Genomic DNA, 117454 nt, shown 5'->3' on the forward strand with positions numbered 1-117454 from the left:
CATCTTATGGCCTTAGCAAGTATTTCTCCCTTCCTGTTAAAACACAGGAGTTTTAATATGAAAGTGAAAAAGAAAAGATCCCAGCTAACCCCTATTCCCATTGACATTAAAGCCTCTCTTCCACTCCTATACCTATTTCTGGTGAGAGAAAAGGAGAGGACAGCCTATTCTGTTGGAGATTTCTTTGCCTATACTGGTATACATAAATAACACCACTCCACCTTCTAGTTCACAAATGCTACAATATTATCCTGCAATTTTCTTCTTTTCATTTACTATATTTTGATTTTCTTTCTATATATTTTCTTTCCAGACTTTTAAAAAATAATTTTGGCATAATTTTGGATTTACAGAAAAGTTACATATGAACATCTTATATAATCAAGGTAAGATTATAAAAAATAGAAATTTACATTGGTACATTAATATTAATTAAACTCTTTGCTTTATTGGAGTTTCACTAATTTTTCCACTAATGTCCTTTATTTGTTTCAGGACCCAATCCAGCATACCATGTTGCGTTTAATCTATGTTAGTTTTCATTTTTCTACTTCATTCTATTTTAATAACTGCTTAGTACTATATAGGCATTAAATAAATAATAGATTTATAATTTACATGATCCTGTGGACAATTTTTCTATCGTTCCTAGTTTTATTGTAAGCAATGCTATGTTGAGCATCAATACATATGTGCCTTTGTAGGCTTATACTATAGGATAATCTTAAAAATAGAACTGCTGGGTCAAAAGATGTGTTTTTGGAATTTCAATGTGTTTTGTCTTCAAGATATTTGCTCTGATTCATATTCCACCAAATTCAAACAAGAGTTCTTATTTCCCCAGAAGTCTTATTAACCTGAGAATGAAAATGGCATTTTGTTGTTTTCATTTGCAGTTGTTTAATTATGAGTAAAGCTGAGCATATGTTCAGATGTTTATTGGCAATTTGTATTTCCTTTTATGTAAAGTGTCAGTTTATCTTCTTCAGCTATTCTTTTATTGAGTTGTTCTCCTTTTCCTTTTTGATTTATGAGAGCTCTTTTTACTGAGGAAATTAGCCATTTGTCATATTGCTGCAAATATTTTTTGCTGAGATTTTGTCTTTTGACTTTATTTATATTAATATTTTTTGCTACACAAGTTAAAATTTTTTAATTGACATCATTTATTTTACATTTCTGGGTTTTATTTTTGTTCCAGAGCAATATTTTTATGAAATATTCACCTTTAATTACATTATTTCTAATCCTCACAATGCTATAAAGTAATGATTACAACTCATCCTTGACATTTTTCAAGGAATATTGAGCCCTCTTCAAGTGCTAAATCTGAAAACATTACTGTATCACAAAGATCTTATGAAATCATTTCAGAAAGTTAATGACCTACCTCTAACTTTCTTTTATTAGATTTCTCCTTATTCTTTTTCTTTTTCTTTCTTTCTTTTTTTTTTTTTTTTTTTTTTTTTTTGGTGCTAGGAATTGAACTCAGGAATATTCAAACACTGAGCCACATCCCCAGCCCTATTTTGTATTTTATTTAGAGACAGGATCTCACTGAGTTGCTTAGTGCCTCACAGTTGCCAAGGCTGACTTTGAACTCTCTATTCTCCTGTCTCAGCCTCCCAGCTGCTGGGATTACAGTCATGCTTCACTGTGCCCGGCTCTCTCCTTATTCTTAACCTTGAAATCTGAGTGTTTGCAAAACCCTACAGAAAGCTAGCATGAATCTTGGTCCATTTGTCTTTGGTTGCCTTAAGTTCTGTTTTTAGTGTCTCTTCCTTGGATATGTTTGCCAATCATTTGTTGATGTGAGCGTCTTTTTAAACCTGTTGAATGCACTGACCTATAAACGTTTCCTTAATGAACCTCTTCAGCTTAGAAAAAGAGGTGAGCTCTTCTGTGGCAACGACACTTATCTTTATTTTATGTCAGTAGATAAAAGCTATTTAAGGTCCTTGAACTAATCTTTTTCTGTGACGTCAAAGTAGGTTCAGAGCCCCACTAATTTCCTCAATGTATCACTTCTTAAAAAAAGTTATACATGTTCCCAGGTTTCTCCTGGATTACATTTTATTGATCATCATGGTTTGTATTTTTTATCTTCACACCAAAAGTTAATCATCTTTTCAATGTTCACTTAGTTATGGATTCAATTGAGTCATGCCCATCATAAATACAAGCCATTGTTTAATTTTGCATCTCACTGTTTAATTTAGCCAGAGCCTATTTTTTAAAACTAAGATCCATCACTTTATTAATTTCTTTAATCTTGTTACTAATAACTGAATTTCTTTTCAGAGCCATTTTTTTTCTTACAGAAAATGTTAATCATTTTCAGGAAAGTACTATATAAATGGAGAAGCATAGTCAACAATAAAACAATAAAAGTTTAGCTGCTAGATGATTAGTAAGATTTATCCCTTAACTAAGTTTGTTTATTCATTTATACAAGGAACATTTAAAAGCACCTATTATATGCCAGGAACTGTTGGGACTGTGTATTCCCTGTGTATTCTGCTGAAATAATTACACCTAGCATGTATTGATTGTTTAGTTTATGCAAGCAGCATGCTGATTGCTTTAAACAGTTTATATCAATTTTCTCACTTATCGGATGGGGATAATAGTAGTATATATGCATAAAATTGTCAAAAGAATTGAAAAAATCATACACATAAAGCACCTAGAACAATCTTAACTTTGTAGTTTTGTGAATATTATTTTCTTTACTACTTAACACAAAAGACTTGAAAAATGGAGAAGCTCTTATCCCCATTTTACAGATAAAATGGAAGCTTAGTGGATTTCAGAGGTTTATTCAAGGAAAGTCATACAGTTAATAGAGGTAGAGTTCAAAGTCAGGTAATATATTTTCAGAGTATTCCTTAAACTACTTAGCTAGAGGATCTATACTCTGGTTAATGTAAAAAGTTCAAATTTCTTTTCTAGCAATTATGGAATACTACATGCCAATGACTTTTCTGGTCAAAACAACAAATGCTAATTGGCAATTGCCAAAGACTCATTTTAATACTCCCTCATTCTAGTTAAGAGAATGGAGATTCAAAGAGGTCTTACCTGGAAGAAGTGGCAGAGCTTGGATCTCAAAAAGGCCAGCATGGCTCCAAAGCCACATCACAGATTTTCTTTCTAACTTGTTCAACTAGACGTCCACAGGGGAAAAATAATCCAGATACAGACATTAAAACTTATACAAAAATGAACTCAAAATGGATCACAGACCTAAATTTAAAATTAAAAACTATAAAACTCCTAGAATTTAACATAAAAAAAATCTTGATGACTTTGGGCACGTTGCTAATTTTTTTAGATACAACACCAAGGGCATGCTAAATGAAAAAAAATAATTGATAAGCTGGACTTAATTAAAATTAAAAACTTTTGATCTGTGAAAGGTAATAACAAGGAGATAAAAAGATAAGCACAGACTAGGGAAAAATGCAAAAGACACATTCAATAAAGAACTCTTATCCAGCCGGGCACCATGGTACACACCTGTAATTCCAGCAGCTTAGGAGGCAGCTTGGAAGGTTGAGGCAGGAGGATTGTGAATTTAAAGCCAGCCTCAGCAACTTGGCAAGGCTCCAAACAACTCAGTGAGATGCTGCCTGTAAATGAAATACAAAATATAGCTGGGGATGTGACTTAGTAATTGTGTGCCCCTGAGTTCAATCCCTGGTCAACACCCTCCCCACCACCAAAAATAAAACAAAACTGTTATCCAAAGCATTAAAAAAAAAATTCCTGAAACTTGATATAAGAAAATGAACAATATGATTCAAAAATGTGTAAAAGATATGAACAGACACCTCATCAAAGATGATAAAGAAATGACAAGTAAACACATGAAAATGTATTTAGCATCACATGTCAAAATTAAAATCACAGTATAGTATGACTACATATCTATTAGAATGGCCAAAATACAAAACACTGACAACAGCAAATGCTGATAAAAATGTGGAGCAACAGGAACTCTCCTTCACTGTAGGTGCAAAGGCAAATTGTACAGTCACTTTAGAAAACATTTTGACAGATTCTTACAAAATGAATTATACTCTTTCCATACAATCCAACAATTGTGCTCCTTGGTATTTACTGAAATTAATTTCAAATGTTTACTGACACAAAAATCATGCACATAGATGTTTAGAATAGCTTTATATATAATTTCTCAGTTTTAAGCAACCCAGATGTCTTTAAGTAGATGAGAGGATAAACGAAATTGTGGTGTATCCAGATGTTGGGATATTTCAGTGCCAACAAGAAATGAGTTATCAAGCCATGAAAAAACATGGAAGAAACTTACATGCATATTACTAAATGAAAGAAATCAATCTGAAAAGGATAAATACTGATTGTTCCAACTGTGACATCTGCCAAAGACAAAACTTGGGAGACGGTAAAAAGAATCATGCTTACCAGGAATTGGGGGAAGAAAGGGATGGATAGGCAGACACACAAGATTTTTAAGGCTACTACTTTACCTAATGGTACAACAATGTACATGTGCTATTAGACACTCATCAAAACCCATAGAACTTACAACACCATGCAAAAAAAAAACCACCCTATTTTGAATTAAAGATTTGGAGTATAAGGATGTGTCAATGTAGGTTCATCAATTGTAACAAATGTACCACTAAGGTAGCAGTTGTCAATAGTAGGCAGGCTGTGTGTGGACAGTGCAGGTACCAGAACTCTTACTTTCTGCTTACTTTTACTGTGGACCTAAAACTGCTTTTAAAAATGAGGTGAATATATTAGGTTTAAAAAATTAAAAAAGAGGAAACTGATTTTGTCACATAAATATTAACCAAATATAGATTTCACTATTTTTTTTTTTTTATTAGTGCCCTTTCCTGCCACAGGATCCAATCCAGAGTAGCACAATGCATTTTGTTGTCTTAAGTGCCCAGTGTCCTCTAGGACGTGATGGTTTCTCAGTGTTTTTTTTTTTTGTTTGTTTGTTTGTTTGTTTGTTTTTTTGTGACCATATGATTCTTGAGGAATACTGATTAGGTATCCTGAGAAATGTCTCCCAATCTGGGCTTATGTAATTCCCTTCCTCCCCCCATGTTTTGATTAGATTTGTCCTATGAACACTTTAAAGTGAAGAGAGAAAGGAAAATATTCCCAAGGACATTAGAAGGACAGAGGATTGGCCTCCGAGTCTCGCCAGACTGATATGTGGCTGGGTGGATGGGTGTAAAAGGAAGAGTGGTAGAGAAGTAAAGTAAGGTGATGGGCTAGATTGGGTTTTATAGGCCTTGGCAAAGAATGTAGATTTTATTCTGAGTGTTAAAAGTAGAAGCCTGGGCTGGGGTTGTGGCTCAGTGGTAGAGCACATGCGAGGCCCTGGGTTTGATCCTCAGCACCACATATAAATAAAAACAATAAAGGTATTGTGTCCTACTACAGCTAAAAAATAAATATTAAAAAAGTAGAAGCTAGTCTTCATAGCATTAATCTCCAGGACATATATAGAACTCAAAAAATACCACCCCCCACAAATGACCCAATCAATAAATGGGCAAAGGAACTGAACAGGCACTTCACAGAAGAAGAAATACAGTGAGAAAGTAATGTGACTCCATTTTTGAGAAACCAGCCTCTACCTCAGAGCAAAGCGGTCCAAGGAAGGGGGCGTGACCCTTGTCCTTGGAAGAACCCTAAGCACATACCCACCCTGCTGAGTTGTTTGTCTGTAAATAACAGGAGAGGTCTGTGGCGCCAGGTGTCCCTGACTGAGCTAGGCTAGGTGAGGACCCATAGCAACCCCCCTAGCAACCTCCAATCAGCATGAGAGGACGGGGGGGGGGGGGGGGGGATACCTGGAATGCCAGATGACCCCCAAGTAGTTTATGGTGGTTGATAACATGTTGGGAAACCATGTAGTTTAGCACATACACCCCTCGTGGCCTAAACCAATCAGTTCAAATGAATCCCCCAATTGTACTAACCAATCATCCCTACCCAACTTGTTCCTGCCATTGAATGTGCTCATCAATGTTAAGAGTTGTTGTTTGATTTTCCCCCGGTATGGAATGACTTGCTGTGTGATGTTGTGACGCATAGAGAAAATCTCACTGAACAAAGGACCAGTACTCACTCCCTGGGACCGCTGCATCAGGAATGGTTGTGAGTCCAGGCTCAAGCTTGCAATAAAGACTCTTGTGTGATTGCATCGGATTTGGCTCCTGGAGGTCTATTGGGGTCCCACGAATCTGCCATAACAACAGAATGGTCAACAAATGTATGAAAAAATGTTCAACAACTCTAGCAATTAGAGAAATGTAAATTAAAACTACACTAAGATTCCATCTCCTTTCAGTCATAATGGCAACTATCAAAAATACAAGTGACAAGAAATGTTGGCGAGGATGTGGGGAGAAGATAAACTCACACACTGCTGATGGGACTGCAAATTGGTGCAACTACTCTGGAACAGTATGTAGATTCCTTGGAAAACTAGGAACGGAACCACCATTTGACCCAGTTATACCACTCCTTGGCATATACCCAAAGGACTTAAAATCAGCATACTATAGTGTATAATGACATGGCCACATCAGTGTTCATAGCAACTCAGTTCACAATAGTTAAGCTATGGAACCAAACTATGTGCCCTTCAATAGATGAATGGATAAAGAAAATGTGGTATATATACCCAAAGGAATATTACTCAGCCACAAAGAAGAACGAAATTAGGGCATTTGCTGGTAAATGGATGGAACTGGAGGCTATCATGGTAAATTAAATAAGCCAATCCCCCAAAACCAAAGGCCAAATATTCTCTTTGATATGTGGATGCTGACTCACGAAAGGTGGCAAGTCTACAATCAGTGTAACTTCACATCATGTACAACCACAAGAATGGGAAGTTATACTCTGTGTATGTATGATATGTCAAAATGCATTCTATTGTCATGTATAACTAAAAAGAACAAATAAAAAATAAAATGAAGTGCAACATGGAAAAAAAAAGTTGAAGCTGAGAAAACAGTGAGGAGGCAACTGCAATAATCCAAGAAAGAGGATGGAGTGACTTGGAATGGAATGGGATATACGAGAAATGACGGGACTTGGGATATACTTCAGAGGTGGAAGCAGTAACAAATTCTCATGGATTGATATAACATGAAGAGTCTCAGGTTTTGGGCTTGATAGATTGAATTGATGATGGTGTAACTTATCGAGATAGAGGAGAAGTGATGGGAGAGACTTGGATACTAAATATTCTGTGTAGGTTAAATTAAAATTTGGGATGTTTTAAAACTTTATTTTGTTTATATAAATCCAGAAAAAAAATTAAGCCTTACCAATATGTAGTTATATAGATCAACACTGGTATCTCATTATTTTGTAGTGAAAAGTGTGAGTTCTACAACATCAGAATAATTCACGGATTCTTTCATTTTATTTCTTTTCAGTGTATTGGGATTTGTTCAGGTTAATGTGAGCTGAGTTAAGTAGATTTAACAATTACACTATTATTTCATTAAATCCACTCTTAGTAAAATGAGGGTATCTAAAAAAGATTTCTGGAAAGGAATTGAAGCCAGAATTAGACAGACAGTCAGTATAGATAGGTAAATCGAATCAGGTCAGATCAAGGAGGCCAATTTTGAGTGAGTCTGGGAAGTTAGAGACTGTCCCCTAAGGGACTGAAGTGTTAATTCCTTCAGAGCCTTTCCTCCACCCTTACCAAAAACCTCCCTGTGCTCCAACCTGTTGCTAAGATAACCTGTCCCAGGAATTGCCCCTCCCTAGAGGGAGCCATAAGGTTGTTAATGTGTTCTTGGCTGCTCCATCCTGCCCTTCCCCCTCCAGCCCACCAGTTCCCCACCTTTTGGCCATCCCACCAAGCATTTCTTAGGTCTATTCTGTTCGCAGGAAGGAAAAAGATAAGGGGTAGAGGGCAGGAGAACAAAGGAAGCCTAGGATATATAAAAAGGGCAGAACACTTGGCTTCTGGGGATACCAGGATACCAGCTACAGCCCCCTCTCCCTCCCAGGAGAAATCTACCTTACCCCTTTTTAAATAAACCCTGTTTTATATGCTTGCCTCTGCCTGCTTCTCTAATGTTTAAACTGCAACATGAGAGGAAGCAGTATCAGAATCATGAGTTGGATAGAAAAGTGCAAGTCTAACCAAAAAGATAATGATAGAGATGACACTTCTACTTCTAGCATGAGCTCTGCAAAGCCACTTCACAAGTAATGGGGATGATATTTTGAAAAAAGAGATTTGGAAATACTGCTATTATGTGATCTGGTATAAAAAATGCTGCATCTGTGTTGCTAAAGGCTGGGACCAAGGTGAGACAAGTGAGTCGTTTACTTCTGACATAAAATTTAAGGCAGCATCAAAATTTCAGTAGTCAAGATAAACAATCTTAATGCAATATTTTAAAAAGTTAATTTTAGAAATCCATGATGATCAAGATTTAAAATAAAGATAAGATCACTACCCCCTTCAAACTCATACATGTATACTTGAAGACAGAATTTTTCAACCCCTTAAGAAATCTTCTGAGCAATGTATTCAAAGAGTTTTGAGCCTATTTATTAAAAATATAAAAATGCAACATGTTCTGGTTGAAATTAGGAAAGCAGGAAAATTACTACTTGAATTTCAACAAAAATCTTTGCATGTGGGTTGATGGAACTGATAAAAATGAATACCTGTATTTGTAAGAGCAGCCTAAGATGTACTCCTTCCCTGGGGGCTACATTTTTATGAGTTACCTGTTTCAGCTTATAACAGCCGTTATAACTGAGTACAGAAATAGCCTGGGTGTTCAATCAGACATTTTAGTAGTTGTTTCACAAAGTATTAAAGATTTTTTTTTAAACCTAGTCAATCATAGTTCACTAATTATTTTAAGTGTGGGGGGTAATAGATTTTTTTATACCATTAATATTTTTAAAACTTAGTTATTCTAAGTGTTTATTTTACCTTCATCATATCATTTTTTACATTTCACAAATGTTTGAAAACATCATACACAGGAGGACACGCATAAAACTTACATAAATATGTGGATATCATACAATCAAAAATTTTTTTGGAGAACACAGAACACAGGTACGGGTAGTTGATGCTGTGGGTGTTAGGAACAGGGCAGGTTTATATTATCTCATCCTGTAAGATCACTGTACTCATAGAAGTCTTCACCAAGGATGCCTTGCTGAGTCTTCATAATTCAAGAAATAGGAATTAAGAAGAAAAACTATTTCACATTTGTTTAGTTTCACACGTAGCACAATGCTTACTGCCAGAAAAGATTAAAGTTCTCCAAAAACATTTTTAAAGATTATGGGTTGCACCATGCTGCAGCCCTACTCCTAGAAGGGCTCTCAGTCCCAGACTTGGCCTTGTTGGAGGAGGCAGTTCTCAGGAAGGGGCAGGGGAGCACTTCGCCAATGTAGTGGGGGAGGGGGCAGTGATAACTGTGCTTTATGGGCCTGGGCCTGGGGGTCATCTCCTCTAGGGGAGCAAGAAGGGCAAATAAAACGCAGTCCTTTCTGACTCAGAGGCTAGTCAGGAAGGACTGGTGAGAGGCCAGAAGGTAGCTCCTGGTGGTCTCTTCGCCAGGAAGAGGCCAGGGGTGTTTGGAGAGGGGCTGATGTTGAGGCGCTGTGCAATCAAGGAGCGAGGAAAGCAGCAGTGATTAGGTCAGAGAGGGGCTTTGGGTCTCGAGTTATTCCTGATAAGCATGAAGTCCAGCAGTCCAAGAAGGCACGGAGGACTCCGGGGCCTATCCTTTCCCTGCCGGCAGAGGGAGTCCCGGTATGCAAGGGCCAGCTTTCGTTTAAGGAAAAGCGTTTACGTAGCCCCACGACCGGTTTCGTATGCCCAGGGGCCGAGTATGAGCCGAGGCGATTAACAGCGAGCGACGACTGCCTGGGAACCTCGGGCAGCAGGCGCCGGGCCGGGCGCCCGACACGACGAATTCTCGCGAGAGCAGCCGCCGCCATTTTTCCATTGATTGCAGCGGGCTGGGGGAGGGGCCGACGACGAAGGCGGCGGCAGCGGCAGAGTCCGGGGTCGGTGTCTGCGCGCTGGTGTCTAAGGCCCAAGCTGAGGCCTCCACGGTTGCCGGAACGCAGGCGGCGGAGAGGATGACTGCCGCCGCTCTTCTCTCCTGAGATAGAGAGCCGCCGCCACCCTCTCCCTCCCCCGGCAGGGTGGAGAGGAGCGGCCAGAGTCTGAGCGATGGTGCCCGGCGAGGAGAACCAGCTGGTCCCGAAAGAGGTGAGGGGCCATCGGCGGAGGCTAGGCCCGAGGCCTGCGGCCGCTCGAGGCTACGCAGGCCCGGGCGAGCGGCTGGCCGCCGGTCCGGCCGGAGTGCGCGCTGGGCGGTGGGCGACGCAGGAGGTGTGCGGCGGGTGTAGACGGGCGCGGCGAGCAGTTGGGGGACGGCTGGATGTCCGCGGTCGGGAACCGAGACCGCTTTCGGGGTAGCGGGGTGGACAAATAAAGGAGAGCGGACACTAGGAGCCAGGTCCTGCGCTGCGGGGGAAGGTGGCCTTTGAAGTCCACATTGTACAAGTAGAGCCAAGAGAGATCATTTCAAAGAAAACATTCTGGAACACTTGCCGATGGGCACGACAGGGTGACTGTGCTTCTTCGGGTTTTGACAGTGGCAGTGTATAGCTTACAGGGCTTCTGAAATCTACACCCAAGTTGAGATCTGTGGGAGGGCAGAGTTTACTGTTGGGACTTTTTTCAACTTCTGTTGCTTCGTAGTACTATTGGCCTGCCTAAACGGGGCCTACCAGAGATCCTTAAATTAATAAATGGAACTTGCCTGTAAAGGTAGGAGATAGCGGAGCATTGCCATATGGAGAGCTGAACTACTTTTGGACCCTTGGGTTGTGTATGTCCACTTGGGTGACTTCTTAAATTCTTAAAAGCAAGTGATAGGAGAAACCTTGACTCTTTGGCTTCCCTTGAATAGTAGTAGAAGATTAAGGGTAGAATCCTGCACTGGCCAGTGAATTTCAATATATTAATAGTATCTCTGTTGGGTTTTATAAATATCTCCAGCGCATTCAAACATGTATTTTTAACTGGTGATCATCAGGCTAATGCTTTGGATTTTTATTTCTCATATATCTTAAGTAGAGGCGAGTGTTGAGTTGAAATTAACTGTGTAGGATCCTGATATTTACGAGTGATCATACATTCCTCAACTTTTCGGCCTTTTTTAGTTGCTTTGTGGACATTTCTTTGCTCTATAAGCAAGCTCAAACACAATGCAAAAGTAATACTATTGGAGTTATGTACCTTTATGATACAAATATTTTCCCAGCTCTATCAGATGGATAGTTATAGTTTTTTTTTGCAGGGAATTTGTTGTTGTTGTTGTTTTGTTTTGAAGCAGAGTTTTGTGTCAGTATTTATTCGCCAAGCATCATAACTCTGGAAAGCAGATAAACAGATGAATTAATCAGAAATCTTGCCTCGGTAGCTCTTTAAGCTACTTAGAAAGGGAAAACCAGTATTCCTTGAGCTCCAATCAGGGGTTAGGTACTTTATATTGCATAAGTATCTCTTATGCAAGGAAGGAAGTGATAGGTGCTAAGAGAAAGGTGTAAACATGCATTTCCTTTTAGATATGCATATTGCTGGTTTCCATTTTTATGAAAAGTAGAGTTAATCCTTTCTTAATATTTTGATTATTAGAAAATATAACACAGGTGGAACTTTGCTTAATAAACCCACCATTAGATTTATTTCCCTGATTTATAGAAATCTTGATACAGTTATACAGCTTCATAGGAACTTACTTTTGTGTGTAAAAACTGAGATCCCAATGCTACTGCTTTCACCTGATGGAAATGTAAAGATTAATTCCCTTATCTGAGACTTCAAGCTCATCATAATGTTTTCTTTCTACTTTTTCTGGATCATATGCCTTTATTTTCTATTCCTTATTCTCATCTGAGGTTGTCTTTTCCTCCTGATTCCTTTCATGATTTCTGGAAGCATGCACAGTACTCTCAAATCTGAAGACTGTTACTTGAGGTCCATGCCTTTTTTAGCTAGCCAGCTAGTTTTTTTTCCTTTGGCCATACTCTTCTCTTCCTTGGATTTTCTGTAGCATTCTTTTTTTAAAATCGATTCTTGATTTTATTAATCTGCACATTCTCTCTGCCCACTCACTTAGTCAAGGCCTTTCTATTCTTTTTTGTATTCTTTATTTTCACTTTTGTTTGATTTTTGTCATCCCCTGACTGGATCTTCTCAGTAGTAGTAGAATTATTAATGTTAAAGCTAAGAGAGCATAGTGAACATCTAGTAAGTTAAACCCCTTCACTTTTCAGATGAGAGAATTGGGGCTAGAGGATTGAAAGTGACTAGTTGTGGGTCACATAATGAGTAGATGGCCAAGCAAATACTAGAATTAGGTCCCTTGCTACCATTTTTTTAAAATTATATTCTATAGATCCCTTCATATAACTTTGAGGCCTTATATGAATAGTTCTTTATTACTCTAAATACCTATACCATGTGAAAATAACTACCAAACTTAAAATTTCAAAATTTCCTGCATCTAGTGTAGTGGTTATTATTAACAAGCTAGGAAGGTTTTGTTGCTGCTGTTGTTGTTGTTTTGTTGTTGCTTGTTTCTGTTTTTCAATTTGTGATGTTGGGGATGGAACCCAGAGCTTTGGTGCATGGGTAGGCAAGCATTGTACTTCTGAGCTACATCCCCAGTCTGGGATCTAGATCTTGATTAGGTGTGTGCTTGCCTGTGTACGTGTATGTAATTGTTGATGAATAATATATTATTCTGGTCCCTGAAACTTGAGGACAGTTGTACTTAGAGCACTGCTGAAGGAAGGCAGCTTGGTGTATAGGGATTGGCACATTGTGGCCCACTGCCAAATCCAGTTCACAGCCTGTTTTTCTATGGCCTTTAAGTGAAGAGTGATTTTTACATTTTCAAATTATTGAAGGAAAAAGAAAATTAAAAGACCAACAATAATCAGTGACACATGGAAATATATGAGATTGAAATTTCAGTTTGGAACACAGCCATACCAATCATTTACTATCTTCTATGACTTCAACAGCAGAGTTGAACAGTTGCTACAGAGACTGTAAGCAGGATAAATTTGAAACTACGTAGCCTGGTATTCAAGGCTCAGTACAGTTGGTTCTGGCCATAACCTGCCCTTCCCCAGCTTATCTCTTTTCCCATGAAACAAGTTTTTAATGTAGCCAAACAGGTTTCTCTCTAACTTGATTTTCATTTCTATTTGTACTGTTCTCCCCATTCCTACTTCTCTCCTCCTGTTCAAAATCTTCATACACATTTTTCCGTAAGAACCTTATATATCATTTATTTTAAACAGGCTTTTCTGATCATTTTAAGCTTAAGGATCTTCCTCTCATAAAGACCTCTATTTATGAATAGAATTCATTTGGCATTTAATAAATAGTGCTTTGAATGGAATTTATTTGGCAGTAAATTTTAAGATACCTGTTGTGTTCTGAAATTGTAATACACATTTAATATACTATTTGTTGTGAGTTCATTGATAGCAGAGCTCATTGTATGTTTCTCCCTCTTTACTTTTTGTTTTTGTATATGTTATAAATCTAGGACAATAGATCTATGGATATACTTTCTGGAACATAGATTCAGTAAATATTTATTGATTTAGTTATGGGGGTATAAGGAAACTTAGAATTCAATCAATTATCCTTGGCTTGGAGGTTTTCCATAGCACAGTTGGCAAGCTGTTTTCCAACTTCATGACTAATCTCTGATAACATCTTTTTCTTAGAAGAGATCTGTTATTTTAAGTTTTTGTATTGAAAGAAATTGAGATATTTATACTGGCATCTTTTGATAGTTGTCTCTGGATAGCACAGAAATCTTAAAGCATTTTCCATAGGGATAGCATAGCTTTTCTTATTATTGAAAATGGAAGAAGACAGCAGGAGAGCTCACCCTCTTTATTTTTGAGTCAGAGTGTCTTCAATTAGTTCTTTCTCAGTTGCTCTCTTTTGGATACGATCCAGCATTTTTTAGTATTCCTCCTAAATTGTTGTACCCAGAAAAAAAAAAGCAAAGAGTGTGTGGTCTGTTCATTGAGGAGAACAACAAAGCTTTTTTCTCCCTCACTATTTCACTCTGTTCTATGTCTGAGTTGTGGTATATTGATATTGGCTTTAAGATCGCTTGCTTTTAGTATCCCAGTTTTGATTATAGCTTCGTTCTTGTTTTATTATTCTGTGTCCTAATAAGGACCTGTGACATTAACATTTGAGTACCCACGATGTATATTACTGTTCTCTGCCATATAGGGAAAAGTTACAATAGATGACATTCATTCTTATTCATTCTATCAAGTGTCTTATAGTATAATTAAGGATAAAGTGTATATTTACTGATGCCTCTAAATGATACTTTAACTGCATTGAGCATATAAATATAGAGAAGATAGAAAAAAAAGGAAGAAACCAATAGAAATATAAATTTTGTATCTCAGTGTCCCCCCACCCCCCACTTTTTTCCCATGCAGTAAATACTACTTCCTTGTAGAACTAGTTTTTGTCATGATATGACAGTAATAACCAATATTTATTGACATTATTTACATGTCAATTCAAATAAATTGGCATAAGTTGTGTGTACTTTGTGTATGGTAACTCAGTTGAGCTTCACTACAAGTTCACAATTATATAAGGGAAACTGAAAGAACCTCAAATAATAACTAACTTATTTTTCATCTCTGTTGTCTGATTTCTTATAAAATCCATTTATCAATAGCTACCATGAAACACATCAAATGAATATTCTTTTAATTTTATTTCTCCTATGTAAATTACAGTGGTCATTCTTTTATTTGTTGATCCTTATAAAATGATCCTTTTTCTAAATTTGAGGTATTCTTTCTTTATTAGTAAGAAGCATATCAAGTTATACCCATCAGTGTCTAACATAAATGGGAATGTTTAATAAAATTCAGTATTTCAGATATCATTAGAAATATTCATTTAGTAAAGTTAAAAACCTGAATGCAGAGTTGTATATGATTCCAAATTTGTCAGAAAAAAAATTATGAAAATTTAGGGCTAAATGCATTGAAAGATTTGAAAGAATACAGAAAATATTAACAGTTGATATTTCTTGGTGTCTGGATTATCTTGATTGTAGTTTTGTAGCTTTATGGGGTTTTTTTTTTTTTTTGGTAGTTATTTGCATGGTGTTACTGTCTTTTTTTTTTTTTTTTTCCAGTAATGGGACTTGAACCCCGGGGTCACTTTATCATTGAACTTCATCCTTTGTCCTCTTCATGTCTTAAAAAATTTTGAGACAGGATCTTGCCAAGTTGCCCATGCTGGTTTTGAACTTCTGATCCTTCTGCCTCAACTTCCCAATTAGCTGGTGTTATAGGCATGTGCCACCATGCCCAACATATATTGTCATTTTTTGGTCAACCCTCCCCACCACCCTTATTGTTCTGTTTCAGTTAGGGTATCACCATCTGCTTATTTGGTTAAGCTGGAACATTGTTTTGATTCCTCCTTTCTTCTTTTTCTCACATAGTTCATCACTTAGAATGAGTAACTTTATCATTGTGTGGCTCTGCCTCTGTCTAATTGTTTTCTCTTGTAACTTTATCATTGTGTGGCTCTGCCTCTATCTAATTGTTTTCTCACTCAAATGTAGCCCTTCTAAATGGTCACTGTGCTTCCAGGTTCTTTTCTTTCCTATCATCCTCCCTACAACTTCAGGTTTACTTTCTAAAATAGATGAGATTGTGACTTACCTGCTTCAAAGTTTCTAATTATTACCCTATGATTACAAATTGAGTAACAGGTATTATTTATAAACCCTATGTGTCAGACACTATGCTAAGCAGTTTACATATATTATTTAATCCCTATAACAGCCCTTTAAGGCAGCTGTTAATCTTCATTATCCATTTTACAAATGAAGAGACTAAGGCTTAAAGAGGTTAAGTAACTTGCTCAGTTATATAGCTGTTTGATTCTAAATCAAGGTGGCCTTAACCAGTCCCAGAGTCTGTCATAATCTGGCCTCGATTTATTTAAAAACAAAATTTTAAATTAAAGTTATGCATGCACATATTTATAAAAGCTAAATAACTATACAGAACTATTTAGAAAAACAGAGTCCCCAGCAAATTTGTCCTCCCCTTCATTTTGGGCTTCCCAAAGGCAACCACTTTCAGCTTAATTCTTTTGATACTTAGCTCCATATTTTAAACTAACATTTTGATAGTGCTCCTTGATTTTTCAGTTTAAGATATTATCTAATGGCAAATGACCCCAACACATACTTAACAATCCTCCCAATATTGCCATATTGTAAATTGTTTGGGTACATTTTTATGTCATACAACTATAAACTATTCACAATTGACCCATTTGGTTTACTGTTAATTTTTTTTTGCTGTATAACATTTTGTTTTCTCTGAGTTAATAATGTTTTTTACGATTTGCTTCACTTAGTTTTCTGTATACTTATTTAACTAAGTGGTTCTCAACTGGGTGCCCAACTCCCATCATTTGGCAGTGTTGGGGGAGGGGGAAGGGAGTGTGCTACTGACATCTAGTGGGTAGAAGCCAGGTATGCTGCCAGATATCCTGCACTGCCCCATAGCCTTCCATATGCCAACAGTGCCGCTGTTGAGAAGCCCTGATGTAGCATAAAGTCTCTCCCAAGTGTATAAATATCCTCTTATATCCAAATCTTACAATTTTGACATTGTAAGAAACTTTCCCAGCATCTTTTTACCTGATTCTCCTAAACTTGTTGGCTCTATATCTCTGTGCAGCTGTTGTCTTGGATTTGGTTTACTATCCTCTGGGGGCTTGGTGCTTCCCTTTAGTTCTGTCTCATATTATTAGTGCCTTTTTTGTTTGCTTTCTCATTTGGAGGATCATTTATAGTAGCTTTCTAATGGGGATGTAATTTTTTCAAGACCTTGCATATCTGAAAATATTTTTCCCCTTGTTTTAGATATAGTTTGGTTTAGCAAAGAGAATTCTCAGTCATAATTTTTTTCTCAGAATTTTAAAGGATTTTTTCTGCTGTCTACTGTGTTGCTGTTGAGACATCAGAATTCTTTTTCACTATTTTGAAACTTTGTTTTGTTCTCTTTAGAAGCATGGAGAATCTTTGTTTAAGAGTTCTGCCCTTCTCTATTATATAGTTTGGTATAGGTCTGTTTTTATCCATTCAACTAGTTTTAGGGTTGTTCCATTCAATCTGGAATTTATTTTGTTAGTTTTAGAAAAAATTTTAAAATGATTTCTTTGATTTTTCTTACCTTCATTTTCTTTTTTTTCTCTCTTCTTATTGTTTAGGTTTTAGGCCTAATGACTAGTTTCTTTAATTTTATTGTCTGTTTTCATGTATTTTGCATTTCCTTTTTTCTCCTCTTTTTTCTGCTAGATCTTTTGTAACTTAAACTTCTGATTCTATTGAGGTTTTATTTCTGCTATAATATGTATAATTTGTAAGTACTCTTTTTCTCTGAGGAAAAAAAAGGAAAACATACTCTGTATATGTTTTATGTATGCAATGCTTTCTCAGAAAAGATTGGCAGTTGTATTCCTTTATTTACTCCAAATTTCCTTTTATTCTGTTTGCTTTGGGTTTTGTCTGCCATCTAAGACCCTTTCCTTAGATATTTGATGATCCTTGAAAATCTGTTTATTTAAGAGAGGGACCTTAAAAACTTGAAAGTGCCAGTGAGTATTTATAATTTGACCTGTAGAGTGATATATCTGGATAATTTCTATGCAGACTCCCAGTGTCTTAGTCTGTTTGGGCTGATATTTAAAAAATACTAGGTGACTTATAAACAAAAGAAGTTTGCTTCTCACAATTCTGGAGACTGGAACGTCCAAGATCAAGGTGCTGACAGTTTTGGTGTCTAGTGGTGACTGCTCCACGTTCAAAAAGCAGCGCTTCTTGCTGTATCCTTATATGGTGGAAGAGAAGAAGGCAGCCCTCTAATGCCTGTTTCATAAGGGCACTAATCTCATTTATGAGGACTCTGCCCTCATAATTAATTATCTCCCAAAAGCCCCACCTCTAAATATCATTGGTGATTAGAGTTTAGTATATACATTTGGGGAGAGTGAACATAACCATTTAGACTATAGCTCCCAGTGACATATCTTTCTTTTTCTTTTGTGCTGGATGGATTTCTCAGAAAAATTTGCTGATCTTTTGTCAATAGGGAACAAGCTTGGGAGTTAAGTAGTAAAGGGGGATACAGATCTTATCATTGAATATGCAGATAAACTTCCCTCTCATTTCCTAGTTTGAGTACACATTTTCAAATTCAGCGGAGCCTTATGTCCTCTAGTTTAGGTATACCCTGTTTTATGCTTTCCAGAAATTATTTAGTCTTTTGTCAGGAAGGACTGAAGAGTAGAAAGAATCTAGGGGTTCTAACTGCTTCTTAGAGTTCAGCTGTTTTCCTTGTTTGGACTCCAGCCTCACTCCTGGGGTATCTAAAATTGCCAGTTTCTGAGGCTCTTCCTGAGTTTTAAAAAATTTTTTAATAGAAGAGTTGCAGAAAGAATAGAATTCCTGTATATCCTTTTCCCAGCTTCTCCTTTCTTATTCATCTTATATGATTGTAGAATATTCTCAAATGCAAGAATTAGCCTTAGTACAATACTGTTAACTCCACTACACAATTTATTCAGATTTTGTCAGTATTTCCACTAGTGTCTAAGAATCAAATTCAGAATCCCTCATTGCATTTAGTTGTGTGTTCCTTAGTCTTCTTTTACCTGTCATAGCTTTTCAGTCTTTCCTTTTCTTTCATGACTTTGGTACTTTTGAAGAGTACTAGTCAGTTGTTTTGTGAAAAGGCTTTCAATTTGGGTTTATCTGAGGCTTTCTTATGACTCTGAATCAAAGAGAAGGATATCACAGACATGGTGAGTACTTCTCAGTGCATGATACGAGGGGAAAAAGGACATGATGTTGTTATATTCTGTTTATCAACCTTGACCACTTGGTTAAGGTGATGTCTGCTAGGTTCTACCATTGTGGTTAATATTTTTCCCTTTACTAATTACTAAATACTTCGAGACCACACAGATAAGTGTTTATTCTTAACTTCTACCCTTTAATTTTAGCATTCATCTGTGGATATTTTCTACAGTAATTATTAGTTGCATTATTGATTTTATATTTTCCTCACTAATTTTACATTTATTAATTGGAGTTCTTCTGTGAGAAGGAATTGTTCGCTCTCCCCCCACTTATTAATAATTTATATTAATACAGAATTAACATATTTATTTTATTCTTTGGATTGAAATCCAATACTGTTTTTTATTTTGTTATTTAAACTTCCCAGGTTTGGCCAGGGGAGCTCTTTCTGGTTGCCTTGTGTCCTCAGCCTTGCTTTTTGAGTACTTCTTTGCTTTCTGGTACCACATAATGCTTCACTTCTACTGGCCTAACCCTGGAATTAACTACTTATCTAGGGAGTTCATTGGACTTTTGGTTTAAATTATATAAATCAGGTGTCTGATTTTTCCTTCAGGATATGTGGGATTGGACTTTCTCAGCTGCAATAAGACGTTAACTCTTGTTCTTCTTTCCAGCTTCTAAAGTTGTGTTTCTGTTTCTTATGGGCTTATGCTCTTTAAAAAATTTCTTTACTCTTATTTTAAAAATATTTTGGAAAGCATCAGAGATGAATGCTTGTATTTAACCTGTTGTCTTTAACCAGAAATTGCTAACTTAATGTTTTTGTCTTCTGCCTAAGCCAATTTTGGTTGAACCACATTCCACTGCATTAGTTGCTGTTCTCCAGATGTGTTATTTGCATTCATGTGTCATTTCTTTGCCCTTGTCCTGAGTGAATATTATGAAATATTTCTTATTATTCTACAGATTTTAAGGAGCTTTAAACGTGTTAAATTTGGTTTTTGTATGAAAGATATGCTTTAAGTTCTTTCTTAGGATTCCTATCTCTTTTTACCTCCACTTTTGGATTAGTCACAAAATGTTTGTATGCCTTGTGCCTAGATACTCCATTTTTTTCCAAACTGGAGGAGAGAAGTTCAAGCATTTCCAGAATAGTAGAAGCCCAAGAACCCAGTGATAGCCCAAGCTGGAAAGAAAAAATTGTATCAGAAATAGGGGGTTGCAAAAAACAGAGCATTAAATATATTTTAAAGTATTTATTATCAATTAAAAGTTTCAAAAGACATCTAGTAAAACAAATTCATTTCTATTAAGTACTTTCTTCATTTCAGGCAACATATGTAGGTGCCATGATTTGTAGAGGTATATTCTTTTATGAGATTTATTACCTAGATCTTAAAGTGTTTTCCATGTATGCCTGATTGAAATCTAATGTACGGACATTGTAAAAAGTTTTTCCTCAAAATGTAGGATTGGTAGTGATGGCAAATGATTGACAAAAATAGTGTGATCTTTCACATTAAGATTCTGAGTGCATTTTTTCTTTGTTTTTCCTGAGCCTTGTATAGTATAACAAGGGATGGATATAGGTGTAGCATATGTAAACAGATAACTGCTCTCTGTCCTACTGTATACTTCTATTTACTATGTAGATGGGGAAAAAATAATAATTACCCTGTCCTTCCACTTCATGAAACTAAAACTGAACCATGCATACATAAAATAGCTATGGATACAGCCATAGATATGTTTTCTTCTTTGCAGAACTGTTACTGACATAATCCACCATTGAGAGATTTACTGTTTATTATATGAAAATTACTGATACATTTGTCTCAAATTTTGATGTTCTTTAAAACATGCTTTGAAATCCTATCTAAGGGGCTAGGGTTGTGGCTCAGTGTTAGCACTCTTGCCTAGCATGTGTGAGGTACTGGGTTTGATTCTCAGCACCACATACAGATAAATAAAATAAAAGTCCATCAACAACTAAAAGTATTTAAAAAAAAAAAAAAGGAAAAAAAAAAAGAAATCCCGTCCAAGCTGGGCTCAGTGACACACGCCTGTAATCCCAGTGGCTCAGGAGGCTGAGGCAGGAGCATCACAACTTCAAAGCCAGCCTCAGCGAAAGGGAACTGCTAAGCAACTCAGTGAGACCCTGTCTCTAAATAAAATACAAAATGGGGCTGGGTTGTGGCTTAGTAGTTGAATGCCCTTGAGTTCAATCCCCAGTGCACCCCCCACCGTAAAAAAAAAAAAAAATCCTATCCAAGTAATAAAATGTAGCCTCTTTAACTTCCTATATTATTAAATCTTTCCTGAGTCTTCTCTCTTGACTGATTGTATTTTCCTGACTTGGAAATCCCATAACACTATATTTTTTGGCATTAAAAAAATTTTCTACCTTTATCATAAAAGTTATTTGTGATAATGCATTTAGGAGATTATAAGTTCTTCAAAGTAAGGATATCATAGCCAGAACTCCTACATTCAAATACCAGCTATGTGACCTCAGGCAAGTTATTTAACTTCCTAGTATCTTGGTTAAACAAAGATAATAGAAATTGTCTCCTAGAATTGTTTGGAGGATTAAATTAGTTAATACACGTACATTGTCTTGCATGTAAGTATTCAGTAAATGTTAGCAATTACTACCTTCTGTTATTTCACTGCTCTTCCTACCTGCATCCTTATATCTTACCCTAGGGCCAGCACAGTGTGATGTGCATTGTACAACAAATATTTAATTAAATGAAAATGAAATCATATTTTAGTTGTTTTAGCCATTTGAAATTATATTTCTGATTATAACCTGTCAACTAAATATCTTAATGTTTATAATACTAATCCTTAATGATTTGATAGGTTCTCTTGTATGATCAAGTAAGACCTATTCTTACTGCTTTGAGGACTGCAACATAAAACAAAGTGCAAACATTAAAAGAGATGTTTAGGCTAATGAGGTCCTGAGAAAAATAAACATATCTAATTTGTTTAAATTATTGTCAAAATAAGGTACTGGATTAATGAATTACTTGTTTGTAAAGATTTACTATGAAATGTTTATTTATTTATTTATTTATTTTCTAAAGAGAGAGAGAGTTTTAATATTTATTTTTTAGTTATCGGCGGACACAGCATCATTGTTTGTATGTGGTGCTGAGGATCGAACCCGGGCCGCACGCATGTCAGGCGAGCGCGCTACCGCTTGAGCCACATCCCTAGCCTGTGAAATGTTATTTTAAAGCAGGATCGTTGTTAAGAATGTTCCCAGTTTTTGTTGTTTTGGGGAGGTCCTGTTTTCTTCTTAGAATTGCAGAACCATTAAAGGAGACTGAACTCTGATTGAGCAGGGAGGGAGGCTTTGATATTTGGCCAAGAATGGGAGAAGTAGGAGACAGACTAGCAGATCAAATAAACTTCTCAACCCATGTTGTTGAGGGAAGTCATAAAAGAAGGGAGGGTTAGGCTAATATAGCAGAGGAATATTCATGTCTTTTTCTGGGAATGAGCAGAAATTTTCCAGGAATGCAGGCATGACCTCCTTTTATGGTTCTTTCTGGTAGTCATGGCAGTTTTCAACTGCCCTGGCACTGGGTGGGTAGCAGTGGTCATTTAGCATGCAGATGGTATTATAATGATGTTAAAGGTTGTCTGGCAGTTGTCTTAGATCTGACTGGTTTTGTCTAATCCACCTGAAGAGGGACTTCTGGACTTGAGGCATCCTGTCCACAAATGTAAGCAAGATTAGGGACTCGTTGAAATTCAGCTAAGTCACTTAGACAGTACACTGGATAACAAAAATAGTTTGTTTTTGAGAGAACTTCATGTACTTGATAATTCTGATTTTTCTATAACTACAACAGAATTGTTGACAGGGATAGAGACATTGTTCTTGTCATTTGTATTTATTGATTGTGCTTTAGATTTGATGCTGTCTGCTCTAGACTTACAGCCTTTAAGAAATATTAGGTGCTGTGCTTATGAAATAAATACAGCAAATTTATAGCAGAGAAAAATTAAATAAGGACTATTAAGTTACATAACTAAAAAAAAGATTTGAAATTTAAATATTTCTAATACAGTGAGTTCAATACACTTGGTAAGTTGATAGGTTTACCTTTGGAAAAACCATGACCCTCATTTATGAGATCAGTGAAATTTTTTAGTGTAACCAAAGCTTTATATATTGACTATGAATATCTTTCTTTTTCAAATGATACCTATTTTTGTTGAATCCTAAGTATACATTAATTTTTCTTAGTACAGATTTCCGTGGTTCCTGATTATGTGGAATTTATTCAGTGAAAACATTGACCTTGTGACTGCCAAACACCATTCGAAGATGAGTAAGGAATGAGTCTAGTTCTAGAGTCTAGTTTAGCCTAATGGAAGGTTCAGACATGTGATGAGAAAAATCTATGTTAGGGAAATAAAGTGGGACCATAGAGGAGGGAGCAGCAGGCTTTATCTAGGGAATTCTGTGAGAATGTGATGATATTGGAACTAAATCACAGAGAATGACATGGCTTATGTAGAGAAAGAGGTTAGGAGCTTTTTATTAGAAGTAATACATTTAAAACACAAAGTCTAATGCATTTTAGGAAGTGGCAAAAAAAAAATTACTGTAAATGCTTGGGGATGGAGAAAGCCTTTAGTGTAGGTGCATTGTTTTGGCAGGTTGTATCTAAAAATTCCAAAGGCTTTGTATGTCTTCAAAGAGTTGAGATTTTTATTGTATACAGTAAAGGGCAAAATTGTTTCAGTTTTCTTCTGCAGAAAAAGTTAACAGATTTGCCTATAATTTTTATAAAGTTTAATTGCTGAAACTTGTTCATGGAATCATTGTTTACTTACCTAAAGTAAGTCTCTTGTGTTAATATAAAAAAATTACAAATAACTGAAAATGAGAGAAATTTTGCTCTAATACCTTATTCTCTTAACTATTCCCCCCCCCCCCCGCTATCATATATATCATTTTTTCCCTTAAAAATGAAATGTTTCTTTTCATTGTTAGTATTTTTGTTTGATTTTTTTGGCACTAGGGATTGCACTCAGGGGCATTAACCACTGACTGAGTCACACCCCCAAGCCCTATTTTGTATTTATTTAGAGACAGTATCTCACTGAGTTGCTTAGTACCTCCTTTTTGCTGAGGCCAGCTTTGAACTCAGGATCCTCCTCCCTCAGCCTCCAGAGAGCTGCTGGGATTACAGATGTGTGACAGCACGCCTGGTTTAGTATGATTCTTTTTGGCAGCATATCCTTTGGCATAATCTTCACACAGGCTAACTAGATAGGCCACTCTTGCCTCTAGAAAAGTTAAAGTAGCTGTACTCTGGGGTTGTAAACTGTTTTGAAGTCCATAGCAGTTTCTCTCACCTGTTTCTGGAAGGGAAGTTTGAAATAAGAAGTTCAGTCTACTAAGGATAACCTCTGATTTTCACAGAGAGCTGTAGTGCAAGGCTTATATGATGTGGTTTCTTAACCTTTCTGGTGTAGGGCACATTCTAGTTAGTGGTTTCTGTAGCTGCTGCTTCCTGAGTGTTTTTACCACTGGTCTATTTGTGAGCTTTTGTCTTGGTGGGAGCCGCAGTATAGAGAACTCCCTGTTTACCCTCCTTCTTCGTGGGCTAAAGAGTGATGATTCTGGTGTGGTAGTAGCGGAGCAGTAACTGAGAACATAACAAGAAATGTTTTAAACTGAGGAATTAAAACAATCTTCCAAAGTATATCCCCAATTCCCCAGGTAAAATTAAGACTTTAATATTAAGAGGAACCTTGATTAAATCCCAGTTTCAGTTGCATTAAAAGTAGAATTGTTTTATAGCTCATTTCCTAAAAGATATAATATAGTACTTTAGTAAATTATAAATATGTCTATGAACATATATATTTCCTCCATTTTATAAATATAAAATGTCTACTCTTATGTGTTTGGTATTTTAATTTTATTGCCTTTTTAAGTGTACACTGGGTTGTCTTATGATTTTATGAGTATAAAGATCGTCAGAAAATCAAAATACTATATTTATAGTACTTTGTGATAGTGAATGAAAATTGGTAAAAAAATTAAATATCTAACAACCAAACTTCTTATTAAAAGACATCTGAGAATATTATTGCTTCTATTTTAACATTTTATATTCATGTCTCTTGAAATATTACCATTATTAGCCATTAACATAATACAAATATGATTTAAGAGTTCTAAAGAAAATAGACATGACATGTAAAGTGTTTCTACAGTGGAGTGATAGGCTTTAACACTGGAAGGGAGTTAGAGTTGGATGTTAATAATCCTTTCATTTTCTAAATAAAAATACTGTATGAAGTACATAAAAGCTTATAAGGTTTGGTTATCAGGCAGTAGAAAAATAGCTTGAATGCAACCTTTGTTTAAAAGTCAGGTTTACTGAGGTGTAATTTACATACAGTAAAATTTACGCTTTTTAGGTGCACAGTTCTGTAGAGTTTATAACCACCACCATAATCAAATACAGAATATTTCCAATGCCTCAAAAAAAGTTCTTTCCTAGTTATTTTCCTTTCCCTACTGCCAAGTTGTGGCGACCATTGACCTGCATTGAGCCTAATCTAACATACCTTGTGAGCAAGTGTTACATGTTTAAGGTTTTGCTAGGTACTGACAGGAGAGAGTAGAATGAAAAGAGTATTCTCAAGAATTTTGTGATTTACACAGGAAGGTTATACTAAATGGTACTATCTATAATTTGGTAGGGTTGTCTTAATATCTGGTCAGATTATGAAGGACAATGGTTAGATAATTAAAAAATAGATTTAAAAAATCTGTGGTTTGACTTTGCCTTAGTTGTTTTATCTTTCTGGGCTTTTTCTTTTTTTTCCCCTTATCTGTCAAATGAGGGAGTATGACCACATTAAATTTTTGTCTCTAAATTATATATCTACATAAGCTTTTTTTTCTATGTCATTTTTTAAACTTTGTGAGAGGCATGCAGTCAGAATTCAAAAGATCTTTGCAGATTTTCCTCATCAGATAAAAATTCCTTTTATCCTCCTTTTACTTAGACTGTCTCAAAGATAGTCTCTTGAAATTTTAAATTTTATTGTAAGAGTTTTTATTTCTTAAATATGTTTTAAGGATAGTAATTATTATGATAATACTTTACTTTCGTATTACATTATTATACAGAACATTTTCAAGAAGTTCTCTTGATACTCAGAAAAACTCTGTGAAGAATATATTCCCTGTGAGGACACTAAAAGGCAGAGGCAGACTTTGTGATTGACAAGTGATTTGTATAGGATTATATAGCTAAAAGAAGAGTAGCTACTTTGACCTAAGGATTCCAGCCTAGATTTTTCAAATCTTCAGTACAGTCCTCTTGCACCATAACATAATATTCCATACGAAATAAACCATCTTTAAGTAGTTTTAAATAATGTAACAATTTTGAAGTGGTATGGTTTCATGTTTATAAAATATTATAAGGATATAATATTCTTTTTAAAAAAATATTTAGTTTTTAGTTTTAGGTGGACACAATATCTTTATTTTACACATATGTGGTGCTGAGGATCAAATCCAGTGCCTCATGCATGCTAGGCAAGCACTCTACCACTGAGCCACAACCCTAGCCCCTAAGCATGTAATATTCTTACTTTAAAATTATTATCCATGCTTTCAAATAAAAAACATGGTAACATAAACAAATTTTGATTTTAGTAAGAATGAAGTAGAACATTTAAAACCTATGAACAGGTCAGTTGTATCACAAGCTTAGTCACTGTAGTCAACAACAGCCTGCTCACAGAAGACATCTTAGCTGTAATTAAAAATAAAGATAACTGGAATAGTAAACAACTTATTATTTTGCCTCCTGAGAATAGTTGTAGTTTCTAAGTTTGGATACCTACAGTATATTTTTAGTGAGTTACACATGACATATACTAGAACAGCTATTAAAAGGAGTAAGGCAGAAGTGGGAAGAGTATTACATAGAAGTGACAGGAAGAATAATACTGTTATTATTTTAATGCCAAAACATGTCAACATTATAAAGTAGTATTTAGGAGATCTGTGTTCAAATGTGACCTTGGGCGAGGCAATTCAGTTTTCTGCATTCTTCACTTATAAAATGATAAGTGAAAGGGTCAAAGGGTCATCTAGCTTTAAATATAATTTTATGTCATGTATGACAAGCCATCTGATTGATTGGTTTTTAGCTGTCAACTAAAATATGTTCATCATAATTAAATAAATTATAAGCTGTTCTTTTAAAGTTCTGAAACTTTACATTATAGTTTTCTTCTAATGGAAAGAGTGCTGGGTCTAATTTGTTGCAACAATTAAAATAAGTTACATAGGAAAAGAATTTTATAATTATAATAGTACTATGGGGTTCTGGAAGCCCATTTCACAAATAGTATAGAAGAAAATGGAATGCAGTACTTGAGGAACTTAACCCTAATACTAGAGCACCAAAGACAAGTATGTATATATGTATGTTTAAAAAGTTTTAAAATGTACTTTATTCAAGTCAACCTATTAAATTTTAATTACTTGAATGTTTTTTATGTTATATGATTTTGGAAACATACCATATATTAACATGTAATTTATATTATCATGTGTTGTTCATTAGTTCAAATTCAGAAAATCTATACCATGATACCTTGAACAACATCTATTATGATGAGTTACCCAGAATTTTTATTAGCTGAAATAGTAAAATAGAATCTATGTATAATTTCTTTACAATTTGAACTGATTGGTAGAATACGTACAAAGTCTTCTTTTGAAAAACTCCGTTATAAAGATTTGAATTTATGAAGGAAATTAAAGCAGGGAATAATTATTGTTAACTTTCACTTAAGTAGTAAAATCCTTCTTATTATACGAAAAAATTTCAAAATTTAAAATCTGCTTAAAAAATTGGCAGTTTCAAAATCAGTTTCTAGAAATTTACTTAAAAGAGTTTTAAGAGTACACTTTATTTTACAAAAACATCTATAACACATTATGAAATTATTTTTCCTGAATGAATATATTTTGTTTAGAGAATTATGCAAAAGATTTAGATTTTCCACTTAATCATTATTTTTAATAGTAAAGATTGTTAAAATAGTAATTTGCATTTTTTAGCTTAGCAGTATCATGCATATAAAAAGCTGCTTATAATTTTTACTGTATACATTTTGTTCATGTTAATATCTTTTATGATTTTCTAAAATATTTATGTATTCCTGACCAGTCTTGTTAAGTCCTTTGATATATTTGTTTTGAGTGTATAAATAAGAGGAACTAAATTACATTTAAAAAACAAAAACTTCTATAAATTGTAGATATGTAAATAAATTTCATTTGAAAAATTTGAGCCTAAAACTAAATATTCTGAGTATAATTTGACACTGGTGAAGAAGCTAGAGTCAAGAACTGAGCCATATAGGGGAAATTGTAGAGGGACCTAGTAGGGATGGAGTTGAATTTTTATGTTAGTTAATTATAGTTTGCATTATTTTCTAATTATATTGAATCCTTGAGCTGTTTTATTAAAAAGGCTTGGCCGTTTACAAATGCTGTAATTTGAATTTTAAATTGGCTGACTCATGGGAAACATGATATATTTCAATGAAGTATTCTAATGTCAGTTTTCATTAAATGGAAATATTCAAAACACGAAATCACAAAAATAGAAACACCACCAGTTTAATTCTCTAAAGTTTAAAAATTGAAAAAAAAGTAAAAATTTAAATGATTTGGATCAAATTTGATTTATGTATCTTTGTTATCTTTTGTTTATAGATTTGTTTCTAAATTTACGTTACACATCTACTTGAATAAATTGTTTACAAGTCTGACTTTTTAAAAAAAATTATCAAACATGTTTGATATAAGAACTTAGTTTCCTGCCAGCTAACATTTATAGATAGATTTTAAGCAGACAAAATCAGTTTTAAATACTGAAAATAAATTTTTCCATGTGGTCCTTAGGGAATATTAGGCCATTTATAGCCATTCTATAATCTTAATTGCCCACAGCAATCTTTTAATATTATTCAAGAAACAGGACATATTTAAATTTTCAAAATATCTACAGAAATATACTTAGCCATTGATTATTTCCCACTGTGTATAGCAGTCTTAGTAGTCTTTTTTAATGTCAGGTTTTAAATTGAATAAGTTAAACTTTGATGTTTAAATTATTCCAGATTTGGCCAATGAGAGCCCTTTCAACTGATTTCTTATGTCGTCTTGACACATGCATGTCCACCATTCTTTGAGCTTATTTTTTGGCTGTAAAAGATATTACAAGCTTTTCTTATACTTTCTCAGCTATTTCTACAAAGACCTCTGTATCTTTTTTTGTGTGTGTGGAAATTGTACCTAGAAGTCAAGATATGGACACTAGATGTGTTCATTGATACAAGGATGTCATTGCTTCTAGTCCTTCTCAGTGGTGGGAGCTAGAAAATATATGAATGAACATTTGTAAACGTGAAATCTGTATTTATTTTTATGTCCCTTTTTTGCTATATGTATTTATGTATATACATTCAAATCATGAAAATCTACAATATAACTGTGAATAGTATGTGTTTGTCATGTAAAATCGTTAGAAACCCAGTTTGCATAGTTATGTTACTTCCACAAATTTACAGTGATAAGCTACTTAATTTTTTTTTTATTTTTAAAATTGTGGTAAGATACACATAACATGAAATTTACCATGTTAACTTTTTTTTTTTTTTTTGGTGGTGCTGGGAATCAAACCCAAGGCTCAGACATATTGTTAAGCAAGTGTTCCACCACATCCCCAACCCTAATCTTAACCATTTTTTAAGTGTACGGTTTAGTGGTAGTAGCATTATTTTTGTGTTATCACCATCAAACAACTTCTCATCCTGGAAAACCTAGACATTATACCCATTAAACAACCCTCCATTCCTCCCTGTCCTTAGCCATCATTATACTTTTAATGAAACTTGACTTATAGGTACCTCATGTAGGTGGAATCATATAGTATTCGTTCATGTTTTGACTGGTTTTATTTCACTTATTATAATGTTCTTAGGGTACATCTATGTTGAGGTATGTGCCAATATCTCATTGCTTTTTTTTTTTTCCTGGTAACCGCGATTGAACTCAGGGGCTCATTCCTTTTTAACACTGAATAGTATTCTGTTGTGCATGTGTGGAAATATTTATTCATTCATTTGTTTACTTATTCTTTGATTGATGGACACTTAGGTGCATCTACCTTATCTTTGACTATTATGAGTAATGCTGCTATGACCATGGGTATACAAATAATCTGAGTCACTGCTTTCCATTCTTGTGGTTTCATTTGGAAGTGGAATTGACAGATCTAAAGTCATTTTAAACATTCATAGCTAGTTACTGTTTTGGAACACTTACTATAACCTGAAATGATTTAAGTTGAATGTGACTTTCCAGCATCAATAGTTGTCTAAAAGAAGCCCATTGACCTGAATGACAGTTCATGATTTGTCTAGCTTTTTGTGAAAATAGCTCAAACATAACATTGAGTCAGCTTTGAATTATAGTACAAGGTTTTGCACAGTATTAATCAGGGTAGTAGTCTAATCACTCCTGTAAAATAGTATTCATAATAATTAAAAATAATTATCATAAATTTTTCATTTTTAATTCAAAGTTGTTTCTTTTTAGAGTATTCCTTTTTTAATATTATTTTTTAGTTGTAGGTGGACACAATATCTTTATGTTATTTTTATGTGGGTCCTAGGATTGAACCCAGTTCCTCACGCATGCTAGGCAAGCACTCTACCTCTGAGCCCGAACCCCAGCCCCTAGAGATTTTCTTTTAGTTAATCTTTCAGATTAGGTCTGCTGCCAACAAATTTCTTAGTTTTTCTTCATCTGAGAATTCCTTGATTTCTCCATCATTCCTGAAGGGTGTTTTCAATGGACACATAATTCTGAGTTGATAGTTTTGCCCTTGTAGGAAAGATTTTTTTCTCCCACTACTTTTGGAACTCTTTGTTTTTAGTTTTGAGACATTTGATGATGGTATATTTTGACCTGGGTTTCTTTAACCTATTTGGGAGGTTTGCTCAACTTCTTGAATATTTAAGTTTTTGTCTTTTGCCAAACTGGGGAAGTTTTCAGCATTATTTCTTTGAGTGCTTTTTCAAGCCTGCTCTCTCATTTCCTTCTAGGACTTGAATGACCTGAATGTTTGATCCTTTGTTATAGCTCTCCAGGTGTTTACCATATATCTATTTTTTCTTTGTTGTTCAGATTGGGTGATTTGTATTTTCATCTGCAGGGTCACTGATTATTTCTTCTGCCATCTTCTTTCTGTTTTTGTAATCCTCACAAGTTTTAATTTTATTTATTTTATCTGTTATTTCTTTGCTGAGTCAATTTTTTTGTTTTATATGTGTTAATCATTGTGTAAACAATGATTGCTTTAAAATCCTTATCACAAAATCCCATCATTTGTGTTATCTTGGTGTTGACATCTGTTGATTATTCTCATTTAAATTGAGGTTTTCTTGGATCTTGGTATGACAAGTGTTTTCTTTTTACTGTCCTGAACATTTTAGGTATTATGAGACTGGATAATATTTTAATTTTCTATTTTGGAATACCTCCCTGACACCACATCAACAGGGAAAAAGAGGACATTCTCTTGTTGCTGCAAAGTAGGGGTAGAGGTTCAGGTTCCTCATCTGCAGAAGAGGGATGCCTTCTTAACTGGTGGTCAGGCTCTTGGTCTTAAGGGTCAGGCTCTCCTTAAGCTTCTGGTGATACCTGCTAGCTTGAGAAAGCTATATTTCATGTTTTATAGCTAGCATTATTTCTTAGCTATGCATATTGAACATTTTTTTCTAGTCAGTATGTGTCTTAATAGTTTGGGTTTTTTGTTTTTTTGGTATTGGAGATTGAACACAGTGGCACCTTACCACTGAGCTACATCCCCAGCCCCTTTTAGTTTTTATTTTCATACAGGATCTCACTGAGTGGCTTAGTGCCCCACTTTTGCTGAGGCTGGCTTTGAACTCCAGATCCTCTTGCCTTAGCCCTTCCAGTCACTGGGATTTTACGCCTGTGTTACCATGACCAGTTAATGGCATTATTTTAGTTGACTGCATGGTATTCAAATACTTTTGCATAGATTTTTAACTTCTCATAAATTATCCTACTTTTTGGCTTCTGTTGTATCCTTATTACTTACAGTATTTTCCTGATTATCCTTTCATATGCATATTTGCACACTATATAGACTTGTCTCCTTGCATAATAGTTTGAAGATAGAATTGGTAGATTATCATGTGTGTCAACTTTACTTTATGAACAAAAATAGCAGACTTTTTTGCCTATTATTTTTAATCTTGTTTGACTCTGCCTTTTAAGGTAGCTTTGAAATTCATATTGTTAATGTTAATAGTTCCTTAGATTTTTCTCTAAAATTGGTAATTCTTTTGCATGGTTTCATCTAAATAATTGCTTAAAATATTGAATAAAATAAGGCCAAGGATAGATAAATCTTTTGAATAGTTTTTTAGGTATGATTTCTACAAAGAGATAATTCTTTAGCCACATTTTGTCATTTTATGCTTAACAATGTTGTGAGTGATTTTTGTCAGATGTGCTTTTCTAACATCAAGATATTTTATGTCTTTCATATTTTTTATATATCTATGTATTGATATATCAATTTGTATATAAAAAGAAATAAGATTCTAAGAAATTAATAAGATGCACATTTTTCTTAGTGGATTCATGTTGACTCTTAATTATCTGTGTTTGTTTCTATTTTGATTTAATTTTGTTGTGAGGATGAGACATGTATAAAAGAGTGAATGAATAAATTAAGTACAGCTTAAAGAATAATAAATACTGGGCTGGGGTTATAGCTCAATGGTAGAGCACTTGCCTCACACGATTGAATTACTGGGTTTGATCCTCAGCACCACATAAAAATAAACCAATAAAATAAAGATTTTTTTTTTAAAAAAGAACAATAAATACTATAATACTTGTGCATCTTGACCAGGATATACGACATTAGTAGTACAGAATTTCTCTATGAATCCCTTCCCAATTGTATCCTCACTTCTACTACTAATTCTAAGTTTTTATTAATATTACCTTTATTTTCACTACTTGCTGGGTCAATTATATAATGGTCATTTAAAAATTATTTTTGGGCTTTGTAAAAATAATCATTTTGTGGATATTTGTGATATATACAGTATTTTGCTATGATTTGGTCCTTTCATTTATTTTTATAGTTTTGAGATAATCTCTATATTTATGTATATTATAGTAGTTTGTTTATATTTTAGGATTATGTAGTTTTCCATTGTATGAATGAATTTATTTATCTATCAAAGCACATTTGGGATGCTTACAATTTTGTGCTCTTGAGCAATGGAAGTTATCATTACTTCTGTACATATCTCCTGTTACTTGGGGCAAGAGTTTGTCTAGAAAAAGACAATGGATGGATAGATAGATAGATAGATCTACAGCCATAGAGGAGACGGAGGAGTAGAATTTTTAGTGGTGAGAATGGTGGATTATAGGATAAACATATTTTCTGTTTTATAGGTAATGTCAAACTGTTTTCCTGGAGGGCTCTATCAATTTACATTCACACTAACAGTGAGTGAAAATTATTGGTTTGAAGTGTGGTTTTTAAAATGTCTCTTTTGCTTTTTAATAGTTTTGTGCATTTGAAATTTCCTTTGTGAACTATTCATTCTTTTCTGGGAAGTTCATGTCTTTTTGGCCATTTTTCTTTTGGGTCGCCTTTTCTTTATTGATTTATGAAATTATTATTCAAGATAACAATAGTATTTTGTTATCCTTTTCCCAGTTTATTACTTATCTTTTCAGTTTTTTTAAAAATCCAGAACTCTTCAGTTTTAATTGATATTAATACATTTGTACTTTCAACATACATAAAATTTTTCTTTCCTAGCCCAACATTTTAAAGATGTTATTTTATATTATCTTTTAAAGGGTTTATAATTTTGACTTTCATATTTAGGTCTTTAATTTACCAGAAATTGATTTTTTTAAAAATGTACAGCATAAGATATGCCTCAAGGTGTTGTCATTCATTCCTCCTGGCCTGCGTGCCCCCTGCCCCCCCATATACCTTATTCTGGGACACTTGCTGAAGAGCTTGTCCTTTTCTCTAATCAAATTTCTATAAATATCTAGTTCTGGTATGGAGATAACTTGCTTCAGCAATAAAACACTTCTAATTCCTATAGCTTCTTATTAATTATTTGTAACATGTAAGACAAGTTCTCAACCTTATTTTATTATTTTTAATATTTTTTTTAGTTGTAGTTGGATACAATACCTTTGTTTTGTTTATTTATTTTTTATGTGGTGCTAAGGATTGAATCCAGTGCCTTGCACATGCTAGGTGAGTGTTCTACCGCTGAGCCTCAACCGCAGCCCCTCAACCTTATTTTTTAAGGAATTGCATGACTATCTTGTAGCTTTATGCATTCATATAGATTTTAGAATCAGCCTGTTAGTCCCCAAAATACACAAATTCTTTTGGAGCTTTGATTGGAATTGCATTGAATATATACATTGATTTGGGCAGAGTTGACTTCTTTATAGTAGCAAGTCTCTGATTATGAGTATGAAAAAGTTTTTATTATTTTACCATTTAGTAAGGTCTTGGTTAATTTCCTACAGAGATTTTATAATTTTTTTCATAAAAAAATTTTGCAGAGTTTTGATTAGCTCTATTTCTGAGTACTTTATATTTTCTAGTGCTATTGTAAATAGCTTTTTTATTGTTATTATTATGTTTTTAATACACAGGAACCTTGACAGTTATTAATAGTAAAATATATATTTATGTATTCTGTGTATTAATCTTAAAAGATATATGGTTTACAGATATTTTCCCCTATTCCATTGGTTTCCTTTTCATTCTGATAATGCACTTTGATATGTAAAATTTTTATGAAGTCTTAATTTATCTGGTTTTTTTTTAAAAACTTTTCTTTTGGGTATTGGTGTTATACCCAAGAAATATCTCCAAATTCAATGTCATGAAGTGTTTCTCCTGTGTTTTCTTGTAAGGGTTTTTATAGTTTAGCTCTTGCTTTAATGTCTTTGATCATTTTGAGTTAATTTTCATATCTCTTTTTTTAAAGAGACAAAAACTTTCTAACACATTAAACTGAGTAGTAGAATAGACGTTTTTTAAATCAAATTTTTTTGAGTTGATTGTAGATACCTCTGTAAGTTATGAGAAATGAAACATACATCTCCTGCACTCTTTACCATTTTTTCTCTAATGGTAACATCTTATAGAATTATAACACAGTATCACAGAGTGATATAGTCTGGATAAAGAACATTTTTTTTTTCACCACAAGAATCCCTAATATTGCCCTTTTATAACCACACTCATTTCCCTTAAGTTCTCTGTCTTCTCTTTAATCCCTGCTGATCACTAAAACTGTTCTCCATTTCCATACTTGAACATTTCAAGAATATAATGAAATTATGCATCTTTTTGTGTTCATTTCTTTAAACTTAGCATAATTCTCTGGGGATTCATCATGTTGTTGCATATATCAATAATTGGTTCCTATCTATTGCTTACTAGTTTTCCATGGCATGGGTGTGCCACAATTTGTTTAACCATTCAGCTGATTCACATTTAGTTAATTTTTGTATTAGGTGTAGGGATTAGATTAAGGATTATTTATTTTTGCTTCTTGCTGTCTATTCTTAGCAACATTTGTTTGGGGACTATCTTTTTTCTCCATTTAGTTGCTTTTGTACCTAGTCAAAAGTCAGTTGGGTGTATTTGTTTGGGCTTTTATTGTGACATTGATCTATGAGTCTTTTTTTCTACCAGTTCTACACAGTATTGCTTACTATAGCTATATAATGCATCATGAACTTGGGTAGACTGAGTTTTCCTGATTTATTGTTTTTTAAGATCCTTTTTTGCTTTCCATATTAATTTTTTTATTACTTTTTTCTTCATACTGGGAATTGAACCTACGCCCTCCCACAAATGCCCTACCCACTGAGTTATATCCCTAGCCCTTAATATTTTTTTTATTTTATTTTATAATTTTGATCCAAGGTCTCCCTAAGTTCTTTATCCTTGCCTCATGCTTGGCAATGCTTCTGCCTCAGGCTTCCATGTAGCTGGGATTGCCGGTGTACACCACCATACCTGGTGGTCTCCATGTGAATTATAGAATAATCTTCTCGATATCTTCAGATTTTTTCTGGGATTTTGATAAGGAATGTTTGTACTCTCTAAAACTTATGTTGAAATTTAGTTCCCATTGTAACAATATTGAGAGAGGTCTGCCTTCATGAATGGACTAATGCCATTACTGCAGGAATGAATTCATTATCATGGAAGTGAGTTCACCCTCCTTTCTCTTTTTATCCTTTCACACTGTGATGCTTTCTGCCATGTTACTGTGCAGCAAGAAGACCCTTGTCAAATGTTGACATCTTGATATTCAGTCTCTATAACCATAAGCCCCCCAATTTTTATTCATTATATATGACTGAGTCTCATGTATTCTATTATAGCAGCATAAAACAGACTAAGAGAAAACCTGTTCAGCTATTTGGAAAGAACTAACATCTTTGTTGAGCCTTCCAGTGCAATAACATATTATGTCTCTCCACTTATTTAGGTATTTTTTTTATTATTTTCAGGGACTACATTTTATATAATTTTGATTCTTTTAGGTTTGGTGAAACTTATTTTATTGTCTAGAATGTTGTCTTATCTTTATGTTCCATGAACATTTGAAAAAGAATACATATTTTATGCTTGTTTGTTGGTATGTTTTATAAATGTTGATTAGATCCTGTTTGATGATATTGTTGGGATTTTCTGTGTCGTTGGTGATTTTCTATCTGGGTGTTCTACCAGTGTTTGATAGAGCAGGTGTTGACGTCTCCCAACTGTAATCATGGCTATGTCTAATTCTTCTTTCAGTTTTATCAGTTTTGGCATACATTTTTGCAGCTCTGTTTTTTTAGTTCATACACATTTAAGATTGCTGTGTCTTCTTGGTGGGCAGCCCCCTTTTATTTCTGATTCCAATAATTTTCTTGTTCCTAAGTCATCTACTTTATCTGATATTAACTTTTTATATTAATTCCTGCTTGTTATTTTTTAACTTTTTGGAACTGGGGATTGAACCCAGGGGCACTCAGCCACTGAGCCTCATCCCCAGGACTATTTTGCATTGTATTAAGACCTCGATGAGTTGCTGAGACTGGCTTTGAACTCTCCATCCTCCTGCCTTAGACTTTCCTGAGCCACTGGGATTGCAGATGTGCACCACTGTGCCTGGCTTTTGCTTTATTTTGATTAATTATTGTACAGTATATTTTTCTGTCCCTTTACTTTCATAGAAAATATTTTTTACATGAACCGTGCACTGTATGTAAATTCATATATGCTTGTATTTGATACATATACGTTTGATATAGTAATGTATTTTACATATGTCTGCATCTGTGTATAAATATAAATATATATTGATTTTCTTGAATACAGCATATCTTATTTTTTAACATACTCTGCTAGTCTCTTTCTTTAAGTTGGTATATTTAGACCATTTACATTTAATGTCATGATTAACATATTAGAACTTAAGTATGCCATTTTCCTTGTTTTCATTCTTGGTTTCTTTTACCTACTTCCTGTGGATTTGATATTTTTTAAAGCTGCATTTTTATTAACTTGTGGTATTTGTTATTGTATCTCTTTGGTAACTTTTTAGTAATTTCTCTAGGTATTACATTATATATACCCATTTATCAGTCTATTGGTGTTATTTTACTAGTTCAAATGAAATGTAGAAACTTTATTTTCCTTTACCCTTCCCTGTATTTAATATTGCATTAAACAGACATCAGTCAGTGCTTTAATTTTACTTCAACAGTCAAACACTTAATAAAAATTCAAGAGAAGGAAAGTATTATAATTAGTAATGTTTTTGCTTACAATAGCCTTTATTCTTATGTTCTTTGATCTTTTGATCATTTCTCTTTTGTTTACAGAACTTCCTTTCACTTTACATTTAGGGTAGCTCCATAGGAGTTTTCCTTTATTTGAGGATGTCTTGAATTCTGCTTGATTACTAAAGCAATTCCGGGTTATTCCTGAAGGACATTTTTGCTGGAATTCTGGGTTGAACACTTATTTTCTGTAAACATCTGAAAAATATTTGCCACTTCCTACTGGCCTCCATGGTTCTGGTATAAAGTTATCTCTCTCTTTTGTTCATGGTTTTTAATCCTTTTTCTTTATCTCACCTTTTTATTCTAGTGCTGTTTCTTCAAGTTCATTAATCTTTTCTTCAGTATTGCCTAATCTGTTCATCCCATCAATTGTATACTCAGATATGGTACTTTACATTTCTAGAAACCCGATTTAGGCTTTTTGTTTTTTTAATCTTTCATGATTTCCCTTAACATTCTGTCTTCTGTTCCTGAAATATGAAATATAAACTTTATAATGTGCTTTTCTATGAATTCTATCATCTGTACCATTTCTGTATTAGTTTTCATCAGTAGGTTTTCCCCCTCACTCTAGATCATTTTCCACTTTGTTTTGTTTATTTTCAGCTGGAAACTAGACTTTGTGAATTTTACCTTGATAGATGCTAGTTTTTTTTGTTTGTTTGTTTTGTTTTTTTTAATTCCGTAAATATTCTCAAGCTCTGTTATAAGATGCAGTTCTTTTAAACTTGGGGAGGCTAGATAGAAATAGCCTTTTAGATTTAGCCTCATTTGATCTCATTACTGAGTGCTTTTATTTGATGGCTTGTGTATTAGGAGGTTTTGTTTAACTCTGCCTGGAGGGAACCTACCTTATCTCTAAGACTCCTTTACTTGCCTCAGGTAGCTTCTTATACACATATGATGTGGAGTACTCAGCTGAATACTTAAGGAGCATCACTCTGCAGATCTCTATGCTTTCTTCTCTCCTGTTGACTGCCCTGTGAATTGTAGCTAAACTGCATCCACACACCACACCAAATCCCCAACTTCCATCTTTTTGGCTCAAGAAGATTGTTGCATTCTATCTGTACTTTATTACGGATCTGTGGAAGAAAGGTATCAAAAATCCTAAACATGAGTATATAGCCTTGTAGACAAGCAGTGCTTGGAGTGAAAATTTGAAGGTGCTTAGATGCCTGTTAATAGCAGATTAGTTAAATTAATTTGTCTATAATGAAAGGCTGCACTGTTTTTGTTCTTGTTCTTAACCCCTAAGCCACATCCCCAGTCCTTAAAAAAAAAAAAAAAATTTTTTTTTTTTTGAAACAAGGTGCTAAGTTGCTTAGGTCCTTGGTAAATTGCTGAGGCTGGCTTTGGACTTGGAACACTGCGAATTTTAAACTAAATGTTTTGGCACAGGAAGGTGAGTACTGAGGGGCAAGAAATAATTTAAAAAGGGTGTATAAAATGATCCTACTTGGTTATAAATTAATTTCTCTACTAAATATATGTATAGAATGGAGAAGATTCTGGTAGAATGTATATCAGATAGTTAATAATTACTGTAGAGGTTATTTTAGATTTGTTTTTTTAAAAAAACTTATTGCTGTTAGAATTATATTTCTATTGTAAAACCAAAATCGCCCTTTAAATCACTATTGTTTTCTTTTTATTAACCAAAGAAGGAGGAGGGAGATACGTATGTACAAAAAAAGCATAAAATGTTGTAATACCAAGATCTTTCAGATTATTTCTTGATTATGGGTTACTTGGATTTTCTTTTAATGTTTACTTTCTTATTGATAAAAAGCTTGTCTTACGGTAAGAAAGAGGCTTATATTAAAGGGAAATAGTTGTATGGAATAATGTTAAGTAGCCTTATTTTATGAGTAGCTATTATGAAAAATCCAAATTTATAAACTAGTAAAATCAGGGATCTCTTGATTTAGAAGTAACTGCTAAATACTTTTAGTGGATTGAAAATATTTTGGCTTAGCACATTTGATTTACAAGGAATTCTTAAGCTACCTCTCTTTTAAAATATGCCTGTGTCCTGCATTAATCTTATTCTTTATCATTATACTATAGGTTTTTAGTAATCATACAGTACTGAAGCTAGCATAAAAATTACTTTAATAGATATTGTATTACATTAATGTCTGTTATTGCTTTCATGTCCCTGTCTTACTCCTTTATCTTATAGAAACAATTGATAATTAATTTTGTTCTTATATACCATAGGATGTATTTTGGAGATGCAGACAAAATATCTTTGATGAAATGAAGAAGAAATTTTTACAGGTAGTCTGCTGATGTAATTGCTTTAGTGTGACAATCAGCAGAGCAAGTAACAGCATGTTAATATTTTTGTTTAATAACAAGGCATGTCTTAAATCTTATGCTTATTTGGCTATTTTATTTCTGTCTAGTTTTAATAACTGAAAGTAATTTTCCATGAATTTGTCTCATAGTCCCTTGCTTTTAGTCAATGACTAATATAAAAGCCATGGAACCCTTTGTTTTTTTGGGTATGGTACTCGTTTGTTTTTTACATTTATATTTATTTTCAAAACCTTTTTTTTTTTTTTTTTTTTTTAATACCAGGAATTGAACCAAGGGGCTCACTGAGCCGCATCCCCAGCCCTTCCTTTTCTTAATATTTGATTTTTAGAAACAGGGTCTCACTGAGTTGCTAAGGGTTTTGCTAAGTTGCTAACATTGGTTTTGAACTCAAAATCCTCTTGCCTCAGCCTCCTGAGCCGCTGGGATTACCACCATACCCAGCTATATTCTGAATTATTAATAGTCTAGAACTTAAATGACCTAATAATTTACAAAGTTACAACCCAGAAATCTTATATGAAGCATAAATAAAATTATCACCTTCTTGATAGACTTGTGTGCATTATAAACCTAGACTTTACTATGATGTAGTGTTTTATTTTAACCCTTACATAATATTTAATTATCCTTGGGTCCCTTTAGCTCTAAGTTATTTCTCCAAAACTCCTCGATTAATCTCTTTTGTGTTCCCCAACTGTGGTAAGAGACCACTTAGATAAAGACCACATAAATAGTATCTTTGAGATAGGGTGGTGAGAGGGTCTTAAAAATCTTTTACTTTCAAGTAAATTAGGACCTTCATGAGTAGCCCAGTGACTATCAATTAAAAATAACATGGTCTGAATGAGGCTGATACGTTTTATAATTTTCAGTGAGCAAAAATATTCATACTAGCATTTTCTTTTTAATCTATGACAATATATTAATCATGAACTATGGCTCTAAGCTTTAATTTCTTAGCTCATGCAGCTTCTGTACCATGAACTAAAGAAAATGGACTTTTGAGTGTGTGTATGTTTACTTACAACCATGTTATTCTTTCTAATATCCTTGAAAGGAAGGCAATCTTGAGAGAAAATGGGTTGGCTATTGAATGTTGAGGTAGAGGTTACTTCATAATATTTTCATTATTTATCTTAGGCTTTTATTTTCTCAGAAAAATTTTAAATGTTGTTTAATATTAACTTGTTTTCTGCATGCTGATGACAAGTTAAACATACACCATCAGTTGTGTACTTTGTGTTTTTTAATAAGAAACACCTAGGAATTATTTTATTAAAACATTATGCTGTTAACATCTAAAAAGTCAGATTTGAATTTAGAACCATGAGAAATGACAAGAAAAGGAAACAAGATGATTTAAGAGGCAAATGTGCTTTCATCAGGCTGTAGAGTTTTTTGGAAGAATGTTCTATGTCAACCATGTCTGGGTGTTCCTAGCAGCAGTTCTGTCTTAGGAAGAAAATTATGCTTTCCATGTTTTTATCACAATCTGTTTTAGCTTTTGTAAACACGATTATGGCTTTCTTCAGATTCTGCCAGTAAATCTAGCTTAGTTTCTTTGATGAGCTTGGGCATAACACTCAGCATGTATGGTGTTAAATATGGCGACTTTGTCCTTATTCTCACAAGTATAATAGTACTATGAGTTGTCTATAAAATAAGTAGTTTTAATTTTATGATTTATACTTTTTTGTATTTGGCTAGACAACTTTATGCCCTTTTAATAGCTCAACTAATATGTAGTAAATGTTTTTCTAAAAGAAACATGCTTTAGACTTTTCTGATTCCTTGAATTCATGGAACTCTTTTGACCAAAAAAAAATTTCTCCCTTTCCAAGATTATGATACATCCTCAGAGATCTTTTCTTATACATTGTGTATAACACTAAAATGGTCTCCTTCACCCCCAACACCACTATTACCACATCTTTCTCAACTAGTATTTGTATGTGCTTAATTGTTTTTTGCTGTGTTTTTGTTATCTATTGCTTTGTAACATACTACCCTAAAATTTAATGACATAAAAGAACAATTAGTTTATTTACTCACGATTCTTTGAGATGGGATTTGGGCAAGGACTTAGCTATTCAGTTCTGCTGCATGTGACATCATTACTTGGTTTCATTCACCTGTTGCTGGCTTTGGATGGAATGTAAAAGAAGGCTTTTCTCATACATCAGATGAGTTCTTCCACTAAGTGGCCAGTTTCTCTGTATGTTGATCCCAGAGCAATTGGATTTTTTAAGTGCTCACTGGTTTATAAGAGGGAAGGTTTCAAGAAGTACAAAAGCAAAGTTACTGGTTTCTCTGAAGGCCCTGCCTCAAGTTACACGGTATCATTTTTGTCATATTCTAAGGGTCCTAGATGCTCACCCTGCCAGTCCAGATTCATGGGAAGAAGGAAGAGAATAGCAAAAAATTTTTCACCATCTGTAATCACCCTGAAGAGAAAGGGGAAAAAAAATATATATATATGTATGTATGTATGTTGTTGCCCTATTTTCCCAATTCTAAGAAATACCTTTTCCATTTAAATGTTTTAGAAAGTTATATTGTAGAGGGTGTTTTTTTTTTTTCCCCTTTATCAGTTCCCAAATTTGAGTTGGGGAAGGAGGAAACTTTTTTTAATATTCATTTTTTTAGTTGTAGATGGACACAATATCTCTATTTATTTATTTATTTTTATGTGGTGCTGAGAATTGAACCTAGGGTCTTAACATGAGAGGCAAGCACTCTACCACTGAGCCATAACCCCAGCCCCGAAGGAGGAAATTTCACCTCAGTGTGATTAGTGTAGGCAAAAGTGATTCTGGAAGTTAGATGAAATCTATGAATGGTAGCCACATATTAGATTTAATTATAGGTGAAATAAAGAATGGACCAGAAGGTTGAGTATAAAGTTATTGTTAAAAGTGGCTAGACTAGAACTTTAAGGAAGTGCCTTTTGATTATTTGTTTAAATTATATTAGAATTGAATTCAAGAATAAATGTGATTGGTCCAGAAATTTTACATATGGAAACAGAAACTATGCAAAGTTTTATGTAGGCATTCATCATAGAATTATTTTTTAGGAGTATATAAAAAAAGTCTAACCTAAGACCCATGGAAATAAAATTAAGTAAATTATTATTTATTCATGTATTAAAAATACTATTAAAATACTATTCAGCTATTAAAAGGATGAGTTAGACCTGACAAGACTGGAAGTTGGAAAACAACATGAAGATTCTAATTCATTGTTTATATTTAAGAAGCCTGCGTGTATGTGTGTGTGTGTATGTGTTGAGTTATGGAATTACTGGGGATTTCCATATTTTCCTGTGTAGTCTTTTTTTAAAAATTTTTTAGTTGTAATTGGACACAATACCATTATTTTTTTTAATGTGATGCTGAGGATCGAACCCAGTACTTCGCACATGCTGGATTAGCATTCCACCACTGAACTACAACCCAGCCCCCCTGTATATAGTCTTATTATTAGTTTTAAAAAACTGAGCATAAATATATGTATAGAAAAAGAAAGCTATAGTCATTTTTTTTAAAGAATAAAGGACACATAATATTAAATTTTGTGTTTACCTACAGCATGTTTAGTCTTCAGGTGGGATTCTATTGGGGGTTAAGCTCCTCACGTGTTTAGGTATAAGAAAAGAAGTTTGGAGTGCTTATGCTTTGCACTTACATATTTAGAGAAAGAACCAGGAACTGGCAATGTCTGGCCACATGATGTTGCCACATGACTGTTGTTATGTCTATTACTATACAGCAGTTTTAATTTCTGAATTTTTAAGTAAAGTCATCTTCTTTGGACAAACAACTCAAGCCCATCTGAAGCTTTAAAATCTAGCTAGTGCAGTATTTTATACCAAAAATCACTTAAATCATTCAAACCTAACTTACCTCTGAAGTTTACTATTGGAACTATAAAAATGGATCTTTGGTAGTTGAAATAATTGAGTTTTTCTTTCCTTTAGTGTAGACCAGAGATTATTTTTAAAAGCTCCATTTATCTTTCTTAATTTTCAGAAATGTGTTTCTCCTTTTAATTTTTAAAAAGAGTTATTATTGGTAATTAAATATTTTGATTTGTCTGAAATGTAGTGCTAGCCAATCTGTTTCAAATATTATCCTTTTATAGCAACTAATTTCTGTTTTAAATTAATTGGATTAACCTTAATTTACATATCCTTTGCAAACCCCAAATTATTTTGCAGAAACAAATTATGGTTGTTTTATTTCACTGAGCAAACTAAACACCTTGTGACTAACCTGTTTTTAGTACTAGTCAATAGTAATAATTATTTTTATTTTAAAATAGATAATATAGAAGCAACAGGAGGTTGGAGTTGATTTTGTTGTTAAAAAAAAAAAGGAAGTCTTACATACATATAGATCATATTTCTGAATGGCCTATGATGATATTTGTCAGTTTAATGCCTCTAGTTAAACGATTGCTGCTCCTGACTTTCAGGAAAAGTAAGAGATCTACTTCACCAGATTTGTATATTAGAATATTCTTTAGGATTGAAGAAATATTAGATTGGAAGAAATTAAACTTCTCAGAAACCCATTATCATAATTTAGGTGTAAGATATTCTGATTGTTGTAGGCAGGAATAAAGAGCAAGAGAAGTGAGAAGTTCAAGGGATATCTAGAAGGTAGAATTGATAGGATTTGATGGTAGTGTCAGGTGAAAAAGAGGAGTGAAACTGATGCTCAGCCCAGCTTTCTGTTTCAAACAGCTAGGTGTTAGAAAGAAATTCCTTTACTCAAGTATTTGATGTAATCACTACCCCTGTAGAAAGAAGACTGTTTTGCAAGTGCTTAAGGATGGGCATAATTTCTTTGAGAAACTCCTTTTATTAAATACCTTTGTCTTAATAATTACTGAATTATACACTAGATGAAAAAGGAGAAAGGAAAACTTGGGACCCTAATTCATTTCCAGATTGGCAGTTGAAAATATTTTTTTTCCTTGTTTTTCCCTCCCCCTACTTCTTGCTGATTTGTTTCAATAAGTTCAGCTCCTAACACATTGATATGTGGGGCTTTTTGGACATGTGGAATATGATATAGCAGCCTAAAAGGTTAGAGGATTTTGTAATATTTAGACAATGGACACTTTCCTTTTCTTCAGGAGACCCAGAAATGCTGGGTTTGTTGGCTTGGTAATGACACATTTTTAAGGATCAGATTTTATAATTTGTAACTTAAGATAGTCACAGCTTGTTGACCATCGCTTTACAAACTTGAAAGGTAAAAGCAGATATACAGAAGAATGACTTTCGATTCTGAAATATGCCTTAGTTTTTCCAAAATTAACATGTGTGGTGCTTATATGTTTGACAAATCAATTAGAAGATGTTTCAGACCTAATTTAAAAAAAGTAATAATACTAGTACAGAGAAAATAATTCCTATTTTGTGGGTTCTTTGACATTTACTTATGAAAGATTTTTTGGATATTGTGGTTATATTTCTTTAAAGATAAATGGTATTTAAAGTGTTTTTTTTTTTTTTTAATTTCAGATAGAAAATGCTGCTGAAGAACCTAGAGTCTTATGTATAATACAAGATACTACTAATTCAAAGACAGTGAATGAACGAATCACTTTAAATTTACCAGCGTCTACTCCAGTCAGAAAGCTCTTTGAAGATGTGGCCAACAAAGTAGGCTACATAAATGGAACCTTTGATTTGGTGTGGGGAAATGGAATCAATACTGCTGATATGGTAAAACCCCAGACTTAAAGCATCTACTCTTAAGCTGCTGATAATGTCATTATAGCCATTATTATTGTTGTCACTAATGATTTCATAAGTCCTGGATATTAATGGTATCTTTAATATCATAAGCACAAGTATAACAGCTGCAGTTAAAAGTCTGTGTGCAACTCAATAACTGGATCCCTCTTCTTCCCTTTGCCTCCATTCTGGATTCAACATTTGTTGTCCTAAAGTTTGCATAATGTCATGTCATCAGTTTTTTCATTCAAGAAAGGTGACTATCATAATATTGTGTCAACTAAAGAAAAATTTACTAAATGAAATGATGTTCATTTTATATTTTTAAATAAAAAAAAGTTATGTATTTTATGATCCTATGTTTTAAATAAAAGGAAAAATGTACATAGAAAAAGAAATAAGTGTAAGGATATATATATACCCCATTGTTAAGAAAGGTTATTTCTAGGTGATTTTTATTTTTTTATTTATGTATCTATGTATATTTCTGGGTAACTTTAAAATATGTTTATTTTTCTGTATGAACATGTGTAGCTTTTGATTTTAACTTTCAAGCTCAAAATCATTTCTTTATTGGCTGCAGTACACTCAGGTATCTTTCACGGTATGTTTCCTTATTTCAATCTTCTACTTGTTCTATTAACTATTTCCTTAATTATTTATCTTTCTTTATTTATTGTACTTAATTTTCTTCTTTCATAATATAGCATTTCCTCTGATGTTTAATGGTTCTTGTTTTCTACTCATCTTTATATTTGAGAGTCTTTGTTAACTTCTGTATGGATGCTGTTTAATAATGTACTATGTTCAGTTTCTGGGTTTGGTGAGGAAGGGGTGGGTCATGCTGCAGGCTATGGTGTGTTTATAATTTGTCATGGAATCAACTTGTTCTGACTGTGGTTTTGAGAGGTGATCAGTACCTAGCTGGATAGCACTGCTCTGTCCTACTGGCAAAAGGCCCATGCTTGACTCGTGACAGATAAAGGGAAAAGGTACTGTCTGTCCCTTAGCCAAAGGAGATAAAGAAGAGAGGCTAAGCTGATCAGAAAGCCTTTTCCCAATTGCTCACTCTAATGCTTCTTTGGCTTGTACATTTTCACCTTAGTCTACAGTTCCCTACCACCTTTATCTCCACCGTAGTTTTGTATAGGCATTTTGGGCTATGATTTCCTTTAGTGTTGTTTTTCCATAGATCCCATCTTCTTTCTGTTTTTTAATGTCTCAGAACTTCTGGTTTGCTAATGACACTTTTTATTTTCCTGCTCTGCTGCTAGATTTTTCTTTAAAAAACTACTTTTTGATATTGCATCGAGTTTAGAGGAGGAATATTTCTAGACACACATGTAGGTCACCATTTGATTGGATCCTATATTCATTTTTACTATGAAAATAAATAATTGTAACTACTAAAAAAGAAAAAAAATCCTAGAACCCTTGATAGACATCTTTCCTTGGGCCATTTTGATAAGGGAACTAATCCCATTCATGAGGGCTTCACTTTCAAGACCTAAAGGCCCCAACTCTTAATATATTTAGAAATTAAGTTTCTACAAATGAGCTTTGGAGAGATAAGCATTCATATCATAGCAAAAACTGATCAATTTTGCATGGGAGAGTAGTGAAACAGACTTTTAATTGGATCTCATTTGCATTATAGAATTGTATTCTAAATAGTCTTTTTGGTTCCTCTCAGTTTGATTTTACCCTGCATATTAGAGGGTAAGACCTGCAGTTATCTTAAATCATAACACTAATGTTAACATTTTAGTTCAAAAGCCTTCAACCGTTGCTCACTGCCTACTGTTTAAAAATCAGATTCCTTGAGTTTAAGACAAGCTGTGATTGGTCCTTTAAATCTTTGGTAACTCCCAGATATTAAACTAACTTTTTAACACAAATTTCCATATATTTTCATTCTCGTTTTTGCTTATATTACCCTTTCATATCCTGTGTCATTGTTGTTCTGTTTTCTGGGAAACTGCCTCTTAACAGCAAATGAAATTGTATATATATGCATATCCCCATGGTATTTGGAGGGCATAATTTTAATTGGTTCCTCAGAAGAGTCAAAACTGTTTGATGTTTCTGATTCATCTTTTCTTTTTTCTTTTTCTTTTTCTGCAATACTGGGGATTGAACCTAGGGTCTTGCACATGCTAGGCAAGTTCTTTACCACTGAGCTATATCTCTAGTCCCACACCCCCACCCCTGTTTTCTTTCCCATTTTATTTTGAGACCAGGTCTTGCCAACTCACTCAGGCTGGCCTTGAACTTGGAATCTTCCTGTCTTAAGGGCTCTTTCTGAAGATTATATTGCATTGGTTACATTTTAATTATTTTGATTGGGTTTTTAAGTGTGTTGCTTATCTGGGAATTTCTACTTTTACATCAAAACATTTATAGTTACATAAAATTATCTTAATTTTCATCAAAATGATGTAGCATACATTTTAAAGAACATAGAAATAGAATATAGCTTTTTTTGTGTGTGTGTGTGTGTGTGTGTTACTTAGCATTTTTTTCTTACTTTACCTTTTCTGTCTTCAGTTTTTTAGATGTTGGGGAATGTGAGCCTTTGGGATAGCTGCCAGTGTATGCACTGTCACTGGGCTTAGCCATCCCAGTTTATGAGTGGATGAGTTAATTCCAAGACTACATGAACAGAAACTTTACAGAATCATTACTGAAAAAATACTGTTTAAATGTATATATGTGTGCATTTATATATTTTTCTTATTGTTATAAGTAATGTTTCTCATAATCTGAGATACTGTGTTTTATGCCTGTAGGCTCCACTGGATCATGCCAGTGACAAGTCTCTTCTTGATGCTAATTTTGAGCCAGGAAAGAAGAACTTTCTGCATTTGACAGATAAAGATGGTGAACAACCTCAAATACTGCTGGTGAGCTACTTATAAAACCCATATTCATAGTTTTTTTTGTCACTGTCACCCCCTATTTTGGAATGTAATTTTCCAAAGGAGGAAAGATGTTTTATAATTTGTATTAAAAATTATTATTTTATATTGGTTTGCTCTAAGCTCTGAATATCCATGGCACCATTATTTGTGTAAGCAGTCTGTTGCCATATTCAGGAAAACATGGGTTGCCATCTTCAACACCACTGCCACACCAGAGATGGGAGTAGGTCTAGAATAAGTTAAAACGAATGCTACGAAGATTTCCTGCATTTCAATGGCCTTTCCTTTGGTTAAGCATTCACTTGGTCATTGTCAGTGTTTGTCATTTTTATGTGTGTGTGTGTGTGTGTGTGTGTGTGTGAGGCTGATTCTATTTCCACTTCCCCATGCCTCGCAATCCCATTGCCTTCTTTGTAATATATAAGTTTGATGCTTTGTTTCTATATATTCTTTTAGTGTTTACCCCAATTTACATTTATTTTAATAAGCTTTCCTGCCTCGTCCTGTAGTGTTTATTCTAATAATTCCCACTTTGAGATGTATTTTCTCAGAGTTCTGATATTTGAAGGCATTGGGGGAAACTAAAAACTATGGAAAGTAAATCTTGTTGGATAGTTACATGTATGTGGGATAAGAATATGTTATAGAGGATGTGAGTTTAAAAACGATTTAGAAAGTCTCGTCTGATTTAACTTACTCTTTTACATGCCAGGAAAGCAAGGCTCAGCATTTATGGATTAAGAGCTTTTTTTTTTTCAGTACAGTTTTGCTCAGGAAAATTTGTTCTATTGGACACTTTTCATTTAGAATTCTCTTTGGAATAAAAACTTATTTTTGGATGATAGATAGTAATTAAATAGAGTACAATACTGAAAGCTGTTCCTTAATCTCATATTTATTTTCATGGCATCATGAAATTTTGATTAGTATGAGTGATACCGAAGTCTGAATTAGCTATTAATTTAGAGATTTCTAGATTCACAGTTTGAGGATTTATGTTTTAAAATGTAGAATTATTCTTCAATTCTGTCTTAATTTCTTTGCTGTTTTTATTCATTAATCCTTTTCAACATCTTCCATGTTAATAGAAAGTTTGTTGTTAGAAGACGTAGGGTTACTCCAGCTCATCCAACAATTACTAAGCATCCCCTGCCTGTGAGGCCTAACTGATAATGATTATGTAAAAATGAATGGTAGACTCTGTCATCAAGGAGTTCACAGTGGTACTTTTGTTCTATTAGCACCAAAAATTTATTTTCTTGTGTAAACAGAACATTTGAACAAGAACTTTAAAAAATTTAGAAAGTAAGCACTATTTGAAAAGGAACATGAACACCTTTCCAAAGGGTTTTATTTCAAACATCTTCTAAACATTATTGGAAATGGTGAGTGTGTAGACTTCTTTGAATGTCTTGATTGGAACAGTAATAGTAATGTTGCATCTTTTTTTTAATTGCCTCAGCAATTAGTATGTCTTTTTTTTAATGTTTCAGTACATTTATTATTCACTAAATATTGCTTATGCTGCCTTTTAGGAGGATTCCAATAACATGGACGACAGCGTTCATGACAGGTTTATAGGTCCACTTCCAAGAGAAGGTTCTGTTGGTTCCACCAGTGATTATGTCAGTCAAAGCTACTCCTATTCATCTATTTTGAATAAATCAGAAACTGGTAAGATTTATTGTTGTTATAGTTTCATAAAATCGTTGGACATTAGACTTTGAGTAGTCTTTGTAATTTCAAGCCTAATCTTCTCATTTTATGGGCAAGCAAAGTTTGAACAAGAATATGGCTTTCTTTTCCCTCAACTCAGTAATGTGAACAACATGTTTTTACTATATTGTTACACCTCTATTTAGTAATAACCTAAAAGATATTTGATTTTGTATTTTGAAATTCTTTTTATAATTTTCTGTTTTGTCTCTAATCTTAAGTTTTTAAAGTTGACTTTATCTGGAATTGGAAGTCTTTATTATCTTCTTTTAGATTAGAATAGACTCAGGAGTATACTTTCATTTTGAAGCAGATGGACCATGTTTATTTTACTGGGTCTGTTGTATCTTGTAGTTAAATCATGTTTGAAATGATTCACATCATTTAAAACTTTCTGTTAGCTTTGTTTCTAAACATGTTTTAACCAAATTTCTGAATTTTTTCAAATTACAGAGCTAGTGAAATTGCTTTATTTATATAAAAGTTTTATTCATTTTTTATATTTGAGGTTGGTTAATTGCATAGTGAATGTAATCTGGATACTTTAATATATTTCATCTTTCAATGAACATTTTCAATAGGTAGTATTTTCGTATTGAGAAAAACAGAAAATTGGGGTTCAGAGAAGCCTTTGCACAGCTAGTTAATGGCATTTCATTCTAGATATGGCTTCAGAACCTTTACTCGTAAAGAACTCCAAAATTGATGATTTAAAATACTGTATTAGTAAATACTTACTATGAAAAATACTATAGAATTACTTTGCAGTTTTTGTTTTAATGTGATCTATAAACTTTCATTTACTGTATTGGATAATTAACATAATTTCTTCATAACTCAACATTTTGTAGGCTTAATAGCTTGCTTTTCCTGGAAGTATAATAAAAGCCTTTGATGTTTGGTATTTGGGGTAATTTGTATCAGTTGAATGTTTCATCATATACCACCAAGAATAAGGGAATGCAAAATTATCTTCCATTTCAGATAATAAGAGATAATAAAATTGTTTTCCATTATGCTATCTACATTCTCAGATTTTTATTTCTTCAAAAATCATTTTACGGGATACTTGTTAGAAATGTAGGTTTCAAGATATTACTTCCCAAAAGTCTGATGTGACAGCTCAGAAATAGACAGGAAGAAATTTCATTTTGTTTTAAATAAGTACCCTAGATTATTCTGAGATAGTAGGAATGCTTTGATAAAGTTGCAGGTTTAACAAATCAGTATTTTGAAATATTTGTTGTGTATTTTGACAACTGATTGTGTCCTTTATATGAGAAGTATTTATAGAACACTGTTGTACCAGGTTTAACTTCCTGTGGCTCTCTCATGGCCTGTAAATTCCTTTAAAATTAAGGTGTATTTTTAAAAAGTGTTCTTTGTACAAATGTAATGCATGCTATTGTCATGCTGTAAAATGAAAAAAGTAAAAATCACTGACAGCACCACTAGCAGCAACCACTTTTAGTGATCTTGCTTATTTTTACATGGCCTCCATATGTATACTTTTTAAGAAAATGGGAGTCATGTTGAGCAGATTTTTAATGTAAGTTTTTTCACTTTTCAAATAGCATTTTTCAATGCTATTAAATATTATTTTAATATAGTGTTTAATAGGCTAAAAAGTAGTATTTATTTCATCTATTGCTTATGGAATAAGAATTCTTATATCTAAGTTTTAATTTTCATCTCTGATTATTTCCATAGAAAATATTATTAAGCAGTTGAATTAAGTTGAAATTTATTAAAATTTTTAATAAACTTTTGATATAAATTGCCATGTAATCATAGTCTTCATCCTCACATACCTTTACTTTTCCTTACATACCTCTATTTCTTTCCCTTTCCCTACTTGTACATTTCCTCTGGGTGCTGCCTTTCTGAATTAAAATAGTCTATAAGTATCCAAAGGGGTTGTTGTTCAAAAGTTATTTTGATAGTCACTATTGGATTTGGATTTCCCTGAAGAAATTATTATAAACCTTGGCACCATTTATGAAATGTTTACATCATGATTTCAGCTCAGGGCTCTAGGAACACATTTCTCAAAATTGCAAGGGGGTTGAGAACTTAATGTATACGTCCCTGTCCTCTTTGCTTGCCACCTCCTTCTGGTAGCCAACCACTGTTGATAGGAGACTATGGGAATGTAAATTTGGGGGCTAAGTTTGATGTGGATTCACAAGTGATTAGAAACTTTAAGTCTGAGTGTCTCAGTTTCTTTGATAAGTCTCTAATTCACACATGATTAGAATCTTTAAGTCCATGATACATGTCTTAACAGTTTTCTTTTTCCTACTCTAGAAGCTAACCTTGTTTGCTTTCTCCTTCCTTAGTTGGTTCTGCATAGGATTTCTTTCTACGTGTACCTTCTACAGGATTGCATATGTTCTCACATTCTTCCTTCTTACTAGCTTATAGTAAAAATATTAATTTACAGTTATTTCAGCTATAGAAACCACTTGATGATAGTGGTCACTTTAAGTTTGATTTAGACAATACACAATGACAAGATTCATATAAAATTCTTTGGTATTTTTATTAGTGTCACTAAAATTTCAAACTTTGAGGAAATAGTTCAATTATGAGACATACTTTTCCTTTTTGTTTAAATGTGGTGCTAAGACAAGTACAAAGGACCTTTCTATGTGGTTTTTATTGCTCATGGCAAAATTTAATTGATGGTACTACCTTCTCTCAGTCTCCCCTCCTCCCTTTTACCATGTTGTTTTAAGCACATGAAAGCGAAACCAGGTCACAAATTAGTGGAGCATGTTTGGTCTTTAGGTACACAAGGGATTGTATTATTCATTTACCTTTTAAGGCTCCCAGTAATTTGGCCATCCCTGACTGTTGAGGAACTGGAAGGAGATGGAGAAGGGAAATCCCAGGCAGGCTCAGCAGAGATAGGAGGAGCAACCCAGTTTCCAGGCCAGATCACTGTTTATGGAGAAGAGTCTATTTATATGAACTAAGAATGAAACAATGCTTTTCATTATTAACAAATAAGCCAAATATCATACAAATTTATGTTACTTGTAAGTCATGCTGCTCCCTCATGTGCATCTGCTGCTGTGTTTGGCAGTAGTAGAGAAAGAAAAAAATCAGATTTGACCCCTGCTCTTGTAGTCTGATGGGGGAAGACATAAATAAAAAATTACAGAACAGTACAATAAAGATTCTAATATGGAATAAAGACAGAGTTCTATGAGGACAACTTGGTTGGGGTGGTCTGGAATTGAAGCAGTTTATAATTATGTAATAGCATAGGGCAAAATACATGAACTCTTGTACTCAGTTCTTAAAGACAAAAAGCATAAGAAATCAAAGCTTGAACCTTAGCAAAAGGTAGATAGCTTCTTGGTAAAATAGAGTTCTACAAATGCATCTGGTAAGGATCGGAATCACTCTGCATAGGATAGCATGCTTACTGAGACAATTTCATACTTTGTGAGCTTGTTAAAATAGAGAAAGTCACTCTGCATTAAGAGTCTCAGCTTTTGTGGGTTAGCATGTAATGAATGTATGTGGTCTGTTGTTAATTCGTTGTAGAAATTGGTTTATAGGGCTGATAACAAGAATAATTGATTCAGTACAGTCTTCCTGTGTTGGGAGTGTATATTTAAAGTGAATGTGTTTATACTTTCCCATTTTAATCTACAGTTTTTAGGTTTGGGGAATATTATTTCTATGCCAATAAATCATGCTATGTAGATGAGATAGAGAGGGAAGATGAGAGGGGAGGGGAGGGGGGATAGTAGGGGATAGGAAAGTCAGCAGAATACAACAGTCACTAATATGGAATTATGTAAACATTGTGAATGTGTAACTGATGTGATTCTGCAATCTGTATTTGGGGTAAAAATGGAAATGCATAACTCATTTGAATCAAATGTATGGAAGATGAAAAAATAAATAAATAAATTTATAAAAAAAAATCATGCTATGTTAAAATTTTATTGAATGCCATGTAATATCTATATCTATATCTATCTATCTATATATATTTATATCTATATCTATATATATATATCTTTGGACATATCTATAAAAAGAGTGCCTGACTTCTAAGAAACAAGGTTTACATAGCTCACATATTAGAAAAGGGATCTTTATTAGGTGCTACTGGAAAAAATGGAGATAATTTCCAATTGAGTAACCCTAAACTCTGAATTTTTATTATGTTGTAAATTCATATTGTTTTCTCTTGTTATTTTTAGTCTAAATGCTAATTTATATATATATATATGTGTGTTTGTGTTTTCTTTTCAAAGGATATGTGGGATTAGTAAACCAGGCAATGACATGCTATTTGAATAGCCTTTTGCAAACACTTTTTATGACTCCTGAATTTAGGAATGCATTATATAAGTGAGTATTTAAAACTGTTTTGTAAGTAAACTTGATATAAGAAGGAATACACGGTTTTTAACTAATTTTAACTAATTTCTTGTATTTATTTGTAAAGTTTGGAGCACTTCTCCCTTTTCAAAATAATTTTTTGTTTGTTCTTTTTAGTTATACATGACAGTAGAATGTATTTTGACCTGTTATACATACATGGAGTATAACTTCCCATTCTTGTGATTGTACATGATATACAGTTATACTGGTCATGTATTCATATATGAACATAGAAAAGTTATAGCTGAATCATTGTATCTTTCCCATTCCCATCCCTCCTCCCTTCTCTTCATTCCCCTTTGATAATCCAATGAACTTCTATTCTTCCCTCCCCATCCTCTTGTTGTATGTTAGTACCTGAATATCAGAGAGAACATTTGGCTTTTCGTTTTTTGGGGATTGGCTTATTTTAGTTAGCATGAGTGGAGCATTTCTTAATTTTTAAGTTGCAACTTCTTGAATATTATAAAGGGAAAAGGATCTTGTGAAAGACTGGCCTGTGAAAAGTTTGGGGAGAAAGAATCAGAAATGTACAGGCAACAAAAGGATGAAATTTACAGTAGTAGGATATTTAGGTAAAATTTAGTCATCTTGCTGGTAGCTGTAACATTTTTATGAAGAAGTAAATAGGTTAATTGGCTTTTGAAAGAATTTGAATATATAATGCATACACTTATTTTTTTTTTACCTTTCAATTTAAGAATTCAAGGATTAGTTTTAATTTGTAGGCTTTGTTTCTAATTAAAATAAAACACGACATTCTTTTCATGTGTGCCTCAGCATTGCAGTTGAATCCAGCACCCATTGCGTGCTAGGCCAGCACTCTACCACTGAGCTACATCCCCCATTTTTTCCCAACTCTTTCCTTTTCTTTTTTTTTTTTTTTTATAAAAGAACTCATTTATTCTGGAGAACGTTTCTTTCTTTTAAAAAAAATATCTTTATTTTGTTTATTTATTTTCATGTGGTTCTGAGGATCTAACATGTGCGAGGCAATCACTCTCCCACTGAGACACAACCCCACCCCTATTTTTTAAATCTTATTGTAAATAAGGGTCTCTCAGTGTTTCTAAAAGACTACATCAGATTAAATAATATCCTACTGTAATACGTTTAATATACCTTTGCTTTGTATATTTTCTTCAAGATATATATATAACTTATTTTTTAAAGTATGAATAAATGAACTTTTCCTTTTTTACTTTTGAGAAACATCTTTGAAATTATGGAAATTTGTAGATGAATTACTTTTAAAACTTTTATTACTATTGGCTGTATTGCTTAAACGTTATATTACCAGTAATCTTGTCACTTGAATTTACTTGTAAAATTTTGACATGTACTTGTTGCCCAGTAATATTTATTCGTGGGGCACTTGGCAGAAGGGAGTTCAAAATATAATCTTTATTTTTGAGTAATTTACAGATCTTCCCACAATAGCAATATTTGTATTTGTGAAACAGTTTAAATAACATTTAAGGACAGCTAAAGGCCATGAGAATTTAGAGGGAAGAGAGATTAATGAAACTTGATGTGGCTTAATGTAGAACTTGAGGTTGAAACTAGCTATGGTTTGGCCAGATTGAGAAGAAAGAGGACGTTGCAGACAGGAAGATTTTCAAAAGTGAGTAATAAGTTAATAATAAATGTTATATCAGGACTATTCTGAGTACTTTATTATTTACAGACTTAGTTCTCATAATTAACTATGAATTATGTGCTGTTTTTACCCCCATTTTACAAAGAAAGTAACTGAAGGCACAGAAAGGTTAAGTACTTTGCCCTGGGGAATCCCAGAAGCTTGTTTAACTATGAGTTCTAATACCCTTAAAATGGTCTGTGAAATTATAGCACTGTGGAGAAAAATAGGAGCACAGCCAGGGCTGTTTATTCAGCAAACATAATTATGTGCAAAGTATTCTATTAGGCACAGAGATGACAGTGTTGAATAAGACAGAGTCCCTCCTTTGGAGCTGTCTTTGGTAAATCTATGTAAATAATAAATAGTTCATTTTACACTGTCTTATATGCCATGAAGATATATAAAGCAAGAGTAATTTGGAGAGAATAACTGTCAGGAGGTCACAGGGGTTGGAGTTGGGTCATAACTTTGAATAGGAAGTTAAGAAGGGAAATACCATGTAACTATCCTTCACAGGACAGGAGATGGCCCTGTAAAGATCCTGGGAAGAGCATTCAAGGCATAAGAGCTGCAAGTGCAGAGAGGCCTTGTAGGAACCAAAGTAATCTATTATGAATGGAGTCTAATAGTGGGTGTGGGGGGTGTTGGAACATGAGCATAAAGTCAAAGAGAAAGGCTACATGCATTGGAGGTAGAAAAGAGTGAAGTATAGCAAGTGGCAGAACTATTCCTTAGAGCAGTGATGTTGTTTCGTAATGTAGAACTGAGGACCTTGCTGAATTACATAGAGTAGGGCTAATATGAAGGGATAGTTTTGTTTGATTTCTCTTGTTCTGTATTGGCCAACAGAGACCCTTCAGTTTTGATTTAGAGGCTTGTGATGTGTTAGATACATCATTATAGGAAAATTTACATGGTGCATTGTGAAAGATTGATTTGAAAGAGAGCTCTGGAGAGATCTGCCATTTAACCAGGCATAGATGCATCAGAGTCAGGATGATGATGGTCACAATGGTTACATTATGATCAGTGAAAACAGATATGACTTAGTAATAAACTTTAATTAGTAGTAAAGGAAAGGGAAGAATCAAATGTGGCACCAAATTTTCTAACTTTAGATAACCAGAAGTAATAGCAAGTAATGGCAAGATTTAAAACTTTTTAAGGTATTTATACAGAAATAAAAGGACAGATAAGAATTCAGTTTTATGTTACAGTAATTCCTCTTCTCTAGTGAATTTTCCTTACAAGAAATTTAACCATTCTCTGTAATTTCAGTGATCCCTTAGAGCTAGTGAGAGAATTTTAGATTCCACAGTGTCAATTCTAAATACTTTCCATTGAGGATAACCAGAAGGAAAGGGAGGTGGGGATTAAATATAGAAGGGGAGAGGGTTAAAGCAGATGTAATATGGAGTAGAGGTGTTTGCAGGAAGCCTTGAGAAGAAAAAGTGAGACACACTTCATTGCTATCTGTGAGACAAGGGGCAAGATCACAGCTAATTTTTTAACTCCTAAAGTAAGAAAAATGTTGAACACTTGTATTAAGAGGACTGTGTTTTTTCAAAATTGAAAAAGTTTGTAAACTGTAGCCAAGAAAAATTAATGCTCAAGCACTTTTTTGAAACTAGAAAGCAAGAGAGTGGAAAGTACAAAAATAATTTATTGCTAATTTAAGATCTACAATATCATTAATATTGTTCTTAATACTTTGCTTTCATTGTCTTATTGAATATAGAATCATCTTGAGAACTTTCGTGAGTATAGTAACCAACTTTAGTCCCCCAATCTTATTTCTGTCATGAGATCTTAAGTTTTTTGGTTGCAGTTCACTTGCTATTGAGACAATCCCTGTCCAGGAATGAATGACCATTTATAAATTTGTGAGCGTAAAACAAATCTTACCTGAGGGCTGGGGTTGTGGCTCAGCGGTAGAGAGCTCACTTAACATGTGCAAGGCCCTGAGTTCAGTCCTCAGCACCACATAAAAATAAATAAATAAAATAAAGGTGTTGTGTCCAACTACAACTGGAAAATAGATTTAAATTTAAAAAAAAAAATCTTACCTGGATTATTTTATTTATTTATACAGTATTCCCTTTTTAAAAAATTTAATTTGGAAATTATAAAACATTCAAAAATAGGGAAATAGTATAGTATATCTCTATACTCATTACCCAGCTTTGAATATTATCAATTTGTGAGTAATGTTTTTATTTATAACCCTCTACAATGATTACTTGGAAGGCCCATCCCTATTGTATCTTCTGCAAATTATATCACAGTTCAGTGAACATTTCCCTGATTGCCTTCATTTTTTTTAACAACTTGTTAAAATCTGGATCCAAACAAGATTCGTACATTACAATTGATTGATTAGATTCCTAATCTGTTTAATCTTTTAAAAATCCCCTTCCATCTTCCAAATTTATGTATTGAAAACTGATGTTTTTTGACCTATAATTTTTCCACAGTTTGGGCTCTGCATTTTTTGTAAATTAATAACTAGGACAAGAGTTTAAATCAGTTCAAGTTTGACAGTTAACTGTTATGTGAGTTTTGCCTCTCATTCTTAAGCTGTTGCCACCTCATGATTTTTCTTGTTAATGTCTAAAGTTCTGAATTTATAAATTAGAGAAAGACTAATGTTTCATTAAATATTATTAGTTTCAGATTATATTCAAACTGTATATCTTCTAGAATTAAGATCTTATATAACTGTGATTTTGATATTATGCTTTCAAAAAATTATTTTATAAATAATTTTCAAATATTTTATCTTAATAGATGGGAATTTGAAGAATCTGAAGAAGATCCAGTGACAAGTATCCCATACCAACTTCAAAGGCTTTTTGTTTTGTTACAAACAAGCAAAAAAAGAGCAATTGAAACCACAGATGTAACAAGGAGCTTTGGATGGGATAGTAGTGAGGGTACTTATTCTCTTGTAATATAATGATTATTTCTAATATTCAGAGGAATTCTGGAGGACAAAAATATTACACATTTATATAATAACAACTTGATTTTCTTTACTTTAAGCCTTTTCATTTTTACTGGGATTTTAAAGCAACTTGTTTTTAAATGTTTAAGCTCTGAGGGGTAAATTTTTGGTCAATCAAATTCTCTTATAAAATAAGTTTACACCCCATTTTTGACAACTTAAACTAGAAATTTTGAAGATTTTTGCTGTAGAGTTTTTTCTAATACATTTCTTAGCTCTGCAGTAAGAAATAACAAATATTATAGCACCAGAAAGTTTATACTATTTATGAAATACTGAGATCTCTTGATTCTTTTCTTTGTGATTGTCTTCTCATGACTATAATGTGTATTTTTGTGTTGTTATAAAATTTAATATTTTTTAAAGTAGACATTTCTATATTTCAGCCTATTTTTTTTTTGTTTTTTTAAAAAATATTTTTTTATTTGTTGATGGACCTTTATTTTATTTATTTATATGTGGTGCTGAGAATCGAACCCAGCGCCTCACACAAGCTAGGCAAGCACTCTGTCACTGAGCCACAACCCCAGCCCCGGCCTATTTGTTTTTAAAGAACAAATTAATTGTTCATTATACTGTTTATTGCTATTTTTAATTAATTTTTTTTCCTTAAATAGCTTGGCAGCAGCATGACGTACAAGAACTATGCCGAGTCATGTTTGATGCTTTGGAACAGAAATGGAAGCAAACAGAACAGGTAATTCCTCTCTCTAAAATTGAGGGGCCTTTTTCTAATCAGTCATTCTTTAGTTTAAAGTAATTTTTATTCCATTGGAATGTTTTAAAACTTGAGCAGTTAGTTCAGTGGTTGAGCACTGAATGTGGAATTGAAATTACTAGTTTCTCTTTTGGCTATCAACTGAGTCATAAACATCTTCAATAAACCACCCTAGACCTCACTGACTTCATTTTAAAATAATAAAATTGGGTTGTATGATCAAGAAGGTCTCCTTTAACTCTAAATCATATAATTTATACACACACACACACACATATATACTTTACATGTATGTACACATATATATTTTGGAAGAGTGATTTTGAACCATATTTCCAGATATTTACTAAGTAAATTATGTCTTATAATCTCTAACATTCTAAAATATATTCATTCAGCATTTCCTTCATTTTAACTGATGAAGTGTAGACATACACTTTTTTAATATTTATTTTTTACTTGTAGTTGGACACAATAGGTTTGTTTATTTTTATGTGTTGCTGAGGATCGAACCCATGGCCTCGCAGTTGCTAGGCGAATGCTCTACTGCTGAGCCACAACCCCAGCCTTAGACATGCTTTTGACATTTAGGATCCTCATTGATCTGACCCTAATCTTATCCAGTGGAAGGAGAAGTGGGTTAGGAGTGGGAAGAACATATGAGACATATCATTGGAATGAGGACTGAGTCTGAGTTAAATGGGAGTCAGTATCTGGAAGTATTTTATTATGATAAAAAAACTATTACAGGGATAAAAGAGACAGAGTGCATAAGGTAGCTTGGAGAGTCTGATTTCTGATTAGAAGTCTTTCAAACACTAGATTATGATCCATTCATGAGTTATGAAGTCAGTTTAGGGAATCTCTTCCAGGACTTTAAAAAATGGAACAGAATAGGAAAGTATAAGAGAGCATCACATAAGTAAATAAGGGTAAGTATTGTTTTATAGAACTTCGTTACAGTTCTGTGTGCAAGGTTGAGATATAAACAGTTTCCTTATATAGTGATTTGGTATCCAGTGTGCGAAAAACAGTGGCTTGAACCTCTTTACACCCTCCTAAGTGCAAAACGCATAATCACATGACTAAGACAAGTTAATGACGAAAGCTTCATTAAGTAAATAGTATTATGATAGACAGCAGTGATGGATCCATTTTGTTGTTTTTGTTTGTTTGTTCTTTTGGGATATACATGACAGTAAAGTGTATTTTTGACATATTATACTTACATGGAGTATAACTTATTCTAATTAGGATCCCATTCTTGTGTTTGTACACGATGTGGAGTTTCACTGGTGGTGTATTCATGAATGAACATAGGAAAGTTATGTTCAATTCATTCTACTGTCTTTCCTATTCCTGTCCCTCATCCTTTTCCTTCATTACCCTTTGTCTAATCCACTACTCTTGTAGTCCCCCACTTGTGTATTAGCATCCATATATCAGAGAACATTTTGACCTTTGGTTTTTTGGAATTGACTTATTTCACTTAGAATGATAGTCTCCAGATTCATCCATTTACTAGCAAAAGTCAAAGTCATTCTTTTTTTTTTTTTTTTAAATTGTAGATGGACACAGTACCTTTATTTATTTATTTTTTGAGTGGTGCTGAGGATAAAACCCAGTGCCTCACACACGTCCAGCAAGCGCCCTACCACTGAGCCACACAACTCCAGCCCCAAGTCATTCTCTTTTATGGCTGAGCAATAGTCTGTTGTGTATATATACAACACATTTTCTTTAGGATGTATTTGTTTTGAAGGCTTATAGGCCTAGACATTTTAAGAAATGTAAATTTATGAAAAAAATAAATTATATAATACTTTCTTTGATCTGTTCTTGCTTGAGATAATAAAAAGTATTTTAAGTTCATTTAGTGATTTAGTTTCTCTATATAGTCCTATGGGACTTTTTTAGTAACTTTATGTAAATGGTATTAGGGACTCTTTCTTCTTCATAGGTCTGAAGTTATCCTTCCTCCTTGTTACATCCCTCTCTGTGGGTCACCACTTCGATTAAGATCAACCGGGCATTCCTCCTGAGTTCCCAGGTTTTGGTAAAAAAATATCTAGAGGAAGACATTCATATGGAGGGTGCTTACTCAGGGAGTTGCCTGCCTATTTTGAGCCAGAAGAGCCTCAGTGGCTATGTTTGGGGACTAGATGAGAGATCCATTCTTTTAGGTGAGGATAGTGAGGGAGATAAATTTTAAATTTTTATAAAAATTTCTAGACATTTATATCATTAATGTATAATATTTCTCCTTTAAATTATTTTATGTTATTGAAAATTAAGAAGTTTTATTTGTATCAGAAACTAGAAAATATGAGTTTATAAATCAGAAGGTAATTATTGTGAGATTATTAATATGCATATGTGAAGCTATAAAACACTACTAGTGAATTTATCTACAATATTATTATTATGCCTAAAGTGGTAGTTTAGGATGTATTCTCATCCTAATGAAAAGAGAATATGATAATGCATTGGTAACTGATTTCATCAAAACCTAATTTAATAGTTGGTTGTTTTAGTGCTATGGAGTATTGAAATAGTTAATTTTTGCAGTTGACTCTTAAATTAGTATTGATCTAATTTTATTGATTTTTAGATGATTTTTGTCAAGCCTTGAATTTTCTCTATAAAATTTTGAATAAATCTTACATTAGAGCTTTTTAAAGACTTTACTATTAAAAATCAGTATCCTTTTGTAACTCATTCTAAAAGACATGAATTGTGGTGTATTCATGTATCCTAAAAATTACTTTTAAAGAATAGTTTTAAAACTGTAAATGTTCTTATTTTTAGGCTGATCTTATAAATGAACTATATCAAGGCAAGCTGAAGGACTACGTGAGATGTCTGGAATGTGGTTATGAGGGCTGGAGAATCGACACATATCTTGATATTCCATTGGTCATCCGACCTTACGGGTCCAGCCAAGCATTTGCTAGTGTGGTGTGTACCTTTCAGCTGACTGCTTGTGTATCCTTACACAGAATACATAATAGCACAGTGGTATAATCTCTTATGTGGTAAGTATCATCCTAGATACACCTTCTTGGGTTGTTAGTCATTCCTGCATTTAACATAACAAGAACTAAAAGATCCTTCAGTGAGTTCTAATAGTGCATGTATTAAGAGGGAAAGTAAATGCCCATGTACTGCCTCAGGTCTCAGTGTTTTATTCTTTCTGATAGGTAATTAGATGATTTACCTTTATCCTTTTTTAACCACTCAACAATTTATAAATGTTATTTTTGTAGCCCTTTTTTACACTGGAAAGTACTTTTTGGTGGGGGACTTTTTTTAATATTTATTTTTTTAGATGTAGTTGGACACAATATCTTTATTTTACTTACTTATTTTTATGTGGTGCTGAGGATTGAACCCAGGGCCTCCCATGTGCTAGGCACGTGCTCTACCACTGAGCCACAACCCCAGCCCCAAGAGGGACTTGTTTTGATCTGTATATTTTAAATATTGGAAAAAATAACACCTTGTGTTTTTATGACAAATAACAAATTTTTTAAGAAACATCCACATTCTAAATATTTATTTTTAAAATATATTGTATAAGCCCAGATATTTGAAGAATCAGAACTATCTATACTCATCTAAATTATTATTGATTTTTAAATTTATTAGTATTTTATTATGATTATTTTTTATGGTACTAAAATTGAACCCAGGAGCAGTCTTCCACTAAGCTACATTCCTACCTTTTTTATTTTATATTTTGAGGTAGCGTCTTAGATTTCCCAGGCTGGTCTTCAACTTAAAACTCTCCTACCCCAGCCTCTTGAGCATCTGGGATTATAAGTATACACCACCATGCCCACCACCTTAATTATTCTTAAACTAAGTATATAATTGTGGGATTATCTAAGGTTTTTCTCATTCCTCCTCTTGGCATCTATTTCTTAATTATTTTATCTTATTATATTTTATCTATGTGTATATGTGCTTACTTAGACAAAAAGAGAGTGATGGAAGGAGTTGTTCTTCAGAAACCTTTATTTGAACTGTTATGTGCCAGGGGAAACTTCCAGAGCTAAATGAAACATATTTAAAAAGTAGTATTTCATCATATTGTCGTTTTGAGTTTTACTTACGCTGTTATCAAGCTAAAGGTAGCTCTTAGCTAAAATCAGTGTTTTAAAGATATAAAACACTGATTTTTAAAATAGTGCCACAAGGATGATTTAGTCCTCTGCCCTGTGTGATATTGATTCCTTCTCTCTCTCTTTTTTTTTAATAGTACCGGGGATTGAACCCTGGATTGCTTAACCACTGAGCCATAACTCCAGCCTTTTTAAAATATTTTTTATTTACAGACAGGGTCTCACTAAGTTATTTAGGGCCTCACTAAGTTGCTGAAGCTAGCTTTGACTTTCAGGTTCTCTTGCCTGAGCCTCCCAAGTCACTGGGGTTACAGGAGTGTGCCACCAGACCAGGCCTGCTTTTTTTACCCCCCTCCTTTTATAATAGCTATTGGGAAATAATAAGAATTTTTAGAATCAGTCAATGGGAATTCAAAATCAGTATCTAAGTAAAAGATCTTTTCTTGATAGTGTGAGATAAGTCTCCTTATTGCCAAAACTTCTCACAGTCTGCTTCCTGAATACTTAAAACAAAAATTTTTGTTAAATGGTTAGTAGTGCCCTTTGTAAATTGCCATTCTAGTTTATTAAATTGGCCTTGATTTGGATAGCTAGTTTTGTTTTCCATTTTCATTTTGTCTTATTTATTATTTTTTTTGAACTGTATTTTGGCAGTTTGAAGTAGAAATGTACTAAAAAAACCACCAAAAAATTATTAATGTTTGTCTTTTAATTACTGATTTTTTAACTAATTTTTAAGTATTGGCATTTCTCTGACAAAATATACTAGGGAAGTATTTGGTAGTCAGTCCCCAGTGATGGCAACTACTTTTTTCTACCTTCTCTATTAAGGTATTTTTTATGAAAGATTTTTTCAGTTTAATCTTTTATACATTAATTGAATATTGAGAAAGATAGGGTTTTTGGTGCTATTATGTTGGAATTTTATATTTGAGCATTCAGCAAATATAATTACTTAACTTAGTCATTATTTACCTGCTCATTTGCCTCCACTGTGTTGAGTGTATTATAGATACAGCAATGAAGTAATTTGGAAGATACTTTAGGAGAAGTGAACAGTATCAGAATTCTAGATGAAATTTGCCAAGGCAGTATCCTTCACCATTGTTATGGGTGGTGGTGGTGGTGGTGGTTCAGTGGGAATTGAAAGTTACAGCTATGAAGCAGTATGTGAAAAGGTTTATAACAAACATGCACTAATAGGACTTGCAGAAGGGAACTTAATACTTCTTAGACTTTGCTGCAATCTCTTGAGGGAAATTACAGCAGGTGAAACTACCCAAGATAGGGGTTCTAAGGAGGATACTACCTTCAGAGAAATTTAGTTAGAGGTAAGTGATTTCTCATTACTTTTGGATTTAAAACCTATAAGCTATATATACTTATTCAATCACAAATATCATACAACATCTAAATTAATTTTATATCACTGTTTGCCATTGTGTATTTTGTAAATTCTGTGTTTTAAAAAGAATTTGATTTATATATTGAAAAAAACCTACTTAAAAGAACCATTATAAAATTGCTAATTCAGACTCTTAAATTTGGCCTAAATTTTAATTGAATTCTTAAAACTTATTTTTCTACCTTTATTAGTGAAGTCTAATATTTCTATCTTACCGGATATATACACACATTCACTAGTATATACATGCACATACAGTGTTGGTGATTATGATGCTCAGTTTATTTTATGTTCTGTTCAGTGAGCCACAATGTTTTGGCTATGTGTATAAAGTCTAATTAACCTGGTATTTAATTTCAGACAATTAAATAGCTTACATTAAAAATTAAAGTGTTTATTTTTAACTTCAATCTGAAATATCTAATATCTGTAGTTATATATCTTCATGCTCAATGAATTAACTTGGATAATATTTAAAATTAAAATACAAATGAAATTAGCACTCAGCCAATTTATCATTTTAACATCTATAATCATTGTTTTAAATTTTCAGCATGAGATGATTTTATAATGAATGCTAGGAGTCTCTTACAATTTAAAAAAAGATCATCATATTATTTTTTATTCAGTTGTTTTTTTTTAATTATTAAAACTGATATTTATTAAATTTCTGATCTTCATTTTATGTAGCCAAGTAGGGAATACATATTTAAGGGCTTTTCTACCATTCTGTGTTTTTTTGATTAAGCTCTCTTCAGCACTAATTTCTAACAAGACTTAATAGATCTTCCTGGAAAGACTACTTTGATAAAATAAATTTGTATCACTGTAACTATAATCCTCTTTTGGAAGATCACACTCACATGTTATTTTAAATGCCCCAATGATCCCTGTAATAGAGAAATTTGTTCTTTTATGTTTAACATAGCATTTTCTTTCTCTGAGGGACATCTGTCTCAGGGCACGTTAGGATTCTGAGTAACACTTAGTAGAAGCTTTGCATTAGGTGATTTAAGAAATATCTCTTCTTTGTTAACATTTATGTCCTTGGGATATTGAGGGGGGGAGCAAGAGTTCTAAAATATGTGTATAAAAATATAATTATATATATGTATATAAAATATATGTGTATAAAATGTAACTAAATTTATAGTCTCCTATTTTACATATCTTATTAATCCTAAAAAATTAGTAACAGCTAAAGAATTACTTGCATTAGTGCTTTAAGAAAATTATATTCTTAATGTTTTTTTAGGTAATTGGAACCTTTTGTGTAATCAAAGTAACTTTGAGTCTGCTTATTGCCAAGAATATTTGAGGATGTATTATAAGAATATAATTCTAAATACATTCTAGTGACACATAGAAATTAGAAATGGAATTTTTGTTGGTTAATTAAAGAAGCATATTTTATAAATGATATAACCTCATATATTTGATATTATCCCAGGAAGTTCTTCTCCCTTTAACTGTAAAATTTTGGACACTGTCTTTTATATGGTTATATTTTGTCCTGTCATATATTTATTTAGTGTCTGCTCTTAGCAGAACCTATTTTAGGCATTTTTTAAATGATGATATGTGTTCAAAAGTCTGAAACTGAGTTAAGCTTCATGTATTTCTATATAGTGTCCTTGGAGAGATCAGATAATATAAAAAGATTTTTGTTTCTTAAGCAAACATTGCTTAAGGTTTGATTTTGTTATAGTTTGAATGGAAAATTGTTAAATTAGTATTTATGAAATCAAAAGCATTTTAAGTATTTAGCTTATAGAAGTTTATGTCACAAGTCCTGCCCTGATTTAACAGATGATTTGGACTGGATACAACTCATTTGGATGAAAGAGTGGTCCAAATTTTCCAAATATGTAAATATCACATAAAGAAAAATCTCTTCCACAGATTCTACCCTCATTTTGCCAGGAATTTGTGTGGTTGGATATAGTGGGAACCAGTTTTCAAAGTGGGGATTTCTGCTTTCAGATGGAGTAGATATATACATTGCTCTATTCCTCCCACTAAAACAACTGAAAACCTTGAACATTATATATAACATAAATAGAAGAAGACTCTGAAAGGTGGAGAGAAGGCATACAGACTAGGGACCTCAGCACCCAAGGAATAATATGGTGGTGAGTTCCCTGGGTTTTCTTTTTGCCTAATGTATCCCTGACTTGGAGCTGAAGAAGTTTGCAACCTGGAAATAGCAATGGGCACAGACTAAAATATTCTGCACTCTCTGGCCAAAGGACCAGGAAAAATTGCAGCTGGCAAGTCAGAAAACTTTTAGATGTTAATCACTGTCCTTTAGCCACACACCAAAGAAAAACTGTGATCTCACTTCAACTCATACCCCTTAAATGGAGATCCTAGGCGTTATAATTAACCTTAGAACATTATAAGAAGTCTCCTTGACCACCCTCATCCACCACTCCGCCCAACCCTGGCCCCACTTCGGAGGTGTCAAGAGAATGCTGAGTAGGAAATCAGGATTTTTATCTCATATAAGAATAGTATTAGACCTCTTTGGCCTCCTATCCATACTTGAGTATTGAAGAGTTGCTTTTTCCCTTCCCCAGTAGAATGCTGCAAGAGAAGGCCGAATGGAGAATTAGGATTTTCACTCCCTTCTAGGATAATGTTGTAAGCCTCCTCCAACTTTGTAGAGCCAATGGAGACAATAAGGGAAGTATTAATAAGACACTCCTGCCCAGCAGTAATGAGGAGCCCCTGCTGAGTAGAAAACCAGTGTCAAAGACAAATAGCTAAACCAAAAGATTTAATAAGATCCAAAATCCCATACTGAATACCAAAACATCCATATTTTAGTTTTTGAAAATTGTATAGTAAGAAGTCTTAGTTCAAATTAAAAGCAAAAATCACGTCTCTGAAATGACAGTGATACTAGAAGTATCTGAGAAACATTTTTAAGCAATCACCATAGAAATATTTCAGTGAGCAATTTCAACTCCACTTGAAACAAATGAGAAAATAGGAATTCTCAGGGAAAAAATAACAGATACCAAGAAATGGAATTTAGAACTAAAAAACTCAATGGATAGCTTCAACAGCTAGGAGACAGTAGAAGAAAAAATCAATGAACGTGAAGGTAGAACAATTGCTATTAGCCAGTCTAAACAGCAGAAAGATAGAACAGAATAATAAAATCTGGAAAGTTTTCGGGGACCTTTGGGACTATAACAAAAAGTTAAACTTGTGGCATTGGCGTACTGGGAGGAGAGGGAAAAAGTACTCAAAGAAATAGTGGCCAAAAACTTCCTGAATTTGGCAAAAGGCACAGACCTTTAGATCCAAGGAGCTAGTGAACCCCAAACAGTATAAACCAAAAGAACTCTACATTAAGTTCAGCTGTAGCAGTCTTCTGGAAACTTAAAAGAAAATGTCTGAAAACTAGCAAGAGAGAAAACATGCCTTTCTTATAGATGAAAAGCTCTCTCTGATTTCTCATAAGCACATTTTCATCAAAAACTATGGAGGCCAGAAGGAAGGGGCACATTTTTTCAAGTATCAGAAGAAAAGAACTGTCAGCCAAAGTATTATACCCAGTGAAAATATTCTTCAAGAATGAAGAGACAATCAAGACATTCTCAGATGAGGGGAACTGGGAGAGTTTGTTAGCGGCAGACATGTTCTTAAAAAAGAAAAATGGTTTAGACAGGTCTCTAAATAGAAAGGAAATTATAAGAGGAAGACGTCTTGGAACATCAGGAAGGAAGAATGAACAAGGTATGCAAAAATGTGAATCAATATTGTAGATTTCTTCCCTTACTGAGTTTTCCAAATTAGGTTTGATTAGTCCAAAATTCCAATACTATCTGATATGATTCTCAATGTGTGTAGTGAAATATTTAAGACAAGTTTATCGTAAATTAGGTCGGGTCTAAAGACATAAAGGGAGGTAACATTTCTATACTTAAACTGATAAAAGAATGGCACCAACTGACTAGTCAGATTTTTCTTAAATACACACAAAATATTAATAATTAGAGCAATCACTGAAAAAGAGGTATGCTCAAAACCACTGTAAATTTTCTGTATAAATAAATCAAAGTGTGATTTTAAAAAATGTTCAGGTAGCCCTTGGGATGACAGAAGAAAGTAGATAATAATAACCATGGGAAAAAAAAACCAAAATGGCACACATAGATGGTGTAAATATACCAATTGAAAGGCAGAGATGAGCAACATATGTTAAAAAAGTGACACAGTAATAGGCTATGTACAAGAAATGTCTTTTAAATATATTTGGTAAAGGCAGAAAGTAAAAGGATGAAAAGTGATAAAATATGCAAATATTAATCAGAAGAAATCAGGAAGAGCTATACAGGTATCGGATAAAGTAGATTTTAAAGAAAAGAAAATTACTATAGTCGGGGGCATTGTATCTTGTTTTAAAAAAGTCAGTCTACCAGGCTGGGGTTATGGCTCAGCAGTAGAGCACTTGCCTAGCACGTGCGAGGCCCTGGGTTCGATTCTCAGCACCACATTAAAAACAGACAAATGAAATAAAGGTTTGTGTCCAACTACAACTAAAAATAAATATTTAAAAAAAAGTCAGTCCATCAAGACAACAATTCTAAGTTTGTATAAACCAGGTGACAGAGCTGCAAAGTGTATGTGAGGCAAAAACCGCCAGAACTGAAAAGAGAAATAGATAAATCTACAATTATAGTTGCAGACTTTACTACCCACTCTTACCAATTGATTGATAGGATGACTAAACAGAAATAGCAGTTACTGAAGAACTCAATACCACCATTACCCAACAGGATCTAGTTGACATTTTAAAAATGCTCTATCCAGTGAGCAGAGTATACATTCAAGTGCCTTGAAAGATAGATCTACTCTGGGCCATAAAACAAACCTCAACAGATTTAAAAGAAAATCATAGTGTACATGATTTCCAACCACAATGGTATCAGAATAGACATCACTAACAGAAAACACAAACATCACCAAAATGTGAAGGCTAAGCAACATACTTCTAAATACATGGGTCAAAGAGCCTAAAGGAAAATATTAAAAAAATACTTTGAACTAAGTGAATATGAAAAGATACCAAATTTCAGGCAGCTAAATCAGTGTTGGAAAATTTATAGTATTGAAAGTTTAATTTTAAAAGTGGAAAAGTTTCAAGTCAGTAATCTTAAGAGTTCACCTAACCCAGGAAAAAAAGAGCCAAAAAAATCTCAAAACACTAGAGGGAATGACAAAAAAAGAAAGTAGTTGAAATCAGTGACATTTAAAACTGGAAGTAGTATAGAAAATTAATAAGAATTGATTCTTTGAAAAATTCAGTAAGTTTTAAAACCTAGCAGAGAAATGAAATTTCCAGTTTGGGAAATGAAAAGGATATATCACTGCAGATCTTGTAGATACCAAAGTGATATAAAAGGGAGTAGTATAGAACAACTCTGCACACAGAAATTTGACAGCCTAGTTTATTAGCTAAAATGAACTAATACCTTCAGAAGCACAAGCTGTAACTCAACCAATATGAATTCGATAATTTGAATACCCCCATAAATATTAAGCAAATTAAATTCATAATTAGAAATCTCTTGAAAAGGAAGTTTACAAATCTGAATTGTTTCACTGGATATTTGTACCACACATTTTAAGAACACTGAATACCAGTTTTACCAATCTCTTTCAAAAATAGAAAGGTCAGAATCCTTCTCAGTTTGTTTTATGAAGCTGCTGTTATCCTGATACTAAGCCAAAGACTCTGTGTGTGTGTGCGTCTGTGTGTGAGTGTGTATGTGAGAGAGAATTTTTTCACGCATATAAGAAAATTCTTACCAAAACATTAGCAACTGGAACTAAACAACATAGAAAAAAGTATTACACCTAGGCACAGTGAAGCACACCTGTAATCCCAGCAACTTGGGAGGCTGAGGCAGAAGGATTACACATGCGAGGCCCTGGCTTCGATTCTCAGCACCACATTAAAAATAGACAAATAAAATAAAGTTTTGTGTCCAACTACACAGCCTTAGCAATTTAGTGAGATCCCGTCTTAAAAAGGACTGGTGAAGTAGTTCAGTGGAGCCCCTGGGTTCAATTCTCAGTACCCACACACTCACCAAAAAACAAAACAAAACAAAAAACCTAACTTCAGGAAAATAACAGAATGCTGTAACTCAATACTCTGAGTATTCTGTCTCAGTACATTTTCTGTTGCTAATAACAGCTCCACAGACAGGGTAAGTTACCAAGACTAGAGATTTATTTTGGCTCACTTCTGGTTCAGGGTGAGGGGTTGCATCAAGTGATGGCCTTCTTGCTGGCAGAGTTCCCAGGCAGCGTGGGGCATTACATGGTGCACAACAAAAAACACTGCTGGTCTTTCTTTTAAGAAGCCCCAGTATTCAGTCATGGGGCTCCACCCTGATGACCCTACCTAAACCTGATCACCTTCCAAAATCCCCGCCTTATAACACCATAGGTAATTGAGCTTCCTTATTCCTACCTCGAAATGGAGATTAAATGTCAGCATGAGTCTTGGAGGGAACAAACCATATTCAAACTGTAGCTCTTCACAAACTAGCAAACCAAAACTCGGTATTTCAAGGGAAGAAATGAGTAAAAAAAAGAAAGAAATGCAGCAAGAGTATATCAAATTCAGGAAAGAAATTGAAGAAAAGAAAACTGTCTTTAAAGGAGGAATAAATTACAAAATAATCAAGAGTGAAAATCTGAAGGACATCCAATGAAAATGAGATGAAGAAGTGAAAAAAGATCTCAGGAAAAAGTAAACGAGAAGATCAGCAAAGGAGCTCCAGCTAATGGAATTGTGTGAAAAAGAAAAATCTTGCAACAGAAGTAATGGTTAAATTATGATTCAAAAAAACTTTCTGGGAATGAGGAATATATTAACTACATCTTTAAAAGGACCCACCGTGTACCTGGAAAAATTGACCTAGAACAATGAAATCTGAGACACAATAACTTTTTAACTTGATAAGTTGGGTTATCATCATACTTCTGAAGGTAAATCATAGCAATAGAATAGCAATATCAAGATTTGATATCAAGCTGAGTTTTTCTTCAGTTATGGTGGTAAGAAAAAAGTGAATTTGAACATTCTAGAACTGATTGGATATTGTATTCATGAGCCATTGCGTTTATTAGCAGATGAGCCTAATCCAGCCAAAAGATCAGTGGGGAAACTTCAGCAAAAGAACTGTTAGTACTCAATACACTGAATTGTAAAATTAAGACTAAATAAAACAAGGATGGGGACATAGGTAGAAGAGAAATATGAAATGTCATATATATTGGACAAACTGTAAAGAATATCACATTTAGAAAGGGGAGAAAGTAAAACTAGAATAAGTTCACACATTTATGTGGATAAAGACAAAGGATACTTAAAACTGGCAGACCAGGAAAAAAGTTTAAGATGAAGACTAATAGAGGAACAAAAGGAATTAAGAGCATTAACAAAAGTGTAAAGGCAAAAGTAACTACTAGAGCAAAATCCCTAACCTTGCTAAATTCCAAAGAAAATGTTTAAAAAGAAAAAAAAAAGTAAAGAAAGGAACATAGGAAATATACATGTAATAATTATATAATAATGACTGAGATAAAACCAGACATAGTCAAATCAATATGAATGGGTTTAAATTGGTTATTAAAATTTTCAAGCAGACATCATTAAAATTTGGTTTAGGCAAAAAGTCTTCTGAATGCCTAAAATAAAAGGTGCAAAGTTTAACCCTTGTAGTAGAAATCTGGCAAGGAATGTATAAAATTAATCTGAAGTGAATAACATCAGGCAAACCCAAACTGTAGAATGTTTTGTAAAATGACTGGTCTCTGTTCTTCAAAACATATCAGTATCATGAAAAAAAGTAGGCTTTGGAACTGTTTCATATTAAATCTGAAGAGACAGGTAGTCTGTGACTCTGGATGAGATTCTGTACTACATGGGGAGAAATGCTACAAAGGGCATTGGTAGGGTAATTGGTAGAATTGGAAAATAGACTGACAAAAGTACATTGTCATTATTAAATTTCCTTAAGTTTGATAACTACTATTTATGTAAAAAAAATCACTGAGGTATCGAGGTAAAATTCTGAAATGGTTCAGAAAAAAATACATAATAATGCTGGGTTGGAAGGGGAATGAGGCAAAGGCAACAAAATTTTTAAAAAGTTGATGAGTTTGAGTAGAATATTTGAGTGTTCTCTAGTCTCTCCCTATCTATGAACCACTACACACATTAATTTAGAAAAGTAGCATTTAAGTAACATAACTTTCTCAAATCCCCCCCCCCACCTTTTTTAGACATTGTTTTACCAGTTCAAACTACTTGTGTTTAAAAAGCCTGGCAAATTTGGCATCAGTCCATTTTAACCTTAAGTGTGATGTCTTTGAAAGCTATTTTTTCCTCTGTTAGGTATTTACAGCATTTACCTATCTGCATTCTTAAAATATGCTTTAGAGACGGTGAAAAAAATTGTTTTCTAAGTGTATCCCTTCATATGACTTCCGGTAAAATGCTTGGACATGTGGAAAAACCCTACTATTTGTTTTTTTTCTCCCTTCTTAATGCTTCCTTCTGGTATGAGAATAATATAAAAGTTGGGATGAATTTAAAAGCCTTTGGATATTTTTTCATATTTTTATCTTGTTCCACAGTGAGGTACGTTAAATAATATGTGGATAGTAGTTTGATAAGTCTTGCTGGCTATTTTGCAACTAAATCTGTGTTACTAGATTAAGCTCCTTTATTTATTTTTGAGGAACAACTTGTTCTGTGTTAACAGAAGTTTTAAAGATACTTTGTCGTAATGATTCTTTTTTTTTTTTCTTCATACGTAATAAATATAGGTGAAGGAAAGAGAACATCAAATAAAATTTGAGATTATTTACCCAATCTTCATATGCTATATTGACTAAGTTTTTAATCATGAAAAGCCAGTGATTAAAAATGATTTTATGTCTCTTGATTATTCAGTAGTATTTATAGTGAGTTTCTTGCTTCTGTTTGTTACAGAGAAGAAAAAAATCACATGATTCTACTGGGTGAAAAATTCAGGAACTTTTATACCTTTTCCAATGCAGTATCTCACATGCAGTGAGACTTCACCATGGTTTTCAATCTTTATATCTAGTGCAATAGGAGATTACTTTTTGATCCTGACTCTTTTGTTTACGGATGATTATATGGTTTTTAAGCATTTGGATGGTGTGAATTTTTCAGAGGACAATGTTATTTACTGTACAGTTTTAAAAAGTTCTATTATAAGATTACATTTCTAAGAAGTATAGAATTACTTTTTAATGTAAAGATCAAGATTTTGTTTTAGGTTATTTAGCCAAATACCACAATGTAAAGTCACTAAAAAATAGGTAGAAATGACTGATATGCAGTATGAAGAAAAATAAGTTTTGTGCAAAAAGAAATACTATTTTTAAATTTAAGTTTTATAGTGATACATTATTTTCCTATTGAAAACTTTTTTCCCTTGATGTAATTTGTGGTCCTAATTTTCCAATCATTCTACTTATCAACTATTTTGATAATTCCAGAGTTTTTATATTTAGGAATTTTTGTTTACATTATAAGTAATTATAAAATAATTATATTTTTTTCTAACCAGGAAGAAGCATTGCATGCATTTATTCAGCCAGAGATCCTGGATGGCCCAAATCAGTATTTTTGTGAACGTTGTAAGAAGAAGTGTGATGCTCGAAAGGTAAATGCCACATAGAGATTAGTTCTTAATTACTTGAGATAATATTCAATATCCAATAGAGTCCCTCCTTTTTGTTTCTTTTTAGGGCCTTCGGTTTTTGCATTTCCCTTATCTTCTGACCTTACAGTTGAAAAGATTTGATTTTGATTATACAACCATGCATAGGATTAAATTAAATGATCGGATGACATTTCCTGAGGAGTTAGATATGAGTACATTTATTGACGTTGAAGATGAGGTAAATATTTATTATATTTCCTTTTTATAAAATATTTCTCATAAATCGACTTTAGTTACACATGCTTTTGAAAGAGCTGTTTGAAGTAAATTAAGAGTAGATGCCATTTAGATGGTCACCTTGATAAAAGCTTTTCTTATTTTCTAATGTAAACTTCTATAAAAAAAACAGATTACCTTTGTATAAACTTTTCCTGACCACCAAAAACTACATATCAGATATTCTTGTTTGTCAAAGTAATTTATGATAACTCTTCGAAAAGACAATAAGAATTTCACCTCTGGAATTTTTTCTTGATTGTGAGTAATCATTTCATAATTTATTAGTTATTGAAACTAGTCTGCCAGTGGGCTTTTTGTTTCTGATATATACTAAACATGGAACAAATATATATGAATGAATGAATAAAGAAATTTAAGTGGAATGAATTTAATTTCTTATATTAAACGGAGTATCTGAGTTATTTTCACGTAAGGTTTGCTAGCTCTTAAGTTAATTAGATTAAAAAGATATGAAATGCAAAGTGTTCTATTTTTCTTTTTTAATTAGTTTTTTTAAAAAAACTTTACTTAAATAGGTTGATCATGGGACTTTACCATACACATGAAATGATCATCAGTTTCTTTCTACTCATTGCTCTCCCAGAATTCTCTAGCGTTATTTAGTAAAAGATATAAAATATCCCACTCTATTCTTTTCAAAACTCTTTTGATTGTATTTTGTGAAATATGTATGATCTTTTAGCATAGTGGTTATAGTGATAAATCTTTTTTCTGTTTTCAAAACTACCATGAAACATTTTTTTCTGATTTAAATTGATTGCTATATTTATAAAAATGCCTTTTCCTAAGAGCTCAAAAATAATTTTAAACATTTATCAAGTTTTATTTAGTATTCTTAAGCACCAGGAGGCAGTATTGTATAGAAGAGCACATGTTTTGGGTTTAGCTGGAGGTTAGTTCAAAGCCTGTAATCCTAGCTACTTAGGAGGAGACCGAGGCAGGAGAATTTTAAGCTTGGACAACTTACTGAGACACTGTCTCAAAATAAAACTTAAAAAGGGCTGAAGATGTAGATCAGTATAGAGTGCTTGCCTATCATGTGCAAAGCCCTGGGTTCAATCCCCAATACCACCAAAAAAACCAGAGTAGATGTCAGTTCAAATCCTTGTCTTGCTTCTTGCCAGCTTCTTGACCTTGGATGATTGACATAACTTTTCTGAGCCTCATTTTCCTAATCTGAAGGATAATAATTTTTTTATAGCTATTGTGTGATGATGCCTTAGATGAAGTAGATGTTTCTTAAATGGTAATTGGCCAGATAACTTTTTAAAGGCTTAATTTAAAATAGTGTCTCCAACACTTTTTAATTAGAATAGCTACAAGAAATATGCTGATTTTTCAAAGGAGATATAATCTTTGTAGAATTTTTACTTAAATATAGATGTGTATTAGATCCATGTTTTAAATGTACTTAATGTATTTCTTTTAACCTAGATATAAAGTTTGGTAGGTTCTTACAAGGAAGTTCTAGGTAGAGTTCTCCAGAGAAGAGATATTTTGGCTTAGTTGGGGTAGTTTCAGAAATGATCTTTTTTGACTTAAAGTTCTGAAATTGGTTTTCACTACATTTTTCTTTTAACCAGACTTTCTTGAGGGAAACAGACTGCATACTAGATGCAGTTCCTACAATATTCATGAGGAAAAAGTTTGTTACTTATTGCTTAGTTGATTCTAGAACTTCTGTGCAATGCCTTATACATACCAAGAGTCTGTATCTTAGAAAATTCTCAAACTATTGAAATAAAAACATTTGGTATGTCCATAAAATATTAAAGAAAAGGGTTGTTTGGGAATTTCTAAGAATTATTCAGTTAAATTTGTGTGAATGTGATTTTTTTTAAAACCATAAAACATAAAAAAGTTATTTCTGCCTGTTGTACATCAGAATATAAAATTCTGAGGATAGATATGATGTCTTGTTTTTCTAATTATCTATAATACCTAACAGTGATAAACTGAATTGGACTTTTTGTTCAAAAAAAGAGAAGATACTCTCCTGGGATTTGAAAACAGAAGGAGCTCAGTTTGGAACTTAGTTTCTCTGCTTTTCTAAATAGTGCTTAAAGAATTGATAATTTTATACTATGCAATGATAAACATAAATGGGGTTTAATAGAATTCTTAATCACTAATTTGTCATTCAAATTTTAAGATAGAAATGCTATTAAAATACTCTTTTTACTTGTTTAATTTTACTTAAATCTGAATTTAAGAGAAATTTACTTACATACTTTTATTATTAAGGATATGTTAAATTATGTGAAAACCGTTAGAATGTAGGTAAGAAGTTTTGATGAATATATTTTCCTTTATTTGGCTTATAATTTTAAGATAATTTTGTTTTATTAAGAAATCTCCTCAGACTGAAAGTTGCACTGATAGTGGAGCAGAAAATGAAGGTAGTTGTCATAGTGATCAGATGAGCAATGATTTCTCCAATGATGATGGTGTTGATGAAGGAATCTGCCTTGAGAGCAATAGTGGAACTGAAAAGATTTCAAAACCTGGACTTGAAAAGGTACCTTTCATAGTTTGTGGGGTTTGCTTTTGGTTCTGGGGATTGAACCAGGGCCTTATGCTGCTGGTCAAGTGCTCTAATATGGAGCTACACTTCAGCCCCTTGTTTTTTTGTTTGAAAGAGAAAATAATCTCTGAGTTTCTTTATAATTGTGTAGCTGTTTTGAATCACACTCTTTGAAAGTTTCATTTTTAAAAATTAAGACTTCTTAAAGTTAGTTTTCTGTGTACATGTGCATGTATATAAGATCATAATTAAACTTAGAAAAAACCTACTTATTGGGGGGGACATTAATTTTTGGGAGACTGATCTATAAAATATCCTCCTCACCCCGCCACCCTCCACTCTTCCCCCCAAAAGAAAGGATGCTTAACAACCAGGAAACCAAGATCCTAGTACCGGCTCTGCCTTAAACACTGTAGCAAGTCAGCAAACCTTATATATCATCTGAGTTTTCTCATATTGCAAAATGAAAGTGTTGGACTTAATCTGTTGATTGAAAAATCCTGGCCATAGGAATACTTCTGAAAGAGTTAATAACAGAATTGATCTTTTAGAGGTAGCAGAAATTCAAGGCTCTCAGTCTTTTTTACTCTCCCACAATAGTCCTTAGACACTTTTGGAAAATGATATAGTTCCATGGATTATAATTTGAAAACCACAGATCTGGATAATCTCTGGGATAGGATTTTCTTTGTTCTATGTGAATGATTTTAAGGTTTTATCAAACCATTTCTTTCACATTCATGTATTCTGCTTTATTGAGGGAAGAATTACAGGTAAAAATGTCTTGTTCATGGTATGAATAATAAATCACTTGAAGTCTCAAATCTTAGAGTCATATTAAATATTTGGGGTCAGTATTTAAGAATGGGGTTTTACTAGAATAAATCTGTTACTAGATCAAGGCCATCATTCTCATCACTGTCACCATTATTCTTTGCCTTTTTTGTTTTGTTTCAGTTTTTATTATTTTTTTATTTTTTCAGTACTGGAGATGGAACCCAGGTTCTTATACATGCTAGGCTAGCACTTTACCACTGAGCTACACCCTTAGCCCATTTTATGTATTTGTTTTGAGACAGAATCTTGCCAAATTGCCCAGATTGGCCTTGAACTTGAGATCCTCCTCCCTCAGCCTCCAAGTAGCTGAGATTGCAGACATGCTCCATTGTGCCTGGCTTAGTATTATTTATTTATTTATTTTTAAATTTATATATAACCGTATATATAACAGCACAATACATTATAATTCTTATTACATATATAGAGCTCAGTTTTTCGTATCTTTGGTTGTATACATAGTATACTCACACCAATTTGTGTCTTCGTACATGTACTTTGGATAAGTAGGCCCTAATCTCCATCATGTGGGATTAGGTCCCAACTTCCTTAATAAGACTCTTGTGGCACAAGAATTAAAATCAAGAATCAATAAATGGGATGGACTCAAACTAAAAAACTTCTTCTCAGCAAAAGAAACAATCTGTGAGGTGAATAGAGAACCTACATCTTGGGAGCAAATCTTTACCCCTCACACATCAGATAGATTACGAATCACTAGGGTATATAAAGAACTCAAAAAGCTAGACACCAAACAAACAAATAACCCAATCAATAAATGGGCCAAGGACCTGAAGAGACACTTCTCAGAAGTTGATGTACAATCAATCAACAAACACATGAAAAAATGTTCATCATCACTAGCAATTAGAGAAATGCACTCCAGTCAGAATGGTAGCTATTATGCATACAAACAACAATAAGTATTGGTGAGGATGTGGGGGAAAAGGTACACTCATATACTGCTGGCGGGACTGCAAATTGGTGCAGCCAATATGGAAAGGAGTATGGAGATTTCATGGAAAACTGGGAATGGAACCATCATTTGACCCAGCTGTCCCTCTCCTCAGTCTATACCCAAAGGACATAAAAACAGCATACTACAGGGGCACAGCCACATCAATGTTTATAGCAGCACAATTCACAATAGCTAGATGTGGAACCAACCTAGATGCCCATCAATAGGTGGATAAAAAAAAAATGTGGCATATGTACAATGGAATATTACTCAACAATAAAAGAGACTAAAACCAATGCCGAATGTTTTCTTTGATATAAGGAGGCTGATTCATGGTGGGATAGGGAGAGGGAGCATGGGAGGAATAGACAAACTCTAGATAGGGCAGAGAGGTGGGAGGGGAAGGGAGAGGGCATGGGGTAATTAATGATGGTTGAATGTGATGATCATTATTATCTTTGCCATTTTAAATTACCTCATTCACCACAGATAGATGAACAGGAGTTGTTGTATAATGGATAAGTGGATACATGACTTAATGTAAAGAACCTTGCATTGTTGTAAGAGTTGGTAAACTATGATTTAAGAGCCCAATCTAGCCATCGGCCTGTTTTTCTGAATACTCATATCATCTGCAAATTAAGGCAGATTAATTTCTTCCTTTCCAATATGTATGCCTTTTTCTTGTCTTATTGTACTCAGTAAGCCTTCTAATACAGCATTAACTAGGGGTGTTGAGAGACCCCATCTTTGCCTTCTCCATACTTTAGGGAGAAAGCTTTCTGTCTCATACCATTAAGTATGATATTGACTCTACAGTTTTTGTGGGTATTCGTTGTCATATTAATTTATTCCTAGTTTGTTTAGTGGTTTTTTATTTGTTTCGTCATGGGGATTAGATGCGTTGATCTTGAATTCCATAGGTTAATTTTCTAATATTGAATTGGTTTATTTAACTAGAACAAATCCTATTTTGTTGTGATATGTAATTCGTTTTAGACATTGATGAATTTAATTTGCTAGTATGTTATAGATTTTGTATCTGTGTTCATGAGAGGCATAGGTGTGTAGCTTTCTAGTCTTGTAAAATGTTTATCTTGTTTAAGTAATGTTGGGCTCATAGAAAGAATTACGAAGTGTTCCCTCATTTTGGAAGTGATTTTAGAGAATCGGTATATTTCTTCCTCAAATGTTTGGTAGACTTCACCAGTGAAGTAATCTAATCTCCTTACTAGTTATACATCCATATGTTTTGATATATTTTGGTTTTGTTTTCATTTTTATTGAGATATTTTCTAATTTCTCATGTGACTCTTTGATTCTTTGTTTTTAAATGTCCTCATATTTGTGAGATTTTTGTACTTTTCTTTTTTAACTAATTTCTATCCAGTTTCCTTCACTTTTGAAGAATTATTTCTCTGAACGTATTATTCTAGGCTGCTGGTAATTTTTTTCTTCAACATTTGAAATATTTCACTATCCTCTTCTTGCTTGCATGCTTTAAAATGAAAAGTATGCTGTAATTCTTATCTTGGTTCTTCTTGAGGTAAGATGCTACTTCCCTTTTGGTTCCCTTGAAGACTTTTTCCCTTTGTTTTTGGTTTTAGGCAGTTTGAATATGATAAGCCTAAATGTGAAAAATCTTTTGTGGGTTTATTTGTTTCTTTGTTTGTTTGTTTGTTGGTTTTGTGAGGGGGGTTAGTGATTTATCCTGCTTGGTGTTTTCTGAACTTCCATTTCTGTCACTTGGTGCTCCCTGTTTTTGTGAGTATAGTTTTATTGGAACAAGCCATTTCCATTGTTTACATATTGTCTATGTCTTGTATAGTGCCTTAACAAGAACTGAATAGTTGTGGCAAACATCGTATGACCCACAAAGCTTAAAATGTTCACTATTGGACCTCAACATGAGAAGTTCAAATAATCCCAGGCTTTAATTCTGACATTGACAGAAACATTCTATATCACTTCGGGCAAATCATTTAGTCTCTGTGCCTCTCTTTTGGCACATTTTGGAGGAATTTGGACTAGATCTTTTCTGTTGTTCTACCCAAATCTAGAAATTTGTAAATTTGTTTGCCAGTACTGTGTTTGAAGTTTTATACCCTTTTTATTTTATTTAAGAGAATCTATCATTTTGTTAACATTAAAATAGAATAATAGATATGCTTTTATGTAATTTTATTTACAAATTATCATTCTACATTTTGATAAAATCACTCTTAGTCCCCTTTCTACTTTTTTTAACATGTATATTTTTTTTAGTTGTAGATGGACACATAGTATCTCATTTATTTTTATTTGGCTCTGAGGATCAAACCCAGTGCCTCACACATAGGAGGGAAGTGCTTTTCCACTATCTACAGCCCCAACCCCCCCTTTCTACCTCTTAACAATCAATTTTGACTTGGAACTTAAAGTGCTGTTCTTGAGAACCCTTAGTCTTTCATGTAGACCATATTATCTTTTGTTTATGTTTGTATATTTATATTTGGTTTATGATAGATATCTTTTATTTATATATGTATGTTTATGTAATTCTGATTTGGAAGGCGATTCAGTGTACCTTTGTTATCTAGAATTTTCTACCTTCAGAATTTTCTAAGGAAATAATTATATTTTGACTTTGCTAATTATAATGAAACTTTTAAAATGTATAGATGCAGGTTTTAAAGGTGTCTACATGTCATACAATATTATTCATATTATTCAATCGCATCCAGAGTTTGTCTCATCTCACATTCTTTTAAGGGAATTTTAATCTGTTTATTCACACTTTCAAAAGGTAATTTTTTAAAGATCTGATGCATGAAAAACCTATGATGATAAATTACATATAGTTTTGCATTTCATAAGTTTAGTGCTTTAAAAACAAATTCTGGATTGCAGGTAAATTCTGAAACCTCTGTCACTATGATAAATCTTAGTTTTAAAAATAAAATTTAACTACACAAGGAAGTTTTCAGGCATAATCAAAATTTGTTCTAGAAACTTCAGTATTAATTATAGTCAGTTTAAAGTTATTTAAGATAAACTGAATGTTATGAGACTTCTCAGAGGCAAAAATGCTTTTTCTTAAAGAATTAGGGCTGGGGCTTTAATAGCTTAGTGGTAGAGTGCCTGCCTCGCATGTGAGGGGCTGGGGTTGTGGCTCAGCAGTAGAGCGCTTGCCTAGCACGTGCAAGGCTCTGGGTTCTATCCTCAGGGCCTAAATATAAAAAAAAAGTATTAAAAAAAAAGAAAAGAAAAAAGAAGAAGGGGGGACATGAATAAGAGAAGCTCTAGTTCTTGTAGAAAAGTTAATAACACACAATGAGGGAGAGGTGGAGAATAGAAGTTGAATGAATGGAAGCGACGTTGGGAATGGGGAAGATAGTAAAACCAGACAACTTTCCTATGTTCATATATGAACACAACCAGTAAAACTCCATATCATGTACAACCAGCCACAAGAATGGGGTCCTAATTAGAATAAGTTGGAGCCCATGTATGTAGAATGTCAAAATACACTCTTATCATGTATATCTAAAAAGAACTTTTTAAAAAATCTGCTTGGTAGCAGCTGGGGAATCTTCTCATATCAAATTGCCTTTTTAACCTTTTTACCTTCCTTTTATTTCTATCTTCCTCCCTGTCCCTTTTGTAAAAGAATTACTGGTCTGCAAGATCTGTAGTATCTCCAAGTATCTTTGGACCTGTGAAGTGTCTGGGCTGCTGAAAGAAATGATAGCCATAAATATAAGGCAATTCGTTTGTAAATCATCTCTTTTTAAAATAAATCCCTTTATTTCTATTTTCTTTCAAAAACAACTTCAACATTGCTTTAATAGTCTGTCCTTCTGTGAAGAATTGTTAACTGAAGAGGACATTATTAAGAAATAATTTTATTATAGATATGATAGAATTCAGAATTCATTCTTAATATAAGGGAGAGATGTCAGATTAACAGATCATTCTATCACAGATACTACATAAATACATTAGAAAATGTTCCAAATAATTATGGCTCTTAGCTCTTTTGTAAAGGAAATAGAATCTTATTTGAATAAAAAACCAGTATTTCATATGAGATTTCTTGATGTTCACTGTGCATGTTAAAAATTGTTCTTAGCTGGTGCTTCTAATTTCAGAATGTTCTTTAATTTTTTACCTAAGTTCATATTTATAGATAAATATAGTTCCAAAGGTTATCGTAAAATTAAAATGTGAAGGAATACACCGAGTAAAATTTGTGAGATATAAAATTTTTTGGTGACTTGTCATTTTACTTTTATCTTAGGGAAGAGTTAACCTATGATAGGTAAGACAATATCAGTATCTCTGTATGTTAATAGAGATAAGGAAATAGTCAAATAAGGGTTTTGTGGTTTTCCTCTCTGAATTACTTTTGGTTTTTTTCCTCCCTCAGAATTCCTTGATCTATGAGCTTTTCTCTGTTATGGTTCATTCGGGGAGTGCTGCTGGTGGTCATTATTATGCTTGTATAAAGTCGTTCAGTGATGAACAGTGGTACAGCTTCAACGATCAACATGTTAGCCGGGTAAGGCGTCCTTTCAGATTAGTGCTCTGAAAGGCAGGAGTAGGGGTATTTCGAACCAACAATAGGGTTTATTTAAAATGGAAATATCTGTATAATGATGTTATCTCAAGACCTGCTTCAAATAAGTTTTTCATTTTCAGTAAATTTCTTGCTTTTGCTTATTGTAGTTCTTTGTTTTGTTTGAGCTTGTGAATGTTTCCCAAGATAGACTACTCATTTTTCTTTTGCCCTGAGCCCTCTCATGTGTTCCTTGTGCTTCATATGTCTTTAGGAACACTAGAACTGACTGGCTGGTAAACAGCCACTAATTATCATTAAATTTTTTAATTGATATCTAGTTCCTTTTTAATTGATATCTAGTTCCTCTTGAGGATCTGTGTAGCATTTAACTCTCTAATTAATAGATTGGATTATATATTGGCCTTAATTTAATAGTGCCATAGATTTTACAAAACAAAATAATATAACAACTTTTTAGATAACACAAGAAGACATTAAGAAAACACATGGTGGATCTTCAGGAAGCAGAGGATATTATTCCAGTGCTTTTGCAAGGTAATTAATTCTAGCTTCTCCAAGTATTTGTTCTCAAATATTAACCCCTGGGTTGTAAACCACAGCCCATGGGCCAAATTCAGCCCTTCTCCAGATTTTAGAAATAAAGTTTTATTGGAATACTGACATAGTCTTTTGTTCATATAGGTTGTGTTGTTGCTTTCACACTATAAGAACATATTTTGAGTAGTTATAACACAGACCATCTGACCTACAAAGCCTAAGGGTTTTTCTTTCTGGCTCCTTCCAGAAAAAAATTTTGTTGACTGACAGTTCTCATTTCAGTACATGGCTTTGTTGAACACTTTACTATGTTACCAAGAAGAGATAAAGAATTTTTTCATAAATATGTCTTTTAAAAAATGTAGACTTTCCTCTTTCTGGAATACTTTAAATTTTAATGTGTCCGAATAGTGGTATGGCTTTGTGATTGTTTGAAATTTAAAAACCCACAATTTTAAATGAATATTTGTTACTTTTTGTCCCTATTAATCTTTTTTTATGTTTCTACTAGTTCCACAAATGCATATATGCTGATATATAGACTGAAGGATCCAACAAGAAATGCAAGTATGTTAACTTACAGTTATTTGACTTGATTTTAATTATAATATAAACTCGTTTCTTTTACAAGTTTTGTAAACCCACGTAACCATTTTTAAATGATAGAACAATAGGTTTTTTAAATACTTGAAAGAATTAAAAAGACTTTTTAAAAGTAAGTGGTAAAAACACTTGGAAAAAAATTGAAATTTTTTAAGTATATTAAGCAACAAGGTTACACTTATTTTTCCTTAAATAAATTGGTATTTATTTTTATAGTAAGTTTTGAATTATGTGTACTTTGGTACAGTGGATAATAATTCCAGTCCTGTGTAGGTCCTCATAACTCAACCAGCTGCATGTCCTAGAGCAAGTTATTTAACCATTCTAAAATCTTTCTTTACACATCTGTCAAATGCATTAATAAAAGCATTTTGTGTGGTTGTTATAAAAATGAAATAACATTTTAAGAATTTAGCTTCATATCTTACATGTGATAAAAACTCAAATTTAGCCATTATTTTCTTCAATTTCAAGCTTTTGGGGTTTGTTAGTATCTAACAAATGGAATCCCTAGATGACCTGAAGCACTCTAGAAACATTTTTAGGAACTAGAGTGAAGTATCTTATTTTATTAAAAAGCAAGTAAGTTTGTATGACTCTAATATGCATCCTTTATTACATTTTTTTTATTAGTTACTCATGACAATACAATGATCTTGACATATCATACATTTGAATCAAATGGGGTATAATTTCTCATTTAATATATTTTAATGTTAGTAAGAATCCCAGAAATAATTCTAAATATAAAGTATATTTTTGTTTGTTTGTTTTTTGTTTTTTTACTTATTGGTAATAATTGCTTTTAAAATTACAGTTCTTGTTTTTTCTTGCTAATTTTGACTGATTCATTCAGTATTGTTAACAGGGTTGTGTATGAATATGTAGATACATACAGAGATGAAGTGTTTGCCCATATTCATTTTATAATTAAAAACAATCACTGCCTTTGATTTCAACATAGTTTTTTAGAAACTGTCATACTATTAGTAAATCTTTAGCATTACATTGTTTTTGTTCACATTTTTGTGAGCCCTCATCAAATTATGGAGTCAGCTGATAGAAGGCTTAGAACTTAATAATTTTTCTACCAAAAGTATATTCTAGGATCTGTCATACAGTAACTATTAAACAATTTAATGTAGACTTTACTATTTAGTGAGTTTTAAGAACACAAGTAATCATTCTTATTATATCATAAAGAAACTGTACATTAAAGACTAACTTGTTCCAGGTCAAGCTATCTGGAGGCTGACCCAGTTTTGTAATTTATGTATAGATCCAGCCTTTACTCCCCAAGCTCTAGTTTTGTTATAAAGCACCAGAGGGCGCTATATGGTATATAGTGAATAATTTTAAATTTATAACTCATTTCTAAAACCATTGCATTTTTACCTTTTATGGAGACATGATCCTTTGGTATCAGTTGTTCTTCTTATTTAATGATACTTGTATTATTACTTTGAGTTACATGTGAAGTTAAAATTGTTATAAAAGCTTCCTTAAAAAATAATTTGTATATAGGTCTTTGTAATAATTTTTGTGTATTGTGTTTTCTTTTAACTGGTTATTTTTCAAATGACAGTATGCAGAGAGGAATGTAATAGATAAAGTTATCAGTTTTGTCACTCAGCCTTATTTGGTTAGAAAGCAACTAAAAGATTACTTCAAGGACAAAGGAAAGATAATACTAGTGCAGAATAATAACAAATAGGTAGTATTTGTAGTAGTAGCAACTACAATAGCATTGGCATTTATCAAATTTTACTTTCTCCCAGACAATAATTGTGTGGGGTAGATGCTATTCAGGTGTAAAGAAACCTGAGTCTGGAGATGTAAACTTGCCCAAGGTCACACAATTCGATGGTGATGACACAATTTGAAATTAGAAATGGTTTTGTTTTTGAATCTTAGAGGGGCCTTTTCACTCTAAAATCTTAGTTTACATGCTCAAGGTCTCCTGGAGTCAGAAGCCATTTTCGGTGAATATGTGGCTTTTTAAAATATGAGCCTGACTAGCAATACCTCTTCATCTTTGCCTAGAATAAGTTTGTGTTCCAAGTTGAGGAAAGAATGTAACTGAAATACGTTTCCGTGAGTACAGAGTAATAGGATATGACAGGGAGCATAGTAGAAAAGCATGAACAAAAGAATCCCAATTTCATTGACACTGTCTTATCCTGTTTTTATTATGGATAGAATTTCTAGAAGTGGATGAATATCCAGAACACATTAAAAACTTGGTGCAGAGAGAGAGAGAATTGGAAGAGCAAGAAAAGAGACAACGGGAAATTGAGCGTAATACATGCAAGGTTAGATTCCATCAATTTTACTTTTAATTGAAAAGTGTTATTTAAATTTGCTTAACATTCTCATAACTTACTCATTTGATTGAATCTACAGACACTTATACAATCTTGATCATTAGATAGTACCAACTCTACTATAAAACCAAAATTGATTTGATTTGATATATAAAAACTCAGTAACATAATGATAGTGCTTAGTGCTGGTGAAGCTACAGAGAGGCGGGCATTCTCATATGCTGCTAAAAATTTGTTAAAATTTTTATGAATAGTATTTATCAAGAACCTTAAGCAAATGCATATTCTTTTATATAATTTTTCTTATAGAAATATTACCTAATAAAATGATGATACTTCATGACTAGAAGCATATTCATCTCAGTATTTTCCAAAATTGGAAACGACCCATACATTTATCATAGAGGATATTTTATCATTGAAAACAACCTGAATATTTATCATCAGAGGAATGATTATTACTTAGAATTGGAATGGTTATGATACATACTTACAAAGAAGCATACAATGTTTAACATTTTTAATTATTTTAAGACTATAGTCTCAGCCGAGTACAGTCCTCACACCTGTAATCCCAGGGACTTGGGAGGCTGAGACAGGAGGATCACAAGTTCAAGGCCAGCTTCAGCAATTTAGCAAGGCTCTAAGGAACTTAGCAAGACCCTGTCTCAAATAAAAAATAAAAAAGGCTGGGGATGTGGCTCAGTGGTTAAGCACCCCCTCGGTTGAATCCCCAATACCAAAAAAAAGAAAGAGAGAGAGTTACTGCAATTAGTGAGAAGTATGGATATAAAGAGAATGAGCCAGATTAGATTTTTTTTTTAATGACAGTATTTTGACATTAGGAAAAATGCTATCTATAAAACAATTAAGCTTTGACTCTTGATCCTAAGTTAATGATATTTTACATTTTCTAGATAAAATTATTCTGTTCACATCCTATAAAACAAGTAATGATGGAAAATAAATTGGAGGTTCATAAGGATAAGACATTAAAGGAAGCAGTAGAAATGGCTTATAAGGTATGTTTAGTTGCATTTATTTATCTTTGTATTTTTCACTTTAAATAATTGTTATTCATTAAATAATTGTTATTCATTGCATTTGATTATTGATAAGCTTATATAACATTATTATAATTTCCTAAATTTTTATTATAGTTAGTAGTAATGTAAGCTCTTGCAATAAATTTATAGCCCATTAATTCAGTTCTCTTTTATTCTTTTTTTCTTTTTTTTAATTATTAGTTGTTCAAAACATTACAAAGCTCTTGACATATCATATTTCATACATTTGATTCAAGTGGATTATGAACTCCCATTTTTACCCTGTATACAGATTGCAGAATCACATCAGTTACACATCCACTTTTTTACATACTGCCATACTAGTGTATGTTGTATTCTGCTGCCCTTCCTATACTCTACTATCCCCCCTCCCCTTCCCTCCCCTCCCATCCCCTCCCCTCCCATCTTCTCTCTCTACCCCATCTACTATAATTCATTTCTCTCGTTTTTTTTTCCCTTTCCCCTCACTTCCTCTTATATGTAATTTTGTATAACAGTGAGGGTCTCCTTCCATTTCCATGCAATTTCCCTTCTCTCTCCCTTTCCCTCCCCCCTCTCGTCCCTGTTTAATGGTGATCCTCTTCTCATGCTCTTCCTCCCTGCTCTGTTCTTAGTTGCCCTCCTTATATCAAAGAAGACATTTGGCATTTGTTTTTTTGGGATTGGCTGGCTTTACTTAGCATAATCTGCTCTAATGCCATCCATTTCCCTGCAAATGCCATGATTTTGTCATTTTTGAGTGCTGAGTAATACTCCATTGTGTATAAATGCCACATTTTTTTTTTTATCCATTCATCTATTGAAGGGCATCTAGGTTGGTTCCACAGTCTAGCTATTGTGAATTGTGCTGCTATTAACATCGATGTAGCTGTATCCCTGTAATACGCTCTTTTAAGGTCTTAGGGGAATAGTCCGAGAAGGGGAATACCTGGGTCAAATGGTGGTTCCATTCCCAGCTTTCCAAGGTATCTCCATACTGCTTTCCAAATTGGCCACACCAATTTGCAGTCCCACCAGCAAAGTACAAGGGTACCCTTTTCCCCACATCCTCGCCAGCACTTATTATTGTTTGACTTCATAATGGCTGCCAATCTTACTGGAGTGAAATGGTATCTTAGGATGGTTTTGATTTGCATTTCTCTGACTGCTAGAGATGGTGAGCATTTTTTCGTGTACTTGTTGATTGATTGTATGTCCTCCTCTGAGAAGTGTCTGTTCAGTTCCTTGGCCCATTTGTTGATTGGGTTGTTTGTTTTCTTATTGTTTAATTTTTTGAGTTCTTTGTATACTCTGGATATTAGGGCTCTATCTGAAGTGTGAGGAGTAAAAATTTATTCCCATGATGTAGGCTCCCGATTTACCTCTCTTACTGTTTCTCTTGCTGAGAAAAAACTTTTTAGTTTGAGTAAGTCCCATTTGTTGATTCTTGTTTTTAATTCTTGTACTATGGGTGTCCTATTAAGGAATTTGGAGCGCGACCCCACAATATGTAGATTAGAGCCAACTTTTTCTTCTATCAGGCGCAGAGTCTCTGTTTTGATATCAAGCTCCTTGATCCATTTTGAGTTAACTTTTGTGCATGGCGAGAGAAAGGGATTCAGATTCATTTTGTTGCATATGGATTTCCAGTTTTCCCAGCACCATTTGTTGAAGATGCTATCTTTTCTCTATTGCATGCTTTTAGCACCTTTGTCAAATATATCTCTTTTATTCTTCTTTGGAAAATATACTCAGTTTATTTTGAGAACTTCCTCACTCTGAAAGCCAGTTAATTATAATTAAAAACAAAATATTTATTTGTTCTTTCCAGTCATTTAGCAGCTATTTATTAAGTGGCTACTATATGAAGCATTAGAGATACCAGAAAAAGATGGTTACTACCCACATAGGGTTTATAACACATTAGAAAAAAATAGTATTTAAACATCCCAATTTGTGTTGATTTTATTTTTTATAAGCTAAATCAATAGTATATTGAAATAATTTATTCTGAGATCTTAACCAGGATAGAGATATTTGGGGAACATTATTCTAAGTGGAAAAGGCAGCATGCATGAAGCTCTGAGGTAAAGGAAGTGCTTGACATGTTCAAGAAACAAAAAGAAGGAGTACTGTGTTTACGTTATCTTGAATTAGAGCACAGAATAACAAAATAAATTATGATACCTTATAGGAATGATATTACATTTTGTTCTAAGGATTATGAAAAGTTACTTGTGGGGTTGGAAAGGTAAATAGAGAAGCACTCTTACCGGATCATTCAAAATATCATTTGTGGTTCTTGACAAATGAAAAATTTCCCTTTTCCATAAAAACCTAATAGAACTTAACTAAAGTTAGGCATTCATTACCTAGAGAAAAATTCTATACTTTATCATTTTGTATATTTTATATGTATGATTAGTTAGACAACTAAAAACAGCTCACAAGATAGCTGATCCTTTTCTCAAAGTGTGAGCCAGTGCATAACCTGTATCAGAATCACAATAAAAATAATGTTCTTATTTAAAAATGCTAATTTTTACAAATGAATCAGAATTTCTGTGTTCAACTTGGGAATAATGCATTTTAGACAGGTATCCCAGGGGATTCTTAGGTATATTAAAATTTGAGAACTGTTTGTATTATATACCTGGTCTTACCAATGTCGAAATTTTTACATTTTGTTGTGTGGCTATTTTAATTAATATCACTGTTCTTCTCTAGACTGTAAGCACATGAAAAGCGAATACTATTATGGTTTTGCTCATCATTTCATTTCTAATACTTGCCTGGTATATATTAGAGTCCAAATTGGGTGGGTATATAAATGAGTAAGTGAAGGAACAAACAATAAGATGGATGGATGGCTCTGGTTTTACCTCATTGTAGCGAAATCCTTTAAACCTAGTGTTGGACTTAAGCATCATCCCTGTAAAACAGGGGTAAAACCAAATTAGACTAAAGTGGAAAAAATAACTTAACAAAATATAATTTTACACAGTAAGTTCAATTAGTGTTATAGCTGTAAGGATAGTTCATCCATTTTTTAATATAGGAGGAAAAAAATATTTATCTCAAAAGTAGGAAGTAAAAGTTCATAAAGAGTCAAACAGAAAAGAGAGATCAATCTTATATACCCAAAATAGAGCTGCTTCTCTGGGGGTGGGAGGTAGTGAAATAGAGATCAAGGGGTACACACTAAGGCTTTCAGATCTTCCTTTACAGTCATAATCACAACCCCTTCATGGACATTGAATACTTCTTAGCAGTCCTACTATGTTTCTCCAGAAGGCTCGTTTCCCATTCATGAGATGTTGCTTCCAGGGTACATTATCTACTAGTGACATGAGCTAGAGGAACATCTATAAATGCAGTTCTCAAACTATGCTTTGTAGGTATTCTGGAGACTGATAGTAAAGGTTATGTCCATAGAGGAATGGATAACACTTGGAAGAATAGAAACCATAATCTTTATGATGTTTACTAGATAGTCAAGTTATCAATTCTGTTATATATTGGATCAAAAAACCAAAGATGCGTGTTCTACTTGGTTGTTGTTCTCCCATTGTGTTTAGTAATTACAGAACAGTAGATTGTAATATATTGATTTTGAGTCCATCTAAAGTTTAGAATGTTAATTTTTTCATATAAAAAAAGTCTTTATTGAGGACATGTGGAATGTAGCATTTGAATCATCTTTTTAAAAATCCTCTATTCAGGGGTTGGGGATTATTTAGCTCAGGGGCAGAGAGCTTGCCTAGCTGGCTCAAGGCAGAGTTTGGTCCTTCACTCTTGGGGGGAAGATATAACCCTCTCCTGATGGGGAGAATCACAGACTCTGGGACAGGAGTCCCTGTGTTTCTTATATGCTAGCAAAGCAATAAAACTTCTTTTTCCTTTTTCTTAAAATAAATAAATAAAAGTCTTTAAAATATGTTAGTGCATAGTATATGATTTGAAACATGGTCATTTAAAAATCACATTTAAGTTGTCTCCATAGCTTTGATGTCTTTGATTCAAATCATAACTACATAGATTTTGTTAAGACTATTGACTAATTAATAGGATTATCTCACACACAGGACTAAACACTATTATTTTTTTTCTCTTGCTTGGGTTGTTTTCTTCTAGATGATGGATTTAGAAGATGTAATACCCTTGGATTGCTGTCGCCTTGTTAAATATGATGAGTTTCATGATTATCTAGAACGATCATATGAAGGAGAAGAAGATACACCAATGGGACTTCTTCTAGGTGGAGTCAAGTCAACGTATATGTTTGACCTACTTCTGGAGACAAGAAAGCCTGATCAAGTTTTCCAGTCTTATAAACCTGGAGGTAAGCAATCTTATGCTATTTTTAGTTGTACTGGATTTAAAATTTTCACAAGAAAATGTTCTGTTTGTAGAAATAGATATAATTTAAACCTTTAAGTATATTCTTAACATTTAGAATAATTGAAGTAGTTAGCAATAAGCTTGGAAATGAATAACATCAGCAAGAAGTCTGCAATGGAATTTTTCTTCTCTACTTTGTAGTACTGAATCATTTGGTACTGAATAGTCCTATATGCCATAAATCCCTGAAATTAGCAGCTAATCTCTTAGGAGGATCTCACTCTTCCTGTTACCTCAATCTCTTTTCCTTGCTTCCAAAAAACTTATTGCCTGAACTTCTCTGTTTTTAGTGTCTTTTTGGAAGAGGTGGATTCCTAACCCTATCACTGTCCACATTTCCAGTCTCTTTCTACAGACCCCGGGAGGTTTTTGCTCTTTTTCATGATTTCTGTCATATTTCCTTAGCACATTTGCCCTTTTCTTTGAGAATGACTTGGAAAGCAAAGTATAATGCCCCTACTCTCTCCAGAGTAGTCCCTAAAGAGTTACATGGTCTTCCTCATTTCCAGAGTTTTCTTACTAGAAAACTGTATGTAAAGCATAATAAATAGGAGGAAAAAATCCAAGCATAATTTTACAAAATTCTTACTATTGTATCTTGACCCTAACTCCTGTCCATCAGTGGGAAGTCAAAATTCAGATTTGTGTTCTCTGATTTTTATCCCTGAAAGTTCAACTTAGAAATCTTATAGTGCCCTTTCATATTCTGTTCCTCTGTGGATCCTGCAGGCCTTCCTATTTTATGAAGGCTCTTCTTTCCAAAGTACATTAAATGTAATATTCTTCCATGGAACCCATCTTTCTCTCATGGGGGGGAATTTTATTTTTGAAAACTTGGTGCCTTTTGCAGTTGAACTCTGCTCTTTCTGTAGCATTCCCCTGAAGAACTTTCTTAACTAGATAGAAAAAAGGATGCGATTAAAGGATACCATGAGTCAGCAATAAAATCAATTAAAAGAAAAAGAACTGAGAATGTAACTACAAATTATAAATGTATAAAGTAATTTCTGTTATTCACTAATTATCATGAAGTCTATTTTATCATTTAGATTTAGCAACATGGGGGAAAATCTGAGCATTGACATTAGGTTAAAACAAAGTAACTATTAAATATAGTACTTGAAAATCATTTGTTTTCCAATAAAGTAAAAGTTTGGTTATAAACATGATCTCCGAAAAACATAAGAGAAAGCACGATTAAAGTGTAATGTGAAGGATTTAAGTAACAAAACAGATAAATCAGACTAGTTTTTTTTTGTGCAGAATTTTCCATGTGTTATAGAGGAAAAGGAGGAGAGGAAAGGAGGACTTTGATTATGAGCAAAGTCATAAATGGTTTAATGAAAGCTGTTTAAAAGCCACTGGGATTCTATATATATGTCCCCTATAGTATTTGTTTTGCAGTCTCTAGATATTTACATTCGTATTTATTTATATATATTATATTTATATATTTACATATATAATATATTTATATTTATTTAGTGCTATGGTTTTTGTTCTGAATTTGGAGCTTTAGAAGTTGATTTCAATTAATAATCCTCACTTTTCCCTTCCATTCTCTCCCCTTCCCATTTTTAAAAATTTATTCTAATTAGTTATACATGACAGTAGAATGCATTTTGACACATTGTACATAAATGGAGCACAATTTCTCCTTTTGTGGCTGTACATGGTACAGTCACACCTGGAGTATAATTATACATGTATATAGGGAATAATGCCCATCACTTTCCACCATCCTTCCCATCCCCACATTTCCTACCCTTCCCTTACTCCCCTCTGTATAATCCAGAGTTCCTTCATTCTTCTATCTGCTCCCCACACCCCATTATGGATCAGTGTTCACTTATCAGAGAAAACATTTGGCCTTTGGGTTTTGGAGTTTGGCTTATTTCTCTTAGCATGATAAATATTCTCTTAGTATAATATTCTCCAGTTCCATCCATTTATCTGTAAATGCCATAATTTCATTCTTATGTAAGGCTGAATAATATTCCATTGTGTATATGCACCACATTTTCTTTATCCATTCATCTGTTGAAGGACATCTAGTTTGGTTTCATAGTTTAGCTATTGTAAATTGAGCTCCTATAAACATTGATATGGCTGTGTCACTGTAGGATGCTAATTTTAAGTCCTTTGGGTGTAAACCGAAGAGTGGGATAGCTGTTGCAAAATGGTGGTTCCATTCCAAGTTTTCTGAGTAATCTCCATACTGCTTTTCATATTGGTTGCACCAATTTGCATTCCCATCCACAGTGATTTTTAATAATGTGCTTAATAAATTTGTCAATAGTTATGTTTTAGAAGGAAATAAAGCCATACATTTTTAAAAATCACAGTTTACTTTTGTAGGTAATGTATAGTGCAGAGGGCAAAACTAATACTTCGTAGTGAAGACTGCTATTTTTAAAGAAATCTAAGAGAACTTTCTAACTAGCCTCATTTCCTTGTGTCTCTTTGCTTGTATTCTAATAAATTGTGAAGAAGTTTTAAACATGTGTTATGTGTATAAAGTACATTTATATATTGGTAATTAGAAAATACTCTCTTATTAGAAACACTGTTTTAACACTGTTAGTAGCACTCATCTTTTAGAAACACATTAAGAATGTAGTGCTCATATGAAATAGATTTAAAAAATAACCTCCTATTATGTTTTTGTGTCTTCAAATGTGACAGAAGTGATGGTGAAAGTTCATGTTGTTGATCTAAAGGCAGAAACTGTAGCTGCTCCCATAACTGTTCGAGCTTACTTAAATCAAATGGTTACAGAGTTCAAACAACTGATTTCAAAGGTAAGTTTTAAAATTGGTCAGTGAATATCTTTTGAGGGCCTGCTGGAGGCACTATGTGATATAGTTATAAGTAAAATGTAGGCTCTACCTTAAGAGGCAGTTTTTATAGTTAGGGCACAACTCTAGTAGGAAAGGACATTTCAGATAGAAGGAACAGATTGAACGAAGTATGGAGGCAAGAAAGCATGAAGCAAATACACATAACCATGATTTTGTGAGCTTTGGGTGGATCATTGTGAAGCGGGCCTGGAGATGTAAATTCAGTTATTTAATGGGAGGCTTTAAACAGGAATAGTGAAAATTTGGGCTCCCTTTTGGTGCAGGCAATAGAGAGTAGATTTTTTTATTTGTTTTCTTTTTTAAGTACAGCAGTAATATGAACAGATCTGTGTTATAGATTGAAAAGTCTGCTGACAGTAGACTGGTGATTCAGATGGATTGAAGGAGAGTCAGAAATGGGGATGAGGAAGCTGTTGAAATAATTCAGTTGAAGGCATATGGCTGGAAATGAGAGAAAGTAGAGCTTATGATAGATTGTGAGAGTGATTATATAAATAGACTCTGTATGACTTTTAATTGGTGAAAGTTGGCGTAAAACAGGAGTACAGAGACCCTGAAAAGCTTCAAATTTGGGTGACGGAAAGGTAACGATATATTAATAGCAATAGAGGAGTGAGGTGGGGAAGCAGACTCGACAGGGAAGGGAATGAGTTAAATATTGGTCCCATTATGCAAGTTGGTGATAGAGAACATAGTCTTGTTCCAGATTTTTGAACTGGAAAAATATGATGATGAAAACATTTAAATTTCTTTGGGGAATGGGCTAGTCTACTTCAGACAAACGGTTACTGTCTTTTCAGGTGTCGTGTACACTATAGAACCTTGAACACACAAGCAGGCAAAATTTTACAGGGTTCTCCAACTCGCGTAGTGAAAATTGTTCAGTAATTGAAAATTAGGAAATTGAATCTGATTTTCAGCCATTTATCTTTTATCTCATTATCTGGAGATTTAATACCAGTATAGCAGGGTTGCCATAAACATTAAAAAATAAGTGCTTTGTATGAAAAAAATTGTAAATATTATAATAATTGGTGGCAATTATTATGTTAAACACAAAACAATGACTTCTAACACTTTTGCCAAAGTAATAATATTCAGGAGACAAACGATGTTGCAAAATTATATTTTTTATGATTAAATTGCTAATAAATTCATACTATGGTAATATAATTGCTCTTCATTTAAACAATACAAATGCTACATGTAAAGAATTTCAGTTTAGTCTGGAGTATAAGCACTCACATAGGATACAAACACACACACACACATAATGAACTGATTCCTTCCCTGATGAAGCTAATAATCTTCTTAAGGAAAAATATGTTTAAGAAATAAATGTAGCACTGCGGGGTCACGCAGCCTGTGATCCTAGCAGCTCCGGATGCTGAGGCAGGAAGATCACAGTCAGCCTCAGCAATTTAGTGAAGTCCTAAGTAACTCAGTGAGACCCTGTCTCTAAATAAAATACAAAAAAGAGCTGGAGATGTGGTCAGTGGTTAAGTGCCCCCGGATTCAATCCCCAGTGCCAACAAAAAAAAAAAAAAAAAGAAGAAGAAGAAGAAGAGGAAAAGAAATGTAGTCAAAGGACATTGTGCTAGCAAATATCATTTGTTTTTGTTTTTGTTTTCTAATAGTGAGAATTGTATACAGGGGTATATTACCACTGAGCCACACCCCCAATCCTTTTAATTTTTACTTTGAGACAGAGACTAAATTGCTGAGACTGGTCAATAACTTGTGATCCTTCTACCTCACCTGCTGGAATTACAGGTGTATGCCACTATACCCCACATAAATATACTGTTTCAAAGTATAATGAAGCTGCCTGAAAATTTGATGTTCATAGCTGACACCATTAGTTGTATTGAAAACAAATTGTTTTTAAATAAATTATTTTTATTTGCTCATTTTATCTGAAATTGATAAAATTACTACAAAAATTAAGCATGTGGAATTTCAGAATAACTTAGTATTAATCCCATTTTCAACAGATTAAAACTGATTTAGTAAAAGCATCAACAATTTATTTACAACATATAGCAGGGCTTATCAAAAAACCAAGATGTTTTAACTGTTGGTTTGACATCAACTCTCAAAGTCAATTACTCACTGCCTTTAGAATCACATCACCTCTACATGATGTGTGAGAGGAGTAGAATCTTTAGCAAAAAAATCCTACCTTTAAAATAGTTTCAGAGCATACATTTACAAGAGTTACTTTGTTTTTCTAATTCATATCTTAATTAATGGATATAACTAGTAATTTTTTCCTTAGGTTCTCCAAAAATTTTAAAACCTCTGCCAAAATTATTTTTCTCTTTATTTTCTCTCTGATATTTTTTAAGAACTTTCTACATCAAGCAGAAGTACTTTTGAAAGAGTACTTTTTTATGAAATTACTTTCATTGTAGGCCATCCATTTACCTGCTGAGACCATGAGAATAGTACTGGAACGCTGCTATAATGATTTGCGTCTTCTCAGTGTACCCAGTAAAACCCTGAAAGCTGAAGGTTTTTTCAGAAGTAACAAGGTATGTCCTTTTTTATCTTTATTACTATTTTCTTTGCTGATAATATGTGAAATGAAGTTCAATGTTATACACTTGGCCTCCTGAGCTGTCCACCATGTGTCTGGACCTGACCTTTATAATTTGCCCTTCCTCCCAATAATTACCTTCCTTAGTAGTCAGGTTCAATCAGGCTTCTTTCTCTCCTTTGAATCAATTCTTTCTGTGTGTGTCTCCACTTTGTGTGTACCACCACCTGGAGTGTTATTTCTTCTCTCTACATTTGTTTTACAAGCCTCAGATTAGTCCTGCCTCTTTGGTGAAGGTTTAATGACTGAATCTACTTACAATGATTATGTCTTCTCAATTTTGTTCATCCTTGGCTTCTTCCAAAAAGATAGTTCTTTATACTGAAAGCTGAAGGCAAGCCTGCTATACAGAACATTATCATTTTGGATTTATCACATTTTCCAGTCTCATTCATCTTAGTGCATCTTAAGTCTTATATCTCATTTAACCATTTTCAGTATTTTTAAAATGTTATTTTCATTCACCTATATCCTAATACTTTTCTGTGTGTCGTTTTTTAAAAAATACATTATCTAATAGTTCTGATTTGTATCATTTATTAGCTAATAATAGTGTTATTTTATGCAAAAATAATGCTATTGATAGTGCCAATTTTGTGTATGTGCATTTCCTTTCTTTAAACTTTTTGTTATGGAAAATTTCAAACATATACAAAAGCAGAGAGACTATAGAGTAATGCCCTTCCATGTCCCCATCACCCAGCTTCTACAGTTATCAACTCTTTTTTCATATGTATTTAACTACTCACTTCCTCCAAATTATTTGAAAAATATCCTCTGCATCATCTCGTTTCATCTATTAATAATGTGAACATGTATCTCTCTGGGGTGAGAACTCTTTTTAAAAAGTAAATGTGATTTTAAAAAATAAGTATAATTATATACCTAAAAAAATCTAAATGTTTTGAACACTATCTAGACCATATTCCAATTTCTGTGACTATCTTAAAAAACTTTTTTTCAAATAAAGGGAAGTATGGGGAAGCAAAGTTCATGATATATTTAAGACATAATGTATTTCTTAAGCTATAGAATTTCTTGTGTTGTTTGTTTGTTTGCTTCCTTGCTCTTTATTTGTTGTAAAACCAGATCATTTGCTTATTAAATGTCTTTAAAATTTGGATTTATTTATATTCCTTTATTCATGCTCAACTTTAGCTTCCTAAAAGGCAGCATGTATAATATAAAATGTTTTTATAAATAAGCAGCCCAGTAAAGAAAGTGTATGTGTTTGTGTCTATCCATATCTGCCCATCTTGGCATAGTTTTATGGCTAATTGCAAAGACTGATGAGTTTAATATTTCTTTTATTTTAGTCTCCAAAACAATGCAGTATCCTTTGGAAACACTATCATCACAATTTTATGATTTATTATGCACAGCCTTATATTGATGTTATTCTAATGATGAATAAAAATATCATTAACAAACTACATTGTAACTCTTTAACTTACTATTTAGGTGTTTGTTGAAAGTTCCGAGACTTTGGATTACCAGATGGCCTTTACAGACTCTCATTTATGGAAACTCCTGGATCGACATGCAAATACAATTCGGTTATTTGTTTTGCTACCTGAACAATCCCCAGGATCTTATTCCAAAAGGACAGCATACCAGAAAGCTGGAGGTGATTCTGGTAATGTGGATGAAGATTGTGAAAGAGTCACAGGACCTGTAGGGAGCCTAAAGTCTGTGGAAGCTATTCTGGAAGAAAGCACTGAAAAACTCAAAAGCTTATCGCTGCAACAACAGCAGGATGGAGATAATGGGGACAGCAGCAAAAGTACTGAAACGAGTGACTTTGAAAACATTGAATCACCTCTGAATGAGAGGGACTCTTCAGCATCAGTGGATAATAGAGAACTTGAACAGCACATTCAGACTTCTGACCCAGAAAATTTTCAGTCTGAAGAACGATCAGACTCGGATGTGAATAATGACAGGAGTACGAGTTCAGTGGACAGTGATATTCTTAGCTCTAGTCATAGCAGTGATACTTTGTGCAATGCAGATAATGCTCAGATCCCTTTGGCCAATGGACTTGACTCTCACAGTATCACAAGTAGCAGAAGAACTAAAGCAAATGAAGGGAAAAAAGAGACATGGGATACAGCAGAAGAAGACTCTGGAACTGATAGTGAATATGATGAGAGTGGCAAGAGTAGGGGAGAAATGCAGTACATGTATTTCAAAGCAGACCCCTATGCTGCAGATGAAGGCTCTGGGGAAGGACATAAATGTATGTACTTCAAAAGGAAATGGTTCTTTGAAACAGCATCAACTTTTTCCTCATTATAATTTTTAGTTGAGAATTGGTGACCAACTGGTTAATCAATACATTAGTCAATAGTTATGTCAAATTTTGTGAAATTGTTTTTTTTAAAAAAAGATAATTCAATATTAGGAAAGAATAATGATAAAAATGCCAAGTTTAAAAAAAATGAGGAATAGTTAAAAAAATAACTGACCCTCCCCCCCAATAAAAAAAGCCCGGATAACTTTAGAAAATTTGATATTCAATGCCCAGAAATTTTTGGGGGGGCGGGGGGGCTACTGGGGATTGAACCCAGGGGCACTTAACCACTAAGTCACATCCCTAGCCCTTTTTATTGTTTATTTTGAGACAGGGCCTCATTAAGTTGCTTAAGCATCTTGCTTTTGTTGAGGCTGGCTTTGAACTCAAGATCCTCCTGCCTTAGCGTCCCAGGCTGCTGGGGTTTCAGGTGAGCACCACTGCGCCTGGCCCCAGGAAAACTTTTTATTTGTGCATTCTCTCTGTCTCCATTGCAATCAAGGACAACTTTTCCTCACCCCTAAAAATCCATAATTAACGGGAAAGTCAGACTTCAGGCAGGGTACAAACTAGAAGCTCTGAATTGTATAAATCTCAAAAAGATGAAAGAGATCTGCCAGTGTGGGGGTGTGAGACAAGCAGTAACAACACAAACATACAAATATGTAACATTCTATGAGTTTTTTTTAAAAAAGAACATTTGAAAAGAACTTTAATGAAACCTCATACTAAAACTAGCCAAAGAATTAGCAACACAATGAAGTTCAAAATATAATTTTTTCAAATGTAAAAGAAATATTTGAAAAACAAAATTAATGAAACAAATATGACCCCTTATATTTTTAGTTTTGAGAATGCTTATTTTCCCTTAAAGCTTCTCTGAAATTAATAAGACTTTGATGTCTTTTTTTGACAAATAAGAAAACTGAAGCTCTCAGAGGATGAATAATTTGCTTAAAAGTACATACAGTCAGTGAATAGTGGTACTATTATTAGAATAAAAGGCTTCTAATTGAATGCACATGCTTTTACATTTGGCAGAAAACCCTGCTTTTATATCTATCCATTCTCCCACCCCATTGGTTATTTCCTGAATCCATTCTAGATACCTGCATAGCTATTGGAAGTAGAGACGATTAAGATGTAGCTTTATGCTGCATCTACCAGGGAAGAGGTGTACAACCAAAAAAAAAAATAGTGCTATAATTATTGAAGTCTGAGAATTCTTTTAAAAGAAAGTTGTAGAAATTATTAAATCAGTACTTAAGTATATAAATTCGTGCTTTTGGCTATGTATTTCCAAGTAATAATCATAAGACTTCCATACATATATCTTACAGAGAGTCAGGTGTGGGAATGTGGATTAGTCACACAAAATGGAGATAAAAATCATATTATATAATGCTTTAAGCTTCTATGGAGCTTTTACCTAGGCTGCTCAGCATTATTTCATTTTAGTTCTCTTAACATAGAATTATTATCATTAATTAGTTTTCACTGGTGAAGTAACTGGCTCAAATAAGTTAAAATATTTTGCTTGGGTCACACCACTCCATAACTGCTGTCACTGTTATTTTTCTTACATCATAGTAATGAAAAAATAGCTACTCTGCTTCCTTAGCATAGTGAATCCATCAAAGATCTGGGAAAATTAAAAGTAGCTCCTCTTTAGGAAAAGATTGTTCTTTTAAGTGGTCTGTTTTAGAATAATGTGTAGAAAATTTGGATGATTGTCTTAACCTTTGGAAGAATTTAGTTGGAAATACTTATTGTTTGAAAAATCTCATTTCTATCATAGGATAGTAAATAAACCTTTTTTTTTTTTTTTTTTCCTTATACTAGGGATTGAACCCAGGGGCACCTTACCACTGAGCTACATTCTCAGTGATTTTTATGTTTTATTTTGAAGCATAGTCTTGCTAAATTGCTAAGGCTGGCCTCAAACTTGCAATCCTCCTGCCTCAGTCTCCCATAGTTGCTAGGATTGGTGTGTGCTATTGTGTCCAGTTGATAAACTCTTTTAAAAGGAACATTGCTGGCTATTTTAACCTTTTTGGAAATTCGTACTAGACTAATTTACTAGTATTCACTGAAATAATAAATATAATGAAGAGAAACCATCTGCTACAGTTTACATAGGCTTTCAGAAATCATACACAAGGTTTATTTAGATCTACTCAGAGTACAGCAAAGTTAGCTAGTCAAAGTCAAGTCTACTATATAAAGAGGACCCAGGAAATCATTCAGGAATATGCCTTTTTGTGTTTAGAAACTCCTTCAGAGAAAGGGGAAGAGAGATAATAAACAGGAGCCAGGTTTTTCAGGAGTAGGTACTAAGAACAGTTCATCACAGTTCCTCAGTGATCTCAAAGTAGGTACCTAGGAAAACAAGTGAGCAGCGAGTAAGTGACAAAATGGCCAAGTATAACAGGTAAACAAAGAACCTGATACCCGAAGAGTGACATGTTCTACGCAATATAGGCATTGCACTTAGGAAATAATTGAACTGGTCATTGTCAGTTATGACCCAGGAATTGTTAAGGGAGTTTCTATAGATGATTCTGTGGAAATACTTTATTCATGGGATCTAGTTATAGTTTCTAGGACCCTATATATAAACAGGAGGGCCAAGGTAGTAAATTGTAGTGCATTTGTACTGAAATATTTATGTATGATTTTTCCTCATTCAAGAAATACATATTTAAAAAAAAAAAAAAAGAAAAACCCTGAAGATATTTTGAGGTTGTGTTATAAAGAGACTGAATTCTCCACAGTCTTTTTTAGAGGTAGACAAAAAGTGGTATCATGGTCATCTCTAAAACTGAAATAATTAAGCCAATAAATTAACAATTCTTTGCCAGGACTGTGCTAAGCAATTTATCTGTATTGACCCAACTGAGATATATAAATGCTATAATGTTCGAAAGTTAGCTAGTCAAAATCAAGTCTAATATATAAAGAGGACCCAAGAAATCATTCAACCAGGACTTTTAATCTTTTGTTTCTACTCATCATTTTGAATGATTTTCAGTAAAAAAAAAAAAAAAAAAAAAAAAAATTTCTATCTTCCTATATATACAATATTACTAGAAGTTAAAAGGGAAACCAAATTGGCAGTGTTATTTTGTATTTGAATAATGCTGTACTCCAACAATAATATGTGAGATTAGTGTTATATGATTCTACAGCCATGTATAGGACTAAAGTGACAAAACAGATCTAGCCATAGATTTGGCACTGGGAATTGAACTGAGGGGTGCTTAATCACTGAGCCACAACCCCAGCCCTTTCTTTTTTTTTTTTATTTTGAGACAGGTTTCTCACTAAATTCCTTAAGCCCTCACCAAGTTGCTGAGGCTGGCCTTGAACCCGTGATCTTCCTGTTTCAGCCTCCCAAGTCCCTGGGATTATAGGTATGTGCCACCACGCCTGGCTAGCCATAGACTTTTGATTCTCATCAAGTAATTTTTCTGTTACCATCTACCCTCAAACTGGCTATCAGAAGCTTGCTGGCCAAAAGCATCTTTGTTGATGTTTATGGGCACTCCCTAAAGTTTAGAAGTTGACATTTTAAACAACCTAAAAGAAATGGCTGCCTCATAAGATACATGATAGCTGGGCATGGTGGTGCACATCTGTAATCCCAATTTACTCAAGAGGCTGAGGATCACAGGTTTGAGCCCAGCCTGATCACCTTAGTGAGACTTTGCTCAATGATAGAATGCCCCTAGATTCAATCCCTACTACAGAAAAAAGGGATATAGTAACAAAGTTCATCACATTTATATTTTCTTCAAATTTGTAGTCGTTACATTGTCTATAATGTAACTATATCTTCAAACCAAGAAAAGAGCCAGTGAACACTAATTCATTTGAAAAATCCATTAAAAAAAAATTCATATATCCAAGTTCGGATGACCTGAGAATGTAAACCTGTAGTGTTCTTAGATTCTCATCCTTTACCCTTGTCCTAGATTTTGTAGAAAAACGTGACCTACAATCAGGGGAGTCTCAGGGATGTAGAAGGGCCATGGACCTGAGGCAGCATGGCAGTTCCTGTACTTAGCACTGAAACGAGACAGCTAAGTTAAGTTTTTGTAAGAATATGAGGACCAGGATAAATAGAACATTCTGGAAACAACCTCATGAGCTTATAAAATAAGGTACAAAAGATTGAAATGATTAAGCATTAGAAAAAATATAGCCTATCAAAGATTATCATATTATAATGCCAAAGAGCTTGAATTTAAGCCCAGGGGAAGTGGGAGTTTCTGGTCCACTTAAATTCAGTTCTGCTACAGTCCAAATACATGGTTAATATGCTAGTCTTGAATTTTTTTTCTGGTAGAAATGCCAGAACTAGATAATATTCTAACAGTTTTGTAGGTATTTGCTGTATTCCTGGCACTCTGCTAAAAGCAATGATAAATGAACAGTATCAAAATCACAGTACACCATGAGGCAGGTACTAATATTATCTCCTTTTTTTTCACAAAGAAACAAAGGTAAAAATGCCCATGACTTGCTCCATGTTCTATAGCTAGTAAGCAGAGGAGGCAGGTGAAACCCAGTCAGAGCCTACACTATTACTGTGTAGAGCTTGAAATGTGTGTAATTTAAAAGAATCCCTGTAGTTTGGTTTTGAAATTCAGCAATACAGATAAGTAAATAAGCACTTAAATTATCTCAGAACAGTTAAAGCTGTCATATATTATCATATATTATCATATAGTCAGTGTCCTTGTTTGTCTTCATCCAATACAGTATATTATCTAAAAGTCTAAGAGATACTTTTTTCTGCTTACTATATAAAAAGAAATTTATGATCTGTTTCATATACTCAAAGAGGTTTCTTTTACATTTTTGTTCCTTTTTTGTTTTGGTTTTTTTGTGCTTAGGGTTGATGGTACATGTTGATAAAAGAATTACTCTGGCAGCTTTCAAACAACATTTAGAGCCCTTTGTTGGAGTTTTGTCATCTCACTTCAAGGTCTTTCGAGTGTATGCCAGCAATCAAGAATTTGAGAGCGTCCGACTGAATGAAACACTTTCATCATTTTCAGATGACAATAAGGTTGATTAATCATTGAATAATTAGATCTCTTTTAAATGTTAGATTTGAGAACACCTTGCACTACTTCCTACTAAGGTGGAGTAGATACCTTAAAAGAATAGTTTTTCTTTGATGTTTATTTGGAGTGTTTTGATTATTGATATTCTTTATTCATCCATCAAATAGTTGTTAAATGTTAACAGTGCATCAGTTACTGTTCCAGGTCCTGGGCATTCAGAGGTAAAAGATATACCTGTTCTCAAAGAGCCCATAGTCTAGGGACTTTTGGAAAACAAAACTTGAACAATGAAGTGAGAATGGGTTATCTTTCTGCTGAGACAGTGTATCTTTAAAAAAAAAAAAATTTTTTTTTTTTTTTTTAATTTATAGATTACAATTAGACTGGGGAGAGCACTTAAAAAAGGAGAATACAGAGTTAAGGTGTACCAGCTTTTAGTCAATGAACAAGAGGTGAGTGATGCATCAAAGAATGGTTATTTTTTATAGTTACTGAAAATATAATAATGACCAGTCATTTCTTTTTATGGTTTTAGTTTTGCAGATCATATTGTCTCTGTTGCATCTACTGAAGTCTGCCATTGTAGCACAAAAGTAGTCAGAGATGATAATATGTAAACTAATACAAAAGAGACTATATTGTAATAAAATTCCATTTATAAAAACAGTGGTGAATTTGACTCTCAGGTCATTATCATCACCTTGCTCTAAAATGTCACTATAGTGCAGGAGTGAGGCAAAAATTTTCCTGTCTTTAAAAATAAGTTTGTATATGCTTGCTTTCTTGGAATGATCATAAAATGTACAGATGGATAGCAGCTCACTGTAAAATCTATAGAGACTTTTTATGTCCAGAGTCATTTTAGTACGTAACAAGTATTTATGTAGTATTTACTATTTGTTCTCCAAGTGCTTCTAAAAGCTAACTCATTTAATCCTTATAAGTTAACTCCATGATTTAAGTGCTATTTATTATTCCCATTTTATAGGCAAAGAAACTGTGTCACAGAGAACGTAAGGATCTTATTAATGGTCACACAACTTGTAAATTGTGGTATTAAGGATCTAAGCAAGCTGGTTTTTAGAGAGTAATCAATAAAAGATTTAGTTCCTGTAATGTAAAAGTCTTGTGGCTAATACCCAAAAGAATAAGACAAAGATCCTATTTTCAGGATGTTTATAACATCTTATTGGGAATGTAGACAAATAGGAAAATTGTAAATTTTTCATAAAATGCCTGTGTTCATTCAGCAAATACTTCATCAAACATGTTTCATATTTCTTATTTGTGACCATTATGGTCATTTTGACTTACATTTCTTATGAATTTGGGGTTTGTGGATCTATGTTTCTTTTCAGACAATTAATTAATGTGCTCATAGATTTAGTATGCATTTCCCTCATTTTAGTCCATTAAAGTGGTTCCTTTTATCATCAAAATCGCAATCATTTGAGCTAGGGATGTTGCTCAGTGGTAGAGTGCTTGCTTAGATTAGCATGCCTAAGGCCCCAAGTTCAATCCCCATGGCTACAAAAAAGAAAAATAAAATTGTGATCATTTTATTACAAGAAGGAAAATGTGAGTACATTATTCTAGTTAATCTTCACAGTGACTCAGTGAGAAAGATACCATTCCCAACTTAAATGAGAAAACTGAGGTACAGAGTACAGAGACAAGAAAGCTGAGCTGGTAAGTCTGGAGCTAAGATTTGAAACTAGGAAAATAAGACTCTTAAACTTAGGCCCTTCACATATTATTAAAAAATGCAAATAAAATGTCACCATAATCCTTATTTTAATGTATAATTCAAGCTCTAATTATTTATGTTTATATTCCCAGCCATGCAAGTTTCTGCTAGATGCTGTGTTTGCTAAAGGAATGACTGTGCGGCAATCAAAAGAGGAATTAATTCCTCAACTCAGGGAGCAGTGTGGTTTAGAACTCAGTATTGACAGGTAAAGCAAAATTACAGTGTTATCAGCAGTTTGAAGAAAGGTGGTTGTATATTCAGTTGATATAGACTGGTTTGATTTTCTAAATTTGGAAGAATTAAAATTTCTTGTGCTCTTCAGAATTTTAATAGTATTAAATAGCAGATTAGTAGTATTAAGCAAGAATATTAAAATTCTGTTTGAATTTCTTGTGAAGGACATTAAATTTGAAGTACTAGGAGCATTTCTTTACATTTTCCCCAGATTTAATGAATAGCCATTTTACTTTATTTGAACATAGTTTTCTTTTGTGTCAGATTAACATTGTTTTTTTAAGCTAAGAATTTAAAATTATACTAGTTTTAAATATGTTATGTTTGTAGGTTTCGTCTAAGGAAAAAAACATGGAAGAATCCTGGCACTGTCTTTTTGGATTATCATATTTATGAAGAAGATATTAATATTTCCAGCAACTGGGAAGTTTTCCTTGAAGTTCTTGATGGTATTAGCAATATTTTTGTGGGGAAAAGTATTAGAAATACCCTAAAACTAATAGAAGCCTACACTTTTTAATCAAATAATGAGTTATCAGGAATCTAATATGCCATATTACAGATTGATACAATGACTGCTTCTGTCCCATTACTGAGAGTTTTATTTACTGTCCCTGAGTTCTAGTATAATTGCTTCAGTTAATTTTAGAGAACATGTCTTTTACCTTTCTTCTTTCTCTTCTTTCTCTTGATACCATTTTCCTTTTAAATATTTCTTCTTTTTTCTACTTTGAGATCACTAATTCTCTCTTTTTGAAAGTACATTGTATAGCAAATTCTGCTAATATTTTCTTAGCCATGTTTATTATTTTGTTTCTTTTTTCATTATGGCTTATTTTGTATTGAGGATATGGTACTGATAATATAGCAAAGATTTTGAGGTTAAGGACTTAAATTAGTTACCTAGGTGGCCATTACAAAATACCACAAACTGAGTGGCTTAAACAATAGCAATTTATTATTTCACAGTTCTAGAGGCTTGAAGTCAGAGGTCTAGATGTTGGCAGGTCAGTTCCTTAAAGTCTTATAAGGGAGAACCTATTCTATTCCCTAGCTTCTGGAGGTTTGTTGGCATTTCTTAGCTTATAGTTGTAGTACCTCAGGTCTCTGCCCTCATCTAAACATGGTGCTCTTCCTGTAGGCTTGTCTATACCTAAGTTTCCCCTTAAACCATTAGTCCTACCCTAATGACCTCATTTTAACTTGATTACCACTCTAAAGACCCTATTTCCAAACAAAGTTGCATTCTAAGTTACTTGGGATTTGTACTTCATATCTTTTGAGGATGAAACAACCCATAACAGTAATCTAGAAGAGCACTTATATTTGTTACACCTCTTGATTTACTGTCAGCATTATGACATTTAAAATATTGTTTTTGGAAGAAATAGTTGAAGGAAAGATGGCTTTGGGGAGTTCTTACTAGTTCTAAATCTTTTTTTTTTTTTTTTTAACTGTTGTTGCTTAGAAGCATTTTAATTTAATTTTTTTCCTATAGAAATTAAAATACTAATTCTGGATGTTTTATGTAAGCTTATGATAGTCTTATAGAGAGTTCAATAGTACAAACATCTCCCCTCTTTAGAGGCTGTTTCAGTTCTAATTTGGTTTAAATATAAATAGTTGAAATTCTGATTAGTTGAAAAGTTAACTGGAGAGGGAAAGAACTTCTGGGCATCATTTTGTGTGGGCAAGTGCTCCAGATTGCAGATTCCTTCTCTGAGTATCAGGGCCTTAGAGAATAACCACTGTGACTGGGCAGGGACCATGAAGAAAATAAAAATCACACTTGGAAGGAAAGATTAAGTATAATGTATTGGCAAAGATGGTTAGATATCTCTAGTACTGGATTGTGGGTGCCAGCATCAATATCACTTAAGTATATATTTATCATTAAAATAGTTGAATAAAAGTAAGTCATGTAATTAAATCCAAGAAACATTTATTCAGCTGTATCCACCAGATTCTGCTAATTCCTGATGCTACAAAATGAGTAAGAGCCAGAGATTGCCTATCACCTGCAATGTGGTCCATGGGAGAATTAAGAACTACAGACCTGTCATTCTAAAATAATAGGTACTAAGGGTCGAAATCACTGGAATTTGCTTTTGTATATACCAGAGAAGCAAATGACATTGACTTGGACTTTAAAGAATCGCAAAATTTGGGAGTTTATGAAAAGAGAAGAAATAACTGACATGAAAAAAAAAGGAAGGATAAAGTAAACATGACTTGATTATGATTTCAGGTTGGGGTAATAGCCATTAGAGAAGCAAACACTGAAGATCCAGAGGAGAGAGTAATTGGTAAAGCAGCATCCAACAGGAGTCAGGAGGGAGTACTGACTGAAGGATGGCTTATAAAAGAAAGCAGTCGTCTTTGAAGAATGGAAAGAAGAGAATAAACATTTCATTCTTAACTCCTTGGGATAATTGGTTTTTTCGTGTCTACTTTTTTAAAGAATAGCACTTGAAGTAAATCTTTTTGTTTAGTCAGGAACTGTTTAGGGAAAGTCAAAATATGAACCTTTAGGGAAAATAGAATGATGGGCATGATCTTGCATGTTTTTAGGGGTAGAGAAGATGAAGTCCATGTCGCAGCTTGCTGTTCTATCACGACGGTGGAGGCCTTCAGAGATGAAATTGGATCCCTTCCAGGAGGTTGTGTTGGAGAGCAATAGTGTTGATGAGTTGCGAGAGAAGGTAAGTTCATTTTAAACAAAATGAACTAATATCCATTTTTCTTCCACTGCCAACAAGACAGGCCGGTAGGCTAGGAAGTGAATACCAAACACTATTGGCACAGCCTTCATTGGTCTCTGTTACTTCTGGTTGTTCCTTAGAGCTCCTGAGGTTTTCAAAATTGCTTTGGCTCTTATTCATCTAGAAGTGGACCTTCACTTTCTGTTACCTGAAGCAGTTTTCTTAAGTAATTAGAATTAGTTACAAGTTAGTAGATTGCTGTAAGTCTAAAAAAAAAATAGAATTGAAAAATGAATTCAAATGAAGGTCTGTTTTGCACTTTAAGATGAGAACTGTGGGTGCTGGGGATGTGGCTCAAGTGGTAGCGCGCTCGCCTGGCATGCGTGCGGCCCGGGTTCGATTCTCAGCACCACATACCAACAAAGATGTTGTGTCCGCCGAGAACTAAAAAATAAATATTAAAAATTTCTCTCTCTCTCTCTCTCTCTCTCTCTCTCCCTCCCTCCTCTCTCAAAAAAAAAAAAATAAACTGTGAAACAAAATTTAAAAAAAAAAAAAAAAGATGAGAACTGTAAGAATTTAAGGGGAAAGGGGAAATTACTCTATCAGTAGTACCAGTACAAAGCTTTTTTTTTCCCTCTTTGGTCTCTTTTTTTCTTTTGGATACTGGGGATTGAGCCCAGAGCCTCACACATGCTAGTCAGGCACTGTACCACTGAGCCACATCCCCTAGTCTTGCAAAGGCATTTGGATAAATATTTATTTTCATACTTCATACCAGACACAAAAATAAATTCTAAATGCATTAAATGTATATAAGAAAGTAAAATGATAAAGGTACTGGATCACAGTATTAAAAATATGTATATAATCCTGAAGAAAGATGTTTGTAAGCATAATGCCAAAAGCCAAAGAAAGAAAGGAAATACTACATACAAGCTTAAATTATCTGTAGAGCCAAAACCGGGTTTTTAAAAAACTATATATAAACAAAGATAAAAGAGAAGAAAATTATTTAAACCTATATGCAACAAGTTGTCCATAATAAAGATGGACAGCCTAATTTTAAAAATAGGCTAAGAACATGAATAGATGAACAGGCAATTCATAGAAGAAATACAAATTAAAATAATACCATTATGTTTCATCTCTTAATGTGAAGATTTAGAAAATTAAAAAATACCTGGAGTTGTCAAGGTTTCAGGGGAAATGGGCAATATCAAATGCCTCTGATAAATATTCAAATTCAGTCTTTTTAGGGTCAAATTCCACATCTTAGGAATTAGATCTGTGAAGTTATATAAAATTATACTTACGTAAAATTGTACTTATAGAAATATTTATGAATATAAGTTTACGCATTGTAGAAATGTATGAGTAGATTTATGTATGTGTAGAAGACCTGGAAGGAATGTATTAACTTGATTTTTGTCGGGCTTAGCATTTGCATGGTGGCCAGAGGAAAGAATTGCACTTTCTGCCTTTTCTTCTAATTTATTACATCAGCATATTATTTTTTTTTTGGTGGGAGGGGGATCAAACAATTTGTGGGATAAAAGGAAAATAATTTCGAAGTTTATTTTTTTAATTTAACTTATATAAGACCTTTTCTTTTACAGCTTAGTGAAATCAGTGGGATTCCTTTGGAAGATATTGAATTTGCCAAGGTAAAGGCCTGAGAGTGTTAAATCTGTGTATTAATACACAACAAACATGGCTATAGGCATGATCTATGCATTCATTTTTTTTCTCCTTAGGGCAGAGGAACTTTTCCCTGTGATATTTCTGTCCTTGATATTCATCAGGATTTGGACTGGAACCCTAAAGTTTCTACCCTGAATGTCTGGCCTCTTTATATCTGTGATGATGGTGCCGTCATATTTTATAGGTAATATTCCAATATTTTTGTTGCTTGTTCTTGTAATGATAAACTATTTTTAGCATGCATGAATATCTTGTTTACCATAAATTTACTGTTATTTTGATAGAGAATAGTACTAACCAGTAGAAATGCAGTGAATGTCACACATTATAATTTGAAGTTTTCTAGTAGACACATTAAAAATAGTAAAAAGAAATAGGCAAAATTAATCCAATACTTGTAATCCAATTCATCCAAAACTATTATCATTACAACATGCCACCAGTACAAAAAAATGATTTATGGGATAGTTTATATTCTTGTACCAAGTCTTAGAAATGTTGTGTATTCTACTTTCAGTACATCTCATTGTGGATCAGACACATTTTAAGTGCTTGTTAGTCACATGTGGCTAGTGATCACCTAATGGGATAACACAGATATAGAGAAATAATGATAATTTTTGAAGCCAAGGAGGTGTGGGTTCAAATTTAGCCTTTTATTTACCTAGCTCCTCATCTGTAAAATGATTCTATATCATTTTGAGAAGTGAGCTGAGTGCTTAATATGATAAACAGATTAGAGCTCTATAAGATTCCCTAGTATGTGAGATTATATTCAACCTCACCAGTGACAGTCAGATTTTATATTCAACCTTACCAGTGGCAGTCTGACTGTCTAGCTAAGGAGCATCATAGCATTCAAGCATAAATTAATAGAGGCAGTTGGATAACTAGTCTCATATGTAATTCATATTTTAAATAAAGGGATAAAACAGAAGAAGTAATGGAGTTGACAGATGAGCAGAGAAATGAACTGATGAAAAAAGAAAGCAGTCGACTCCAGAAGACTGGACATCGTGTAACATACTCGCCTCGTAAAGAAAAAGCACTAAAAATATATCTGGATGGAGCGCCAAATAAAGATCTGACTCAAGACTGACTCTGCTAGTGTAGCATTTTCCCTGAGGGATTTTTTGATTTTAACTAGATGGTTCACTACTACTGTGTAGTGCCATTATGGCCGGACATGGTTGGGGTAACCCAGTGACACCAGCACTGATTGGACTGCCCTTCACCAATCAGAAGCTCAGTGCCCAATGGGCCACTGTTTTGACTTGGAATCATGTTGTGCACTATAGTCAAATGTACTGTAAAGTGAAAAAGGGATGTGCAAAAACAATAAAAAAAAAAAAAAAAAAGCAAAACCTGCTACTAGAAAAGGGGGAAGGGGAATGAGTAAACTTCTTTTATTGCGGACAAATGAGTAAACTTCTTTTATTGCGGACAAATGTGCACATAGCCGCTAGTAAAACTAGCCTCAAACAGGATGCTCATAGCTTAATAATAAAAGCTGTGCAAAGGCCATGAATGAATGAATTTTCTGTTTATTTCACTGATACACACATTACCTCATTGACAATTCAGAAGTAAATGCAGCGTGTGTTGTCTCTTGGAAAGCAGCAAAAATAGGAGCTGAAGAAAGAAATTCTTAGAACGAGTTGTAACCCAGAAAAGAATTGTGAAGTTGTGTTTTTGTTTTATTTTTTGCGAAGTATTAAGGACATTTTGGAACATCAAAACATTTCCCTTAGACCTATCCCAGCAGGTGGCAGCTCAAATTACTGCAGTTTTGTAATTATAACTGATTGTACTTAAGTTATGGATGTAGAGAATATGTTTCACTTGTTCATTCAGCATGTAAATAAAATTATCCTGTTGAGTTATCATAGTTGTAGTTCAGCTATATCCCATGGTTATTCTTTTCACATATCATTCATTATGTACATTTGTGTACATTGAGAAGTTAGCAGTCTGTGTAAATGTAATCCTCAGTGAGGCTCCTCAGTGCTGGGTCCCATAGGATTGTATTTTCCCTTGTTAATGAGGTTTTTCTGTTAAGCGGCTTCTGTTTTTTTGTTTTTTGGGGGGTTTTTTTGTACATTTATTTTTAAAGATTTACCTTCAGTTTGAATCTTCTAGGATGCTTGTAAGTCCCATTTTAATTTTAGAGTCAGTTTGTAGATCCATGTAGTTTAACTTTGAGGAAATGTCTTAACATACTGAGTAAATTTGTTAGTAAGGTCATCTTCGTATAGACTGACGCAGTCAACAGGGTTTCATTGAAAAGTCTATTAGAATGAGCAAGTTTTTGCTTTGCTAAATAAAACTATACAGTGACCACAATTCTATATAAATTTTGAAATATCATCTAATTTATAAAAATAAAAAGGTTTTGGTAAAACTTTTTCATGCCAGATGCTGTTTACAACAATGAACATGCCAATAAAACATTTGTTCATTCTGTTGTGTTATTTTAGTCATTACACTTTTGTGGATAATGAATCTGAGTTAAGAATAGGTTGGTTATCTTTAGATATAATACTTCAAAACACGAATATCTCATGATAAGTTATATTTACAGTGAAGTTCTCATTAAGAGAGATGAAAAGATGCTAATATCTAACTTTGGGGATCCTGCCAATATTTCAAAATCACATTTCTACCCTTTTTCCTTCTAAGAAAGATATAATTAGAAAATAGTATTGGCAAATGTAGGCTTCACAGTTTGAATATTATCACTGAGAACTATATAATGTCTTATTAAGTCTCTTAGAATCCACAAGGGAAACAAATTTTTTTTCCCTAAGGTATAGTTTTCTGGCTAATTTTTATAGCGTGTAAACTGTAGCATTCAGCTTACATTTGAAGTAATTTTCTGTATTTTCATTAGTCTTTCAGGTCGCTTGAATTTTCTTATGTAAGGGGGGCAAATTCGTACTGAGCCAGACCTGTTTACTTGGGACATGGGCTTTAATAAATGGGGTTTTTGCTTTCAAAAGACTGACTTCCTGGTGAGCCGGGGAGGCAACCTTGGAAGCAAAATGGGCTTAGGAATTGGGTTTGGCTTTGTTTGGCCTCGTGTTCATCAAAGAGTCAGTGGTGAAATTCTCATTCTTCTGCTCCTCCGTCTGTGCCTTCTGCTCTGGTTTTGTTGTCTGTTTTGTGTTTAACTGCTGCTTCTAATTGCAGGTATATTACAAATACCAAGAGTAGAGAAAATGTATTTCATTATAGGGAAAAATAAAAAAGCTTGCTTTTCAGTGCCTGATAGGGTAAGTGAAAACACAGTGTTGCACTTTAATAATTAAGTAAAGAAGGTAGTGAAATTTTCAAAGTGAATCTGTGGAGGTAGGAAGAGTATTTTACCCAAGGGATGTCACTGTGCATCAGTCTCCCTGGGCTTCAGAGAATCAGGTGAGCATCTGCAACCCTAGAAACGGCACTGATGGTATAAATTGAGTACCAGAGCCCTGGGACAGGGACAGTCTGGTGATGCCTGTCTCCCGAGGCTGAGGCAGGCAGCTTGTGAGAAATTGTGATCCTGCTGCCCACAGGTCATGCAGATGTTTTGGAGAGCTTTTACATAGGTGGATGGGTGTGGTCTCCCCTGCACCTACATGCACACCCTCTGACAACCAAGTGTCTGCATTTTTCTGAGGCAGGTGCTTAGGTTGGAGGTACATTCTGGCCAGAGAAACCAAAGCTGTGGTTTCAGGACCATTCCAGACATTTAACTGGTCTGTACAAAAATTTGCTAGGTCCATTTTGCAAACTAAGGAAGTGTACGCAGGGATAGTAATCATGATAGATAAAAGTTGTATATGAAGGAGCTCTTCCTTAGAGTGTTTGTTGATCAAGTCTGGGAGAACCTGTGCCCCAACCAGAAAATAAACTATGTAGCCATTGGCGGCCAGCCCACTGTTAGGAGGCCGAGGAGCTGCAGTCACCCGCTGGTTCAAGCCAAATGAGTGCACGGCACCTCAGCATTGCAGTGTTATTACTAGATCTGGAAGTGACCTGTGAATGTATGGAAATCAATAAAATCTTTTGTTCTGGTTCATTTGATATATTTCCTTTTCAATTGGATGTCATAGCTCTTCCTCTGGATTTGATCCCTTTGTTCAACATCAAGGCCCCAACCAATTCTTCATACTTGTGACTTGCAAATTGTAGTCTAGAGTACAGTATGTGGAATAGGAGATACCAAGAATTAGCAGGTTTTTTGCTGGCTAAATAAAACTATTCCATTCAAACAATTCTGTGTAATTTTTGAAAAACAAATCACTATTTGGGTCACAAATTAAAGCCTTATAAGAAAGCCATAAATTCTAAAGTCAGATGCAAAATTATGTATGTGGTATTCTAGGAGGTTAGCAGATGATTTTTATCAGGTATTCAAAGGAGTTCA

The 117454-nt window shown here is 33.5% G+C and overlaps 1 protein-coding gene across 2 annotated transcripts; it reads left to right on the forward strand.

Moving 5' to 3' along the window:
* The first annotated feature begins 9934 nt into the window (after nt 1-9934).
* Nucleotides 9935-114467, forward strand: Usp47 (ubiquitin specific peptidase 47). 2 transcript variants are annotated; one of them, XM_076846895.2, is made up of 29 exons: nt 9935-10285; nt 40225-40284; nt 45860-46063; nt 48865-48978; nt 50532-50670; nt 54990-55086; nt 59549-59694; nt 60383-60462; nt 63292-63441; nt 75645-75740; nt 75826-75978; nt 78391-78558; nt 84768-84899; nt 85378-85454; nt 85969-86024; nt 88260-88372; nt 89302-89406; nt 93565-93772; nt 96517-96632; nt 99107-99226; nt 100753-101530; nt 106483-106658; nt 107028-107108; nt 108496-108611; nt 108971-109089; nt 111212-111342; nt 112962-113009; nt 113100-113230; nt 113971-114467. In XM_076846895.2, the coding sequence occupies exons 1-29, from the start codon at nt 10247-10249 to the stop codon at nt 114143-114145; spliced, it is 4128 nt and encodes a 1375-aa protein (XP_076703010.2). In that variant the 5' UTR covers nt 9935-10246; the 3' UTR covers nt 114146-114467. The 2 variants fall into 2 exon arrangements, with proteins under 2 accessions (XP_076703010.2, XP_076703011.2); XM_076846896.2 differs by lacking the exon at nt 40225-40284 and having other exon boundaries at nt 9938-10285.
* The last annotated feature ends 2987 nt before the right edge of the window (nt 114468-117454 follow it).

The sequence above is a fragment of the Callospermophilus lateralis genome, chromosome 2, assembly GCF_048772815.1.
Source record: "Callospermophilus lateralis isolate mCalLat2 chromosome 2, mCalLat2.hap1, whole genome shotgun sequence".
In the NCBI taxonomy this organism is placed as follows: domain Eukaryota; kingdom Metazoa; phylum Chordata; class Mammalia; order Rodentia; family Sciuridae; genus Callospermophilus; species Callospermophilus lateralis.

What these genes read in the sequence shown, in the direction of transcription:
- Usp47 (XM_076846895.2), top strand. Translation starts at nt 10,247, where the DNA reads ATGGTGCCCGGCGAGGAGAACCAGCTGGTCCCGAAAGAG. An exon ending in GGATCCAACAAGAAATGCAA is followed by an intron (nt 86,025 to 88,259) that starts GTATGTTAACTT and finishes TATTATGGATAG; the next exon opens with AATTTCTAGAAGTGGATGAA. An exon ending in CTCTGGGGAAGGACATAAAT is followed by an intron (nt 101,531 to 106,482) that starts GTATGTACTTCA and finishes TTTTGTGCTTAG; the next exon opens with GGTTGATGGTACATGTTGAT.